Genomic DNA, 144,179 nt, shown 5'->3' with positions numbered 1-144,179 from the left:
TCTTTTTGGTTTGCAGAGGTTCCTTGTGGAGGTTAGATTTGAATGGTCTGTTCCTTTTAGGCTTGGAAAATATCTTCTCTAAGCCTGTCATCTTTCTGTTAATTTTGCCTATAGTGTCTCTCATTGAATGGGTGTTCTAAATTTGATGCCTTGTTTCTTTGATAATCCCTTCCTCATCAATTTTTTTTGTTCTCTCTTGGAATTTGTATTTGGGTATTGGAACTCTTAGGCTGTTCTTTTAATTTTCTTTTCCTTCTTATTTTCCATTACTTAGTCTTTTTGTTCTGCTTCTTAAGAAATTTCCTCAGTATTATCTTCCAACCTTTCTATTGAGTTTTTAATTTCTGTCCACATTTTAAGTTTTTTAGAGCTCATTCTTCCAGTATCTTAAAATTTTTTTTAATGTTTATTTAATTTTGAGAGTGAGAGCACAAGCAGGGTAGAGGCAGAGAAAGAGAGGGACAGACGACCCAAAGGGTCTCCATACTGACAGCAGAGAGCCTGATGCAGGGCTCAATCTCACAAACTGTGAGATCATGACCTGAGCCGAAGTTGGATGCTTAACTGGTTGAGCCACCCAGATGCTCCTGCTATAGTATCTTTATATTGATTCACAGACACTATAATCCTTCTGAAGATAATAGTTTTTAAGTTTTCTCCCTCCCACTCCCATTTGCTGTTTCTTTAAGTTCCTTTTTTTGTTTCTATTGTTGTCTTTTCTGTATAGAGGCTTTCCCCAGCCTTCATCTTACAGGGTTTGCCCATTCATATTTAAGAGTGAAGTGCCAAAAATGGAATTGAAAACTCTGTAGGTGTGGCATGTTGAAGGTGGCCACTTATGGGAGGAGGGGACACTTGTAGGTCCTTTCTCGTGGTCTCATCAGTTTCCTGGATCCAGAAAGAGAACTTCCAGCCTCTTGCCTGGAGGATGTATATACCTGGCTGCTATGTTTTGAGAATTCATCTTAAAAAGTAGCTGGGGTTCTCACTGTTCATTGTGTTCATGTAATCCTGTTTTCTGTATGGCACCTGTACTTAGAGTCTTTAGTTTGGTTTCTGCAGAGCAATCCTCTCAAGAACTGTAGGGTTGGGGAAGGGATGGTTGCTGACTCTAAACAGTGGGGGAGGAAATCTGGCTGTGATGACTGTAGATTTTCAGCTAACCTTCTAGGTTTTAGTCCCATTCCTGTCTACCTTCAAAGATGCCTGTGAAGCCTCCTGCTTGTGGGCAGTGTGAATCAGCTTTTTTGCAGGTGTTTAGGCTTTAGAGTTCTCCACTTTGCTAATAAAATATCATTTGACCATTTGTTTTACAGCTTCTAACAAGGTTTTGACATCTCATCTGTGATTCTGTTTTTTTTCTATCCCGTGGTTCATTCCTTTAAAAAAAAGTTAATAATTTTAGCATCGATTAATCTACCAGATTTGCCATGTTATTTCTTTATATAAACTCTTTTTTTCTATTTGAGTATAGTTGACACACAATATTATATTATTTCCTAAACTCTTTATTTTCTGATCTGTTCATTCCACAACATTTGGGGACTGCTGTATGTTCAGTGCTATGCTTAGTATACATTTAAAATTTTTTTAATTTAAAATTAAATTTTATTTACTTATTTATTTAATGTTTATTTATTTTTGAGACAGAGAGAGACAGAGCATTAATGGGGGAGGGTCAGAGAGAGAGGGAGACACAGGATCGGAAGCAGGCTCCATCCAGGCTCTGAGCCATCAGCCCAGAGCCCGACGTGGGGCCCCGAACTCACCGACCGTTGAGATCATGACCTGAGCCAAAGTCGGACGCTTAACCGACTGAGCCACCCAGGTGCCCCTAAATTTTATTTATTATTATTATTTTTAATGTTCATTTTTGAAAGAGACAGAGTGTGAGTGGGGGAGGGGCAGAGAGGGAGACACAGAATCCAAAACAGGCTCCAGGCTCTGAGCTGTCAGCACAGAGCCTGACACAGGGCTCAGACTTGTGAACTGTGAGATCTTGACCTGAGCCAAAGTTGGATGCTTAACTGACTGTGCCACCTGGCACCTCTAAAATTACATTTTAATTTTTTTTTAACATTTATTCATTTTTGAGAGACAAAGTGTGAGTGGGGGAGTGGCAAAGAGTGCCAGTGAGACACAGAATCTGAACGAAGCAGGCTCCAGGCTCTAAGCTGTTAGCACACAGTCTGATGTGGGGTTCGAACTTACAGACTGCGAGATCATGACCTGAGCTGAAGTGGGATGCTTGACTGACTGAGCCACCCAGGGGCCCCAAAAATTGGTTTTTAAAAAGAAAATTTCTGAGGGGCGATTGGGTGGCTCGGTTGGTGGAGCCTGCAACCCGATCTCGGGGTTGTGGGATTGAGTCCCATGTTCAGTGTAGAGATTATACTTAAAAATAAAATCTTAAAAAAAAATTATAATTTCTGATCTTTAGTTGTTAATATGTTTTGGGAAGAAAGCTACATCCTATATGTGCTGCTTCTTAATTTGAAATGTGAAAACCCTCATAAGTGCACATGTGATAGATATATTACAGAACTAATAAGTTCAGTAATGAATATGAATTGGATTAAGGCAAGTTTGTAAAGTTTTTTTTTAACATGAAGGAACTCTACACCAATTTTTGGGAAAGATTTATCTAAAAAAATCCAGCTACAAATAAATAAGGGAAGAGGTAGTTTTTCTTAAAGATCTAAAGTATTCGATCAGAACTTTGATGAAATAACAGAACATTGAGATGACAAAATTCTTGCCAAAAGTAAAGAAATTTCAGGGTTTTAGGTAGGCTAGGAAGCTTCACTGTAGTAAATACATGCTTTCAGTTCTAGTTTTTGAAAGTTTTCTTATTGTATAAATAGTACAGTTGCTTACTGTAGAAAATTTGGAAGGTATAGAAAAATATTAATTTGCTCTTAAAGTATTTGTATTCCACTTTAAAAATATAGAAAATAAGTTGGGTTTTTGTTTCTCAGCATCCAGGTTTTTCATACGTTATTGGCCAGATTTTTCCCATGTTAGTGTTGTTTTTCTCATTTCTCAGAATATTATTAATCATTTCCATAACCAAGCCCTCAGTTTGGAAGTTTTAGGTTTACAATTTTTCATTGTAACAATCACAATGCAGTGAACAGTCTTACACATACTGCTAATTTTATTTCATTTGGGTGTATTCCAAAAGTAGAATTACTGAATCCTAGGGTATGGATTTCTAAAAATCCTTAGTAAATATTTTCCTTTAAATGTTTGGATATTGAGAATGTCTTTGGTGAACATTGCAAGTTGGGAATCTGTAGATACTGGAAGGTGAAGTCAGAATTCAGGGTCAAAGGTTATAGTCAACTTCTCATTGGAAGAAAATTTGAAGCTGGGACATGAGAGAAAATAGAGATTTCTATTTAGATTAATGGGGTTAAAGCTATAAGATGGAACCAGGGATGAGCACCTATGAATTATGTCTACAGCATTGACTTTTCACAGGAGTGGCTTAGGGCTGTGTTTTCCAGGCTTTGCCCCCACTGAACACTAGAATGTTGTCACTAAAATAAAGGAACTCTTTTAATCATTTTACAGGAAAAAAAATGAGTAGAATATTTTCAATTTTATTTTTCTTCTCTAATTTTTATTAAAATATTTTAAAGGGGCCTGCTACCACTTGATTAGAAGTTGGTAAGAAAGGAGTAGTATTTACAAATGAACTGAAAGGTTTTTTATACTTAATTCATTTATGCTTAAATTTATAAATCCATAACCTATTTTGTAATCATACTTTGTGGTTTTGGTTTTTTTTTTTAATATTAAAAGCATGTCATGTTTTCTAATTATGCTTAGTTTATATGATTAACTGTATTAGTAATTTATGGTGTTTCACAAAGAATATTGTGAATGTTAAATATTTAGAGTTTTTAGTGTGTTGGGATTTACTGACTGGGTGGATTGACTCAGAACAGTAAATATATGTCATCTTGAATATAATAAAATATAAAAAGACGTACAGTCAGTATGTTGGGTAAACATTGGTATAGGATGAAAAGAATATTGAGTGAATCAAGGTCAAGGGATCTTGTAGGACAAAGAAGTTCAAATTTGATCTGAGATATGCCAGAGACTCACTCTGGGTCCTTAAGCTTGAGGTAATACAGCGAAAAAGGTGTTGAGATTAATCAGAGAGCTGTATGAAGGATGAATTGAAGAACAGCGGAGTCCCAAGGTTAAGGAAGGGTGGGTTAGAGTTTTTTCAGTTATGTGGATATTAGGATGACAAGGACCTGGACCAGACTGGTGGCAGTTGAGAGTGGACAGGGGTAGATAAAATCAAACACTTGGGATAGAATAATAAGGAAAATTTGATAATTAACTAAATGGACATGAAGGAAAAAGTGGAAGATTTCATTTTGGAAGAGTAGAGTGCATTGTTTCACCACCAGTTTTGCATCTGGTTTTTAATTTTGTTGCTTTCTTGGCTTTATTTCCTTAGAAACCATGGAAAATTAGGCACAATGGCTTTAATTGTTAAGGCTCCTGGTTCCTGAGAGAGTATTTTGAAAAATTATTGACAGTAACTTAGGTTTTTTAAATTAATTGTGTAGGTGATAATACACTAAAAATAATTGCTTAGGGTTAGCAAAATTGTTCATACTATTACTTTGTTATTCATTTTATAATCCTGTGTAGATTTTGTTTCATTTCTTTGTTATCAAAGTTCCTTTCAATCCAATGTAAGCTTAAGTTTCAACTGTATTTTGCATTGTTTTCCAGTAAAGCTTTTGCTTCACTATAATGTTTTTCAGTTGCAGAGGCGTATCAGAATTTACTTGGAAATCTTTAAAGGAAAAAACTAAACACCAGAGACCTAGTATGTGCTTCAGACTTCTTAATCAAATTCTTTGGAAGTACAGCTGAGGTGCCTGTTTTTCAAAAAGCTCTCCCACATGGCAGATGTAATTCCCTCTTTTCTCCATAAGGAGGGCGAACCAACCAATCTCAGTTATCAGTAGGGATGTAGAAATATTTAAGATTTTTAATTTTATTTTATTTATTTTTTTTTTTAAATTTTTTTTTCAACGTTTATTTATTTTTGGGACAGAGAGAGACAGAGCATGAACAGGGAAGGGGCAGAGAGAGAGGGAGACACAGAATCGGAAACAGGCTCCAGGCTCCGAGCCATCAGCCCAGAGCCCGACGCGGGGCTCGAACTCACGGACCGCGAGATCGTGACCTGGCTGAAGTCGGACGCTTAACCGACTGCGCCACCCAGGCGCCCCAAGATTTTTTATTTTAATATAGACTTTTTTTTTAGAGTAGTTTTAGGTTCATAACAAAATTGAATGGAAAGTAGAGTTCCCATGTACCCCACTACCTTCCCCACCATTAACATTCGCATTAGAGTGGTACATTTGTTGTAATGAAACTAACACTGATACATCATTATCCAAAGTCCATAGTTTACATTAAGTTTGCATTCATTCTTTGTGTTGTACATTCTTTGGTGTTTTGACAAATATATCGTTGCTGGTATCCACATAATCCAGTAAAGTATCATACATAATAGATTCACTGCCCTAAAAATCCTTTCTGCTCTGCTGTTCGTTCCTTCCACCCTGAAAACCTTTGGCAACCACTTATCTTTTAACTGTTTACATAGTTTTGTCTGTTGTAGAACGTCATTTAATTGGAATCATACCCATGTGTTTTTTCAAAATTCTCAATGTGGCAGATATATCTCTGTACCCCACAAAAAGGAGGAGAGGAAGATATTATATTAAATAATCTCATTTATGTATAGTGGCATACAAATTTTTCTTTTATGTTTTTTTTAATGTTTATTTATTTTTGAGAGAGGGAGGGAGGGACAGAGCGGGGGAGGGGCAGAGGAAGAGGGAGACACAAAATCTGAAGCAGACTTCAGACTCTGAGCTGTTGGCAGAGTCCGACCTAGTGCTCTAACCCACGAACTGCAAGATCCTGACCTGAGCTGAAGTCTGATGCTTAACCAACTGAGCCACCCAGGCGCCCCATATGGGTTTTTTTTTGTTTGTTTGTTTCTTTAATTGAAGTTGTAGTTAATACAATGTTACATTACATTCAAATATACAACATAGTCATTCCACAACTCTATACCTATGCGATACTCACCACAAGTGTAGCTACTATATGTCACCATACGACAATGTTACAGTACCGTTAACTATATTCCCTAGTGACTTCTTTCCCTTCCTTCCATCCCTGTGACTTATTCCATAACTGGAATTCTTTATTTCCCACTCCCCTTCATCTCTTTTACCCATCCTCTCACTCCTCCATCCCCTCTGGGAAACCACCAGTTTGTATTTATGGGTTGGTTTTGCTTTTTGTTTTGTTTTTTAGATTCTACATATAAGTGAAATCATAGGGTATTTGTCTTTGAGTTATTTCACTTAGCATAATCTCTAGGTCTATCCATCTTGTTGCAAGTGGCAAGATCTCTCTCTCTCTCTCTCTCTCTTTTTTTTTTTTTTTTTTTTTGGTTGGCTTAGTAACATTCCACTGTGTGTATATATACACCCCGTCTTTATCTATTGGTTTATTGTCTATCAGTGGACACTTAGCTTCCTTTCATACCTTGGCTGTTGTAAACAATGTTGCAGTGAATGTAGGGTTGCACATATCTTTTGGAATGAGTGTTTTCGTTTTCTTTGGGTAAATACCCAGTTGTGGAATTACTGGATCATTTGGTGATTCTGTTTTTGATATTTTGAGGAACCTCCATACTCTTTTCTACAGTGGTTACACCAGTTTGCATTTTCACCTTTTTCTCCACATCCTCTCCAACACTTGTTATTTCTTGTCTATTTCTGACAGATGTTGGATAATAACTCACTGTGGTTTTGATCTGTGGTGTAGAAATGTTTTTGAAGTTTTTTTTAATGTTTGTTATTTTTGAGAGAGAGAGAGAGAGAGAGAGAGAGAGAGAGAGAGAGAGAGAATACAAGCAGGGGAGGGGCAGAGAGAGAGGGAGACATAGAATCCAAAGCAGGCTCCAGGCTCTGAACTGTTAGTACAGAGCCTGATGTGAGACTCGAATCCACAGACCACAAGATCATGACCTGAGCCAAAGTCAGATGCTCAACTGACTGAGCCACCCAGGCACCCCAAAAGGGTGTGAAAATTTTAAAGAAAATATTAACATAGAGTTTAAAAGGGTGATACACCATGACCAAGTGTGTGTATTCCAAGAAACAATCATTCAATATTAAGAAATCTATTAATATCTCACCATACTTAATAGGTCGAGATAGATAAACTTGACCATTTTAATAACTGCCAAAAAAGTCATAAAAATTCAACACACATTTCAAGTTTTAGAAACAAGTAAAATAGATATGAATGGGTGGTAGGTGCTTAGATGTCATTTTTCAAGATATCTCAAAACCATACTGCAACACAGCTGGCGCTAATAGATTGCTGGTAGGAATGCATGATGGTATAGCCACTTTGGAAAACAGTTTGACAATCTTCTGAAGTTAAACATACTCTTATCATATGACCCAGCAGTGTCATTCCTAGTTTTTTACCCAAGAAAAATGACAATATTTGTTCACACAAAAACCATATGTGAATATTTATAGTAGCTTATTCATAATTACCCAAAACTGAGAACAACCCACATGTCTATCAGTTGGCAAATAGATCAAATGTGGAATACAGTGGAATACAATTCAGCAATAAAAGGAATGAATTATTGATAGATGCAACAAAATTGATGAATCTCAAATTAGTTAATACTGAAAGAAGCCACATTCAAAAGGAACCACTGGGTGGTTCCAATCATTTTACATTCTGGAAAATGCAAAACTATAAGGATAGAAAATAAATCATTGAGTGCCTTGGGTTGAGAAGGGAGTGGATTTACCAGAAAGAGACCTGACAGAACTTCTTGTAGTAAAGGAAATGTTCTCTCTTTGTGTTTACTTAAATGTTAAGTTTTACTGAATGTAAATTATAAATTATACCTCAATAAACCTGGCTTTTTAAAAAATGTTTATTTTGAGAGGGATAGAGGGGTAGAGAGCATGCATGCATGTGTGAGAGCCATCCAGGAGCAGAGAGGGAGGGAGGGAGAGAATCCCAAACAGGCTCTGTGCTCTTAGTGCAGATCCAATGCAGGGCTAGATCCATGAACCGTGAGATCATGACCTGAGCTGAAACCAAGAATCAGATGCTTAACCAGCTGAGCCATCCTGGTATCTTGTAAATACATATTTAATTCTTCACCAAGAAGACAGTATTGTAAAGATGTTGAGTTTCTTTAACTTACAGTTAGAATGTTATCTAAATATCCAATGACTTTTTTTAAAGAAAGAAAAGATTGGACTAAGAGTTATTACTTTTTTGGCCTGGGAACTTCTTTACGTTCTTATTGAGGACTCCAGAGAACTTTTGTTGATGTTATTGTTTTATATCTGTTAATATTTATTATATTAGAAATCAAAACAAATTTTATGTAAAGTGTTTTTTAATGTTTACTTATTTATTTTGAGAGAGAGAGAGAGAGAGAGAGAGGGAAAGGGGCAGAGAGAGAGAAGAGAATCCCAAGCAGGCTCTGCGCCATCAGCTCATAGCTCCATATGGGGCCTGACCTCATGAACCGTGAGATCATGACCCGAGTTGAAACCAAGAGTTGGATGCTTAACTGACTAAGCCAATCAGGTGCCCTGAATGAAATATTTGGAACACAGAAATACACAGTACACACTCTATTAAGCATCAGAGTAATGATGTCATCACGTCATAAAGCTTCTGAAAAACTTATGAGTGAAAGTGAAAAATAGCATAGATAGTATCTTAGTAATATTATGAAAATAGTTCTCATGAAAAGCATTTTTTCACATATGATATTGTCAAATACAGAAAAGTTTGAACCAGTTTTGAGTTTAATGATGGTGGTGGGCAACTTCCTCCTACATGCTCGTGTACATTGGTTCAGCATTTTAGAGAGTACTTTGACTCTCAGAATTTTAAATGCACGTGCTTTAGACCTTTGGGTTACACTGTTTAGAATTCATTAATGGATATAACTGAATGTGTGCAAATACATGAAGGAGAATATTGGTTAAAGCATTATTTGTGATAAGAAATTGGAGACAAACCTAATTGTCATTAATGTTTAGTGTCTAGTTATTGTATAAAAATTACTTTATTAAAAATAATTTATAGGCATTGAAATGGAAAGTTGTCCAGAGTTGAAGCAGAAGTGCAGAACTGAGTGTATAATTTCCCCATCCATGTACAATAAAAACCAGAAGGATATGTGTATAACCAGTTTTTGAAAGGATATGCAGAGAACCTGATGGTGGTTACCTTTAAGAGGAAGTACATTTCCATTTTTCTGTTTATGCCCTTTCGTAGTGTTCATTTTTTTAAAAATGTGAGCTATTTATTTATTTAAAATTTATTTATTTTGAGAGAGAGCGAGAGAGCACGTGTGCGTGCACAAGTTGGGGAGGGGCAGAGAGAGAGAGAATCCCAAGCAGGCTCTGTGCTGGCATTGCAGGCGCCTGCTTGTGCACTGCCAGCACATAGCCTGAAGCGAGGCTTAAACTTACAAACTGTGAGATCATGACCTGAGCTGAAATCAAGAGTCGGACACCCAACCAATTGAGCTGCCCCAAGCCTTTTTTTAATTTGAAAGGCACAAGTGCACTCTAAGGATGATAGAAATTATTAGTTTGAGTGTTGAAATCATTTGTGAGTTCTCAGATGCCACCATTTAACAGAAAAAGAAAGAAAAAAACAGAGAGGTGCTGGCATTTCTCATGTCTGTTTACTTTTGCAGAGCAGTTGCTCTAATCAAATAGGACTTCTTGATATTCTTCATCAGTTGTGCTTTCTAACATCTGTGCCTTTTTCTTTGTACTCTTCTGTTTTGTGCGTCTTTCTCTTTTAACTTCAACTGCTGAAATCCTATCTATCCTTTACAGCCTAACTGAAACACCATCTTCTCTATGAAGCTATCCCTCATCACTTTAGTCAGAAGAGATCTTTTTTTGAACCTTTGGAACTATTTATAGCCATTTCTTCATTACACAAATATCAGGTGTGAGCTATATATGGGCCAGACAGCGGGAGTATGCTTTCATCTTTTTTCTCTTCACCTTATAAGGTAATATCCCCATTGTGCACATAAGGAAACCGAGGCTCACAGAAGTTTAGTATTTTTTCTGCGTTGCCGTACTAAGAAGTAAATTTGAAAAGAGAGCTTTAAGGCTAGCCCTCTTCTCTGGACTTGCTTCTTAAGTCACTTTAATAAACAGAAGTAAGTGAATAGTAGTTTTGTATGAATATTCCTTCCCTGTTAGATTTTTTTATATTAAAAAAATGTTTGCAGTAATTTGAAAACTTCAAGAAGTGTATAAAAATCTCCTTTTTACCCTTCATCCACATTCCACATTTTATCTTTTACTCCATTTGTTTTATCATTTATTCTTTCTTTCTGTATATGTGCATGTGTGTGTATTCCTGACATTGCTTTTCCTAAATTATGTGCCCTTCCAGCTCCATGTTGAGTGTAGACTTCCAGTTATTGAAGTCTAATTGGCTTTTGGTATTGTTAAACTTTATCCAGGTCTTGCCCTATTACTATAGACTTTTTCCTTTCTCTGACCTAAAACTTCTGATTCTTACAATGCTGTATTGTGATATTTCAGAGCCAAAATGCTGTTTGCTTCAGGAATCCAGCTTTTTTCTCTAGATCATTTGTCAGCACCATTAAATGATTCCTTCAGGATTATTTGCAAATTCTCATCTGCATTGCCCCCGCCTTTCAGTCTAGTAAAACTCAATCTGACAAAATGCCACTGGTTATATGTATCAGTCTGCTTAGACTGCCGTAAAAAATACCACAGATTGGGTAGCTTAAACAATAGAAATTCATTTTATACCAGTTCTGGAGGCCAGAAGTCCAAGATCAAGGTGCCAACAGGGTTGGTTTCTGGTGGAACTTCTCTTCCTGACTTGCAAATGACCACCTTCTTGCTGTGTCCTCACGTGGCCTTATTTGTGGGCACATAGGGGGTTAGAATGGGGGAAGAGATTTCTGGTGTGTTTCTTCCTCTTTTTTTTTTTTTTTAAGTTTATTTATTTTGAGAGAGAGTGTGAGCAGGGAAGGGGCAGAGAGCGAGGGAGAGAGAGAGAGAATCCCAAGCAGGCACTGCACTAGGGCCTAAGTCAGCATAGGGAACCCAGTGTGGGCCTCAAACCCACGAACCGTGAGATAATGACCTGACCTGAAATGACCTGAAATCAAGAGTTGGATGCGTAACCCACTGAAGCACCCAGTGCCTCTTTTCCTCTTCTTATAAGGACACTTTTCACCCTCTCTTCCTCTTTTTATAAGGACACTAGTCCTACTGGATTAGGGTTCCACACTTATGACATCTTAATTAACCTTAATTATCTTCTTAAAGGTCCTATTTCCAAATATAGTCATATCGGAAGTTAGGGCTTCAATATATATAGTTGGTGAGGGTGGAGGAGTACAGTTCAGTCCATAACAGTAGAGCATCAGGTTTATAATCGGGAACGTAGGTTCATATCCTTGCTGTATCTTATATTATGTAACCCTGGCCAAGTCACCTCTTTTAGCCTCCTGAGTCCTTAACTGTAAAGGATGAGAATAATAATTTCTTGCCTCATGTGTTTGTTAAGAGATTCAGGTAAAATAGGTGATGCAACACAGCACATTATAAATCAAATGATTCTGAATTCAGGTGTGCAATAAAATCATCTTAAAAGGAACTCTTCTGTGAATTCCAGTCTGACTGCACAAGGAGCTCTACAGACCCACTCCCTAGTAAAAGTGGGAAAAACTTTAAAAACAGCTGTTTAAAGCCTCTGGAAATGGCCCTAGGCTTCCATTTGGAGGGAAGGTTTTCTTCTTGGGAGGAGCAGGACGTCAGGATTTCTCTTCCCACCCCCAGGTGCCTGATGCTGATGCTAAGTTTTGGTATATGTGGTGGAGAGGTAGTTCTGGTGCCACCCACCCTCCTACCTACCTGGACAAAATACTCAGCGCCTGTAGGGGTTATCACTCAGAGAAGCATGCTATTGTCTGTACTCCCAACTTGAGAGCCCTAGTTCAGAGATTTGGTTGGGTGGTTAGGGAGAAAAGCGGGTCATAAAATAGCTCCTCATCTCTTCTTCAAGGAATTAATTTACAAGGGAACACTGATAAGAAGAATAGCTGACTTCTCAGCAGAAACAATGGAGGAGAGAGGCAGTGTAATAATACATTTTAAGTACTCAAAGACAAATACAGTCAACCAAAAATCCTATATATGCAGCAAAGCTATCTTTTTAAAATGAAAGCGAAATGAAGATTTTCCCCAGATAAACAGGAACTGAGAGAACTTATTACTTACAGACCACCTTGCAAGAATGCTAAAGGAAGCTTTTTATCCTGAAAGCAAGTAATCTCAAGAGAGTGATTTGAATCCATATGAAGAGTACCAGTGAAGGTAATTATGTAGTTTTAAAAGAGAATATAAGGACATATTTTTTCTCCTTTTTTCTTAAAACTGATTCTTGGGCTTATAAGGTGTGGAAATGTAGTATATTTGTAGCATATCTGTCAATAGCACAGAGGAAGTGAGTGGAGGCAAAGCTATGTCAAGCTAAGGAAATGAATATAGGTGATTAATTATTACAGTGCATTATTAGGTTTGTAACATTAATAAATATATCTATAACAATAATACCATCAAATGGAGGAAAAGGCAGTAGAACTATATAGCATAGCATTTCTATATCTTACTGGAATTAAGCGAGTAATAAATCTGAAGCTAGTATAAGTCTGAAGTTAAAATGTTATACGGTAAGCCCTTGAGCAGCCACTAGGGGGAAAAACTAAAAATACAGCGAAAAAGTCATTAAAGAAATTTTAGTGCTTCATTAGAAAATTTTCACCTAATGCAAAAGAAAGCAGTCAAAGTAATGAACAAAAAAGACATGAGACACATAGAAAATGAAAAAGCAGTTGTAAATAAACTGTAAGTAATAACATTAAACATGAATTGATTAAATTGTGTAATAAAAAAGGCAGAGATTTTCAGAGTATCCCAACTATATGTTCTCTACAACAGATGTACTTTAAGTTTAAAGATACAAATACATTTAAAGTATAAGGATGGAAAAGATCTGTTACGCAAACAGCAATAACAAGAACACTGGAGTGGCTATTATAATATCTGAAAAAATAGACTAAAGCAAAACATGTTACCAGAGGTAACTAGTAACTAGGTTACTAGAGGTAACTAGGCATCTGAAGTGAACGTGGGACATTTTCAAGGATAGATCATATACTAGGCCACAAAACAAATCTTAATACATTTAAAAGGATTGAAATAAAAAAGGTGGTCCTCTGACCACAGTGGAAAGAAATTAGAAATCACTAACAGAAATTTGGGGAACTCACAAATATGTGGAAATTAACACTCATAAATAACCAGTAGGTCAAAGTAGAAATGAAAAGAGAAATCAGAAAATACTTTGAGAAAAATGAAAATGAAGTTACTACCTAAGAAAACAGTGCTTACAGGGAAACTTCTAGTGATAAATGCTTATATTAAGAAAGAAGAAAGATCTCAAATCAGTAACCTTCCATCTTCAGTCACTGGAAAAAAGAGCAGCCCAAAACAAGCAGAAGGAGAGAAATAATAAAGATGAGAGTAGAAATTAATGAACTAGAAAATAGAAAAACGGTAGAGAAGATTAAGGTAACCAAAAACTGGTTTCTTGAAAAGATTGACAAAATTGGCAAACCTTTAGCCAGACTGACCTAGAGAAAAAGGACTTAAATTAGTAGAATCAGAAATTACTGGGATTGCAAAAATGGGAAGGATTATAAAGGAATACTATGGACAACTGTATACCAATAAATTACATAGCTTAGATAAAATGGACAAATTTTTAGAAAGACAATTGCCGAAACATTTATATGGACACACTGAATAGTAGACCTATAGCTAGCGATGAGATTGAATTAATCATAAAGGTACCCACAAAGAAAAGCCCAGGCCCAAATGGTTTTACTACTGGATTCTACCAAACATTTAAAGAACAATTCTAACTCTTCCTAAAAATTGAGAGGGGTAATACTTCCCAACTTGTTTTATGAAGCTGGTATTACCCTGATACCATAGACATTACGAGATAACTATAGACCACTATCTCTTATGAAGATAAACACAAAAATCCTCCAAATACTACCAAACCTAATTCACCAACATATAAAAAGAATTTTATGCCACAACCAAGTGGCATTTATCCCAGAAATGCAAGGTTGGTGTAAAGTTCACAAACCAATTAATGTAATGTATCAGTAAACAAAACAAAAAACAAAAGTCACATTGTCATCACCAAAGACATAGAGTTTTTGACAAAATCCAACACTCTTTAATTGATAAAAACATTAAAAAAAAAAAAGAATAGAAGGGAACTTTCTCAACATGAATAAAGACACCTATGAAAAATTCAAAGATAACGTCATACTTAATGTTGAAAAACTGAATGCTTTTCCCCTAAGATCAGGAATAAGACAAGAGTGTCTGCTTTCTCCATTTATATTTAACATTGTGTTAGAGTATCTAACTATGGTACTTATGAAAAAAAAATACACAAAGTCATCAAGATTGGAAAGAAAGAAAGAAAGAAAGAAAGAAAACTGTCCCTGGCGGGTGACATGCTCTGGTATGTAAAAAATCTTAAGGAATCCACTAAAAAAATATTAGCGCTGATGCACAAGTTCAGCAAAGTTGCAGAATACGAAGTCAGTATACAAAAAAATCAATTGTATTTCTATAGACTTATCATGAACAATCTAAAAGTGAAATTAAGAAAAAAATTCATTTGTAGTAGCATCAAAAAAATTAAAACAGGAATAAATTTAACAAAAGAAGTGTAGAACACTGAAAACTACAAAATATTGTTGAAAGATTCTAAAGAAGCTCTAAGTAAATAGAAAAACATCCTGTATGTGGTTTGGAAGATTTAACATCAAGATGGCAATACTCCCCACATTGACCTGCAGATTCAGTGTAGTCCATATCAAAATCCCAGCTCAGTTCTTTGTAGAAATTGACAAATTGCTCACTCCTAAAATTCACACGGAATTGCAAGGTGTCTAGAAGAGCCAAAACAATCTTGAAAAAGAATAAAATAGGAGGACTTATACTTCCTGATTTCAAAACTTAACAAAAATGGTACTCAAGATTATGTGGAATCAGCATAAGGGTATACATACAGATCAATGGAATAGAGTTGAATAAAACCATATAGATATGGTCAATTTGATTTTCAACAAGGGTGTCAAGACGATTCAATGGAGGAAGAAAAATCTTTTCAACAAATGGTGCCTGCCTGGAACAAATGGGTAGCCAGTTATGAAAGAATGCATTTGGACCCTTACCTCATACCGTATATAATAAATCACTCAAAATGAATGACTGACCTAAATGTAAAAGCTAAAATTTAAAACTCCTAATAGGAAATTTAGGATTTATAATTCCTAAGTATGACACTAAAAGCATAAGCAACAACAACAAAAAAATAGATTGATTTGGACTTCATCAAAATTAAAAACTTTTGTGTTTCAAAGGACACCATTAAGAAAGTGAAAGGACAACCTATAGAATTAAAGAAAATATTTAAAAAATATAAATCTCATAAGGATTTCTATCTAGAATATGTAAAAAATTCTTACAACTCAGTGATAAAAAGACGACTTAACAATGGGTGAAGAATCTGAATAGACTTTTTTTTTTTTTTTATGGAGGATATACAGTTGGGAAATAAATTTATGTGAAATGACAGCAGATACCAAAAATTGTAATAGTAATTGTCGGCGAGAATGTGGAGAAATTGTCAACCCTTATGCCCTGCTGGTGGAAATGTAAAATAGCACAGCACTTTGGAAAAATATTTTGGCAGTTCCTGAAACGATTAAACAGAGTTACTGTGTGACCCAGTAATTCCATTCCTAGGTATATACCCAAGAAAAAACATATGTCTACATAAAAACTTGTCCACAAATGTTTATGGAAGCATTATTCCTAATAGCCAAAAAGTGGAAAGAAAGAACCCAAATGTGTATCAGCTGATGAGTAGATACAAAATATAATGGGGTATATCCATATAATGGGATATTATTCAGCCATAAAAAGCAATAAAGTACTGCTATATGTTGCAACATAGATAAACTTTAAAAATATGCTAAATGAAAGAAGCCAGGCACAAAAGATCACACATGTGATTCTGTTCATATGAAATGTCCTGACTAGGAGTGATAGGCAGATGGTATGCAGTTTCTTTTTGAGGTGATAAAAATGTAAAAAAAAAAACAAACGTGTGGTGATGGTTTCACATGGCTGTGAAAATACCAAAAGCTATTGACTTGTACACTTTAATAAAGCTCTTAAAAAAAGTAACCCATTTCTGGTGTCCCTACAGAGTGAGGGTGGGCATGTATATATTTAAAAGGCTGAGCTATTAGAATAACAGAGCTCCTTACCATAAGCTAAGCTCATTTGTTCCCTTCCTCTCTCATTTTTGTAGAAATCATGACCACCCCAGGAAAAGAGAACTTTCGCCTGAAAAGTTACAAAAATAAGTCCCTGAATCCTGATGAGATGCGCAGGAGGAGGGAGGAAGAGGGACTGCAGTTACGCAAGCAGAAAAGAGAAGAGCAGGTAAATCCTTTTACCCTTTTAAATTTATTTTAAAGAACTTAATGTTAACATATTAAGCCTGAAACCACTTCTATTTTAGTTTTGACGGTGTTGGATGTGTGAGTGTGTGTGTGTGTGTATCCCCTGTATCATAAAATCAACATGTTTTGGGAGTCCGGGAGAGGAGGTGATGAAAAGTAGAATACAAGAATAAAGAAATCTCTCAGGTTCTCATATTCCCAATACAACCACTGTTTAATATTTTGGCCTATTTGTTTTTAGTGTATTTTATTTTTCTAAAGTTGGAGCTTCCTTAAGATTTTATGTGCATATTAATGAATTCTCAAGTGACCAATAAAACACTGCTTTTCATTACAATCTTTGATTTGAAAAGTTGTAAACATAGAAGATTAAAGAATAGATAGTGAACCTTATAAAATCATCCTATGGATTCAGTAATTGTCAGTAGCAGGCCATACTTGGTTCATGTCTGTCTATCTTTATGTTTCTTTATTATGTAGTATTTTAAAGTGAAATCTCAAGGAATATGTCTTTTTACCCCTAAATTCTGCAGGCTTCATTAGGACATTGATTTTTTATCTTCTTTTTTTTTTAAATTTTGGTCATTTTTAACTTGAGAACATCTGAACATCTACAGGAGAATTTGGGACTCTCTCTCATTTTACCTTCCTCTAAAAATGCTTAGAATGAACAGTCCATCCCCATCCCTTTTGGCAAAGAGATTTAAAGACATTTAGGTGACTTTTTTTTTTAAGTTTATTTATTTTGAGAGAGACCAAAACAGCGTGAGTGGGGAAGGGGCAGAGAGAGGGAGACAGAGAATCCTAAGCAGGCTCTGCACTGTCAGTGGAGCCTGATGTGGGGCTTGAACTCATGAAACCATGAGATCATGACCTGAGGTGAAACCAAGAGTCAGATGCTTAATTGACTGAGCCACCCAGGCGCCCCTAGGTTACTTTTTTTTTTTTGCTAAGGAGAGATTTTTGAGCTTAGAAGGACCATTTGACCCCCACACTACAAAAGCTCCATAAAAGGCGAATAAATGACTCGGTCCTTTCATACCTGAGAAATACGGTAATCTGTCATAAATATTTTGCAGTTAACAGTGAGCTGTTTTCAACATACACTGTTTTTTTGAGTAACGCTGCATGGAAAATCCAAGTAGTTAAAGTCTAAGAGTACATTACAACTTCAGTGTTGTTTTTTTTTTGTTGTTGTTAGGGCTGTAGATGTTTGAATCAAACAGTGTCATTGTTACTGTTATTTTTGGGCAAAGAGAGTTTGTAATATTATAATAAAGTTTATATTAAGCGTAGTAAATTAAGTTATGAGTTACCACTTAGTCATAAAAGGATGAGTTTCTCTGGGTTTCTTATTACCTCTTTATTCATCTCTGTGTCTTGAGGTGGAACCTTTTCTTTGAATAAACTTTTATATTAGCTTCTATTTTGGTAGTAAATTTCAGAAATCATAATAGCATTGTTACATATTTATATTCCTATATATGAATACATAAATATATGTACATGAGCCCAAGTATAGGTCTGAATGTAGCCACCAGCTTATGCATCATATTTGGCATAAAGCCATTTGAAGGTGTAGTAATGATACTCTGCCATTAACAGTGTTCATATTATTCTCTTCTTGGTGATGGGTGATTTCATATAATTAGACTTCATTGTAAAGTCTATGTAAATAAATTTTTTGTATTCACTTACCTGCCTGAAGGCAAATGCTCTCTGTCCTTAATATATCAAGTGGCAAGTATGGTCCCATATATTGGGCAAAAAATATTTGTAGCTGAAATTCTATTGGCTTCATTGTATGAGATCTGAAATTTTGCTATGGCTTTAATAAGTTTCTGTGATAAGTTTTTGGAATACTGCTGTATTGAAAATCCTCATTTCTTAATTTCTTATGTGCCATGTAATGTAGAAACAACTGGTAAAAACTAATCAGGATTCTTAATACCATAACAGTACTTGTTTCATGCCTGATTTGTAAAATGGTAAATATCAGTAAGATACAGACTCATTTAGGTACTGTTTATCTTTCCACAGTTGCTTTGTCATCTATTGGGAAACCTCACAGGCCTAGGCCAGCTGATGAGCTAGATGTGAGAGTAGCACAGGAGTTGATGTTGCCAAGTGCACAAAAGATAACTTGCTGCATCTTTATAGGGTTATCCTTTTAGCAGACTAACATTTAATTTTTGTTGTATCTGGACAGCACTTTAAAAATGACCCCTGTATACTTGGCACTTACAGACCAAACTAAAATTATTTTTGGCAAAATATTTTGCTAGTTGGTATCATTCTGACTGGGCCAGTACTTATAAATTTGAATTAAGCAGACTCTTGTTAACTCTGAGTGAATAGGTAACCTAGTGCTGCTTAAATAGAGATTGCCTGATGTTTCTAGTTATAAGAAATATCTTGTGAAGTGAGCAAGTTGATAAGCTTCTGGACAGGCAACTTCCATTAATTAACTTGGTTGACAAGTGCAGGCAACATGTAGTCTGTGGATAAGGCATACAGATCATGATTGTTTTGGCAGTTTTTTCTTTTTTTAAAACCTATTTTTCTCTGAGTAATACATGTTGTTGAAAAAGGTAAATAGTACTACAGTACTTGAAACCAAACCACCAGTGTTCTTGGTCTCATTCCCAAGTAAGCCACTTCAATCCTCTTAACTGTTTATTTATCAATTTAAAGTATTATCTATTGATGTTCTGTTATGGTAGGTGAAGATTTAAGCTCTTACACGACTTTTCCCTTGTGTCTATTCTCCTAACACAGTTATACTATCCTATGTAAGTATCATTTATTGCTGAGCTGAGTAGTATACCGTGGTTACATTTCCTTTCTTTGTATTTGTTTTTCCTGGCATTAATTGTCTGATTTTTTTTTTTTTAACCTGCTTGGCTTTTTTTCTGATTCCTGGCTGCTTTTCCTTCTCTTTTACAGCTCTTTTAAGTTATTTTTATCTGATTTTCTACTTGCTTAAACTTCTCAGATAATTTATCACTTTCATATTTTTTCCTTTGGAGACCTCTTCTGTACATTTTCTGACCTCTAGCACCAGTCAGAATTGTTTGTCCTGTGTTCTTGCTGTATCGCTGTAGTCTTAGAACTTCCCTTAACTGGAAATTTCTCCTGTCTTATCTTGTCATCATCCTTGTGATGTAAGCGCTTTGGTGTTTTTATTTCAAATCCTACTTGTTTATCAGCAGTTGTGGTTTTCATGACCCATAGTAAAGATCGTGACAGTATCCTGCCATTCCATATTAAAAACACTGCTTGTGGATGTAAATTTTGCAATGCCAATAGATGTAATTTTAGTGATTAGGCTTGATTTAGAAGTCCTGCAAATGCTTTAGTAGTTGTGAAATGAAATCGTAACGAAGAAATCCTTAAAAATAAACAAGAAGATTCAGCTGGGTCTAGCTCTGTGTCATGCTTGTGGCTAAACCACACAGAGAGGAAATACTTTAATACACTTGGAAATATGACAGAATGGTTAATTATTTCTGTTGGGCTGTATCTAAAGGACAAAAAGGAGTATAAAGAAATCATCAACTGCTTTCGTAATCATACAGGATTGATCTTGAAACTATGCATATTTGTGTATGGATGCAGTACATAATTATATTAATATTAGGAACCTAGATCTTTTAGCTTCCGAAAGAATAGAAATATAAAATCAAAGAGGTTATATAAATTTGCATTGGCGATATCATTAGGGATTCATTATGTGTTTTATTTTTAAAACACATGCACACAAACCAGCTTTGTCCTAGAAGGCTTAGAAGTAGTGAAGTACCTTGTATCAGTGAGCACCTCTAGCACCCTGAGATTGTGGTCATTAGAGAATTTTTCTCTTAAAGGAACAAGGTTTCTTGGAAAAAACACCTGATTCTTGATTAAAGGTAGGGAATATTCAAGGCAAATGTGTAATATTTTTTCATAACATAGAGCAAGGAAGTTTAAGACCATTGAAAATTGTGTTGAAAAGAATTAGGAGATAGCTTGAACAGGTTCCCATTAGCCAAAAGTGGGATATTTTGAGTATTAGAAAGGGCACTTTGAGGACTTCTGCTTCCATCCAAAGTGGAATAGCAGGGCCCAGATTTACCCTCCTACTTGAAGCAAACTCAAGAATAACCAGACAAAATACATGAAACACTAATTCAAGACACCAGACATTAGCCAGTGAAGGACAGTGATCTCTAGAGATGGGAAACATGAGTTGAGCCCTATCATTGCTTCAGCTTACTGCCCAACAGAGTTTCCAGGTTGCAACACAGGGAGAGGGAACTAAGGGCCAAAGCTTTCCTGAATTGAGGAGACAGAGCTGAGAGTCTGGAGAGACAAAGACATCCATTCATAGGAGGGAATACCAAAAGGGAGACTTGTGTCTATAGAGAGAAGCCTGGAGATCTTCAAAGTGGTTTTTTTTTTTTTTTTTTGAATATTCAGCAGAGTACTGATCAGCATATGTGCTTGAGGAGATTACTAAGGCAAGAGAAACTTACCATCCAAAAAGATTAGAGGGAACCGTGCCTGGCCCTTACACAGTGCTGACACTAGTTCCTGTTCCTATAGCCAGACTGGAGAAACTCATTTACGGGGCCATTAGGTATTCAGGAGAGTCTTGCCTCAGTAGTGGAGATTAATTAGCCATAAATTTACTACTGCCCCAGACCTACCTAACAAATCATAAAAGCAAGATCTGAGAGGATCAAACTGCAGGTTTTGGTTTTCCTGAATTAGTAGTCATATAGGAAAAAGAAATAACTGGATTTTCTCTGTCTTCATTTTCAAAATGAATTGGTTTCTTAGCATCCTCCAGAGAGAGTAGGAAAGTCTGTATTTTAATATTATTAGGAACTCATAGTGTTTAACATAAAATAGATGTATTTCAGTTTAGTTTTTCTGTGTTTTTAAAAAAGCAACTTTATGGCTGTATAGTTGACATACAATGGAGTGTACACTTTGTTAAATTTTGAGATATGTATATGTGAAATCATCACTGTAATTAATATAGTGAACATATTTATTGCTATCCAACTTTCCTGGTATACCTTTGTAGTACCTTTTCCCCACCCTTCACCTATCTCCAAGCAACTTCTGATCTGTTTTGGTCACCATTGATTATTTTGCATAAATGGACTGAAAAAATATGTGTTCTATTTTGTCTGGCTTTTTTCAGTCAGCTTAATCATTTTGAGATTCATTTATGTTGTTGTACCAGTAGTTCATTCCATTTCATTGTTGAATAGCATTCTGTTGTACAGATAAAGCCACAATTGGTTTATCTGTTCACCTGTTAATGGCAGTTTGGATTGTTTCCAGTTTCTGGTGATTACAAATAAAACTGCTATGAACATTCATGATCAGCTCTTTTTATGGACATGTATTTCCATTTCTCTAGATATCTAGGACGAGAATGGCTGGGTTGTATAGTAGGTGTGTACTTAAGCTGTCAACTGTTTGCTAAAATGGGTTGTACTATTTTACCTTCACATCAGCAGCATATGAGAGTTTCATTGGCTCCACATCCTTCTGAGCATTTGGTATGGTCAGTCTTTTTCATTTTATCTATTCTAAGGTGTGCATAGTAGTATGCCATTATGGTTTTATTATGCACTTCCCTAATGACGGAAGTTGAAAGCGTGTTATCATGTGTTCATTTGCCCCTTTGTATATCTACTTTAGTGAAGTCTGTTTAGTTTTATTTTTAAAGTCTGCTTAGTATTTTAATTGAGTTTTCTGGATGCAAGTCTTTTGTTGGATATGTTTTGTAAATATTTTCTCCCAGCTGATGGCTTGCCTTTTTGTTTTCAGAAGTGCTGTTTGAAGACCAAAGGTTTTGATTTTGGAATTCCATGTATGTTTTTTTCTTTAATGGATTATGCTTTTGTGTGTCAGATCTAAGAATCTTTGCCAAACCCATGGTCACTTAAGATTTTCTTGTATGTTTTCTTTAAGAAGTTTTGTTATAGTTTAAATTTAGGTCTATGATAATTCACATTTAATTTTTGTATATAATGTGAAATAAGAGGAAAGGAGCCTTTTTTTTTTTAAACATATGGATTTCCAGTTGTTCAGGTGTCATTTTTTGAAAAGATTGTTTTACTTCACTGATTGCCTTGAAACCATTTACATTCAATTGACCATCTCTGTGTGGATCTGGCTTCTGAACTTCTATTTTGTTCCCATTGGTTTATTTATCTGTCTTATTTGCCACACTGTCTTGATTACTGTAGCTTTTGTAATGAGTCTTGAAATCATATTACTAGCTCTCTGACCTTGTTCTTTCCAAAAATTGTTCTGGCTGTTATAGGTCCTTTGCATTTTTATATGAACTTCAGAATCAGCTTGTCAGTTTGTGCACAAAAGCCTGCTCTGGGGATTTGATTGTGATTTTGTTAGATGTGTAGATCAGCTGGGGGAGAATTCCTATCGTAACAATGAGTCTTCTGACTCATAAGGACTGTATCTCCTGTTTATTTAGGTCTAAAATTTCTCTCAGGGATTGTAGTTTTTTGTCAGATTTTTCCCTAAGTATTTCATAGTTTCAATGCTACTGTAAATGATATCTTTTGAATTTCAACTGTTTTCAACTGTTCATTGTTAATATTTAGAGTCCCCTGGGACTCACTGAGAGACGGTTCCCCTTCTTGGAGTGCGTCTGGGAGAGATGGCATTGCCTCTTTGGGGAGAAAAGAGCCGGTGGGCACCATTTCCCTCAGTATAGGCACAGAGACACCAGCTGAAGGTGGCTAACCTGGACACTGGCTCTCTGCTGCACTTTACTCCAAACTCCATGCCTCTGTGCTTTGGTGCAGCTGCCCTCCAGGGACAAACCTGCACCAGTCTCAGTGCAGCGAGACCCTCCCTCAGAAGGACTGGCACAGCTTCATGTCATGCCAGGTCCGTAAAGTTTGGAGTTTGAAAACTCAGCGGGCCTGCTTGGGATAGACCCCAAGGTGCAATGTACTGCTGGGTGGCCAGATGGCTAGGACACAGGGTGAAGGTAGTGAGCTAAGGGATGCCTGGGATATACCAGGGGAAATTGCTCTTCTGGGAGGGCTTTGTGGTGGTGGGATGTGAGTTCCCTCTCTGGTGACTAGGTGGCTGGCTGAAATAATTTTCCTCCCTTACTCCTTAGTATAAACTAATGTCAGTAAGCAGCACAGCGCCAACCGGGGTGGCTTACATTTGTTACACTAGGCCCTGGTCTCCTGCCCTCTGCAGGTGGAGCTTTACTAAGGCAGTTGTACTTGAGAACTAGAGCAGCGGGCCCCTCCCCCAGAAGACCAGCACAGGCCCTTGCACACTCCCTGTCTTTTGACCATGAGTTCTGTGAAGTTTCAGCTCTAGTGGAAGTACCATCAAGTCTCTTTTAACAAGCAGACCAGAGCACACCTAGTTAAAACTCACCATACTCTGGCCAATGTTCAGATAATCCCCACTGCTCACTGCAGGAAAGGAGAAACTCTACAGAGGACTGACCTGAGGGAAAGAGCAGTCAAACATAGCAGGAGAGTGCACACAGCATATACCAGAGTCATTTTATTTTATTTTATTTTATTTTATTTTATTTTATTTTATTTTATTTTATTTTACTTTTTTGAGTCACTTCTTTTTTAAATTTTATTAATTTTGTTTATTTTTGAGAGAGAGAGGGAGAGAAAGTGCAAGCGGGGGAGGGACAGAGAGAGAGGGGAAGACACAGAATCTGAACCAGGCTCCAGGCTCTGAGCTGTTAGCACAGAGCCTGATGCGGGGCTCAAACTCACAAACTGCGAGATCATGACCTGAGCCAAAGTTGAATGCTTAACCAACTGAACCACCCAGGTACCGACACTTCTGAAGCACTAGGCCTTGGACAGTATATGACCTCTTCTTTATAAAGCCATTACTCTTAGTAGCAGGAAACATAACAGGCTTTCCCAACACAGAGAAGACAGAGACCTAGACAAAATACCAAGATGTAGGAATTCATACCAAAAGAAAGAGCAAGTAAAAGTCATGGCCAGGGATCTAATTGAAAAGGTTATTAAGTAATATTCCTGAACCAGAATGTAAGGCAACAATAATAAGGATATACTCTGGACTTGAGAAAAGCTTAGACAACACCAAGGAGTCCCTTACCACAGAGATAAAAGACTAAAAAACTAGTCACGCTGAAATGAAAAATATAATAACCAAGATTTGAAAACAAATGGATATAATGACCACAAGAAAGGAAGAAGCAGAGGAGTGAATAAGTGACACAGAAGATAAAATTATGGAAAATAATGAAGATGAAAAGAGGGAAAGAAAAATACTAGATCATGAATGCAGACCTAGGGAATGAAGTGACTCCATAAACCGTAATAACATTTGTATCATGGGAATCCCAGCAGAAGAAGAGAGGGAAAAGGGGGCAGAAGGTTTATTTGAGGAAACTATAGCTGAAAACTAATATGGGGAAGGAAACAGACATCCAAGTCCAGGAGGCACAGACACCTCCCATCAAAATCAACAAAAGCGGGCCAACACCAGGACATATTGTAGTTAAATTTGCAAAATATAAAGGAAAAAAAAAAACCTTAAAAGCAGTAAGACAAAAGAAGTCCCTAATTTAGAAGGGAAGACAATGTTAACATCAGATCTCTCCACAGAAACTTGACAGGCAAGAAGGGAGTGTGGCATGATATATTCAGCATACTGAATAGGAAAAATATGCAGCCAAGAATACTCTGTCCAGCAAGGCTCTCATTCAGAATAGAAGTAGAAGAGTTTCCCAGACAAAAACTAAAGGAGTTTGTAACCACAAAACTAGCCCCACAAGATGACAGGGGACTCTTTAAATGGGAAAGAAAGACCAAAGAGACAGAGACTAGAAAGGAACAGAAAACATCTGCAGAAACAACAACAAAACAAGTAATAAAATGCCACTAAGTTTGTATCTGTCAGTAATTACTCTGAATGTAAATGGACTAAATGCTCCAATCAAAAGACATCGGGTGTCAGAATGGATAAAAACCATCTGTATGCTGCCTACAAGAGACTCATTAAAAAATATATTTTTTTAATGTTTAATTTGGAGAGAGAGAGAGAGAGAAAGCGGGGGAGGGGCAGAGAGAGAGGGAGACACAGAATCAGAAGCAGGCTCCAGGCTCTGAGCTGTCAGCACAGACCCCGACGTGGGGCTTGAATTCACGAACCATGAGATCATGACCTGAGCTGAAGTCAGACGCTTAACCAAGTGAGCCACCCAGGTGCTCCACAAGAGATTCATTTTATTTTTTGTTAAAAAAAATTTTTTTTAATGTTTATTTTTGACAGAGAGAGAGAGACAGAACATGAGTGGGGGGGGGTGGCGGGGGGGTGGGGGGACAGAGAGAGAGGGAGACACAGAATCAGAAGCAGGCTCCAGGCTCTGAGCTGTCAGCACAGAGCCTGACGCGGGGCTCGAACTCACAGACTGCGAGATCATGACCTGAGCCAAAGTTGGGCACTCAAACGACTGAGCCACCCAGGTGCCCCAGAAGAAATTCATTTTAGACCTGGACACCTCCACATTGAAAGTGAGAGGATGGAGACGCATTTATCACGCAAGTGGACATCAAAAAGAAAGCCAGAATAGCAATACTTATATCAGACAAACTAGGTTTTAAAACAAAGACTGCAACAAGAAATGAAGGGGGGAGGCACTATATCATAATAACAACATATCTCAACTATTATTATACAATAATAGTAGGGGACTTTAACACCACACTTACAGCAATGGACAGATCATCTAAGAAGAAAAGCAACAAGGAAACAATGGCTTTGAATGACACACTGGACCAAATGGACTTAACAGATATATCTAGAATATTTTTTTCTAAAGCAGCATAGTACACATTCTTTTTGAGTGCACATGGGACATTCTCTAGAAGAGATCACATACTAGGTCACATACCAGGCCTCAACAAGTGCAAAAAGGTTGAGATCATACCATGTATATTTCAGACCACAATGCTATGAAACTTGAAGTCAGCCACAAGAAAAAATGTTGAACGACCACAAATACATGGAGGTTAAATCCATTTACTTGGAGGCACTGGGTGGCATTCTACTTGGAGGTTAGTCATTCTACTTGGGGCACCTGGGTGGCTCAGTTGGTTAAGTGTTTGACTCTTGGTTTCAGCTCAGGTCATGAATTCATGGTTCAAGTTAGAGCCCTGTGTCGGAGTGTGCTGACAGTATGGAGACTGCTTGGGGTTCTCTCTGCTTCTCCCCGTATGCTCTCTCTCTCTCTCTTTCTCTCTTCTCTCTCTCTCTCTCTCTCTCTCTCTCTCTCTCTCTCTCACACACACACACACACACACACACACACACACACACACACACATTCTCTCAAAATAAATGAACTTAAAAAAAAATAACATCTTACTAAAGAATGAATGGATCAGCCAGGAAATTAAAGAAATAAATACAGGAAACAAATGAAAATGAAAACACGACAGTCCAAATCCTTTGAAATGCAGCAAAAGGGGTCACAAGAGCGAAGTATATGCAATACCAGCGTACCTCAAGAAGCAAGAAAAATCTCTAATATACAACCCAACCTTATACCTAAAGGAGCTAGAAAAAGAACAACAAATGAAGCCTAAAGCCAGCAGAAGAAGGGAAATAATAAATATTAGAGCAGAAATAAATGATACAGAAATAATAACAACAACAACAAAAAACAGTGGAACAAATCAGCGAAACCAGGAGCTGGTTCTTTGAAAAAATTAATAAAGTTGATAATCACCTAGCCAGACTTGTCAAAAAGAAAAGAGAAAGGACCCAAATAAAATCATGAAGGAAAGAGGAGATCCACAACCAATACCACAAATAAAAACACTTATAAGAGAATATTATGAAAAACTATATGCCAACAAATTGGGCAATGCAAAAGAAATGGATAAATTCCTAGAAACATGTAAACTACCAGAACTGAAACAGAAACAATAGAAAACATGAACAGACTGGTAACCAGCAAAGAAATTGAATCAGTAATCAAAAATATCCTAATAAACAGAAGTCCAGGGCCAGATGGCTTCCCAGGGGAATTCTATCAAACATTTAAAGGAGAGTTAATACCAGTTCTTCTCAAACTGTTCCAAAAAATAGAAATGGAAGGAAAACTTCCAAACTCATTCTGTGAGGCCAGCATTACCTTGATTCCAAAACCAAAGATCCTACTAAAAAAGACAATTACAGTCCAGTATCCCTGCTGAACATGGATGTAAAAATTCTCAATAAAATACTAGCAAATCAAATCCAACAGTACATTATAAGAATCATTCACCACAATCAAGTGGGATTTATCCTTGGGCAATAAGGATGATTTAATATTCTCAATGAATCAGTGTAATACTCCACATTATTAAAAAAGATAAGAAATACATGATCCTCTCAGTAGATGCAGGGAAAGCATTTGACAAAGTACAGCATCCTTTCTTGATAAAAACCCTCAACAAAATAGGGATAGAGGGAACATACCTCAGCATCATAAAGGCTGTATACAAAAGACCCACAGCTACTATCATCCTCAATGGAGAAAAAATGAGAGCTTTTCCTCTGTGTTCAGGAACAAGAAAGGGATGTCCACTCTTACCACTGTTATTTAACATAGTACTAGAAGTCCTAGCCTCAACAATCAGCAAAAGGAAATAAAAGGCATTCAAATCAGCAGGGAAAAAGTCAGACTTTATAACTATTTGCGGATGAGATGATACTCTATGTAGAAAACCCAAAAGACTCTACCAGAAAATTGCTAGAACTAATATATGAATTCAGTAAAGTCACAGGGTGCAAACATACAGTGATCTGTTGCATTTCTATATACCAATAATGAAGCAGCAGGAAGAGAATCAAGGAATTGATCCCATTTACAGTTGCACCCGAATTACAAGATACGTAGGAATAAACCCGCCAAAGAGGTAAAAGATCTGTACTCTGAAAACTGTAGAACAAAAAAGACACTGAATAGCCAAAGCACTCTTGAAAAAGAAAAGCAAAGTTGGAGGCATCATAGTTCTGGACTACAAGTTATATTACAAAGCTGTAGTGATCAAGATTGTATGGTACTGGCACAAAAATATAAATATAGATCAATGGAACAGAATAGAAAACCCAGAAATGGACCCACAACTACATGGTCAACTAATCTTTGACAAAACAGGAAAGAATATCCAATAGAAAAAAGATAGTCTCTTCAACAGATGGTGTTGGGAAAACTGGACAGTGACATGCAGAAGAATGAAACTGGACCACTTTCTTAGGCAATGCACAAAAATAAATTCAAAATGGATGAGTGAGCTAAATGTGAGACAGGACACCATCAAATTCCTGGAGGAGAACACAGGCAACAACCTCTCTGACATCAGCCATAGCAGCTTCTTACTTGACATGTCTCTGGAGGCAAGGGAAACAAAAGCAGAAATGAACTATTTGGACTTTATCAAGGTAAAAGCTTCTGCACAGCAAAGGAAACAAAACTAAAAGGCAGCCTTCAGAATGGGAGAAGATATTTGCAAATGACATATCTGATAAAGGGTTAGTAATCCAAACTCTGTAAAGAACTTATACAACTGAACACCCAAAAGTCAAATAATCCAGTTAAGAAATGGACAGAAAACATGAATGAATTCCAAATTATGGAAAGAGTCCAAATGTCTATTGACTGATGAATGGATAAAGAAGATGTGGTGTATATGTACAATGGAATACTACTCAGCAATAAAAAAGATGAAGTCGTACTATTTGTAATGAAGTGGATGGAGCTAGAGTGTATTATTCTAAGCAAAATAAGTCATAGAAAGACAAATACTGTATGATTTCACTCATGTGGCATTTAAGAAATGAAACAGATGAACGTAGGAGGGAAAAAGAGGCAAACCATCAAACAGACTCTTAAACATAGGGAACAGAGTGAGAATTGCTGGAGGGGAGGTTGTGGGGGGAGATGGATTAAATGGGTGATGGGTTTTAAGGAAGGCAGTTTTGATGAGCACTGGGTGTTATATGTAAGTGATGAATCACTAAATTCTATTCCTGAAACTAATATACTATAATGTTAACTAACTGGAATTTAAATAAAAACTTGAAATTAAAAAAAAATTTTTTTTTGGCCATTTTCCAAATATATTCCCCTACCCCAATCTTAGAACTCCAGTGCATGTGTGTTAGGCCACTTGATGTCCCACAACTGACTTATATTTTGTACAGTTTTTTCAGTCTTTTTTCCATCTCTTTTATTTTGGAGTGTTTATATTGCTATGTCCTTAAATTCACTAATTTTTTCTTCTGCAATATGTAATTGGCTGTTAATGCTATCCAGTGTGCTTTTCATCTGAAAAATTTTATTTTTCATGTCTAGGTTATTTGCTTAGCCTTTTTGTTCATCTCTTCCTCTCCTCATGGCTGTACTTTTACCTTTCAAATATGTGGAATATATAACAACATTTATAATGCTCTTTTCCATTTTGCCGTTTTTGTCATTTCTAGGTGATTTTGATTAATTTTTCTCTCTTTTCTTCTTTTTAGCGCTTCGTAGTTTCCAATTGAATTCTAAGAATTGTGAATTTTATCTTGCTTGTTGTTGGAGTTCTTGTATCTTTAAATACATATAGTTCTGAATTTGTCATTGGGTTTAGTAAATTACTTGTAACATTTGTTTTTACGTTTCATTGGGCTGGAACTTTAATATGCCTTTATTTTTTTTTATTTTTTAATTTTTTTATTAAGTTTTTTTTTTCAACGTTTATTTATTTTTGGGACAGAGAGAGACAGAGCATGAACGGGGGAGGGGCAGAGAGAGAGGGAGACACAGAATCGGAAACAGGCTCCAGGCTCTGAGCCATCAGCCCAGAGCCTGACGCGGGGCTCGAACTCACGGACCGCGAGATCATGACCTAGCTGAAGTCGGACGCTTAACCGACTGCGCCACCCAGGTGCCCCAATATGCCTTTAATCCAGGGGCTAATTTAGCTTTAGTGCTGGGTCCATTTCCTTCTGAGTGTTGTACTAAATGCCCTTTGTTGTACTAAATGCCCTTTATATGTTAGGAAGTGTTTTCTGTGTGTGTGTGTGTTTTTTTTAAGTTTATTATTTTGAGGGAGGGGGCAGAGAGAAAGGGAGAGAGAACCCCAAGCAGGCTCTGCTGTCAGCGTATGCCTGACATGTGGCTTGATCCCACAAACTGTGAGACCACAACCTGCGCCGAAATCAAGAGTCGATGCTTAACCAATTGAGCCTCCCAGGTACCCTAAGTCTTTTCTATCTGGTTGAAACATGAATATCTCTTGACTGATATAACTGTCAAAATTGTTCTGCATGTTTGTTGGGGGTGATTCCTTTCCCAGCTTTTCCTTACACACCTGTGCTTATTAGCAGGAAGCTAAAGACTCATGGGGAACTTTCTGCAGATTTTTAGAATTCTCTCTATATTGATCTGTTTATTACTCTGCCTGTGGATTCTAGTTGTCTTGGCCTCCTCATTTCTAAACTCTGTCTGCTCAACTGAGTGAGCCTGTAGGCCCTGTTTGGGTGTTGTCTTCCCTGTGCTGCAGCCTGAAAACTCTGTATAGGTAATAATCTGAGGCAGTCATAGGGCCAATCTTACTTCTTTTCTTTTCTGAAGGATCAATGCCTGGTCTGCCTCTTATCCATTGGCCGAAACCTGTTATTTTATGCATTTGTCTGCTTTTAGACAGGGTTGCATAGGGTGAGAGGATAAGTTATTTGTCCTCCGTCATGGTTTGATGAACAAGTGAACTGCCTGGGACTATTGAAGATATAATGGAGGGGCGCCTGGGTGGCTCAGTCAGTTGAATGTCTGACTTCGGCTCAGGTCATGATCTCACGGTTCGTGAGTTTGGGCCCCATATTGGGCTCTGGGCTGACAGCTTAGAGCCTGGAGCCTGCTTCTGAGTCTGTGTCTCCTCCTCTCTCTCTCTACCCCTCCCCCGCTTGTGCTCTGTCCGTCTCTCTCAAAAATAACATTAAAAAAAAAAAGATACAATGAGACACCTTAGTGGCTCCCTTTAGGTAGAAATATTCTTGGCCTACACAAATTGACGATTTAAAGTTAGTGTTCAGGTAGTAGTCACATGTCATCACTGGTTGTTGGACGGGTTAGAAAGGTTGTGAAGTCTCAGTCCATTATTTTTGAGGTTTAGGAGGGAAGTATTAAGCCATTCTGACATCATTTTTATCATTTCCCACGATGTATTGGTAAGACTATAGTGTTACCAACTTCACGTAAAGGAAAGGGGAATGGCCAAGCATGCCTCGACTCCTTTTTCACCGTTACTCTTTTTATATGTCGTGCAGTGTTAGGCTTCTCTTAGTAAGTTTTACCACATCAGGTGTTGGTAACAGCATATTGTGATTGTTAATTGCATTAGATTATAAGACTGGAGAATTCTGAACTAGTTCCTCATCATGAAAGGTGAAGGTGGCACAACCTTTAGAATTTTTAAAATGATTTTCAAAAAGCTCCATCTTTTCCTTATTGCCTTTTAAGTGGGGAGCCTAGTTTTTTGATGTTTAACTCCTTTGTATTAGAATACTTGGTAATGATTTTTTATTTTTTAGTTATTCAAGCGAAGAAATGTTGCTACAGCAGAGGAAGAAACAGAAGAAGAAGTTATGTCAGATGGAGGCTTCCATGAGGCTCAGATTAATAACATGGAGATGGCACCAGTAAGTAAGATCATGAAAGAAACTCTTTTTAGTATGTTTCTGAAGATATGAGGCTTAGCTTTCTATTTGGGTTTTTTAAAAAGCGGTTAGTAAATGGCTACAGAAATTACTTGGCATTTCATTTTTGAAAAGAGGCCATATACTTAATATCCTGGTTCATTAGATGTTTTTTATAGTTTGAATAATATACAGTTAAACTGAATTAACTAAATTGTGAAGATTAATTCAGCTTTTAAAACTTAAAAAGATAATTGTAAAATTATTCCTTAAAAGTTGAATAACAAGGGCTACTTTAAAGAAAATCCCAGTTTGTTATTCATTTCAGTTATCAAATTGGGCACGTTTATATGATTTTAAAAATTGGTTCCATATCACAGCTGTTGGCTTTTCTATTACAACCTGTTTTATAACTTTCTTGAGGTTACATGAGGATCTAAAAATCATGCTTTGTTTATATGGATACCTGTATAGATTTCTCATTAATCAGTATGTTTTAATAGATCATATGTAGTTTTCAAAAAAAAAAATCTTTCTTCTACCTCAGTGACCCAATTTCTTTCTTCATTTGCAACCACTGTTACTGGATTCTTATTCTTCTTGAGAAAATAAGTTTTCTTCCTCCTCCCCTTTTAAGCAAATTGTGACATATTGTGCACAGTATCCTGTATATATTTTTCTACTTCATAGATCTCTAGTTTTTATGGACCGTTTTTTTTTTTTTTTAATTAGAGCAGTTTAAATAATTTTGGAATCTATGTAGATAGACATTGTAGCCAACACTATGATTTAAAAAAAATTTTTTTTTAACGTTTATTTATTTTTGAGACAGAGAGAGAACGTGAACGGGAGGGTCAGAGAGAGAGAGGGAGACACAGAATCTGAAACAGGCTCCAGGCTCTGAGCTGTCAGCACAGAGCCTGACGCGGGGCTTGAACTCACGAACCGCAAGATCATGACCTGAGCCGAAGTCGGATGCTTAACTGACTGAGCCACCTAGGTGCCCCAACCAACACTATGATTTTGTGGTGAATTCTTCTAGGCCCTTCAGAAAGTCAAACTGTCCATTTTTTTAAGTGGATATTAATATGAAGTATTTCGTGGATTATAATACTAAAATTCTATAGAGGAAACAACCTGTAGGAGATTGATTGGTTGATTTTAAGGAATTGGCTCATGTAATTGTTGGAGCTAGTAAGTCCAAAATCCGTAGGGCAAGTCAGTAGGCTGGAAATTCAGGTAAGTGTTGATGTAGTTTTGAGGCTTAAGTTTCTTCAGGAAACCGGTCTTTGCTCTTAAGACCTTCTTCAACTGACTGATTGAGGCCAACTCACATTTTAGAGAGTAATGTGCTTTACTTGATTATACTAGTTTAAATGTTAATCACATCTAAAAATTATTCTTACAGTAATATCTAGATTAATGTGTGTTCAGACAACTGGCTACTATAACCTAACCAAATTGACACATAAAATTAACTATCCTAGTACTTTCCTTGGCAACTTGGCATGTATACACAACTCCTTAAACCATACTGAGACTCAGATAAATAACAAAGTTATACCTCCATGTGACATGATATAGTTATTGTTTGTGCAAGTAAAAATGTACTAACCTCCCCGGAAGAAGATGCAAAGTCTTTGAGTGATGTTCAGTTCTCTCCTTGATATCCTGTTACTTAAATGCTGGGATATAAAATTAACAGTACTTAAATACCATGAATGTAAAGTCAATACATCTTACATTAGGGAATAAGAGGGAAGAAAACGTGTGTGTGTGTGTGTGTGTGTGTGTGTGTGTGTGTGTGTGTGTGTGTGAGAGAGAGAGAGAGAGAGAGAGAGAGAGAGAGAGAGAGAGAGAGAGAGAGAGAATATGAATGTGTATATCCAAGTGTATCCAGACATTCATAACAGAATCATATAGATACCTTTGTTTATTCAGGTATCAGTTTTGTAAGTTTCAAAGTAGTTACTTTTCTGACTGTTAAGAGCAGAATGCTTCATTCTCCCAGTTGGGATTTCCCAGGTGTTTGGTAAAGTGCTGTTTACCAACCAGTGCTGTTGGTAAGCACTGTTAGCCAAGTGCTGTTTCCCAACCAGCTATCATTGACAACTCAGTGCAGCTTTCTTCACAGTTCATCTTGTTGACTCTAATATTTCATGAAATGACAGGAATTTTATTTCATTCTGACAGGTGACCCTAAGAAGTAGGTTAACTGCTAATATTGGGGATGGGTTATAGTAAAAAATGGAAAAGTTCTAAGAAAGCAAGAAAATAATGGAAAACTGAAAAGTTTTAATAAAGAAAATAGAAATTTTAAGTAAACTTGAGTCAGCTGTTGAATTTGGTAGCAGCTAGAATCTGTGAATTACACAGGATTATTCTATACTCCATAAATATTTATTGAGCATCTTCTATACGCCAGCCTTCGGTGATAGAACAGTAAGATGGACAGGGTCTTTGGTTTTCACAAATCTGCTATACTGGAGGAATCTGGGCAGTAAACACATAACTGAGAAAAATACCTGATAGTGAAAAGGGTTGGCATAGAATTAAAATAGAGTGATAGAGATGGAACAGTTCCTTTAGAGTTGGAGACCATGAAAAGCTTTCTTTTAGAATTTAACAAATTTGTCTGAAAGACAAGGAACAACCAACCATGTGATGAGCAAGGAGAGGAAGAATAATAAACGCCTTCTCCTAGTATTTACTCATAAGATTATTTTCTTATTGTCATGAGCTTCTTTTTTCACAATATTTATTTATTTATTTATTTATTTATTTATTTATTTATTTATTTATTTATTTATTTAGAGATGGGGGAGGGGCAGGGAGAGGGAGAGAGCTGAGTGTGGAACCCACGTAGGGCTTGATCTCACAACTGGGAGATCACAACCTGAGCCACTCAGGTTGCCCCCATGAGCTCCTTAATGATAGACAAAATATTTGGCTTTGTCATATCATTGATCATTTCAGACATTTCTACATGTAAAGATTATCCTACCTTTGTGTAACTTTTCTAGATAAATATGATTAACTTAATGTTGGCCACAGTTTATACTGTCTTTGTTTTCCTTTGATTTAGAGTTAAAATTTTATCATTTTTGCTTTTTTGTGTTTCTAGGGTGGTGTAATTACTTCTGACATGATTGAAATGATATTTTCCAATAGCCCAGAGCAACAGCTTTCAGCAACACAGAAATTCAGAAAACTGCTTTCAAAAGGTGAGTTCTGAGTATGTTAAAGTACAGTTGACCTTGAACAACAGGGGCTTGAACTGTGCAGGTCTACTTGTAACGCAGATCTTTTTTGATAAATTGAGTACAATATTGTAAATATATTTTCTCTTTCTTATGATTTTCTTAATAACATTTTCTTTTCTCCAGCTTACTTTATTGTAAGAATACAGTATGTAATACATAACGTACAAAGTAAGTGTTAATTGACTGTTGATGTTATTGGTGAGGTTTCCTGTCAGCAGTAGGCTATCAGTAGTTCAGTTTTGGGGGAGTCAAAAGTTAAAAAGGATTTTTGACTGTGTGGGGATTGGCGCCCCGAGTTTCGTATTGTTCAGGGGTTGACTGTATATTTTTTCATTTCGATAAAAAATACTACTTTCCCATATTCTGTTTTTCACATCACAGGTAAGTTGCTTTGGAATGTGTCTACCAACAGAATAAAAGGACACTTATAGACATAAGTATAATTATGAGCTATGGCTAATTTTCAAATGTATTTATTTATGCAATCTTACCAGGACCAGAAAGGAGCATTATTTTAATTTCTGAGCTATTTTATAAAAGACCTTAAAGTGATAAGAACAGTAGTCAGTATTTCATGTTAATTCAAATTGAGAAACTCCATTCTTTTTAAAAAAAAAAAACAAAACAAAGTGTTTTTGTTTTTTTTAAAGATTTTATTTTTATATAATCTCTATGTGGGCCTCGAACTCAAAACCCTCAGATCAAGGTTTGCATGCTCTACTGACTGAGCCAGCCTGGCACCCCAAGAAAAACTGTCAAAATATCACTTGAGAGGTGCCTAGGTTAAGTTGGTTAAGCATCCAACTCCGGCTCAGGTCTTGATCTCGTGGTTCACGAGTTTGAGCCCCGTGTCAGGCTCTGCTGACAGCTCAGAGCCTGGAGCCTGCTTCAGATTCTTTCTGCGTCTCCCTCTGTCTCTAACCCTCCCCCACTCATGCTCTGTCTCTGTGTCTCAAAAATAAATAAAAAGAATTAAAAAAATATATCATTTGAAAGATCAGTGTTATTGCTGGGCATGGTAATTATTTATTTATTTTTGGTATAATTAGGGTAGACTAGAATATGATACTTTCGCCATTCTGGGCAAGTAAACAGAACTATGACTCTGAACCACATTAAAATGTTGATAGTAAACATTGACCTTAAATAAATAGCTGCTACCTGTGGCCCAGTACTAAGGTATAGTTTTTTGGAGTCATTAGTGATAAATTAATATATTCCTTGAGGGAACTGGAATAAAAACCTATAACATATAATTTACATTTTTGTGTGATACAAAAATTACATTTCTCGTGTGACAGTTTATTAATATTTGAAGGCTATTATCATGTACACTTTTCCCACTCCTCTTGTCTCTTTTCAGCGTGCTAAGCCTAATGGCTTTCTCACACCATGTGACCTTTTAGGGCCTTTTGCTGCTTTCTACTACTTTACTGCCTAGATTCTAGTTTCCTAGCCATCCCTCTTAAAAATGTGATAACTAGGGGCACCTGGATGGCTCAGTCGGTTAAGCATCCGACTCTTGATTTCGGCTCAGGTCATGATCTCAGGGTTGTGAGATTGAGCCCCATGTGGGGTTCCATGCTGAGTATAGGCCTGCTTGACATTCTCTCTCTTCCTCTCTCTCTGCCCTTCCCTGGCACACATGCGTGTGCACGCCCTCTCTCAAAATAAATAAACATTTTAAAAATGTGGTAACTAGAATATAGTACTTCAGATGTGTTCTCGTTACCCTAAGGTGAGGGGACAGATTGCCTTCCTTGTCCTAGGACTGTACGTTCCAGTAATGTACTCCAAGATAGCAGCAGCAGTTATTTTGATAGTCATGGCACAGTAAGGTTCACTGTATTTGCAGCCATCTAAACTCCCATAGAACTTCTTTTCATGCACATGTGTTTTAGGATTCATCTGTGAAGTCATGTAGATTTTTTAAAATATTTTTATAAATTTCAGTTGCTAAATCCTGCTTTATCCCCGTCGTTTTATTGCAAACTTCAGCTTATTGTTGTTCTTCTTATATGTTATTTCTGTAATCTAGCATATTAATTACTTCATCTTTATTATAATCATCAAATTTATTTGTACTACCTGAATAGTTGATAAAAGTGTGGAACCAGGCAAAGAACAGGTCATCAGAGCGCTCTCCAAATTAACATTGAACCATTAGGCACCTTTGTTTCATTAAAGCTTTGGACTTGTCTAAGAATCCCTACTAGTACTACAATCTGTCATTTTTCTTGCATCGCTCTGTGAATATCATCAAGAACTTTGTCAAATCTCTTGCTGAAATTACCATGTTGATTGTTTAGGACATTTTCTGTTAACCCAACAGGTTTCTACCAAATGATTTCATTTATAAAATACTCTGTTGTCGTAAATGAAAAGTGAGATTAAGTTGGCAAGTCATCCTTAATGAATTCTTTCTGGCTCCTATTTAACACCGCAGCTGTAAAATTAAATCCTGCAGGCACATGCAGAGTCACCTAATCCAGTTTATTAAAACAACTTCTTGTTAGAGTAAAACCCCATCTACAGAGAAGGGGCTAGAAGGAAGAATTCTGAAATAATAACAGTGGTCATCTTTGGATGTTTCCCCCCCTACTTTCTTAAGTTTTCTAAAATTATAGAAGCAATGGCTTTAATTTTTGAGAATTCTGCCCATCATTTCCAAGTTAACGCGTACTTTATTGTGAAACCTTTTGAGCTACCCTAGTCTCAAAGTGACTGTGCTCCATTTTACATTTAGAATTTTACATTTTATTTCTTAGATTTCCAACATGAAAGAGATGCTAAAATGGAGGGAGGGATATTATGAAGTAAATTTGAGCTCATAAAGTCCTTGCATTGAAATGAAAGAATTATTTTCTTCTTTCCTTTTATTTTATGGGGAGACAGAACCTAATCCTCCTATTGATGAAGTCATCAGCACACCGGGAGTAGTGGCCAGGTTTGTGGAGTTCCTCAAACGAAAAGAGAATTGTACACTGCAGGTGCGAACCATTTTCATTTCTTGCCTCATATTTTAAATCCCTTTACAAACTTACATTTTATATACAGATTTGTTACTTAGGTTAATTTATACAGTGGGTTCGTTTTTGATATGATGTTCCTGACAGCCACGTTGCAAGCTGCTTTTGATAGCTTTGTCAACATCTAGGCCCTTGGTTTTACTCTTTAGAATTCATGTCATTTTTATCATGAAGAAGATTATTTTATGATGATTGTGGATAACATTTAATAGGGAATCGTTTGCAGTTGAAGAGTCACTATAAGAATCTAAGTGTGGGCTACATAAAATTGGTTTTGGAAGATTTTTAGATTACATTGGTCGGCTTTGTCAAGGCTGTGTAACATGGGCTAGGTTAGACTCAGTAATCCCCAGTCCTGGTTCCAGTTAATTCTTCCCATTCCCCTGAAGAGTTTCCAGGGAGACAGCCTTATGAATCTCCATGCTTCCTGCTGTGTTAATTTAGTCTGTCAGTACTGTATTATATAGGGGTTCTAAGAGGAAATTCTGCAACTTCTGGATTGGATAGTTTTCACAGTAAAGAGAACCACCTGTCAACTGACTCGTCCTGGGAGTTATCTAGAAATTTTTAAATACTGTTTTTGGGGTTTTTTTTTTCCCTGAATAAAGTTGGAATTTTAGTAGACTGGCAATTTTTCAGTAGCTGTACTTCCTTGGAGTAACCAATTGAATCAGTTTCTGTGTTATTCTTTAACCAATACCTGTGATATCTAAATTCTCACTTATAGGATCTAATCTGAAGGGCTTGGCCCTTTAGAAAGACTCTGCAACTATGAAAATTGGTTAAGTACAAAGTGGATCACAAAATGAGGTTAATTTTCCAAGTATATCTGACAATAACAAGTTAATTGTAAAGGTAACTTTCACCCTCTTGTCTGCTTTTGCCTTATTCTCTGAGGCTGTAGGGAGGGGGACATTTTTATAAATGATAATAACCTCTGTCCCCAGGTTCCTTACTCTCCAGAGGATTGTAGGTAATTCATAAAACTTGATGCCTTGTCTTGATATTTTCTCTCCTTTCCTCCCATCCCGACTTTTCTCCTCCTCTTACTCTCTTTGTTGCGGTGATGAGTTATTTCCAGAAGAAAAACAAGAAATCCAGAAAAGGTAGAGTACTTCAATGTCCCATCAGTTTTTCTTCTCCAGTTTGACACTGACTAATCCCCAAGTTCATTTGAATTAGGATTCTGTTTTGGTGGCTGCCTCTTGGATTGTAATTCTGGTCCCCATCTAAGGCCAGGATCATCGGACACCTGAAAAATAATCAGGTTCACCTAGAGAGCAAGGAAAGAGACTTTTATCAGAAAAAAAAAAAAAAAAAAAAAAAGGAAATCCAGACAACCAACACTGCAGAGTACCAAGCCTGAGCCCTAAGCAACCTGCCAAGAGAACCAGAGGGACCAAATGAAGAGCCTACTGCAGTTTATCATTTGAAAAAGCTTTGTAGGAAGAGGGAGGTAGGGAAAATTATCATTTTGTTCATGTTTATATCCTCTGACAGAGTAGTTCGGAGATCATGAAGTTACTCCTGGATTGAGCAGTTTTTAATAGGTGGTCACAGATGTCTAGTTTCTTAATGTGTATAAATGAAGGCCTAAAATGAAAAAAGAGAAATGGGTCTTTCCACATCTCCATGTTCTCCAGTACTCCGTAAAGAGTGCAGTATGTCCTCTTAGTGCCCTCTCCTGGCTAACACATGTAAATTTTACATCATTTGTGATTCTAATCCTAGAGCTTGGATCTTCTGAAGACGAAAGCCTTTGGAAATCTCTAATTTGCATCTATCTAAATTCTCAGATTCCACCCTTGTGCAAACTAATAATTAGGCTGAAAGATTGAGAAATCATTCCTCTGGAAGTGACCACCTCATGATTTTCAAGTTAGCTGTCCAGAGACTCTGAGAGATAACCAGCTGTTTATTATATAAAGGTCATCATCTTCAGGTTTTCTTCGGGGTACTTCTTAAGTACAACATGGTATTCTCTCCAGTGTGGGCAGTGGGTAATGTCAACCACTCCAGAAGCAGGAGGAGCAAGTATAGTGAAGGAGACCGTAGAGCCAGGAGGCTTCGTGCTCACATAAGTAGACGTGCTCTGGGCAGCTCAGAGGGTACTCTTTCCTGTATCTTCTTAGCACTAGGATGGAAGTTGTCCCTGGTGGTATGTCTACTTACTAGAAATTTGAATAGTGTGCTTTTGGAATGTGGCTTCTGCCCTTTCTCTTCCAGAAAGAGAGTAATAATATATGGTCATAATTATAGCTAAACTCACTGATAAACCAAGTGGACAAACTTAATCCCTTCATTCTGTAGATACAGAACTGTGAATCCTAGTGAAGTCTCTTTTCACTTACATTTTGGTTCTCCTTATGCCCAAATCAGTGAGGTACCGCACACCAGGGAGATAAAAATGCCTGCTTTGGGCAGTGCTTCCCAGATACTCCTTTGCTTTCAAACAAGGTGAACATGGGTGGAATCTAGGAGTTTGGAAACATAGTTTCATCTTCCTAAGAGCATTCTCAAGCTCCGTGACATGTAAGCCTCAGACATACTTGAACCTTTGATATGCGATTGGTCTGCCTTATGGTATATTCCCTGGGCCCACTTTGTTTGGTTTTTGAATCCAGGCCCAGCATGTTTGTACTGTCCTTTGCAGTGCTGAGATGTTGCATTCTGAAACCTTCTTACAGAAGCTTAGTATGAAAACAGCTAGAAATAAGGAAATTGCAACCTAGTTGCATTCATTAGGTACTCCTCTTAAAATTGTAAATTGAAATGAAATTGGTTTAGTTTCCCCATTTTTGCTTTTCTTGTCCCATGTAAAAGCTTAATGTGATAAACTGCAGTAAGCCTTCATCCTCCTATGTCTTTTCCCATCCTCATTGATCCCTCTACCTTTCTTTAAAAGGTTGCTCAGATGACTCAGGCACTGTTCTCTGCAGAGTTTGATATCTGGGTTTATTTTTCTGATGTGAGCCTCTCTTTTCACTTGCTCTCCAGGTGAGCCTGGCATTTGCTAGGAACCAGAGTGGACCCGGCAAAGTGGCCAGCAACAGAGTCCTGATCCAAATGGAGAAAGGGAACCAGGCGTACCTCAACCTGGAGTGGGAAACTTGATAGGAGGTCAGAAGTACTTCAGCTTTGGATTCTCATTTTCCTTATTTAAGGAACTGAGCACCAGAAGGTAGAGACTGAGAAAGGGAAGAGAGAAAGTATCAAATCTTCAGTGTGTCCTTCAGATTTCAACTGTAGCCTTATTTAGCAAGTCTGGACAGTGAAAAGTAATAGTGGACTGATAATTTTTAAGCAATCACAGCATGACAGGTAGTTTTCCTTGCATGGTACCATTCTTGGAACACTAAGAATATAGTAGTTTAAAGCAAAAAGAGGAAGTAAGGGTTATAGGTACTTTGGCTACTGCTTATTACTTAAGTGATGCCATTTCTTAGATTGTATTCATCATGTTACTGATGTTTTGAGTTTCACGGTTACTTATATTACCTTTCCTGGCCATTTCTATCATAACTTTATGCAGTCATTTTTGCAACAGGACGTCCACATTTCACAGCTCTCTTTCACGTTAGATTCTAATATGGGACCCAAGGCCGAAACATTAACAACAACAAAATGATGGCAGTACTCAAAGAGATGTTACATAGTTTGAAGTACAACCAGTTTTTTACAAACATACATATTAAACACATTTGAAAGTTGTTTCTTCCAGCACTTTAACAGGGCCTGTATGCTGGGGGGAATTTTCTCCTTCCCTCCTCTTTCTCATTCCTACATATGTACATAGCACACAAATACACAGATGGGCATAGAAAGTGGCATAAATATAGCTTGATGAGTTTTTACAGGGTAAATGTCAGAGTAATCACTGTGTGTGCGTGAGAGAGAGAGAATGCTTTATTCATGTACAAGCACGATTTTCAGTCGCCCCTCTGGTTCTGTTGATCATCTTCATCTGTCTCTGTCCCTGGTATTTTCCGATTTCTCTTCTTACCAAGGGAGGCCTTGAATTTTGCTTTCAGAGGTTATCATTATTGTGCACTTCTTAGTAATAAAGGTAATTCTCGTACGTTCTTCTTTTGCTGAGATATTCTAATTGCCAATTTTCTCCCATCTGTGTTTAGCCTGTTATTCACTTATTCCCCATTTTTCTAATCATTTTCACTCTATTTTGTTTTGCTTCTCCATTTCATTCTCTTCAGTAGCATCTGAAATTCCCTCTCATTTCTTGTAAGACCTTTGATACTAAACATCAACAGGCAGATAGCAGTTTGAAGTCTTGCAGCAGTTAGTATTCTGATTTTTTCTCATTGATAATTCTTTAATAATCCTTTACTCAGGTTGCTGTTATTTCATTTGCATCAAAATCTCACTGCAGTCTGTTTTCTCTTTAATTTGGATCGGTATGTATGCTGATCTTACTCATTCTCTACACACTGCTTTTTCCTCACAGTTTTCATTACTTTGACTAGTATCTGACAACTCTTTGTTAAACTTGGAGCTTGCTGCCTGGTAGGAAGGCTTGCTTTTGGCTTTTGTATTCACATCATCTGTCTCTCTTAATCAATTTTAACTCTGCTAGTTAGTTTTCCTAGAAAGCAGAAGAAACTAGGTGAACTGTTCTCTTTTTTAGCATCCCCTAAATAATCTGGCGTGTATCTCTGGCATACTGTTATTTGAAATTTCTTGCCCTAGATACCAAAACTCCAAGCAATTGAAAGATTCTTGTCAGTGTTACACGTATGTGTCAGAGAGAACGGAGTGGCCGGGCTTCATAAGCATACTTGATCAGGAGACGGTAATCAAGTCCTCTTTGAATGGCTGTGTAACATTACGCAGATCATTAGATTGTTGGACCTTTTTCTGATAGTTTCCTCATTCATAAACCACAAAAGCCAGAATTCTCTGGGATGTTGTGAGGAACAGAGGAGTATGTGAGTAATGCTTTCATAATACAAAGTACTGAACAAATGCGAAGTTTCAATTCAGCACTGGTTTCAAGAGTGATTTAATTACGGAGGTGATATATGATGGGATTTTTATTTTGTGATGTTCAAGTGTTTAGGAATCTGTTGAACTTCTCTTATAACAAAGTTACCAAAAAGAAAATATTGTCCCTTTAACTGTGGTGCTCCTAGTCTGGGCCTTCTGCTTACTGTAATATCATTGTCCCGTTAGGCTACTAGACTATACTGTGTCTCACTTGCGTATGTCACATTTGTAGGTTTCTTGTAATGTCTCCTTTAAGTGTGTTCTGCTGTGAATTTGCTAGCATTCACATGGCTTTGGACTGTGCCAGTCAGATTGTCTTCCTTGTCTTCTGCCTCCTTCCCCAAACCCCAATGATGGATGATTTAGTTTTCCATATGACAACTGCCTTTGAGTTGACCCAAAAGCTTTAGAAGAGTCACAGCTCCACCTTTCAATGACTTTTTTGCTCTCCCTTTCAAGGGACATACCACTGATTTTTTTTTACATATGTGCTTCATTTAAGGATAAGTAGAAGACAGAACAGGAGAAGGAAAGAAAACTAAAGTTTAATAAGAACTCTAAAATAGAATTTCAGGAGTCATTCTTGGATTTCTCCATATTAGGCCAGAGAGTCAAATTAGTACAGAGATGGGCAGATTAGTAAAATGCTTTACTTTTTGTTGGCTATAATTTCCTTCATATCTTCAGTTTACCTAACTTTAAGAATGGTCTCTAAAAAAAGTTTTAAACTCTGTGCCTTTGTTTGGGGGCTTCTCATTTGTCAGAAGCTCTTAACGCTCTGAAGTTGCCATTTCTATTAATTGTATACCAGTTAACTCCTTTTGGCCTACTTATTACTTAAAATATCTTTTGCCTTTTTTACTGTGCCTATATCCGGCACATTTTACATTAACATCCTCTCCCCTTTACACTTAGCTTATCCTATAGAAATTATTTACTTTTATTTTTTATTAGATAATATACATGGTTTAATCCAAAAGGTACATAAGGTTTTATGAGATTTCCCTTTCACCCCTGCCTTTCCATGTAGGTAACAAGTACTCACTTCGTACAGTTTCTTATAGTATCCTTCCAGAGATATTCTGTGCAATAACTAAACTAATGCATATATTCCTTCTTAACCCTTTTAGAAAATATAGTATGATACTATCTTAATGTACACCGTTACACTTTTCTTCTCATTCGTATCTTGGGAGATCATTCATGTCAGCATATGAAGCAGTCCCTCATTCCATTCATGGTCTTATGTCAGTTCTACTTTGACCTCCTGAATATTCTTGTAGTCTGAAGTATTTCTACTGGAATTCTCCATTTAAAAGTAATACAGAATCCATCTGATTATGTGCAAATAATGATTTCAGATTCTTTTCTTCATGTACAGAAAACCTTATTGTTATAGCTAAAAACAAGCTATTAAATGCTAATAAGATAATAAAATTATTTTTATCTTTATAGTTTGAATCAGCTTGGGTACTGACAAATATTGCTTCAGGAAATTCTCTTCAGACCCGGATTGTGATTCAGGCAGGAGCTGTGCCCATCTTCATAGAGTTGCTCAGCTCAGAGTTTGAAGATGTCCAGGAGCAGGTAAAAAAATGAAGCAAAGAAAAGCAGGTCAAAGAATATCATTTTTTCCTTTGGTCTTACATTCAGGGCCTCAGTTTTACCACCATGACAAGCCATGATTCATCACAGGAGTGTTCTAGAAATCTAAACCAAAATAGAAAATACCATAGTGAATGTAGGCAGAATTTCTTCTGGATTCATAAAACCATTTTCCTTCCCCTTCCAACGCTGAAATTTTTAAAGTCCTATATACTTTTTATATTATTATCTTTTTTAAAAAATTTTTTTTAACATTTATTTTTGAGAATAAAAATAAATTTATTTTTAATGAATAAAAATAAATTTATTTTTAATAAATAAAAATAATGAGAGCGAGCATGAACAGGGGAGGGTCAGAGAAAGAGGGAGGCACAGAATCTGAAACAGGCTCCAGGCTCTGAGCTGTCAGCACAGAGGCCGACGCGGGGCTCGAACTCACAGACCGTGAGATCATGACCTGAGCCGAAGTTGGATGCCCAACCGACTGAGCCACCCAGGCGCCCCTATTATTATCGTTTTTAAGATGTTATCTTTAAGTAATCTCTACACCCAGTGGGAGGCTTTAACTCACAACCCTGAGATCAAGACTTGCATGCTCCAGCAACTGAACCAGCCAGGCGCCCTAAGCCCTGTATACTTTGTTAGAACATGTAAGCAGTTACTGGGCTTTTACTTGTAGGGATCTCTAGTAAGTAGCAGGTCTTTGCCACTTTTATGCAGAAAAAGACCTAGAAAACAGGAATTTTTTATTACCGCCAACTTTATCAAATTCATAAATATAAATCACTGCTAAATGAGTATGATTTTCTTCTGCAGCTTAATTGAGGTATGATTTACATACAAAAAACAGCATATATTTAAAATGTACAATTTGATAAGTTTAAGATAGGTATATACCCGTGGAACCATTATCACAAAGACAATATATTCCTCCCAAAAGTTTAATAGCTTTCTGCATTTTGATGCTCTTACATTCTTTGATTCTTTGTTCATTGCTTTCTTTTGTAAATAAGCTTAAGATAACATTTTTAATCCACTGAATAAGCCATTTGAACCTCTGCTCTGTATTAAGGGCTATATGAAAGGTTACTTTGGTGGTGGGGAGTCCCCTGAGATAAAAAATACGTATAAGAACTGGTTGGTTCCTCCTTTTAATAAACTTATACCCTGAGTGTTCACACGTATACTTTATAGTATTACTGATCTTCTTCCCCCAGTCCCACAACTACTTCATTTGATTCCCTGATAATGAACTTAGAAATGTTCATAATGTCAGTGTGTATGTTGATTGGCTACCATATAATTTTGTAAAGAGTTATTGTGGTATTTTGGCATCTGAGAGAATTCTGTACAACCTGTCATTAATGAGTAATTTTTTCACAGGCAGTCTGGGCTCTTGGCAACATTGCTGGAGATAGTACCATGTGCAGGGACTATGTCTTAGACTGCAATATTCTTCCCCCTCTTTTGCAGTAAGTTTCTATTCTTACTATTTTTTTTGAGTAGTAAAAATATGGAAAGTTCCTCAGGAAGCAGTGCATTTTTAGAAATCATTTTGAATTTTCCATTGTTCTTTTTCATTACAGATACTTTCTTATTAACTTGTTCAGGTCATTTCTTCAGGCATTCTAGCTTACTCCAGTGCCAGTATTCTGAATTAGTGCTGTTAGAATTAATTCAACTTTATTTTCTGGAGAAAAGCTATTTAAAGACGTGTTTATGAGTAGCATTAAATGATTTAGTATTTATCTTATGCTATCAGATAATTAATGTCTATTATATAGTTTACCATTGTATTATCATGCTTATAGGTTATTTTCAAAGCAAAACCGCCTGACCATGACGCGGAATGCAGTATGGGCTTTGTCTAATCTCTGTAGAGGGAAAAGTCCACCTCCAGAATTTGCAAAGGTAAGGATTAGGCTTATGGAAATGGGCAGAAAAAAGTACAATTAAAAGAGTGTAGCATCAAATATTAATGTGAACAGAAAGATTGGTAATTTTGCATAAAATTTAAAATGTTAGAATTTTATATGTTTCTAAAGAAATAGGGCTTTTTGTTTCTGTGTTAATTTGGGATAAATTTTCATTGTAAAAATTAGCTCTGAATTAATCTTAAAACCTGGCAATTTTTGTTTATAGCACAGTAAAATTCACAATTTATTAGCTTTAGCACTTGTGAAAATGTCTTTGCTTCTTTGGTCCACAAAGAGTGTTTTTCAACAAGGAATCTCATTCTGAGAACTGGTATATACTTCAGTCTCTGAAATTATTTTCCTTGGTCTCAGCATTCCCAAAGATGGAAATGCCACTTGGCCACTTGTTACTCCATTTCTAGAAGTATTAATCACCCCAGAAATTACCAAGTGTGTGCTGCTTGCCTTTTGGAATTTCTCCCCTCACTTCTGGCTTTTATTCCATTGAATTTCATTATCATGTCATCTTCCCTTTACAGGTTTCCCCCTGCCTGAATGTGCTTTCCTGGTTGCTATTTGTCAGTGACACTGATGTACTGGCTGATGCCTGCTGGGCCCTCTCATATCTATCCGATGGACCCAATGATAAAATTCAAGCTGTCATTGATGCAGGAGTCTGTAGGAGACTTGTGGAGTTGTTGATGTAAGATATCTTAAAGTGTGTCTGTTCTTTTGTCCCTATGTTAGTTTATTAGTTTCTAAATGCTGGTAAATACTAATTAATACACTGTACTAATTTATTGGGCTTTGGGCTGCTCTCTTGTGTAACTTACATTGATGTCAAATCTGTTTGTTTTGAGGCTTATATAAAGAACTGCTCACCCTATTGTTATGAGCAGTCCTTCAGCGGGAACATTTGGAAAACTGTAATTCCAGTTAGTGATAAATAACCTGAGACCAACCCCTGGATAGATAGCGAAAGGCATATTGCCACTAAAAGTCATTCCTTATCTTTCTGTCTCATTTAGAGCTTAATCTAGACTGGTGTTAGACTCTGAATTTTATTTTGCTGTATCTCCTTGTGATGCCTTTGTGTAAACAATTTACGGCTGTATTAATCCAATTTTTAGACAGTTCTTTAGAAGAAAAAATTAGACTGATAACATAATGGGGAAATGGTACGTTTACTAGCCACATGAAATTTAATTGAAGTAAGTACAAAGTAGATGAAAGGAGACATTACCCCAAATGTGATATGTGGAATGCATCAGATGAGTTTAATATGCAGAATACAAAACTCTGAGAGTACAGCTGACCACAAACTGAGTACAGATGAACAGCATAATGCTGTTATGAATTAAAGGCAGATGAAGCTGCACGAGGCAGAAGTGCAGCATTCAAAACCTGGGAAGTAACCTTTTGTGTTCTTTAGTCACTAGATTATGGTGTATTTTAACCATTTCTTTTTAGTCATCAGATCCTAAAATAAATGTGAGAGAAATGGCCAAGTTTTGAGAAGAGTGATCAGTCTCATTAAAGGGAAAAGAAAAGAGAATTTTTAAGGGAAGTTAAAGCATATTAACCTGAAGTTAAGATTTTCAATAAGCAATTTTTTTCACATATGTACAGGGTTTCATGGAGAGTATATTTTTGACTGGTAAGTTGGCTGAGGTTTAATAGAAAGAGTTCACTCTTTGAAGTGTGGAGCCTGGCTCTCATTTTTAAGTTAGTTCACCTGTTGGCACATTTTCAACTCTGAGGCAGTGAAAACTGTATTCAAGAATGAGAGGGAAATCTTGGTATCCAGGTGATGAAATACCTGGGAAAGATTATTAGGAAAGATTTGTAGTTTTTATCCAAAAGTGCTAAATAAAGGGAAAGATAATTCCTCTAGGGGATATACGAAACCCATCCTCCTAGGGTTCTCTTAACAACTATCGTAGGTACCTTTCTGCTCTAACATCATGTTACATTATTTGGTTTGGATTTCAGCCCTAAGGAAAAGAGACTAAGGCTAGAACTCTTGCATTGATATTTCTTTTTATGGTTGCAGGCATAATGATTATAAAGTGGTTTCTCCTGCTTTGCGGGCTGTGGGAAACATTGTCACAGGCGATGATATTCAGACCCAGGTATGAATAAGTGGTGACTACTGTTTCCCTTCAGAAACAGTACATTGAACCCCGTGATTATGTTTCTATTACAGTATTTAACTCCATGCTTTTGGGGAGAGTTTCATTAATGTTTGTCAAAAATGTTGCCTTAGGCAGCTCCTTTAGTACCTTCACTGTCTCTATCTTGTCTGTTTCTTGGAGCAATTTTGGGTTCCCTTTAGTTAGGTTTATTTCCCACTACTACTTGAAGTGGTTCTTGTGAGCATCTGAAGCCTCCAGTAGCAGCCTTTCTCTGTCATCTTCATCTCCTCTCTGATAGCTTCCTTCTTTTTGTGCATGCTAAATCTCCTATGTGAGGAGGATTCTTCCTTGTTCTTTTTTTTTTTTTTTTTTTGAGAAAGAGAACAAGCAGGGGAGGGGCAGAGGGAGAGAGGGAGAATCTCACGCAGGCTCCATGCTCAGCAACGATGCAGGCCTCCATCTCATGACCCTGAGATCATGACCTGAGCCAAAACCAAGAGTTGGACGCTCAGCTGACTGTGCCATCCAGGTGCCCCTTCTTTCCTTGTTCTTAATGTCACTCCCATTCTATTCAACCTCTGTATCAAGATATATCATTCACAGTGGCTTGTTCTTGATCTCTCTGATGCAATGGCATTGTCTTTAAAATTCTTTTCCTAGGCTTCTGTGGTGTTCCAGTTATTTTGAGTCTCCTGTCTCACAAACCACTTCTTAGCGCGCTCCTTTTCCTGTTCTTGTTTGTGGGATTATCCCCTGGAGGGGATAATTATTCACTGATTTTATTTATAACTTCAGCTATCACCCTGGTGCAGCTTGATTGAGAATCGAGAATAAGATTTTAGCCATAACTCTTTCTTAACCAGCTCTTAGGTGGAAGACATTTAATGTCTTCACTTTTCTAATCCCTAAAATTTGGATTTGTACTCAAAGGTGTCTTCCAGATCTAATATCTACTTCAAATTTATGCTTCAGAAAGGAACCCATTATTTTCCCTGGTATATCGGGGCCTCTGCTTATTTGTTATTTACCTCAGTGAATGGCACCAACACTTGACCAATCCAAAAACCTGGACATTAGCTGGATTATTTCCCTGTTTTCCACCTGTCATCAGTCACTAGCTGCCATCTCTACTCATCCATTGCATTTCTTGCTATATTCCTGTATCACCAGAAGGCTGCTTATAAAATGCAAATTTGATCATGTCATTCTCTGACCTAAAATCTTTTTATGGCCTTCTGTTGTCCTTTGAGGGTGTTTAAGATCCTTTAAAATCTGGCACCAGTTTTAATGGAATTCTGTGCAACAGAATGAGGAAGCCCTTAAGCACTGATATAGAAATGCCTCCAGGTTGGGGCACCTGGGTGGCTCAGTCAGTTGAGCGTCTGACTTCGGCTCAGGTCAGTCATGATCTCATGGTTCATGGGTTTGGGCCCCATGTCAGGCTCTGTGCTGACAGCTAGGAGCCTGGAGTCTTTCAGATTCTGTCTGTCTGTCTGTCTGTCTGTCTGTCTCTCTCTCTGCCCCTCTCTTGTTTGTGCTCTGTCTCTCTCAAAAATAAACAAACATTAAAAAAAAAAATACCTCCAGGTTATATCATTTAAAAAGAAAAACAAGGAGCAGAATAGTGTGTGGAATACATTAGTATTTATATAAAAGGAGGCAGAGAGGAGAGAAAAAAATAATATGTATGTTTGATTATATTTGCATAAAAGTTCTCCAGAAGAATACATAGGAAACTAATAATCTCAGTTGTCTCTGGAGAACTGGGTTGCTGGCATACAGGAATGGAAAGGAGGCTTTTAACTATATAGTCCTTTATTATACTTTCTGAATTTTTAAACCATTTCACTGTATTTGCTATTCACAAAAAGGTTCTTTCCCTCCCCATACCATGCTCTGTGCTTCTGCCATGTTTATTCCTTAAATTAGCTATGACCACATTCAGCACTAAGATTTAACACAAGCTTGCTTCTCTCTGCTCAGAACATAGGCTTGCATCCCCATCCCTGCTTTTAACCACTGGCTCACACTAATGCACACTCTGCCACTAATGTCGTCTCATTCTTCAGGACTTCCTGTTACTGTTTTTTTCTCTGAGAAGCCATGTTCACTTAAGTTAGGTGTGCCTTCTTTTGTTTCATCCATCATACCACTTACCACACTGTATTGTAATTATCTAATCACTAGATTGTAAGCTTCTAGAGGGGGGAACGGTGTTGATCTTGTTCATTTTTGTATTTCTGTACAGTCTTAATAGTTCCTGGCACAGTGTTTAATACTGAATGAATGAAGTTCTGTATCTATACATCTACTTCTGATGTCCCTCAAGTTTTACTCCTGGGTCTCCAGTAGCCTGTTAAATATTTCTGCTGGCATGTCTCACATTTGTCTCTCTCAGTTTATCTTCTTCCCCCAGAAAGCCAGTTCCAGGTCTTGATTTTTTTCCCCCCATTTCAGTTAATGAGGTAACTGTTCACTCCTACTTGAAGCTTTGCAGTCATATTTGGTGTCTCCATCTCTCACACCTTGTATAGCAAGTCATCAGCTCTTGATTCTTTGTGTTTCAGTATCCACGTCTGATTACCTTAGAACCTTGAAAGGATTTGTACTTCACAGTTTTAGTCTCATTCTTCCTTGTAGCCTGTTGTTAATTTTAGGGGTACAGAACTCTTGCTTAATAGCCTCACTGCTCTATTCTTTCCTTATTTTGGTACTTTGTTGTAGCTTGTCTCAGCATTTTTTTGTTTCCAGCCTTTCTTATCTGCTGTGTCCTTCCTCCCTCTTCTTTGCTTATGAAATCCTATCCATGTTTCAAGGCAGTTTCCCCACACCCATGAAGTCTTTTTTCATGATTACTCTGCAAGTACTGTCTTTAACTTGTGACAGGTTTATTTTTTTTTATTATTTGACTTTTTTTTTTTCCAAAAAAATTTTTTTTAACTTTTATTTATTTTTGAGAGACAGGGCATGAGCAGGGGAGGGGGAGAGAGAAAGGGAGACACAGAATCTGAAGCAGGCTCCAGGCTCTGAGCTGTTAGCACAGAGCCCGATATGGGGCTTGAACTCACTCACTGTGAGATCATGCATGACCTGAGCCGAAGGACTGAACCACCCAGGCGCCCAGTGTTTGGACGTGTTTAGTTTCTAGAGCACATCTTTGGCATTTAAAAAATGGCTTTGTAATCTCTCTTATACTGTTAAGATTGTGCTTCTTTAAACACAAGTTTTAGTATTTTTTGAGCTGTATTAATAGGCAACAAATGGCTTTATTTTAATTTGCGTTTCTTTCATTTCTTGTGAGGTAATCTATCAAAATTGTAGTTTCTCTTAACAATTTACATGTTAAAGACAGCAACCATCTTATCTATTGTAAATTTTTTTTTTGCATTACATAGTGTGCATTTTAAATTTTGTATTTTTTGACATGCAAATATGTCTATTTGGTGAAATTTTAATTTCCCCCCTGTAATTTCTTCCATTGTTTTTATGCTTTGAAAGTCCTTCACTGTCCCTAAACCAGCTATATACTGATAGTTCTGTTTTATGGTGTCTTTTTTATGTTTACTCTTTAAATTGGTTGTGGGTTTATTTGGTAATGGGTTAAGAATTTTTTAAAAATTCTTCTCAAAACTAAAAAAAATGTTTTTCAACCAGTTAGCCTCAGGAAGAACTTTATTATATATTTAATTCCTTATAAATACCCGCATTTGTTTCTGGACTAGATATCTGTTCTGTTATTCAGTGATTGATTCTTGTGCCTACCACAGATTATTTCAATCATTTTAACTTCATAATTTAGTTTTGGTAGAGTAGAGCTCCTTCGTGTATGTTTGTCACTCTCTTTCACCTTTGTAAGCTGCATGATAGCTGGGGTCCTATCCTTTTTTATATTTGTATCCTCTAAAGCACCAGGTGTACTTCATGTAGTATGTATTTGTTCATTGACGGCCAGGTACAGTGTTATCAGAGGACTTAAAAATCTGAGGCTACTTCAGATATTTACACATCCAAAAGCCTTTTAATATGCTGTAGGGATAGGAAGGTGAAGAACCAATACATTGTAGTACCTTATGAAGTAGTAGTTGTACAGTTACAATGTGTCTAGCAGAACTGCTTTGGTAATGTTAGAAATGAATTCTTATTGTCAGTGAATATTCTTTTACATATATAAAGTTATTTCTAAAATTTCAAGGGGAGACATTATTTCTTTGCCTATATTGTTCCTAAAATAAATGAGTTAAAGATTTACTTCTCTTTGGATCAATACAGATTGTTTCAAACTTTTCCTTTTAGGTAATTTTGAATTGCTCAGCTCTGCAGAGTTTATTGCATTTGCTGAGTAGCCCAAAGGAATCTATCAAAAAGGAAGCATGTTGGACAATATCTAATATCACAGCTGGAAATAGAGCACAGATCCAGGTAATCCCATAGCATCTGTCTTTTTTCTTCTATTTTTATTGATAAGGTTTAGGTGTTTTTCTGTTGGGCTTACATTTTTTTTTTCCATTATTGCCTTGCAGACCATTAACTTCCAACATTTTTATCTATTTTTTTTTTTTTTTTATCCTACCTTACAGAAGTTTTATCCTACCTTACAGACTTTTGAAACTTATACTTTGGCCTTGGTTTTTCCCTGTGCCTTAAATATTTGATGATGTGCCAAGACCTGAGAGAGTGTCTTGTATTTTTGAAATGTTATGATGGTCTTTATACTAAATAGATTGGCTTTACTCTTGCCAAGTAAAATATTTTTTCCTAGCAGACCATATCTATTGGATAACTTCAGTTTTTCATAAAACCTTTGGGGACCCATTTTTCTCTAAAAGGTTATCTGCCCTTTAATTTTGTTCTTCTGTTAGGTGGGAGAGTAACCCATGTGGAAGATAAACAGTGGGCCAAAGGGTTCAGCACAGGCCATGAGAAAGGCTGAACAACTGGTTGTAAAAGATAAAACACAGACCTCTGGGACTTTAATTGGAGGGGAATCATAGAGATAGTTATCTCATCCAATACTCTCATTTAAGGATGAAACTGAAAAATGATTTGTTCAAGGGAACCCCTAGTAAATGACAGATCAAGATGAAGTGTCTTTCCACTAAACTTTGCTGACTTTCTTCACTAGTGTAATAGAGTTCTTGATCAGGAAAGCATGGTTAGTCATTCCCCAGAATGCTGCCAGGGACTGAGATTGATAGCTATAGAAGTTCATACCATAGCATGCATACAAGGGGATTTCAGTGATAGTTGATTACCTGCTGCTGTTCGTGTCTTATGTAGAGTTTCTCAGTTTCTTGATATAGGAAATTATACGAACCCATTTTAGGTTCTTGAGCTAAGGAGAAACATGAAAAAAGTAATTTGAAGCAGACTATTTTAGTGTTTATATATGAGAGGGGGTGAGTAAAAGTACTCTGCCTAACTATAGGCTGTGTTGGTAATCTGGGTGGGAGTTGGTAGGTTGGAATAGGATTGTGCTAAAGGGAAGTGCTAAAAGGGAAGGAAAAGGGTGGCTCAGGAGGTTTTAAATTGAGATTGTAGAGACTTAGTGACTGATGAAATTTAGAATAAATAAATACAAAAAAGAGCCTTTGTAAATACAAAAAGAAGTTTGAGAGGAGACCTGACCTGATATAGAGGGTAGATGATATGTTTGAAGTGATTAACAGATCTAAAGCAGATTGTTGGCTATCATGGGCTGGGGTGCCCAAAAGTGAGGACTGGAGGGTTACATCACAAGTGTCGGAGTTGGATGCTGTGAAAGAAATGAGACTAGCAGAGGAACAGAAAATTGAACTTCCATAATTTGTTACTGTGGGTGAAATGAGAGAGGACAGTCAAAGAGAAAAGAACTTGGGCAGAAAACTAGGAGATTATAAGAACATAGACTCCAGGGAGAGTTATCAGTGTACCAAGTACAGTTGAAAGGTCAGGGGTGAGAGGCCTTCTTCTAGTTAATTTTTAAAGGAGGGAGGCGTGTCATTAGTGAAGGTAGCTAAAAAGTTATAATTAGTATCATGAAATTTTTGCAAGTTTTGTAATTTCCCTTTTCATTTAATTTTTAAATTTCAGACTGTGATAGATGCCAACATTTTCCCAGCCCTCATTAGTATATTACAAACTGCTGAGTTTCGGACAAGGAAAGAAGCAGCTTGGGCCATCACAAATGCAACTTCTGGAGGATCAGCTGAACAGATCAAGTAAGTACTAGCCAGGTAGCATCTTGTAAATCAAAGGAAAAATTATTATGTCTACTAGTTATGAATGCTCTATGCTAATCTCTTGCAAGATTATTCTAAGTTTCATACTAGACTCAAATTCTTCCATTCCCTCCTGCTGAAATAATTCCAGGATAAGAGAAGTAAGGCATAGTTGAGGTTTGAGACAATATTAGTATTTATAGGGTGGCTTTAGCCTACTCTGGAGCTTTTTTGTCAGAAACAGGTAGTCTAGAAGGTTACTTGTAGAAGCCTTAAGAATCTAACCTTGGTACCTAATTCTTGCCATTTTTAAAAAAATTATTATTTTGAGAGAGAGAGACACACACACACTGAGTGTGAGCAGGGGAGGGGGAGACACAGAATCGCAAGCAGGTTCCAGGCTCTGAGCTGTCAGCACAGAGCCCGACACAGGGCTCGAACTCTTGAACTGTGACATCATGACCTGAGCCGAAGTCGGACACTTAACTGACTGAGCCACCCAGGTACCCCTAATTCTTGCCATTTTTAGTTTAGAAGTCTTACTAGAACTGGATCAAACTTGAAAGAGAAGTCTATCTTAGAATAAAGTGCCAAATTTAGTAGAGGCAAGTGTCTCCTGAGCTCCTGCAGTATTCAATAGAGAGAGATCTCTATTAGCTTGAGACTTAAATGACTCCTTGGGTGGCTTATAATCTTAATGGCTAGAGAAGGCATAAATATGGACAGGAATCAATTCCTCAGAGGAACATCATATAATTAAATGCTAAATTATGGGCATTCAGTATTTCAGATAAAAAAAGATTAATGATGAAGAGGAAAATGGAACCTAGACTCTTAGTCTGCCTTAACTTTCTTTATGGGGAATTCAAATGAGGGGAAGATGATTACAAATAAGTGTTGGGGGCACCTGGGTGGCTTAGTCGGTTGAGCGTCCAACTTCGGCTCAGGTCATGATCTCACAGTCTGTGAGTTCAAGCCCTGCTTCGGGTTCTGTGCTGACAGCCCAGAGTCTGGAGCCTGCTTCAGATTCTGTGTCTCCCTCTCTCTCTGACCCTCCCCCGTTCATGCTCTGTCTCTCTGTGTCTCAAAAATAAATAAACATTAAAAATAAAAAAATTAAATTAAAAAAACCAAATAAGTGTCGAAGTACTAATCCCTTCCTCATATGTAATATCAGGAAAAATACAACTACTCATATTGTTGCTTTGTGGGTTAAATGTTCACACTTAACTATAATTTTTACTGCTCTGTTAGGAATTTAAAAATGTAAAAGGTAAAGTAGTCCTAACATTTCAGGAATTGGTTAGATACAGAATATAACTATACCTGAAATAATATTTAAATAGACTACTAACACATTGCAAGTAGCTATTTTGGTAAAGTTCATAATGGACGGGTTTTCAAGGAAGATTTCAAGTGGTCTTCAGAAGCATTTTGTATGAGATTAGGCTTTTTTCGACCTCCTGAGATTCTGTTTCTGGGGTACTATGATTATAAATATGCCACTACCAGTAATGGCATTTATCCCAGTAATGGCAGTAATAAGTAATGTAGAAGATACATGTTTTCTTAATTGAAATGGTTAAACTGTACACATATTTTTAAAACATTTCTAGGGGCACCTGGGTGGCTCAGTGGGTTAAGTATCTGACTTCAGCTCAGGTCATGATCTCACAGTTTGAGGGTTCAAGCCCCGTGTTGGGCTCTGTGCTGACAGCTCAGGACCTGGAGCCTGCTTTGGATTTTGTGTCTTCCTCTCTTTCTGCAGCTCCTCTGCTTTTGCTCTCTCTTTCTCTCAAAAATAAATATTAAAAAAATAAAACATTTCTAAAATACCGTGGTATATTTCATTAGAAACTATTCAGGGTTATTTTGCTCTGTTAGAGAAGAGTAAAAAAGGCTACTATTCCTTTTTAAAATTCAGCATAGTTATTTAATATTAATGGAGTTCATTATCAATCTCCTAGCAGTTTCTTCTTAAACAGATGAAGTTAGTTGAAAAATTATTACAAAAATATTACAGTCCAAATTACAGAAAATAAACGAATAAAAGACATCTGGGTGGGTTTTGCTTATTCTTATTGAGTAGACAAGATTTAGATGCAAGAAACAATTAGAGTAACTTGGAAATAATCCATAATTTTAGGTTAATATAATCAAATGCTAAATGTGCCTTGGTTCTTAAGGGATAAAGAATATCCCTTAAGAGGATATCCCTTTATGAGGGATAAAGAATATGGCCTTAAATTAGAGAACGTTTCATGAAAGAGAAGAAACTCGCCATTTGGGTAGAGATTTGGTTATTTTGGAGGAGAGAGAATAGCAGGGGAAGTGTGAGGGAATGTGCACAGATAATGTTATTGGAAGAGGCAAATCAATATTGCTACAGTTTATTCTTCTGCAAGATGAGGAACTGATGGGCTTTGGAAACTGGGATGAAGGCCTTAGTATATTGGGAAGACTCTGAGTGTTTTTAGTGTTAAGAGTAATACAAAGAACATAGTATTTTGAGCAGAGGAAAGAGCAGTTGGATGTTCTTAACATCTTCATTAGTGTAGTTAGTGTATAGTGATGGCCAGGATTAAAATAATACTTATAGTAGGAGTTACAGATCTTGATACTGGAAAGAAGGATCTGTAGGACTTGTTGGCAGGCTATAAGCAAGGAAAGGGAAGAGTCAAAGATAAATGGAGAAAATGGTAGGTGGGTGCCCCTTTCATAAAAATTAGGACACAGAAGAAGCAACAGTGGTATATAATAGATTAATATAATAGTGATTAATCTCTGTACTTTTTCTGTATGTTTTTCTGTGTTTTCTAAATTTGTAACTAACATAATCACAAAAGAAGCTTGCTTTTTGTTTTTTAAGAAAAACAATGAGAATGATACAGATACGTTAAAGGAATGGTTGACAGGTTTTGGTGACTCAAAACTATGGTGTAAAGGAAGGAGAAATGGTCAGAAATAGCTTTAAGCCTGATTTCTGTTAAGATATATAGCCTTTAATTGTCAGCATTTGAATAAAGTTAGACATTATTATTAAATTCATTCCTGAGTAAATAATAAAGCTAAATATGGTATGAACTTACTTTAAAAGACTTTTTAAAGGAACATTTTTAGTTTTACAGAATTGAGATTGATAGTACAGAGTTCCTATATACTTCCCTCCCCTGCAGTGTCTTCTATTAACCTCTCACATTTAGTGGAGCTACATTTGTTAATGAACCAATACGGATACATTATTAACTAAAGTTCATAGTTTATATTAAGAATCACTTTTTGTGTTGTACAGTTCTATAGGTTTTGGTGAATACATGTCCTCTTTCTGCCATTGTAGTGTCATACAGTGTCACACTGCCCTAAAAATCCCCTCTGCTTCACCTATCGTCACTACTCCTTTACCCCCACCCCTCAAATCCCTGGCAGCCACTATACTTTATTGTCTTTGTAGAAGTTTTGTCTTTTCCAGAATGTCATATATTTGGAATCATATAGTGTGGAATCTTTTCAGACTGGCTTCTTTCCCTTAGCATGTCTAAGTTTCCTTCATGTCTTTTCATGACTTGATAATTTCTTTTTATGACTAATATTTCATGTCTGGATATACTACAGTTTATCCATTTGCCTATTAAAGTATATCTTGGTTGCTTCTAGGTTTTGGCAGTTGTGAATAAAACTGCTGTAAACATTTGTTTACAGGTTTTTGTGTGGACCTCAGTTTTCATCTCAATTGGGTGAATGTCCAGAGTACAATTACTGGATTGTATGAAAAGCTTTGTAAAAAACCACCAAGCTGTCTTCCAAAGTGATTATCCTATGTTGCATTCCCGCCAGCAAAAAAAAAAAAAAAAAAAAGAGTTCCTGTTGCCCCACATTGTTGTTAGCATTTGGTATTGTCAAGCATTTTGGATTTTAGCCATTTTAATAGGTGTGGCATCATTGTTTTAATTTGCAGTTCTCTAATGACATGATAATGATGTTGAACATCTTTTCATATCTTACTTGCCATCAGTATATTTTTGGTGAGATGTATGTTCAGGTCTTTTGCTGATTTTTAAAATCAGTTACTTGTTTTCTTGGAGTTTCAAGAGTTCTTTATACAAAACAGAACTGGCCTGTTGGGCCCATGGTGGCTTTAGCACCTGTTTCAGAGGTGTGATTATCTACAGGAACAAAAATGAAATCAGTCAAAACTATACTATTTTGACAAGTTGCTCATATTCAAAGAAAGAGGGTGTTCTAGTTTCTTGGAGTCCAATAATTGTGGAGGGGAAAAAATGGAGATGGTGCTTGAGAACTAGTTTTCATTTATTTGTAGCTTCATTTGTGATAAAGTGTAGCTTGGGTGGTTGAATGGGTGTGCCTGTTTTTATTTCTACAGTTGAGAATGACCCACTTATTTCATGAAAGCTTTATGAAATTGAAAGCCTTGTTTGACAAAATTGTTCTTTGTATTAATTTAGGTACCTCGTAGAACTCGGTTGTATCAAACCACTTTGTGATCTCCTCACAGTCATGGACTCTAAGATTGTACAGGTTGCCCTAAATGGTTTGGAAAATATCCTGAGGCTTGGAGAACAAGAAGCCAAAAGGAATGGCACTGGCATTAACCCTTACTGTGCTTTGATTGAAGAAGCCTATGGTAAGATAGAGTGTTTTAAAATGTCCTGAAATTGTTTTTCTTCTTGCATTTCTGGCTTGTCCACAGTTCATGACAGCAGACTCCTTTGAAAAATTTGTTCTCTTATGAATAATGTTTAGTATGTAGAATTGGAAAAGAATATGCATTAAGTGTGAAGAGAAGTGAGTACCCTTCATAATTTAGCCATTTAACACTGGGCTCTTAAGTATCTTCCCAGGTCCCGGGCTCTGCTTGCCCTTGGTACTCTTTCTTACTGAGAGAAAATAAGAAAATTTCTTACTCTTCCATCTGAACCTTTAAGAACATCCATATCTACTGTAGATGATGTACTGTAGATGATGCCTGACTCTATTCCAAGATTTACAGTTCTAATTTTGAATTGCATCTCTCAGTTCCTGTGTTTTAAAAAAATTTTTTTGATTTTTTGTCAAATTGGTTCCCATAGAACACCCAGTGCTCATTGCAACAGGTTCCTGTGTTCTTAAAGTGTTCCTGACTCTAAATGTTTCTGAGTTTGATCTTAAAGAGTCACTGCCTTTTGGCTTCTTCATTCTTCCAGTCTCTCAGTCTTAACTATTAATCCATTGGTTTAGCAATGTACATTAACCTTTTAGTTCCCTAAGTGATTTTAATGTATAGCTGGGATTGAAAACCACTACTCCAGGGTTTGCTTATTCTTACGATTGGAATTAGGGATCACAGGTTATGTTCATCTTCAAGTTTATCAAATAATGCAGAATTGTTTTCAAATGATTTTTAACAATTTACCATAAAAAATACTGCTTATAAAAGCTATAGCCACTTAGTGTAAGACATTTTGAAATATATAAAAAAAAATGTTCCTCTACCTGGAGATCTTTCTCCACGGAGATAACGATTAATATTTTGATCTATATATTTTTAACATGGATATGTATATGTTTTTTTTCCTTTGAGCAGTGTTACCTTTTATTTCCAGTATTGCTGTAGTGGTTAGGTTGCTTATGCCTGCCAGTAAAAGAAAGCTTAGCTCAGATGGGCTTGAACTTAGTAATGGGAATGTGTGGGGTAACTGTTCTAGTTGGACTTACTAGTTTAAGCAGTAGGAATTGATTCTGGTTATTTTAAGGTATTATACATTTGTTGACATATAGCTCAGAACTTAGAATCAGGGCCAAATAATCAGGCCATAGTTATAGTTCATTTGGAACACTTGTGCTACTGGCCTTAGACACTGGATGATATGGTGACTGTTAGGGAAATCACTGCTTCTGGGGACTGGTTGTTGCTTGCATGTGTGTTTAAGGTGTCAGTTTGTAATACTAGCATTCAGATGTAATCCCAGTGATACTTTATATGCTGTTACAAAATACTAAAGAGGTAGAAGTAGAGAAGAGAATCTTCCTTTAAAGAAAGGAGACACGGCAAATATAGTGTCATTGGAGTTTCCAATACATATATACAAAGAACGTATATGTATACATACACACAAAGAGATTTTTCTTTCTTCTTCATTCTAGGTCTGGATAAAATTGAGTTCTTACAGAGTCATGAAAACCAGGAGATCTACCAGAAGGCCTTTGATCTTATTGAGCATTACTTCGGGACCGAGGATGAGGACAGCAGCATTGCACCCCAGGTTGACCTTAGCCAGCAGCAGTACATCTTCCAGCAGTGTGAGGCTCCTATGGAAGGTTTCCAGCTTTGAAGCAATACTCTGCTTTCATGTTCCTGTGTCAGACCAGGCTACCCAGTCAAGTCCTCTTGTGGAGCCCACAGTCCTCATGGAGCTAACTTCTCAAATGTTTTCCATAATACTGTTTGCGCTCATTTGCTTGCCTTGCGCACCTGCTCTCTTACACACATCTGGAAAACCTCTGGCTCTCTGTGGTGGAATACCCTTCTAATAAAAAGGGTAACCAGAACGGCCCACTCTCTTATGGAAAATCCCTAGGCTTTGGAGATCTGCACTTAAATATTATAAGAGTCATGGGAATATACACATATTAATGTGGCTCCCTTTCTTTGTGGGGGAAAAAGAGGACTCCTCCTCATTCCCTTTAAAGTGGGGAAAAACACTGATATTAAAAGATGAGACTAAATCTTTATCTCGAATTTCACACAACTACTTGCAACAAGGGAGATGTTTAGACCTGTTGTGTACACTTCAGAGTACTTTTCATGAGTTCTTCCACAGTGAACCCTTGGATTACCTGGTGGCTTTTCTAGCCAAATTTGCATTAATCCTTACTGAGACTGGATGGTTTTCTTTCCTCTATTGGCGCCATTCTTCACAGATATTAAACCATCCGCTCCCTCACCTTCAGCCTTCAGTGAATGTGCTTTCTAGTTGTCAGGAATGCTGAAGAATTTAACACTTTGACTCTTAAATGTGATACTGGTTTGAAGATTCCCTTAGAGCAGAAAGGAGAGGGCCACATATTAATTTGTATGGCTATCGCTTCTCTTTGGACTTAAGTGTCTTAGGATTTGGAAGTGGTTCAATTCTAATGCTGGTATGAAGATCTAGAATCCTTAGTAATCGAAACAATATCCTATCATTCAATAAAATAAAAAACAAAAAAAATCCCTCCAGTTTTCCCAAACTCAACCAGTGTGACTAGAGGCTGTGTTTCTGCATTAAAACAAATGTTTCAGGCTTTGTGGTCCTGATGAAGGTCCTCATTAAATTGGAAGTTCACCTTAGGTGCTTTTCCTCTCTGTGACTGGCAGATAACACATAATTTTTTTTTAAAGGTAACCTAGGGAAATTTTTTTCTTAGGTGCAGCTTGATTCTAACGTATTCATGCTGCATTGTATGATCCCTTTAATGTAGCATCCTTATCTTAAATAACCACCTTCTCAACATGACTTGTTCAACACAAATAAGGGCAGTGATCTTTTTTTTTTTTTTTTTAAATAACCTCATTGTTCCCTATTCATTTCATCTGCTACTAGTACTGCCCAGTCAAGTCCCCCCATAAAATAAAAAGTTTTTCTACCTTCTGGCTCATTTAATGATAACTGCAATGTACCTGCAACTGGCGCTTCCAGTACTGTCTTCAGTGATCCACATTTGTGCTTGGACTGGAATGAAAAAATAAGCTTAATTGCCAAGAGAACTGCAACTGAGTTCAATACGACTTCTTGGTGCTAGATGGCCATCTTGACTCAATGTTTGGACACACTATCAGGAGAAGATTTTTTTGTTACGCTGTTCAAAATGAATTCTGAAGGAAAAGTCTCTCACTTCCGTTTCAGAGACTACCCTTTTAAGCCTCTTTAATCTTATCCTCTTCTAGAATTCATTATAACCCCAAAATGTAACTATTTGGAAGTTCCCCTGACAGGCTATTCTACATCTCTGGTAAATCCTGCTGAACATTAGGGATATTCAGAGCTTTCATACCTCATCATGTTGTTATTTAAGCAGCCAACTTATGTGACCTGATTTAAACTTTAAAAAATCCACTTCAAAGTAGAAAGATACAAAGACAAAAGGACATTTATCAGCCAAGCCTGTGATGCATTCTTCACATCTAGTCTGTAGTTGTGTCTGTGCTCTGGATGGATACCGTCTGATGTCTGTTACTGATGGAACAGCCACTGCAAAACTAGTCAATTCCCATCTATAAGTTACATTTTCTAGTGCTGCTTTGTGCTGAAAGGACATTTTAGTTTACTGCACTTGACCTGTAAAAGACTTTGATTCTTTGTAATTTTAGGGACAAATTAGGTGGTTAATTTAAAGAAAAACTTTCAATTTTGCCTTTACATCACATTAAAATATAACTTCTTTCAGAAGGGTAATAGAAGCACTGATTCATAGTAAAAATCTTGTTTTTAGCTTTGACTTTTTTTGTGGCTGAGTTTTTTAAACTGTACATCACTGGTAACATGTCATTTCTCTAGGATGTTTTAAATCATATACCTTCTGTTGGATAATTTAAAAATTCTCATTTTGATATTGGATGGAAAAAAGATAAAGCACACAAAATTGTTTCCCCAGATTAGTAAGAACAGCATCCATTGGGAGTTTTTGCCATTGCAGGTGTCTTCAGTGAATGAATTAAAGTCCATTTAACTACTGTGGTCTATTTTCTGTCTAAAATAGGAATTTATCTTGCTCCTGTCCTAGAAGTTCATGAGCCATGAGATACGAGCTAAATTTTTTTTGCAGTAAAATGGTTGTTTAATATAAAATTGGAATTAACTAAAAGGTAAATCCCAGCATAACTGTTGGAATTGGTAAAGTGGCAGCCTTTCTGGTTATAGAAATGAGACTTTAGAAGGTAACTAAGAACTAATTTTAGTTCTCTGCCTGGCAGATTCTATTACTTTGAATTTATTGAAATGTTACTATCATTAAGATGTTACTCATTATAAAAGCATGTTAATTTCAACATAGGAAAACTCTTCTGGAATATTATATACTGATCAGGGGAGAAGTGACTTGGTTATTCTCCCCTTCCTTTTTTTTTCTTCCTCCAAACTTTCAAAGTATATTCTTTGAAATGAAAGGTGGGGGGAAAAAAGCGTTGAAAGCATTTGGAATATAAAGGTCCCCTGTATTTGAAGGACCAGATTAGATTGAGAAAAACCGGGAAAGGTTTTAAGATGATAGGTATGAAAAATAGATGGAGAGAGTTTTCTATGGAATACTTTAATTCATGTTCTTGTCACTAAGTAGGACTCTTAACCTTTGTCAGTTGTGCTGTTTTGAAAACTTGCCCTAGGATTCCATCTGCCAGATAAAGCTAAATGGGCTCTGGGTCGTTTTTCATATTGTCACAAATATAAACAATGACAATTACCCCATAATAAATCTTAATTATTATTCAAAATTGTTGCTGATTTGCCTGAGAAAAAAAATGTAGTATATTTTATACACCAGACTTTGTCAACTAAATCCTTTTGTACATGGCCACTCACAGGCAACCTTGAATTTACTTCTCTAGTGCTAAACATTTCAGTTACTTAAAATCCCCTAGCTTGTGGTTGCATTATGAAAGGGTTTTCCTCAGGTTGAAAATTTTTTCTTTCTTGCTGATTAGTTTTGTGGACATTTCTGTATCAATAGGCAAGTCATTGCTTATTGATATTTTAGGGCTTTGGGCTTTTTATATATACTGGAAATCTTGATGTCTAAGGATGTTCTTCACTTAAGGAAAAGGATCCACTTTTAGAAAGGGGCATTGTTTGCTTTTCATATTTATATCCTATTTTCTACCTCCTACATTCCAAAATTTGCTCATTTGCAGAGATAGGCATACCTATATATGAAGTCTCCAATCTGAATTTTTTGCCATCTGAAGTTAACAGTTACTTTTCTTCTGTTGTTAGGTGAGCAGAGTAAATACATTTATCTGCCTAGTTGGGAAATATTTTGGCTACCTTTCTCTATCATCAAAAGTTAAAGTTATCAGGATACCTGGCTGGCTCATAGAGCATTTGACTCTTGATCTGAGGGTCATGAATTCAAGCCCCACACTGGGCAAGGAGCCTACTTGAAAAGAAAAGAAGAAAAGTTAAAGTTACCTTACTTAAAAATATTTTAAAAATTAAAAAGAATGAAATATTTGTTTCCTTATGGGGCGCTTGGCTGGCTCAGTTTGTCGAGCATGTGATTCTTGATCTCAGAGTCATGAGTTCAGGCCCCACACTGGGAGTAGAGATTACTTAAAAAAAAGTTTTGTATTTAAGTTAAAGTAATTGAAGGCCAGATATGGCACCAGTGCAGTAAGTCTGCTCAAATATGGAGAGTATTCAAATAACATGGCTTTATTATCAGAAAAGGATAGGAAATAATAGTGGGTACCAGGACATCACAAGAATGTGTGATAAAGTAAAGCAAATATTGTATGCTAATTTAAAACTACCAAATTCCTACTAGGTATAAAATGCATTTGGAAGTTTGGGGCAAGAAGAAAAGATTAAGGGTAGAAAAAGAAGTCCCAGTCTGTTTTCCCGTAAGTCAAAAAGGCAACTAGACTTTGAGCCTCTGCTGTGTGCCAGGTGCCTGTGTAAGGGCTTCTGTTTTTTCTCTTTCATCCTACAATTGCTCTTTGAGGTGGATAACTGTCACTAGGACAGAGGTGAGAGAATCAAGACTTAGGAGAATTTACTTTGCCCCAAGGTCACAACTCATAGACACTGTCCAGTGGTGGGACAGAGCCCTGCAGGTTGTATCTGGAAGAAAGTAGCAGGCATCGTAGAGGTGTTCTGTACCAGGAACTCTCAGACCTGGACTTAACAGCCACAGCTGGACCAGCTTTTTGTTGGACCATTCTTTCTGACTCTGTCATCAGCACCCTTAAAAGAACTAAATCAGGTATGAAGTTGCTTTTAGGTTGCGTATTTTGGTAATGTAGACCCTCTCAGCCCAAACTTCTTTCCCCTTCTGTGGTGCTAAAATTCTGTATATGACCTGACAAAACAACAGAAGTTAAAATATATATGCAAGTGATTGATTTTGAGTTTAATAGCATAATGGGTAAACTTAGAAACATGTTTCCATTGAACAAACTCAATTGTAGAAGGTACTGATTGACACAGAGAAGGAAAGGCTTTGGAATGAAGAAGTCTGCCTTAGAAAGCAGTGCCATCCATGGACATGAATTTAACACAGCTGACTTCCTAAAGGAGTATCATCCCGAGGAGTATCTAAAGTTAGATCACCTTTTAATGTATGTTGTTGAGTATGTTCTTACTTCATCATTATGACCACTCTATGTTGTTTTTCAAAGTGTTCTTACACTTTGATTTGGAATGGATCTGATGATTCTTTGTACTTGAATGTGGTCTGTCAGGCCATGGGTGAGTGCCTTGCACATAGTAGACTATTCAATAAATACTAAATGACTGAAGGAATATGGATCTATGTGATATTAGTAAAGAGTACGGTTACAAAAGAAAACTCAAAGGAATTTATGCTGTTGTGTGAAACTAGGAATTAACTCTTAGACTTAGTGTCTCAACATGTGTTTTATATGTGGTTACCTTTCAGGAGGACATAATTTGACATGAAGTTTACAAAAGTAGACATTGTCACAGCAGTTCATTATATAAAAACAGACCTATGCCTTCTGAGAAAAGTTATGGGTGTATTTTACAGGATAATATATATATCTATATATATCTCAACCCTGTTTGTATATACCAAAAATAGCTTATCAGTCTCTTCTGATACAGTCTAAGGTTAAGAAGAAAAAAAAAAAAAACTTTTTTCCAGTTACATCCAACTTACGTGGAAGCTGATGGTCGAAATAGAGATTTTTTTTTTTTTTCATTTTTACTATTGTATGTATTGCTCAGATTGTACTGGCCAGGTATTTTTTCTGAAAACAGAATCTTAAAATATAACTAGTTCCTGCAGACTACACTGTCATCTATAGTACAAAATGACTTAGTTTACAAATTTATTAAAGCTAGGGTAGATCATCATTGCCCCTATTTCATTTGTCAATTTTAACAAGTGTTTTTCTCATTCTACAATCAATATACGGTCATTTCTGTCATCTTGAATGTTTATGCAGAGAATAAAATTACTCTCTAAATTCCTTTATACCCATTTAACCTGAAGAAGCCAGTGAAAAACCGCAATATGGATCATTGCCTTCTCTAAACCACTTGGGCCCAGCATTATTTAGAGTGATGGGTGAGGAGAACGTAGAAACCCAGAAGACCAGAGTGGTGGGGAAAGGACAGCATAAGGTTTGAGAGAGATGTGGGCAGGCTGGTGTGTAAACTACCATGTAAAGAGCATAGAATATTCCAAGATTAAGTTGTGATTATGAGAAGAATCCTCCAGAAGTCAACAGTGATTGTGGTTTAGGGATAGACCCAGTTTTTAGATTAACACCAGTTGAGGATTTTGGTGCCCCCTTTCACTTTAAAAAAGGTCTCTGTTTAGATAAATTTTAGGCCACTCCATATTTAGCCCAACTATTTGTATATATTTAAATTGCTAGTGGTCTTAAAAAGTGTACAGAGTTCTTGATTTTTGAGGACTGGATTTGGTTAATTGGAGCTGGCATGAAGGGAGTCAGTCAAGACATTCCTTAATATAGGAATCACTCCCAGTCCTGACACAGAACTCAAAAAGCAGTATGTTAATTAAAAAATGACCTATTTGTGGCATTTCTATTTAGAATATCTGCAAACTTTACTGAGGGGCAAGGGAAATAAACCTTTAAACCATTGAGACCTTGAGTTCTAAAACTTCTATGGAAATCTAAAGAAATCGAATTGATTTCTACAGAGAGGGAAAATTCCGAATTACCTGAAGAAGATTAAGGGCAGCAAAAATAGAAATTATGAAAAACAGACTGTGTGAGGAACTTTGCTTGAGAGCAGCAAATACAAAGCTCTAATTACAGTTTCTGCCCCTTTGGATTTACCTGTATCAGTATTCTCTACTCCTACAAACTCCACACTCTGATGCTCCCCTCCTCCCAAACTATGAAATTCTTAGGCCTAATTCATAAGGACTACGATATCAGGACTACATGTTAATATTAGAACATGACTAATAAAAAGGTTTAACTAGTTACAGTCCTAGCTTTAATTTTCTTTACACAAGTTCCTGATGTTATTTGTAAACAAAAAATTCCAGGCATCAAGAAATTATTTTAATTGTGGAAATTTCTTCAAATTCTGAGAAAATATTAAAAATTATTTCTGGGTATTCCTACCAACACATTCTTTTAAATTTCTTTTTTTAAACTCTACCCCTAGGGGCGCCTGGGTGGCTCAGTCGGTTAAGCGTCCGACTTCGGCTCAGGTCATGATCTTGCGGTCCGTGAGTTCGAGCCCCTCGTTGGGCCCTGTGCTGACAGTTCGGAGCCTGTAGCCTGTTTCAGATTCTGTGTCTCCCTCTCTCTGCCCCTACCCTGTTCATGCTCTGTCTCTGTCTCAAAAATCAATAAACGTTAAAAAAAAAAAAAATTTAAACTCTACCCCTAACCTAGGGCTTGAACTCATTGCCCTGAGATCAAGAGTGGCATGCTCTACTCAGTGAGCCAGCCAAGTTCCCCCCATCCCCCTCATTGTTATTTCTAGTGGGTTATTAAAATCTACTCCAGCACCAACAACCCATCCTAGGCCTCATGTCATAGATTTACTTGTCTAATTTTCACTTTCTTTACTCTCCTAGTGCATAGAACAGTTATTGGAAAAATAAGAATTTCAGTTCTTTGGAACAAAGCCTACAGTTTGTTCTCTATAGCGCTTTTAAATTTTTTAATGAGTCAATAAAAATGAAAAGTCTCAACAGATGCAGAACTTGAGTGTTTCTAAGCTTCCAGTAAAAATCACACTAATCCAGGCTAACAGGAAAGGAAAGGGAGGAGGAAGAGTTTAATCACAACTGAACTTTAAGATATTATATAAAAAGGGAACACAAGTTCTCTTTTTAAGATGTTATGAAGAGGAAGGTCCACATTAATAAATAGCTAGGAAGAATCCTATTTAATGTAATAAACAGATGTTCCAATTCACTTAAAAGATGGTCCTATTCCCAGCACCTTGTTATCCTTATACAATTAACCTGCGCAAGCTAAGACTAAAGTTTTTGTTCAATTCCTGTCCAAATTCCAAACTAAGTCGTAGGGTCTTAAAGTAATGAGGTTTTTACTATGTTCGGTTATTATACGTGATCTAATTATGTCATTGTGCCTTATTTAAAGGCTAGACTTTCAATGATCCCTAATACAAGATAGAAGCCTGTTTGCAAATGCATAACTGTTGACTGACAAAAACATCGTTAAGAGATACTTGCGCCTCGGGGCGCCTGCGTAAATTGGTAGAGCAAGCCACTCTTGATCTCCCCTGTCTCCAATTCAAGGGTCAAGCCTAACGATGGGCGTAGAGATTGCTTTAAAAAAAAAAAAAGATAACTTGCCTCTAGACTTCAGCTTTGCCAGAGGGGAAAACCTTGTAAAGAAAACAGTGCCTCTCTTGAGCACTCTTTACTAGGAGATTACAGGTAAGTAGAAATTCAACAGGCTTCAATCTTTTGGTAAACTTTTTTCTTTCTTTTTTTTTTGTAAGTATACACCCAACATGGGGCCTGAACTCAGGAACCAGAGATCAAGAGTCGCATGCCCTACTGATTGTGCCAGCCACGTATCCCAGTACACCTATTCTTGTTTAAAGATAGTAACTTAACATCTGAAACGCATATATCGTTTACATAACACTCTCACACTTTCAAGGCCATTAAACTTTTGACCCTCTAAAGCCAATTACGAGTTAACCTTATACATTTCTTAACCACGTTCTACGAATCTGTCATTTTCGGTCTGAAGCACCTGTACAGAGCTCACCTGTTTTCTTATAAAGTTTAAGGCATTAGGAAGTGCTAAAACAAACGTCTGTCCCCCCCCCCCCCCCCGCACAATGTCATGCTAAGTACTGGCCTTTGGAGGCCCACAACATATACTCTATCCTTCCCCAAACGTTTCGGCAAAATTTTTAAACCAGAAGCTTTATAATCTGGACATAAATTCGGCTACGCTGCCCTTGCCTATTTTCAGCTTTACGTACACGCCACTAGGCTCTATACCACACGAGTAGAGAGGAGCAGAACCGACGCCACCCGAAAAGCAGAAACTTGGCCAGTCACCAGCGTCTGGGGGGGGGGGGGGGGGGGTCGACGTTGGCTACGTGCCAAATGCGGGCTTGACTTTTCCGCTAAGGAATCGGAAAATTCAGTCATTCCTCGTGACACGGTTTCCAAAATGAAAAGAATGTTGTTTGTAATATTCGCTGCTACCCACGCTAGCCAGTCAGGTCTGGGAGAAGCCCCGCTCACCTCCTCACTCGCCAAAGGTAGTCAAAGGTATGCGAGGGGCAACCGCGGCGAAGACCGGAAGGAAACGCCGGCGTCTCCTTTTGCGCAAGTGCAGGCAGACCTCTCCTATTGGTCACCGCGGCTGGAGATTGGTGTGCACATGCGCTCTGCTGACCTGCCAGCTGGGTGTGATTGAGGCGGCGGTGCACAACAGTGTTTGTACGCGGACCGTATAGCCAACCGTCAGGGTCGCAAGTAGTGGTGCCTACGCAGGTTTTCTTTTTACTTTCTGAAATCTCTTGTTTAAGCCGTTGATTCATTCATGCTTATTTAAATACCGAAAGTCTGTCTGCCTGGTAGGCTTGCTCAGTGTTCTCAGACATTGTGGAATTGAGGGAGGGGCTGTGAAAAAGTGTAGATCACCCACGCCCCTCGTTGCTTTGCAGGGCTTTATATGTTCGCAAAATACCCAACACTAATACCTTACTTGCTGACGACGCATAGCACTCTTTTAATAGTATTTCTCAAGTATTTGTTTACAAAGGAAGCAAGGAAAAGGGGACGTGGTCCAAGCCGTGCTGCTGTATCATTGTATATAGTAGTTTAAAGACCGTCCAGAAATTAAAATCATTAAAAGCTGGTTTATTTTTGAATCTCATATTTTTATCTTCATTTTGCTGGGCAGAAAGTCGGAATATTGGGCTGCCTCGTTCAGGGCCGGACGCTTACCCAACCTACTTGGAGCTTCAGAACCATGGCGACAAAGGAGGCAGGAGATGGTGAAGCAGAGTCGAGCCTTCCCTCAGCCAACGGGAGGAAGCAAATGTCTGAAAAACCAAACTATGCTCTTAAATTTACTCTCGTGGGACATACGGAAGCAGTATCATCAGTTAAATTTAGCCCTAATGGAGAATGGCTAGCAAGTTCTTCTGCTGATAAAGTAATTATAATTTGGGGAGCCTATGATGGAAAGTATGAGAAAACACTTTATGGTCACAGTCTGGAAATATCAGATGTTGCCTGGTCATCAGATTCCAGTTGGCTTGTTTCTGCCTCAGATGATAAAACGCTAAAGATTTGGGATGTGAGATCTGGAAAATGTCTGAAAACGCTAAAGGGGCACAGTAATTACGTTTTTTGCTGTAATTTCAACCCACCATCTAATCTCATCATTTCAGGATCTTTTGATGAGAGTGTGAAGATATGGGAGGTGAAAACAGGAAAGTGCCTCAAGACTTTGTCTGCTCATTCTGACCCAGTTTCTGCTGTTCATTTTAATTGTAGCGGGTCCTTGATAGTATCAGGTAGCTATGATGGTATCTGTAGAATTTGGGATACTGCATCAGGTCAGTGTTTAAAAACACTTATTGATGATGATAACCCTCCTGTCTCTTTTGTAACATTTTCTCCAAATGGTAAATATATTCTAATTGCAACCTTGGACAATACTCTTAAACTGTGGGATTACAGCAGAGGCAGATGCCTGAAAACGTACACTGGCCATAAGAATGAGAAATACTGCATATTTGCCAACTTTTCAGTTACTGGTGGAAAGTGGATTGTATCTGGTTCAGAAGATAATCTGGTTTACATCTGGAATCTTCAGACTAAAGAGATTGTACAGAAATTACAAGGTCATACAGATGTTGTAATCTCAGCAGCTTGTCACCCTACAGAAAACATCATTGCATCAGCAGCATTAGGAAATGACAAAACAATTAAACTGTGGATGAGTAACTACTAAACCCTTTAGAAATCAAGTAGTAGAGCCAAGCTGGAAAAAAAAAAAGTTATTTAAAAAGATGGTTTCCCCTTAATTTTGGCATAGTTTTGTATTTCTTTTTAACATTGTCTTACAAGATTTCAGACCTATAATCTAAATTTGTAAAGCAAGACAACTGGAAAAACAAGTCTAGAACCTAGGGCTTCTGACTTTTAATCTGTTATTAATCTCTTATGTCTCTTCCTGAACAGATTCCCATTCTGTTCCTCCCAGTGAGTATTTTAGAGAATCAGTGTACTTGAGAAATATTTAGAAGTAAGGTTCACAAGATAGGATGACTATTAAGTGAGGAGAGCAAGGGAGTTTGGAATAACTCCAGTGTTTCTGATTTGGCAGATCAGATAGATGAATAAGAGCATAAGCCTGGGATAGTGGTGGATTGGAGATGTATGATGGATGCTACTCACACACTTTAAGTGATAGCCTATGTGATGGGGCGTGAAATGGTTCCATGGAATCGAGTCTATAAATTGGGAAAAATAAGCCATGGTTAGGTTTGCTCTGAGAGTCTAAGAATTTTAAGTTTTTATCAAGATAAAAACTAAAAATAAACCAAAACATTATGTCATTTTACTGAAGAACCTCTCACTACTTTATGTGCCCTCGTGTTTATCAAGCAAGCTAAATGTCTGAATGAGGTGAGGCTATATTCTCTTCCACTATGTGTCTGACCTACTAACTCCTACCTGTGCTTCAAACGTGGTTCAGAAATCACCACTTTGTGGACCATCACTGCCTGCCTGACTCCAATCACAGCTGACAGCTGAGTTAGGTTTTCTTGTTCCTTCCTATAGCTTCTGTTATAAAGTTCAGAATATATCTTTTACCAATTTGTATTGTAATGGTTTCACAGGCCATGTTTCCAGTAAATTATGAACTCTGTCAAGTATGTTTTTATTCATTTTTGTATTCTCAGTATTTATAAGGGACTAATGATGAATGACAATGTATTATACCACCATCACCACCACTACCACTTTATTCACTCCTTGCCTGCTTTCAACACATTTTTGGAATTAAGTCCCCATACTATTACTTTTGTTGATTAAAAGTATCTGACCATAGGCTAACATATTAACTTTAGTCAGACAGGGCTTTTAGGAAATATAAAGTGGAAAATGGTTTCTTCCCACTTTCCCTACAGAGACATGATAAACATGGGGGGAAAATCTAGAAATTAAGCAAAAAATAATACAATAATTGAAAGTAAGAGGACAAAGCAGTCTTAATTTTTTTTTGTATTCTTTAGTATCTTATAATAGTGCCCATAAAATCTGATTTGCCTGACAAATTCTGAGGAATGTAAGGTATTAGAGTTATTAGTAGAGTATGACTGCCAAGAAGGTATTGTGTGAGGGTACTTGGAGAATGGGGATTAGTTAAGGACAAGTCTGAAATTCTTGGCAAGAAATTTATATTTAACCCATAAAGAAGTATTCAAAGTTACTGAATAACAGAATGACAGAAAATGAAAAATGATCATGTGAATACTTGCTGCATGGTAACATTCGTGAATTTTGGTTTAATGAAACTTTTATTACAGTAAATCTCCAAGGTAACACTTTAAAATATTACTTTTGGGGCGCCTGGGTGGCACAGTCGGTTAAGCGTCCGACTTCAGCCAGGTCACGATCTCGCGGTCCGTGAGTTCGAGCCCCGCGTCGGGCTCTGGGCTGATGGCTCAGAGCCTGGAGCCTGTTTCCGATTCTGTGTCTCCCTCTGTCTCTCTGCCCCTCCCCTGTTCATGCTCTGTCTCTCTCTGTCCCAAAAATAAATAAACGTTGAAAAAAAAATTTAAAAAAAAATATTACTTTAGAAGTTAAAAATGATATTGTTCTATGAAGAAAAATACTTATTTTTAAAATAAGTAGATTAAAGTCAACTTGGTATCTAAAACATTAAGGTCAAATTATTCTAAAATAAAGTAGATCAACAGACATCATCAGATCATGAAATTATATTTGGTGCATTACATTTTACTTAGTATTTTGTTAAATCAAGTTCCAATACAGCTGCATATATTACTTTCTGTTACAATCCTCTAGAGACAACTAGCAGGTTGGGATGGCTGTGAGGACTTGTCATTCATGTCATCCATTAATACTATGAAACGTGAGAATATATGAAATACCAGCATCCATACCTAAATATGAGACAGCTGGCATCGTAAAGTGTAAATGAAATACATCCTGGATGCACATGCTTATCTTTCAACACTAATAAATAAGAATATGCATTTGATAGATTTTCGTAATTGAGAAATTTAGTGTAAAGGCAAAAGGAAAAGGACCAATTGTGAACTCTAAGCCATGCAGCAGAAGAGGTGACTGCTGGCCCCAAAGCAACTTTATGGTGCTGGGATTTCAGAGTCCTCAGAAACTCATGACCAGACCATTCTCATCACCTTCCCAGGACCTTTTCCAAGACTGCTCTTCTACAAGCCTCTATTAACATGCCTGAAGATGGCAGAGTGTGATCTAGCTGCTTCCCAGGGCTCTCAGAAGCACCATGATATTTGGGGAGGTTAGCTCTCCAAGATGCCCCTGGGCAGTATACTGAGCTGGCTTTCCTTATCCCTCTGGAAATGAGTACACATGAGCGAGAAATACAGAACTAGAAGCCATTTTGGCTTCTGTAGAGAAATCACTTTCGTAATGAAAATTAAAGTAAGATATGGCATCTCTCTAAAGAAGAGTTAATATTAAAGTTTAAATAACTTGCCCGATTTTTCTCCAAAAAGGTGAAAGGCTGCATTTAACCTGGATCAAAGCCACAAAAATATAGACAGGTCATTTTTTTAAGGAAATTTATTTGTACCACTACAGCAGAAATTTATGTCTGTGTAAACCATACTTTCATGAAACAGATCCTCATACCATATTCTTCTTAATAACAGGCTAATTGCTGCAAAATTATTCCTGCATTTTCAAAAGCCAGCCAACATGGATACCTCTGCTACTCTGTTTTGGCCTTCATAGCTGCTTCCTCTCTCAGGCGAGCTTTCTTTTCTAAGTTCAGGCTTGTTAAAGACTCGTTTCTTCTGACAGCCTAAAGTGAGACAGATTTGAACAAGTGATTATTTGTGTGGGTTTGGGGAGGATGTCATTACCCTGCACTCATGTCAATAGATTAACTGTGGCAGGGCATGCCCACAATGGTCTGCTGTGTGCACATTGGGCACAGACACATCCTCCCCGTGCCTTCTGCTTCCTCTAACGCTTCACAGTACAGTAGCCCATCCAGTCAAGCATGAGAGAAATCTGCACCTCTACCTTCTCTGTCTTTCTGGCATGTTTCTGTAAATCTAGCTTCTTCCCTTATAATTAATTCCCTTATCTTTTTCCCTTTTTTCTCTCTTTAGTATTAATACCTTTTTGTTTCCATTTCTATCCTTTCTTTCCTTTCACTTTTTTTTTGTTGCTACCATTTCTCCTATCCTAACTCATTTGTGTATTTTCATACCCTTCAAACTCCTTACTCCTCTTTTACCAAAAATATTTAGCTTTGGAGATCCCAGACTTTACTAAATACTACGACTGATGACTCTCACCAGTATCTATCCCACTACTCCAACCTGTGGGAGTAAACAGCAGTGGGGGAGAGGCAACCGTTCTCTTCCCTTGTTTCCTTCCACGTGACCTATTACATGCCTGTGAAGCTTACATAAGCTGACCAGTTTCAGAAGTTTTATACCAAATAAGTGAAACTAGCACCCTATACATACGGTGGAATTTTCTTCTGTGTAATTTCACATGTAAAGAATTAGGTATGGGAAGGGGTAGGAGAATGGGAATGGTACCTTGATGGTAAGGACAGAACATACAATGGCTAACTTCTCTCTTCTATATAGCATTAAGTCTAAAAGTTCTCCATTCTACAGTAGCATTTATCAACTTTTAAGAAGTGGATAGTTCCATGTGAAACAAATGAAATGGCTTTCTGGTACATAAAGGAGAGAAAAGAAACTCTTAAAGTACATGGCGTATACCCTAGGATGACACTAGAGGAAATCCCAGGGGATAACTTGTTTCTAGAGTATTTAGACTCAGCTTACTATAATCAAGTATACAAAACCAATACAGACTTCTTAGAATTCCAGAAGCCCCTATGTTCTGTCCACATGCTTCTGCAGGTTTCAATCTGAGAACTAAGCATGAGAAGTCAAACAGGAAGTCAGAAGAAAAACTGAGGTGGGGCAGGAACAGAGATGTCTTGGAAAGAACTTCACCTAGTCCTGCACACTTGTCCCTCATGCTCCCATAAGGTCAGCCTAAATGGTCAGTATTTTCCATTCCAAGAGTCTGAAGAGAGCCAGATGTTCATTTCCTTTTACTCTGCACTCACTGGGGATAAGGAAGTCAGTTATCACTGGGTTGGCAGAAGAACCTTTTTAATATTTTATAATAGATATAAGACATCTCTTTCCACATGGAAGTTGTGATATATAAAATTAGACATAGTATTAAAATAGGGGTTTGACCAGTCCTGCTGCATATAAAAAAAAAAACATATTTTAATCACAAGATAGTACTATGAGTTTGGGAACTTGAAAAGTTGGCTCTACATTTTTATCCTGCCACTTATTAGCTATGTGACTTTGGGAAAGTGATTTAATAGCTCTGAGCTTCAGGTTTCTCTTTTATAAAGTATGGATACTAAGAGAACCACTGCTTAGGTTCTCAGGGCATTGTGGTGATTCAGTGAGTTTAATAGTACCTGTGACATAATAAGGACTCAATAATTGGGAGCAATTTTACTATCAACCTCAATTAGACAGGTCTAGATTCAAACTGTGCTCTGCCATTCAGGAGATGGGCAAGTGAGCAAAGCTTTCTAAGCCGCGTTTCCTCATCTATAAATAAGGTGCTAATAATAGTATCTATTCCGCTGTGCTGTTCTGAGGTTCAAATGAAAGAACAGCCAAGTGCTTAGAAGACAGTGAATACTCAATTAATGATAGCTATTAATAATGATGTACGTTAAAACAGAGATTTCTGGACTTGAATACCTTTGCACCTGTTTAGGAGCTATGGTCCTTACACATATGGCCCAGTGTGGCTGAGCTTCAAGTAAAGAATGGTGGCAAGAATGCTCACCAGGGTTAAGGCAGTTAGAGTGTGGATAAATAAGCCCATGTACCGGGAGTGCGTTATAGATATGTAGGTGTCATCATTAGATACAACAGTGTCATTTTGCTTGTTTCACAATTTTTTATGACATCTGTGATAACCACTTTTTTTTGTTTACTTCATGCAAAAATAATTCAGTCCTTCACTTTGCCAAAGTTAGGGTTTGCTATTTATCCCCAGACAGGATAGCCCAGGTTTGTCCCTACTGTGTCTTATTTTGTTTCTTATCATTTCTCGTGTAGAAAGTAACCAACTCTTCGCAGAGACTAAATATGAGGGTCAACCCCTGATTTCCTCTAGATCCTTTGTAGAAAACAGAGACAGAGAGGAAGTCCACTCTCACCTTCTTGCCCTCAACAACCATCAAGATACATCCGGCCACTGTCAGGGCAATCATTACATAGCTGATCTTCACCCGGATCTTGTTCTTTGCAGCATCAAGCATCTCAAACCTAGTAATACAATGAGATCATGACAGACAGTTAACATTTCTCTTTCTGAAGTTGCCAGTAGGAAATAAGCTCTACGTCTGACAAGTCAAAAGTGGAGTGGTACCCATAAATATAAAAAAGATGTGAGACCTGGAAATCTTGTAGGATTTGGGGGAGGATGGGGAGTTTTCATAACTCATTTTAAATTTACATATAAAATCCAACAAGATAGCACACACTTAAAGAAAAAAAGTGTGAAGACAGAAAGTGGATCCAGGAACAAAGGGGGAATAAAAAGGGGCAAAATGTATTAACCTATGCTTGCTATGCTCGTCTCCAATTTTGGCTTTCAAGTTTCACATTAGCAGCCAATGCTAAAAGTGAAACCAGAAGATATTTCTCCCTGGGGTTCTTAAGAAGATGCTATGTGATATAATGATTGTCTGAACAACATCCTGACAACAAATACTGCAATGAGCTTCATGAGTTTCATATGTTTCAACATGAATCACAATTCAGACAGAAAACAAACGTGGGAGAGAGTTAAACAATGCGCTCTTTATACCCAAGTTTTTGCTTTCTGCCTTGAACCAGGAACAGATTTAATAATCTAAATCTAATACTTCTAATACTTAGATTTAGAACCAGGAATAGATTCTAGACAATATGTGCAACAGAGAAAGATCCTTTAAGCAATGCTTCCTTAATGTTTACCTTTTAACTAATGTTTTGCTAAAATCGCATGACAGTGAACTTGAGACTGCGCTCTTTGGCAAGTACGTCTTTGAACCTGTCCACTGAATACAGACCCATGTGCCTTAACAGAACACTGAGGGTTGGATTATCATTCTTGTGTGAAAACTAAGACGCCTAACAAGGAAGAGTCTAAAGAGAAGGCCATTCCACCTTTGTGATTCTGTATGGAGGCAGTGAGTTGCAGTTCTATTACATGAGCCTGGTAGATACTCAGGGCAGCGTATGAAGAGTCCAAATGGGCCCCAGAGAGAGCAATGGCCTACTCAGTAGGGATGTAGATAGGAAGTGATTATCTCCAGATGATGGGATGGGAGTGCTAACTTCCTTCCTTCCTCTCTTTTTCCCCCCAGATTTTTAATACACAGTACTTTTGAAATCAGGAGGAAAAAAATACTTTAGAAATGCTTGGAAGGAGGCACAGCGTCCAGGCATTGCAGGAGGCAGAACCCTGAAAGCATACACACTGTGATATAAGAGCTGGGACCCAGTGAGGTGGCAGTGTGAAGGGAGTTCTCTAGGCACTGAAACTGGGCCTGCAGGGCAGTGGGAGGAACCAGGGACAACTGCTAAGGACAGTGAATTGCTCTGTTAAGAGCATCTGAGAGCTCACCAACCATAAACTAACTACCCATGCTGACAATATTTTATGTGAATTGGCATGGATATGCCAATCTAAAGTGCTGCGATACTCATGAAAAGAAACATATTTTACTTTTCATTACAAGAATTTTTCATTCAAAATATTTTACATTAAAAGAGTAAAATGCATTTAAATAAGGCCATGAGGTTGCCCTCCATCCCACAGAAGCAATCAGAGTGGGCAGTGTCTGTTCAGAACTACCAGCACAAGGATGAACCCTTGCTCAGGCCCAGAGAAGAGCATTCTATGGTGACTCACTAGGTAGTACTTTGGGCTTAAGGGGGATCTTGGAACCACCGGCAAGGCAGACTGAAGGTGTTCCATGGCAAAGTCTACACAGCACCTATTAGGGCCATGGGTATACACCAGCTTGTTTCCTGCTGGAATATTCAGGAAGAAATTAAGACACAGGCAGGAACTTAACATCATTCTTATTTCCAACTTGCTCTTATTTCCCAGGAGAGTACACTGTCATCTTAGCTAAGAAGGACCAGGGCTTTCCTGCTGAAGTAATTTTAGTGAAAATAATGTACTATTTAATTTGACAGACAGAAGTAGAACGGCTCTGTTAAAGCCATTGTAAACAAAAAGCAAGTAAGACTTCTCTTCCTGGGAAAAGATACCCTGAATGAACTCAGATATTTTAAAATCATGCCTTGGAACCCAAAACCAGAAGTTCCAGGAATAGTTTCTTGCTAGAAGGGAACATCTAAGAGCTTTTTTCCCAACTCCCTATCAGTAAAGATGATGATGCCCCACAGGGGAGATGGCATCTACTTCTCACAATCTCTCTTGGCTGAGATGCAAACCAATCAGGGTCTTTAACATCAGGAGGCTGGAGCAGTGGTTCTCAACCAGGGTTTCGTTTTGTTTTGTCCCCCCAGGGGACGTTTGGCAATGTCTGGAGACATTTTTCATTGTTACAACTAAGTGCCACTGGCATCTGGAGGATGACCAAGCAAGGATGCTGCTAAACATCCTATCATGTACACAACAGCCTCCGACAACAAAGGATTATCTGGCCCAAAATGTCGATAGCATGGGGATTGAGAAACCCTGAGTCAGAGGAATCTATACTTATCTCCAGACTCTGAAAAAGTCCCAAGATCTCAGCCACAGCTGGGTTTAAGAAATTTGGTGATAGGAAGCACGCTTTCCGGGATCCCAGAAAGAGAATATGTTGCTCTTAAATACTGTTATGCCTTTGGTTGAATACTTGGGTGGATTTTATAGAATATAATTATTGTCAGTGATACCTAACTGATAGACCTAGATTAAAAACAAGCTAAAAACAGTGAACATCACTGCTTAGTCAGATTTCTGTAGCTAGGAGAGGAAATCAATCAGTTGACTTTTGAGTACTTGACAGCTCTCCACTAGGTGCAACATAACATATCAATGAGAAGGCATGGATTTTCCAGCACTGTTTTTATTGCAGGTACTTGCCAAAGAGGAAACATTTAGAGAAGTTAAGACTGTTCTAGGATTTGGCTGAAAGGTTTTCAATAGGGACTCAAAGGAACTGTTTTTCCTTTGAAATGGATCAGTGAGAAATAAAAGCTGCTTACAACCCCTAAGTTCAGCACTCACGAGACAGTCTCTGGGATTTCATCTTCCTTTTTGAAGCGACCTGACCATATCAGGATCTTCCTCTCCCAATGTGTAGGTTTGTGTAATGGCACTCTGTGGCTGTAAGTGTCTATGAAAAAAACAAGACAAGACATCTTACTTATTTGAGGTTATGACTCTCAAATTTAGCAATTAAAAAGTGCTATTCGTGCTTTTTAGCTATCCACTAAACAGAACCATTGAGAAACCTCAAGCGAATTAGAGCTTTGTTTGAATGGAATTTCTTAGGATGCCGCATTTGTCAAATGAGATTCAAAAATCTGTGAAGGCTGAGGTAAAATAAAAGCATTATTTCCTAGCCATTGAAAGTTGAAAGAACACCATAAGCAAGTATATAAAGATAAAGATGAACTAAGAAGGGAACAATGAGAAGCTTATTTGACTTCAGTAGAAAAAGAACAAGGTTATAAGGTAAAATAAGATTATCAAAGATCCTGAATGCCAGGCTAAGCTTTTTAAACCTGATTTGGGAACTTTGAAGCAAGGAAGAAGTTAATGTTTTAAAAGATTAATCTGCATAATAGATGGAAGAGAGAAAGGAAAGATAGGATAGAGTGGGCAACAAGTCCAAACAGGACCTTGTAATACAACAGTGCGGTGATATGGTCCGAACTGGAGTTGGAACGGTGAGAAGAGAGACAAAAAAGTCAATCTGAAGATGACTGAAAGAATTTGGAGACTGATTAAGACAAGGAAGGAATCAAATAGCCTCAAATGTGAATGAGCAAGACAACAGTAGTACTGTTAACCAAAATCAGGAGACTGAAAAGAACCAGTTAGGAGAGGAAAAAGCATGGATACCATTTTATATCTACCTATTGGGTCTAAATTTACATCTGAATAGGTTTCATGAATTAAGTCAAAAGCAGAGATAATCATCAGTGCAAAGGGAGAGCCAGTGAAGATGATTAAGACCCAAGAGACTGTCCAGGAGAAAGAGGCAGCAGACGAAAATGAAGTGGCCAAGTAGGCGGATGAACAAGAAAGGCACACAACCACAGACTGTAAGAGAAAGTCTTTCAAAAAAATAAATAAATAAAATAAAAGGAGAAGTCATTGAAGATAAGGAGCAGAAAAAGTTAGGGAATCACAAAATGTTAGGGTTAGAAGGGACCTTCAGAGATAATCTCATTTAACTTCCACGTGCTGCCTACATCTCTCACAGACAGACCATCTCCTTGACTGTTACCTACTCCTTCATACTCCTTCCCACTGCCACATCGTCATGCTATGCCTCTCTCACTTAACCAGAAGGCAACAGCAAAGGGAATTGGGAAGTCACTAGGAAAAAAAATCCATAAAGAACCAAAGGTGAGAAAAGAGGTTTAGAAGTATAGAAATGGCATTGCTGTAGTTTTATTTTTTAACTCTCCCAGCACTTGGCACAACTCTATAGTTGTTTTTTTGCTTTCTTTCCATTGTAAGTACATTAAAGATAATTTGGAAAGTATAGATATAAAAGTAGAAGATAAAAACTATCCCTAATTCTCCTGTTGTAGCATAATCACTATATTTTTACTTTGGTAGTGTTTCCTAAGTCTTATCCCTGTGTGTGTATGTGTCATTTATATGTATATCATGATGTGCTTAAACACGATATAAAATTTTGTATCCTATTTGTTCATGGACATAATGACAAACATTTTCCATGCCAGTACATGGTATTTACAAGCACCATTTCCAACAGCTGTACAATCTCATCAAGTACACCTAACATACATAATTAATCATTCCCAGATTATTTGACATTTAGATTTAGTTCTCATTTTCCTATTATAAAAATGGGAACATCTTTACACTCAGAGATTTTCCACATTTGGGGTTATTCCTGAGGATAGATACCCAGAAGTGAAACACCAGGTTGAAGGATATAAACATTTTTAAGCTCCTGATAACTATTCTTTGAAGATAGTTCTTTTCCATTCACCAAGACCTGCCTGACCTGAGCGTACACCCATGAAGAAGGAACAAGCAAATAGCTTGTGGGACCCTACAGTTTATATATTATGCTCCTTGTTTCCACAGTAGTGACAGTGACAGGGGTTTGAGTTAAGAATAGGAGTACTGATGGCTGAAATTAATGCCCAAGCCAGAGGCTGGTGCTAGTTATATTGTATCCTAAACATCATTTCCTAATGTGGTTCATCTTTGGGGTTCCTAAAAGATAACTTCTAGATCACTATTTACTTTGGTGCATCCATTCTCCAACAAAAAGCTCCAATCTAATCCTGGAAATAAGAGATGAAAGTGACAAGTGAGGAAAAGGAAGAAAGCATTGCTACATGTGAGCCTATAACAGTACAATTTGGGAGGCCTCAACTATAGGACAGGGTATGACAACCCTGCGATGACTTGTCTTTTAGGTTGTTTTGATTCCAAGTTGTTCCATTCATCAGGAGCTTCTATAACTGGAAAAACAAATACATACTTACAGGGTGGAGCTTTTGGACTTTCTTGTGGTTTGGTGCAAAATCCATTTATTCTCTTCAAATCAGAGTTTCTGGTAAGTCTTAGAGATGAGGAAGCATCTCTTTCAAATAACCTAAAATAGCTTCCTAGAAAAAGACAGGAAAATGTTTCAGAGAAAGACAATCTAATGGTGTCTCAAAATAGGAAATACCTACAAGGTTTATATTTCATTTATAAAAATTAACTCATTTAAAAAGTGAATATACTACTGTGCATGTAAGATACATATATTTAATTTTTTTAATGTTTATTTACTTTTGAGAGAGAGAGAGAGAAAAAGTGTGAGTGGGGGAGGGGCAGAGAGGGAGGCAAGAATGCCAAGCAGGCTCAAGGCTCTGAGCTGTCAGCACAGAGCCTGATGTGGGGTTTGAACTCACAAACCGTGAGATCATGACCTGAGCCGAAATCGGATGCTTAACTGACTGAGCCACCCAGGCTCATACATATATATATACATATACATATATATATATACATATACATATATATATATACACACACATATATATACATGTATATATATACATACATATATGATATGTATGTATATATATACATGTATATATATGTGTGTGTATATATATATATATGTATATATAAGATACATATATTTAAAGTGTGATCCTTGGTGCTGTTTTAAAATATACATGTTTTGCTCATCAGGAAATTAGCAATTTGTAATATAAACATTTTATCAGCTGTTTATAAAAGTATTTCTCACACATATTTTGTCATAACAATGCTCCTGATGGAAATATTACATATTACAGCACTGAGTTATTTAGGTAAAGATTAGAACCTCTCACAAGTGATAAACCAAGTTGCCAAATTGCCAATACGACTCTGGTATACTCTGGGTAGGGGGCTGCAATGGCCAGCAAGGGGCTCTAGAAAGCCTTGTTTTGCCTAAGCCATAATTCCCCAACTGGAAATCAACTTCAGGTATAGTAATTGTGTGAAGTTTTTAAACTCTATATTAAAAAATGTATAAAGCTATATTATATATATAGCTAATTTTAAAATCTAAATTCTAAGCACACTTAGAGATCAGTACTATAAATCTCCATGCACTCACCACCCAGTGTCAACAATTATCAACACATGGCCAATAAATAGTTTCATCTGAACACCCGTCCCTACTTCCTACTGAATTATTTTAGAGCAAATCCTAAACATCCTATTAGTTCACCTATGAATACTTCAGTATGTATCTCACAATAGCAACTTTTCAAAATCATTATCCAGAATACCATTAGCTCAACTAAAAAATATTTCCTTGATCTTAGCATATTATGATCAAATATTATATTTCCCCAATGGGCTCATTTTTTTAATAGTTGATTTATTCTAAATAAGTGTACATTGAATATGGTTGATGTGTCCTGTATAGGTCCCCTGCCTTATCATTTGTGGAAGAAACTACATCATTAATTCTATAGAATTTCCCTCATTTCAGATTTTGTTGATTGTATCCCCATGGTGTTGTTTAGCATATTCTTCTAATTCTTTTTCCTCGTAAACAGATTTTTGAGGCTTCATCAGATTTAAGTTAGAATTTTTAGGAATAATATGCCATAGGTGGTACTGTGTTCTTCCTACTGTATCTTATCAAGAGGCATATATCAATTTTATTTTGTTAAGATTTATCAGTAGATGCTATCAGTCTGACTCATCCCTTATAAAGTTCTCCATCAATCTTTCATTTAATGTTTTTATCAGACATTGATGATTGTTACCTAGATCTATTGTTTCATTATAGAATATAAAACGGTCATATTCTACATGAATTACTGGATTATTCTAAGGTAAAAGTCCACAGGAAATGTGGAATGAATGCTTGATTCTTTCCATTTGCCAGTTTCAAATTGATGAACTGTTTTCCTTGCAGCCTCCACAGGCGACCTTTTGTTTAAAAATAACATAAGGAACGCTTGCATTTTAACACATTATGTACTCCAGCCCATTTCAGTCATTTTTCTTTTTGATGCTCAGATATTCCCATTTTTAGCCACTAGGGACCCTTCCAAATTGGCTCCTGAGTACTTTCAACATGTGCTCAGTAATCATTGATAGCTTCCCTACTTTCGGACATGATGCTCCAGATTTGTTTTGAATGCTTCCTGTCTCTGATTTAGAATCAGACATTCCTTCAGGGTGCTATGGTTTTTAAAGAGGAAGTATTACTGGGTTTGTCATTGTTTCCATGCCTTCTCAGTTAACAAAACTAGAAAATACATTCATTCCTAAAACAAATGTATGCCTAAAAATTTAGTTTTGGTTAGCCATTTTCACCTTTAGCCTTAACATGAATTTTTTTTTTAATTTATTTATTTTTTGGGACAGAGAGAGACAGAGCATGAACGGGGGAGGGTCAGAGAGAGGGAGACACAGAATCGGAAACAGGCTCCAGGCTCCCAGCCATCAGCCCAGAGCCTGACGCGGGGCTCGAACTCACGGACCACGAGATCATGACCTGGCTGAAGTCGGACGCTTAACCGACTGCGCCACCCAGGCGCCCCTTAACATGAAATTTTTAAATCAATCATAATCAATCAGAATTCTTTCTTTTTTTTTTTTTTTTTTTTTTTTTTTTAGTGTTTTTATTTATTTTTGAGAGACAGAGCATGAGCAGTGGAGGGGCAAAGAGAGAGGGAGACACAGAATCCGAAGCAGGCTCCAAGATCCGAGATGTCAGCACAGAGCCTGACGCGGGGCTCGAACTCATGAACTGTGAGATCATGACCTGAGCTGAAGTCAGACGCTTAACCGACTGAGCCACCCAGGTGCCCCATAAATAAATCAGAATTCAAAGCAGAAAAAGCCAGAAATACTTTTGATGAGTGAGAGAAGAAAGGGGAGTGATTCTGAGTATGGGGGTCACAGTACAAGAGAGACCAGGGCTGATAGGATTCAGAATCAGAAGACCCCTAGGGTCCTAGAACATGGAAAAAGGGGAGCACTATGAAGTACAATGGAACAGAAAAGAAAGTTGGAAAGACATCAGTGATAAATTTACTAGTATCCTGGCACTCTGTGATGCTCTGGGTGACAAAAAAAGTAATGCCTAAAACTTGTCTTTAATGCAACCAAAATGTTCCCTCACAGCTTTGTGGATAAAAGCTCATAGGAAAGTTCAAGTAGTTTTTAAGATCTATTTGTTAGTAGACAGTCTGTCTGTACCTTTGTAGCTCCAAACTCCTACTTGGATGTCTTTGTAGCTTCAGAGTTGGAGCAATAAGGGGGAGGCAAGAGAGGGAATAGGAGTAAAATACGTTTTTTTTTTCCCCAAAGCTGACTAGAACCACGATTTATTTTTTTCTCTTACGTTAAAAAAACTTTAAAAAGTTTATTATTATGTTTAAAAATCTTTAAAATTTTTTTAATGTGTATTTATTTTTGAGAGAGAAAGAGACAGAGAAAGAGAGAGAGCACAAGCGGGGGAGAGGCAGAGAGAGAGCGAGACACAGAATCCAAAACAGCCTCCATGCTCTGAGCTGTCAGCATAGAACCTGGCACGTGGCTTCAACCCACGACCTACGAGATCATGACCTGAGCCAAAGTTGGATGCTTAACTGACTGAGCCACCCAGGCCGCCCCTATTTATTTATTTTTGAGAAAGAGAGAAAGATAGAGCAAGCTAGGGAAGGGCAGAAGGAGGGAGAGATAGTCCCAAGCAGATTCCACACTGTCAGTGCAGAGCCTGACTCAGGGCTCAGACTCACAAACCGTGAAATCATGACCTTAGCTGAGACCAACAGTTAAGCATCCAACTCTTGGTTCAGCTCAGGTCATGATCTCGTGATTTGTGAGAATGAGCCCTGCATCAGGCTCCACACTCACAGCATGGAGCCTGCTTGGGATTCTCTCCCTCTCTCCCCCAAAATAAATAAACATTAAAAAAAAAAAAGTAACAATTTAAAAGATATTACTATAGACTTAAATGGGTATATGTTTATTTGTGTAAAGATTTTTAAAATAACACTTGATACATAACTCCATTATCATAAAACTAATCCTTTTAAAGTGTACAGTATCATGGTTTTTAGCTTATTCACAAAGTTGTGTACTGATCACTACCATCTAATTCTAGAAAATTTTCATCATCCTAGAAAGAAATGCCAGATCCATTAAGTCACTCTGTTTCTTCCTCCTTCTAACCCTTGGAAACCACTAATCTACTTTCCATCTCTATGGATTTGCATATTCTGGAAATATGGAAAATTTTTGATGTTTTTTATAAATAGAATCATGTAACATGTGGCCTTTTATGAATGGCTTCTTTCACTCAGCATGTTTTCAAGGTTCATCATCCATGCTGTAGTATTTATTGTTGTTTTTTTTTTTTTTTTTTTACGGACAAATTTTATTCCATTGTATGGATACCCTAGACTTTGTTTATAGTCAATGGACATTTAAGTGGTTTCCACTTTTTGGCTATTATGAAGAATGCTGACATGGAAAATTATGCACTTTTTGAACACACATTTTCATTTCTTTGGGGCATATACTAAGGTGAAATTGCTGGGTCATACGGTAACTCTGTTTAATCGTTTGAGGAACTGTTTTCCAAGTGGTCACATTTTACATTTCCATCAGCAATGTTTGAGGGTTCCAATTTCTCCACCTCCTAGTCCACATTTATGTTTTTTAATAAAAGCCATCTTAGTGGGTGTGAAGTGGCATCTCGTTGTGATTTTGATTTGTATTTCTCTACTGGGTAATGACGATGAGAATCTCTTGACTTGCTTGTTGGCTAGTTGTATATGTCCTTGGGGAAATGTTTATTCAGCTTCTTTGCTCATTTCTTAATTGGGTTGTATTTTTATTATTGAGTTGTGTTGTCTGATGTATGACTTGCAAATATTTTCCTCCATTTCGTGGGTTGTCTTTTCACCATCCTGATGATGTCCTTTTAATACAGAAGTTTCAAATTTTGATGAAGTCCAACTTATCCTTTTTTTTTTTCTTTTGTTGCTTGAGACTTTGGTGTCATATAAAGGTCACAAAAGCTTACTCCTACGCTGTTGTCTAAGAATGTTATCGTTTTAAGTTTTAACATTTAGGCCTGATCCATTTGGAGTTAATACACGTATGCTGTGTGTGGAAGGGATCCAACTCCATTCTTTTGCAGGTGAATGAATATCCAGTTTTCCCAGCATCATTGGTTGAAAAAAGCATTCGTTCCCCTGTTGAATTATTTTGGCACAATATAGAAAAAATTGAGCATAAATGTGAGGGTTTATTAGTAGACTCTCAATTCAATTCCACTAATCTATATTCCCTTGTATTCTATCTATGTTCTGTGTTAGCTTAGTGGCCACCTAATCGCTGAACAGACATCCTTAAATGCCTGCTACCAAGAAGTTTGCCAGACTTTGCTAAAGGGCTCTGTGTGCCTGTTGCAGCATGCTCTAGGGTGGGTGAGGGAGAAACTGTTCCCACTGAATTAGCTGAGTTGGGTGAAAAAAAGGCAAGCCCAGTGAATGGGTGTTTCCAGGGAAGTTCCAGACAAGCCAAGAGTAACAATTCTCAGGGGTTGTGGATTTTAGGGCGCTCCAAATCCATTCTGCCTTCTTCAGTGCCTGCTAGAACTCCTGGTTTTCATTAGCTACTGTGATTGACAGGCTACTGGTTTTCAAGGCCACTGTGAAGCTGACAGGACAAAGGAAACTGTTAAAACTATTATAAAGCTTGCTATTCTTACCATGATTAAGTCATTTTTCTTGGATAAATACTACTCAGACTACCACAAGCCTCTGGTTATTTTCTAGAGTTCTGAAAAAGTTGATCTTAAGAATTTTTGGTGGTGTTTTCATAGTTTTTATATATAGGAGTGGATTTTCAGAGGTCCTCTTATGTACCAGAAATTGGGACCTATGTTTATGTAAAGATTTGTGGTTATTTGCTAATTTCTTTCATAAGGGTATGCATTTTTTCATTTTCTAATTCTGTAATCCCAGAAGGCCTTGCCCAGGTCTGGGTAACCACCCCACCAGTGCCACCTAGTGGCAGTAAGTGTGCACCATAAGGAAAGTAGATAAATTACAGTATAATTGATTTCCACATCTTTCCTCATTTTAAATGTGGATAATGTAGTATTTATTGCAAATGGAAAAACAAATGTGACAGCATTTGGCAAGATGCTTGAAATATAGCAGGCACTCTAAATTTTAAGGTTTTTTTTTGAAGTACTACTTAAAACAATAATTTTCAAAACATTTCCATAGCACTTTTCAATTTTACCCCTAAAGTGGTCAGAATTTCTGACCATTTTATGCTAATTTTATGAATGAAAATATTCTATAAAACTTTTCAATAGTTTTTCATAGCTCTCGGGATTAAAACAAAATTACATAATGCTGTGATTCTCAAACCTCAGTGTGCACCAGAACTACCTGAATGGCTTGTTTAAACACAAAGCACTGGGGACACGTACCTTCAGTTTCCAAATCAACAGTTCTGGGGTGGAGGCTGGGAATCTGCATTTCTTACAAGTTCTTAGGTGAAGGTGCTACTGCTGATTTGAAACTACACTTTCAGGCCCACTGTGTTTGGGGTTTTAAAAATAAAAAAACTGTGCTAAAATATACATAATAAAAGTTTACTATTTTTACCACTTTTAAGTGTACAGTTCTGTGGCATTAAGTACATTCACACCGTTGTGTTACCATCACCAACATCCATCTCCAGGACTTTTTCATCTTCCCCAGAGGACCCCTTGTTTAATGTGACCTGCAAGGCCCCATCTCACAGCATCCTGCCCCATTCCCTTCTGGAAGGCACTGAGACAGAGAGGAACAAGGTTAACTGGCAGTGAGCTACAAGGTCCACAGGAAACAAATTATTTCCTTAGGTATTGCTCTTCCCCATCCCTCTTAATTAGAACAGAGGCAGTTTAGCAGAATAGAAGACAAGGTAACTCTCAGCTTAGTTTGGGTAATGACGATAAGGCAAAAAATGATAACAGGTACACCTACTTACTACCAGTCAGATAAATCCATGTTTGGAGATACTCATTCAACAAATAATAACTGAGTACCTACTATGTATCAGGCATTGTTATAGACAACATATAAAAGAGATAAAAAAAATCGATGCTAATAAAACTCGCATTCTACTGGAGAGAAAGTATATGCACATACATTGTTAGACAATAAATGCCAAGAGAGAAAAAAATGAACACTGGGGACAGGACATAAAGTGAGGCGCTTATGTGCTTGGAATGGAGTGTGTGAGATTTTAGATAGACTACTAAGGTAAGCTCTCTTTGAGAATGCCACTTTTGAGGGAAGTAAGGGAGCTAGCTATGCAGATATCAAGTGGCAGGATATTCCAAACAGAAACAATTTAAGAGCAAAGGCCCTACAGTGGTCCTAGGAACCACAACGAGGAGGCCAGTGTGGCTGGAATGGAGTAAGGGGAGTAAGATTTGAAGTGGAGCTGGTGGTGAAAAAGTCACTTGAAGGCATGAGAAGTTTACCTGGATCAGAAAATATCTGCCAGCTTTTTCTTACTACAACTTCATACTGGATGCCAGTAATTTTTACCTCTCTAAAGTATAAATGCTGTTCAAAACATATGCAAATATGATATTTTACACATTAGAAATAACAAATGTAAAAAAATTAAAACTGAAATCACTAAAGAAAATTATGAAGTACTTATGTGATTTGTTATTCTGCAATTACAAAAAACAAAAGCATAAAAAAGTTTTAGTATCATTAAGATGTCTTTTCTTCCTTTTCTGTCTCAAAGAGATAAAATATATTGCCCTACAGACATCCAAGCCAGAAATTTTCCATCCTCTGGTGAATTACAATTAAAAACAAACATACAAACCAAAAGAAAAACGGCCCTTTAACCCTCTGGTTGCACTTGCAGCCTGCCCCTGGCTGACCAGTTCTGCATCCCTGGGGCCCTAGCAGGAAGTCGAGATGAATCCTCCCTGCCGCCTCTGAGGATGTGACTGACAAATGGCTGGTTAACCTAGAGTGGAGGTTCTCAAACTTTAGTATGCATCAGAATCACCCAGAGGACTTATAACAGATTACTGGACCCCAGTTTCAGAGTTTTTGATTCAGTATGAGAGGTCTGAGAATTCCCATTTCTAACAATTTCCCAAGTGATGCTGCTACTGTTATTCTGGGGGCTCACAATTTGAAAACTAGTACCTCAGAGGTTTTACTAGGAGCTGGAAGCTATAGTTGGTTAGCTGGGATGAGGCTGGTTCAAGTACTGGCTTTCGCCTCGTTTTCCCCTCCTTTCCATAAAATGCCTTTCCAACCTCATGATAGACAGTGCAGAGAGGTAGGGATCCTTTTTTCTCAGAATCTTTCAAGACACTCCTGGAGTGAATCATCAGTGATGTGACATTAGACATGATAAATGGAGGTTCAATGAGTGCTGGGAGAGGAAGAGACTTTTAGAAGATATCTAATTTAGTGTCTTATAACCTGTATGAAAATCAGTTGCTAAGCGTGTTGCAAGTATGTTGCTAACTATGAAGTCTGCTAATCATCTGCTTAAAAATAAAATCATGGCATTTGTCAAAATCCATAAAACTATACATCACAAAGAGCTTTTAACACATGCAAATTTTAAAACATCAACCAGGATGTTGGGAGAATCCAAGGATGGAATTCAGGCTGTGACAAATGCGCCAAACTATTAGAAATGTATGACATGACCTAACTTCACAACCTTCAAGGTGGGGGAAAAAGAAGCTGACATGAGTAACTTTGGAAAACATTGTTGTGGCTGGAAACTGTACCAAAGATAAAAAGAACTATACATAAACACTGTACTCTAGTTGGCAAATTTGTTTCTTACAGGAGCATGGATTAATAATCCTGAAACTACTTTACAAGTATAGTAGGATTGAACAAATAAGTAAATAAATGGTAGGTAATGGGGGTGCCTGGGTGGCTCAGTTGGTTAAGCATCTGACTTGATTTTGGCTCAGGTCATGATCTCACCGTTTGTGAGTTTGAGCCCCGCATCGGGCTCTATGCTGATAACATGGAGCCTGCTTGGGATTCTCTCTCCTTCTCTCTCTGTCCCTCCCCCCCCTCACAATAAATAAACTTTATAAATAAGTAAGTAAATAAATGGTACATAATAAGAATCCAGAGAAAGAAGTTCCAAAAGCAAGGGTAGAAGGCTAGAATGAATGTGGTGCTGGATCAGTCAGAGAATTCAGTATTAACTCCTACAGGTTTATACAGATATTTATTGAAGTATATAAATATATTTATGTTTCACATATATTTTTATGTATATAGAGAGATAATAGACAAAAGATATAAACACAGGGGCACCTAGGTGGCTTAGTTGGTTGAACACTCAGCTCTTGATTTCAGCTGAGGTCATGATCTCATGGTTTGTGGGATCGAGCCCCATGTCGGGCTCTGCACTGACAGCTTGGATTCTGCTTAGAATTCTCTCTCTGCCCCTCCCCCACTCAAGAATGCAGGCTCTCTCAAAATAAATAAACATTAAAAAAAATCCTAAGTGTCTGTGTATACACATGGGTTACTATACATACATGTATTTCCTAGCTCTACCTGGTAGGAGGGCATGGAATCAGTGATACTTCAGTAGGAACAAGCACACTCAGTGCCCAGATCTGGATTTCTAAATATCATTATCCAGTCAAAGGAACTAGGGCTCCTTGGAGAAGAATGGTTGACTCTAGGCTGGAATACCCTGCAGTGCCAGAAAATAAGGAAGTATTCAAAAAACACAAGGATGTTTTTAGATCGGGGCATGTAAAGGGACACAGGAGCTGATCGGATAGAACCTAACCTGGAATAATTTGAACAACAAAATAATGTAGTAATAGATTATATAACTTAAGGTATAAAATATATGCATCCATATGGATATAAAAAATAGCTGAATAATAAACAAGGGAGAAGGGACAAATCTTCCTTACAGAAAAATCCCAAATACATGTAGATATTCTTCCCTCTGGGATTCCTTTCTCCTTGTGGAAAAGTGTGAGTTGGACTTGGTGACTTGTTTCCAAAGAACAGAGAATGGGAAGGGAAAAACAGTAACTTTACAAGGAAGAAACAAACTGGTCAAGGTTAAAATCGTAAATCATGTGGGTATCGTCTAATATGATGTAACAAAAAGGGCACTTGACCTCTGCTAGTTATTCTTTCCTCAAACCCATAACCCTACTCTCACCCTAAGTGAGCATCAAACAAACCCAAATTGAGACATATTCTACGAAATACCTGACCAGTCTTCTTCAAAACTATCAAGATCATGAAAACCAAAGAATGTGAAACTGTCACAGTCCAGAAGAGACTAAGGAGACATTGACAAGTATGTCATGTTGTGGCATCCTGGAACAGAAAATGGGACATCAATAGAATAGCTGGTGAGACCCGAATAAAGTCTGTCCTTTAGTTGATAGTAATATACCAATGCTAATTTCTCAGTTTTGACATATGTAGTATAGTTATGGAAGATGTTAAAATTAGGGGCAACTGGGTGAGAGGTATACAGAACTATCTCTGCAACTTTTCTGTAAATTAAAATTATTCCAAAATAAAAATGTTTCTTAAAACATGGGTACTTGGGTATTAATTATATCTTGTTTTTACTCTATATGGGTTTTATGAATATTTTATATTTACTTGATATTTAATATTTTTAAAAGTAGCAAAAATTTGATGTTATCTCTATAAAAATGTCATTCTCACTTGCACTCCAATATGCTTTTGGAATGGGACAGAGAAAGAAAGGAATGGAGTAGGAAATGTGCCCAATTCAGGATAGACTTAAAATGTGTAGATGAAGGTCATGTGACTAATGTACGCTGATGGGAATGAGATGAGAAAATTATACATGTTGGTATATATCCTGTCACACCTTGCTATTTTCAAGAATAGTTGACATCGCCTGGGAACCTGTTAGAATAAATGCAAATTCTCAGCTCCTACCCAGACTTACAGAATCTGAGTCAGTATTTTTTTTTTTTTTAAGAGAGAGAGAGAGAGAGAGAGAGAGAGAGAGCGTGCTTGCGTGCAGGCAGGGTAGAGGAGCAGAGACAGAAAGAGAGAAAATCAAGAGTCAGACGCTCAACTGTCTGAACCACCCAGGTGCCCGTGGGAGCCTGCATTTTTTTTAATTTCTTTTTAATTTTTTTTTTTAATGTTTATTTATTTTTGAGACAGAGAGACAGAGCATGAACAGGGGAGGGTCAGAGAGAGAGGGAGACACAGAATCTGAAACAGGCTCCAGGCTCTGAGCAGTCAGCACAGAGCCCGACGCGGGGCTCGAACTCACGGACCGCGAGATCATGACCTGAGCGAAGTCGGACGCTTAACCGATTGAGCCACCCAGGCGCCCCAGGGAGCCTGCATTTTTAATGAGATATTCCAAGCGATTCATATGAACATTAAATTTCAAGAAGCAAACAGATACCCACATTCATTCAACAGTTGATGAGTACTTACTGTGTGCCAAACACATGGAAATGAATACCACATATTCTAAAGTATAAAACAGTACTATTTACTCAGCCTCAGCTAGGAGCTTCATAGTAGAACAAATTCGCAGACCTCACCCCAAACCTTCAGAATCTCCTGGAGTATGGCCTAGAAAAATGTTTTAATAAGCCCTCTAAGTCATGCTTATGCATACTGAAGTTTAAGAAGCCATGCTCTACAAAAGTGAATTTCAAATTTTGCATTCAACAATCACCAGAGTAGCTTTAAAAAAAAATGCAGAGCCATCCAATGAAATCCCAGTGTCTGGGAGCAGGACTCTGGCATCAATATTTTTTTAAATTCTCTATGTGATTCTAATGTGCTACCACGTTTGAGAATCGCTGTTCTTCAACACAATCAGCCAGAGTCCCTGTCGAACACAGGTTACATGGATGACCAGGGCACCTCCAGAGCTTAATACCTAACTCTGGCAGAGTTCAAAATTCCTCTTTTCAACAGCTAATTTGCTGAAAAGAAGCTCTGATTTACTTCTGACTTCTGCACATCAGTAATATGTAACTCATTACATCAGAAGTCTGGAATCCCTGTAGAGTTATATGCCCAGCTTTCAGATTTTACAAAAGTATGCGACATAGACTTCGGAATCTCCCTTCCAGGCTCCCATCGCTCGCAAACCTACCTGCCTTCTTAATGAGGTCCATGCTGATGTTCTAGGGCTTGGAATTTAAGTGATGTCACGGGCTTAACTCATTCTGGCTCTGGATACTGTGCCTATCCATGCTCCCCCACAGTGAGAGTCCTTTTGTTTGCCAAACGCCCAAAAGGATTTGGGAAATAGGCAGAAAAGCTTTCAGCAGGAAAACAACAGTAACAATGGTGATTTTATACAGTAAATCTGAGTGCAGAATGCAGGACAGGCCAGGGGTGAGGAAAAAGTAGGGGCAAAGGAAGCAGGAGTAGGAAGACATACATATGGGACCTTCCTTTTAGGTTATGTCACAACACTGTAGTTCAAGTGGTTTGTGTGAAGAAATAAGACAGCTATACGTCCTAATGGAGAGTACCTAAGAGATGTGAAAAATACTAGGGAGGAAAAATGGCAAGAGAGATCGACATTATGAACTTTGGTGGGCTGACTAGAACCCTAGTCACCCTTTGTAACATTGCTTCTATGGGAAAAAAATTTTAGAGTTCAAAAACAGATTTATAAATAAGCCTTTGGAAATGGGCCAGTTTTTTTGTTTGTTTGTTTTTTGGTGTTTTTGAAACCTGGCCAGTTTTTAAGTGGGGAGGAAACTACAGGAAAAAACTCTTTACAATTCTATGTATCTGGTGGCCAAACTTTAGTGAGATGGGGCCATAATTTGGTATCCTCCCATCTACCCAATAATGGCTATTTGAAAATCTCTTGGTCTTAGCTGTTGACCTAAATCCACTTTGTGACAGAAACAGATTCCCTACTTCTCCATCTGTTTTTTTGTCCTTCTCTGCAGGCCTATAAGAACACTAGGCCTTCCTTCACTCTAAACTAGTGAAGCATTCCATCTGTGATCCCTCTTACTGAGACATGTTGTCCCAAACTTATCTCACCACCTCTAGATTCTTCCCTCTGCCCTTTTCCTGCCAAATGTCTCCCTGCTTTAAAAGAAATAAACTTTAGAGAAGTAACACTTGCTCATTATAGAAAATTTGGAAGCTTAAAAAAAAGTATGATGAAAAAATAAAAACACCTAAAATCACATCTTCCAGGGATAACAACTGGTGTATTTCTTCCCAGGCATCTTCCTATGTTTATATATAACATATACAATTTTCATAATCAAATACTATATCTTGCATATGTCAAAACACTTTTCCAAGAGATTAATTAAAAAATACCTTTGGTGGCTATATAACATCCAACCCATGGATATAACCTGAATTCAATCATTCCGTTGGCCGGATTTGTTTCCCAATTTCACTATTACAAAAATGAGCAGTTTTCTACACAAATCTTTGATGGCATTTCTGATTATTTTCTTATGTAGAATCCTGGTAGTGCAGGGTTAGAGAATAGGAACCCTTTTAAGACCAGAACAACTGCTTTCCAGAAAGGCAGAACTGATTTACACTTTACTGGTAGCTGATGAGAACTCTGGTCTCATTATACCACAGTGGCACTGAGGGTACACTATCTTAGACAAAACAATCACTTGTTCTCAACAGTTCCTATAAATAAAAAACTAATCTCCTTCCTTTCATAGTTCAAATGACTGAATAACTGGCATATTTAATTTACCACCTTGGTCTCACCACCCACACATTTTACTATAATGTTTCTTCCCCTGCTCATTTTACTAAAATTGCTCTAACATTAGTGATTTCCCTCTGGTCCCATGAATGTTTTTAGAATCTCACCATTAGCTCATTTGATTCTATTCTTCCCATCTTTGTGGCCATTTGACTCTACTAATCTCAGCCTTCTACAAGACCTCTGACCCTTCTTACCTTATATATACTGTTATATTCTCTCCCTTCATCTCTGACCTCTATGATGTACCTTCTTTAATGTCCTCTTTACCACTTCCTATTACTTATACTATGTCAGGCCTCCAAGATTCGGTCTTTGCCTCTCTCCTGCATTTGTCTGTCTCAGGGAGGCCTCCCTCCTTTGTCCCCTAGTCTTTGACTGGGAGATCCCACATTTACCTATAACTCAATGTCACCTACCACTCAATAATTCATGACCCTCTCTGCCACAGGAGTATCCCTTCTTAACTTTATTTCTGACAATGGCGCAACACTCCTACAGTCCTCCACACTCAAAAACTTCAGTTTTGGGGCGCCTGCGTGGCTCAGTTGATTGAGCAGACTTCAGCTTAGGTCATGATCTCACCATTTGTGAATTTGAGCCCCGCATCGGGCTTGCTGCTGTTAGCATGGAGGCTGCTTGGGATCCTCTGTCCTCCCTCCTTTCAAACAAACATTAAAAAAAAAATTATTAACCCCCCCCCCCCCGGACAAAACTTCAGTCTTCCTTAAATTATCCTGTTTCACAGAGCTATACTAATTTCTTCAAAACACTTCATATATATATATATTCACTTATTTTTTATCATTTTCATCATCACCTCACACATAGATTTCTGTAATATCTTCACAAGCAGTAGCTATTCACGTATGTAGCAGCCAATGTAATTTTCCAAAAATGCTTCTTTGGGAACTTCCGCATAAAGGCTTCCTTTCTGCCCAAATGCATGTAGTTCAAAACACTCAAAAGGCCATACCTTTCCCCATTACTTCCTGACTGAAATCCAAGGTAATCCTTTCTTCTTACTACCCTTTCTCCTCCCACAACCTCTCCAGACTCATTACTGCTCCTATCTTTGCTCTTGTCTGTCTCCCGTTCGGTTTCAATGGAGCCTTCAGTAGATAATCTTAACCTATACATCTATTCCTTTCTTAAAGCCAGTGGTATGCTGGGTCATGGGGGGAGGTCAGTGGAGAAAATCCCTGATTTGTAGTGTTTGCCAATAACCCTGACCACAGCAGATTTCAAGCTATCAATGTAACATGACTAATTGTGAAATTGGGAAGCAATGTGCACAAAACCAATAGGAACTGGCTCCATGACACCATGGCAGCACTTAAAATCTTTTCTGCAGTCTAGAACTTAATATATACCGTACTACATAAGCTCTCCAGATGTATTATATAGGTGTATTTGTTCATTGTAATAAACTGCAGCCCTACCAAGAGAGGGAGTCCACTCACTTTAGAGTTTTCAGAGTGTACAGGGCATATAATGTGTGCTCAATAAAAACCTGTTGGCAACACCTGGAGTGTGTGATAAGCAAAGCCAAAGAGCACTAAAAATGGGCATGTATTCATTTAGGGTTGGTTAGCAAGAACAAACAAAACGAACAATGAAGGCGCAGAATGTACTGGAAATGAAATCGGAATGGGAGCCAGGAGATATTGGTTATGTCCCAGCTTTGCACCTGTATGACTTTTCTGGGGTCAACTCAGTTTCCTTCTGAGGCCTTAACTTTCCTCATCTGTAAAATTAGGGGGCTACACTTCATGACCTCTAAGTTATCTCTTGATTCTAATGCTGCAGAATGTCAGTTAAACTGACAAGGAGGCTCCATGGTCCACTGTATTGGTATAACAATGATAATGATAAAATCATTTTAAAATCTGTTGAAAAGTCAAAGAAGTGTAGGACAACAAAATTTTTCTGAAGGTGTGAAGAAACATTCTTGTAAGGCCATTCCATTCCTTTGACCTAATAATTATTCTGCAGAAATTAATAATTGTTAATTTTAAGTTTTTAATTTTTAAAAAAGCTAAAAATAATTATTCAAAGAATATCAACTGCCTGTCTACTATGAGCTGGACATTGATAAATGCTGAGGATTAGTAAACACAATTTAGTCTTTACCGCCATGGAACCTACAGGAGTATAGTTCAGTAGTCATTTAGTTCCAAATCATTTTATCAGTGCCTTTTAACTTAAAGAGCACAGATTGCTCTAAGGAATGGATGCGAGATACAGATCCTCTCTTCCCCAAACAGGTATATAGTCATAAAAACATGAATATAATTTCAGAGGTTCACAGGACCTCTCATCTGAGAAGGGGTCCAAGAACCACAAGTTAACAACTCTGACCTATATCTACAGCTACACCCACAAAATGACAAATTCAAGCTCATAAAAACCTATATTCTGTTTGCTAAGAAAGTACAGCAAAGATTTCCAACAAAAACATTTAAAAACAAAGGTCCATCGTTTAAAGGATTAAGCTTTGGTTATTTGAAATTTCACTCACCTAGAGTATCTTATTCCAAATAATATTCTGGGTAAGTGAAGCATGCCTAGATTATGTTTCTATATGATCTGCCATTCCTTTGGTTAAGGCTGCCTGATAAATCAGTCTTCTTACTGAAAATCCATTTGCACATGAATGTGTGCTTCCATTTCCCAAGTAAATCTGCATTTCATGACACTTCCATTTCACGTTAAAGAGACCCAATTAGGGGCGCCTAGGTGGCTCAGTCTGACTCTTGATTTCAGTTCAGGTCATGATCTCCTGGTCATAAGATCAAGCCCCACGTTAGGGCCCCTGTGCTGAATGCAGAGCCAGCTTGGGATTCTCTCTCCCCCTCTCTCTGACCCTGCCCTGCTTGCGCTCTCTCAAAATAAATGAACAAACATTTAAAAAAAAGAGAGAGAGATGGGGCACCTGGGTGGCTCAGTGGGTTGAGTGTATGACTTCAGCTCAGGTCATGATCTCATAGTTCATGAGTTCGAGTCCTGTGTCGGTCTCTGTGCTGACAGCTCAGAGCCTGGATCTTGTTTCAGATCCTGTGTCTCCCTCTCTCTCTGCCCCACCCCTGCTTGCACTCTGTCTCTCTGTCTCTCAAAAATGAATAAACGTTAAAAAAAAAAAAAAAGAGAGAGAGGCCCAGTTAGTCATGACAAACACATATACAGCACACACATATCCTATATAAGCAGCTTGAATGAAGCAAAGAGCACAAGTTCCTGAATTAGAAGGCACTTACTCATCTCCCAGTTCTAACGTTTTATGGCTAAATGATCTTGGACAACTCATTTAACCATCTGACCTATGTTTATTCACTTGTACATTGGAGAATGAATGATAAGACTTACCTAAGAAGGATACTATAAGAAATCAATCAAGTAAAATAATGTATGTCAGAGTATTTAGCTATAAAATGGGCACAAGTGGGTGAAAAGGCAGATCACTTAGAGTTGCTCACAAAACATCAGACATTCAAAGACCCTTTGGAAAGAGTTCTTCATGTAACATTCTTAGTGGATCTATCTGGAATAAAGTAAGTTGTTCTTTTTAGCTCAAGGAATTTTGTTTTGATTGATTGCCCAATACTGAAGATCTTGAATATCAAAAGTCTGCAGAGAGGCTTTTGAATCTTTATAATGCATAAATATATCTTCAAGACAGGAAGATAAACTACTTATAAACCTTTAGTCTTCGTTCCTATGTAGTCAAAGTCTCTTTAACTCAGCTATTTTAGTTTTTTTACAGAGTAATTATTCTTTCACTTACCTTGTAACAGCTAACAGGTCAACAGGGTGTACACAAAAGATTTTAGGTAAATTAGTTCAACGAAGCTGAACAAATTAAGGCAATCAATCTCTTTTAGTGGAGGGAGTGTTTATTTTATTAAAAAAATTTTTTTTTCAACGTTTTAATTTATTTTTGGGACAGAGAGAGACAGAGCATGAACGGGGGAGGGGCAGAAAGAGAGGGAGACACAGAATCGGAAACAGGCTCCAGGCTCCGAGCCATCAGCCCAGAGCCTGACGCGGGGCTCGAACTCATGGACCGCGAGATCGTGACCTGGCTGAAGTCGGACGCTTAACCGACTGCGCCACCCAGGCGCCCCTAGGGAGTGCTTATTTTAAAAGAAGTGTATAATATTCTCTAGCTTGAGACATGTTTTCCAGTCCATTCTCCATTGGAACACAAAATAAGCCATAGAAAGGGTTTTTTTTTTGTTTTTTTCTTTTTTTACATTTCTTCATTTACATTTGTAATGTACATTATTTCAATAGGCAAGTTTGGGGTGATTCTTCCTTTAAAATTTGAAATAGACAGCTTTTTAGTAATTTGCCACCAAGGAAAAAAAAAATCAATCATCACATCTTACCAAAGCTCATAAAGGTGAACAAAAGTGGTTTGCCCTGGTGCCTGGAAAAGTGTCAAGAGGCAAACTTTCTGATTTCTCGGCTACTACTAAGCAAAGTAGTTCCCCAGGCTCTGGTAGTTCCCCAAGGAGACAAATTAAGCTCTGACTCCAAATACCCATTACACAAATGTCTACTAGAAAAATAAACTGCAGATTCTGCATAACACTTTCCCCCAAGAAATCCAAAGTACTTCACTGTAGAACTGTTTAAAAGAAACGCATCTCCCATTTTAGAAAAACAATTACTATTACTCTGTGAAACCTTAAATCCCCTTTCTCATCAGACACTAAGTGGGTAGGAAACCGAGACTCGAGGTTTTCCCTGAGAGCAGAGATAAACTCTTGAGATGGTGAGAGACTCAAGTAGAGTTATGGACGGGAGAGGTTAGGGTGGAAACCTGAATCAATAAAGCAAATGGGGGGGGGGGGGTCTCTAGGGATGGCAGGTGCCTTAAGAACTGAGCTCAGAGGAGACAGGGGATGGGGCGGGGCGATAAAAGAACGGGGAGCAAGGGCTCTTTAAGTTAGTGGGAGCCGGGTGGACGGATGGCCAGGCACCAGGGTCACTCCTGGCCAACTCCAACTATCTGCTTAACAGTTGCTCTCTCAGCTTTTGCTCTCTCCCATCACTTTGGGTAGGATTCTGAGGAACTTGGGAGTACGTGATGAAGTCAAGCAGTTACCAGGCCTGGGGGAAGCTGCAGGATTCCTCAATCTCCAGCAGCCACGCTATTTTCCCAATCTCCCCAAGCCCGACCCGCGTCTCACCCGCCGCCCAGCGCAGGCTGCGCAGGCTCCCCATGGCCGCCTACTCCGCCGACCGGACTGCGCCTCGCAGGCGGTGACAGCGCGCGGGCCCGTTCAATGCCACCAAACTCCGCAACAGGAAAGGGGTGGGCGGTACTGGCGGACGCGACAGGCGGGGCTGGAGGGAGGACCCAGCAGGCCGTGCGTGACGCGCGGGGCGTGTGGGCAGGGCTTGCGTGACGCACGGAGCGTGTGGGACGTGCGTGACGCGCGGAATGTGCGGGCTAAGCTTCCGGTTCTCCCTCAAGCGGTGCCGCCTCCGCGACGCGACTTTAAGAAAGCTTTTGTAAAGGAGTCTGGGTGTCAGAGGCCTTTGCATTATCATTCTCTGTGTCTGAGAAAGTATCCGTTTGAGATAGAAGAAATGTGATCCCTGCAGAACTGTGAACTGTAGACTCCGAAATCACACTGCCTAGATAAACCCAGTATTTCAATACTGTTTTTCCAGCGTTTTCAATGAATATATTGCTTTTATCAAAAACATGCAATTAAAATTAAGCTCCTAGTGATCAATGGACACTATGTCTTAGTGACTGTGAGCATATTTCTCAGTCTACGTGAGGAATTCACATGTATGCTTACTATTTCTTCAATTTGCCTATTTTTATAAAACCAAGCATTTCCACACCTGAACGCTTTATACAGCCCTTACCCCCACACTACCAGTAATGTTTTTTGTTTTGTTTTTTACCTTTATTTTTGAGAGAGAGTGAGGGAGGCTCTGATGCGGGGCCTGAGTTGACCTGGGCCAAAATCGGATGCTCAACCCACTGAGCCACCCAGGATTCCACAGTAATGTCTTTTTTAGAAACGTCTCTTAGCAGTCCCAAATTCTTAACGAACAAAGGCCTTTGTGCTGAAGGGACAAGAGGTAAATAATGAAGTGGGAGGGTTAAGAAAAGCCTCACTTCTACTCTAGATTTCCTCTTCAAAAGATCGGGTTGGTGCCACCAAGGGGAAAAAAAAATGGGATTGGAGTAAAACTATCCCTTCAAGTTCTGATACTCTCTGATACCTCTAGGCCAGTTCCAGAGGCCGTGTTAAAAGGGGTGGGAACAAAAAGAAGGATACCACGGGTACAAGTTTCGGTGCAGACGAGCACCAGGGAAAAGACAAATCTTGCCTTAGGTTTCTCGCTTTCTTCGGAATAAATTTTGTTAGGCGGCGACGCGGACACCTTTGCTCCGTGGTGATTGGCTCCCGGCGGGGGCCTCGCGTTTGTCCAATATGGCGGCGCCCAGTGGCGGTGTGAACTGTGAGGAGTTCGCCGAGTTCCAGGTGATGGGGTTTTCCTCATGTGGCAGGTGTTACCCCCCAATTGTCCCTGGATCCTGTTCGCTGCTGTGGCCTGGGAGGGAGTGCGGATCAGTTGTGGAAGAAGCGGGCAGTTCAAGGCTCCTTTTCCCAGCCATTGGAGGTCATGGGGGCGCGGGCTTGGCCATAGCGAGGCAGCTCCGTGGGGGTCATGGTTCTCCTTGCGACGCCCAGGCCTTGAGTAACCGTCCCGGGAAACTTCGAGTGGTTCCGAGGTGGTAAAACCAAGCTTGGGCCGGGTGGTAGAGATTGTAACAACCTTTGAAGCCATCCCCTGAACTCAGTTCCTAGCCTCTGCCATCCCCCTCCTGCTTTAAGTTGACCACTCGTAGGAGAGAAGAAAGTGAAGGAGAACTTATTTACTTGACAAAACAAAATAAAAACTTGGTACAAGTCTTCCTGTTTTGATAGGGCAGAACGTTTGGAGTTCTTGAAGGGGCGATTAATTTTAGTACCTGCTGTGGTGCTTCTGCCTTCCTATCCATTAGAGGAAATGTAACACTTAAGGAAAATGTATTTTAGGACTAATACCGACCCATGAATTAAAGAAAGGGGTCTGGATTTTAACTAAGTTGCTATGAAAGTTATTTTAATGTAGGTATAAACGTGCTGATGTCTAGATAAAGAGTTGAACTCAAAAACTCATGACCTTACAAATGTATCTTTAAAGATAATGAAAAATAATTTCACGTATCACTGACCTGCCTGTAGGAAGTTTTGTTCTATGAGCCATTTTGTAGGGAGTGGTATTCTTGAAGATAACCTCAACAGACTGAATTATTTGACAAACAGTTATTTGGCCAAAGAAGTTTATGTGGGGTCTTTCCACTTTTTTCGTGCCCTCTTCACCACTTCAGCTCCTCCTCACAACAGATGAGCACAACAGCAGCCAACTTCAAATGCGATCAAAGTGCTGGACAAATACTGATACTTGTAAAAATCTTAAATAAGATAGAAAAAGGTCGTTAGATTATGAAGTATGTGGAATATTTAAGATTAACAGGCCTGTTTATGGCCTTGATCTTTCACATTAATTAGTACTATGAATTAATGAGCTCAGATAACTGAGCAATGATAGCCTTAGGTTTACGAGAATGAGCACTGGTTAGGGAGTTAGATGTTCTGGGTTCTAATACAGCTTCTGCCGTTAACAGTTTTTGGACCTTGAGCTAATTGCTTAACCACTTAGGAATTAATTTTTGAATCTGCAAAATAAGATTTTGTTAAGTGACATTTAAAACTGCTTCCATCTTTATAATTATTTGAATCTCTAAAACTAAATTTCTTTTTTTAAAATATAATTTATTAAGTTAGCAAATATACAGGGTATACAGTGTTTTCTTGGCTTCGGGACTAGATTTCTATGATTCATCGCTTATATACAAAACCCAGTGTTCATCCCAACAAGTGCCCTCCTCAGTGCCCATCACCCATTTTCCCCTCTCCCTGCCTACCCCACCCCCATCAGCCCTCAGTTTATTCTCTGTATTTAAGAGTCTCTTATGGTTTGCCTTCCTCTCTGTTTGAAACTATTTTTTTCCCTTCCCTTCCCCCATGGTCTTCTGTTAAGTTTCTCATATGAGTGAATTCTACATATGAGTGAAAACATGTGATATCTGTCTTTGACTGACTTATTTCACTTAGCATTATACCCTCCAGTTCCATCCACATTGCTGTAAATGTCAGGATTCCATTCTTTCTCATTGCCAAGTAGTATTCCATTGTATATATAAACCACATCTTCTTTATCCATTCATCAGTTGATGGACATTTGGGCTCTTTCCATAATTTGGCTATTGTTGATAATACTGCCATAAACATTGGGGTACATGTGCCCTATGAATCAGCACTGCTGTATCCTTTGGATACATTCCTAAGAGTGCTGTTGCTGGGTCATAGGATAATTCTAATTCTAATTCTAATTCCACACTGTTTTCCAGAGAGGCTACAGCAGTTTGCGTTCCTACCAACAATACAAGAGGGTTCCCCATTTCTCCATATCCTCACCAACATCTGCTGTTTCCTGAGTTGTTAATTTTAATGTTTATTTATTTTTGAGAGAGAGACAAAGTGTGAGTGGGGGAGGGGCAGAGAGAGAGGGAGACACAGAATCAGAAGCAGGCTCCAGGCTCTGAACTGACGCGGAACTCGAACTCATGAACCATGAGATCATGACCTGAGCCGAAGTTAGATGCTTTACTGACTGAGCCACCCAGGTGCTCCCTGGGTTGTTCATTTTAGCCACTCTGACTGGTGTGAAGTGGATCTCAATGTGGTTTTGATTTGCATTTGATTTGATTTGTGGTTTTGATGTGTGTGTTGGCCATCTGGATGTCTTTGGAAAAGTGTCTGTTCATGTCTTCTGCACATTTCTTCACTGGATTGTTTTTCAGGTGTTGAGTTTGTTAAGTTCTTTATAGATTTTGGATACTAACCCTTTATCCGATATGTCATTTGCAAATAACTTCTCCCATTCTGTCTGTTGCCTTTTAGTTTTGTTGATTGTTTCCTTTGCAGTGCAGGAGCTTTATATCTTTATGAGGTCCCAGTAGTTCATTTTTGCTTTTATTTCCCTTGCTTTTGGAGACGTGTGGAACAAGTTGCTGCAGCTGAGGTCAAAGAGGTTGTTGCCTGTTTTCTCCTTTAGGGTTTTTATGGTTTCCTGTCTCACATTTAGGTCTTTCATTATTTTTATGTATGGTGTAAGAAAGTGGTCCAGTTTCATTTTTCTGCATGTTACTGTCCAGTTCTCCCAGCACCATTTTCTAAAGAGACTGTCATTTTTTCCATTGGATACTCTTTCTTGTTTTGTCAAAGACTAGTTGGCCAGACGTTTGTGGGTCCAATTCTCTGTTCTATTCCATTGGTCTATGTGTCTGTCTAAAACTAAATTTCAAAGGTAGCTGTTAAAAGACCCAATAGTGCTTAGAAAACACCTTTATTTTTTCTTTTGGAAGGGCAGATAAAATGTAAGGGGAACAAAAGCTAAATTCTCTTGTAGAACCATTCCATTCACAGAAATAATGTAAATAAAAAGATCATAAAATGAATGTCATTAGTGAAACCTGGGGTAACTTTTTAAATAGTCTTTCTAGGGCTTTTCCAAATGTGTGGTTTATAATGGGGAATACCCTGGGTTAAAAGTCAGAAGATCTGATTTTCCAGAGCTGGCCTTGGGATATCACTTAACTTCATTGTAAATAAATATAAGAACATTTGCCACAACCCTCATAGGCACGCATGAACATAAGTGAAGGTAATGTAAAATGTAAAAATTTAGTATAACATTTAGGTTTAGATGAGTTAGGTAAAATTATAAGCTGTGGTTAGCTGGCACACTCACAAATTCTTAATCAAAGATAATATTTTTAAAGCTGTGAAACCATTATATTTTGTATAGAAGTACCCTAAATGTGAAAAGCACTGCACTGAGTACTGTGGAAGAGAAACAAGAAATCATGTATTTTTATTATAAAGATTTAGGTACTTTTTCCTTAAAATTTTATTATGAAAATGTTCAAATGCTACAGAAAAGTTGAAAGAATTTTACAGTGAATTCTTATGTACATCTAGATTCTATAATCAGTGATTTGCTGTATTTTCTCTATCACATACTCATCTCAATATACCCATCAATTCACCTCTTTATTTTTTTGATGCTTGTCAGTGGCAGTTGCAAACATCCATATTCTTCACTCCTAAATGTGTCACTGTTCATATCATTAACTAGTATTCAATATTTGTTCACTTTCATTTTGTAAAATTTACATGCAGTGAAATGCACTGATGTTAAGCATACCAGTCTTTTGATATTTACATATACCTGTAGTACAAACTTCCATCAACATAGAGAATAATACCGTCACCTCCAAAAGTTTCTCATGCCCTTTCCAGTCAATCCCGGTCCATACATCCCTCCTCCTCCCCTCTTACAGTGTACTGCTACTATCCTGATTTTTTCCATGTAGGTGCATGTTTTAAAGTTTGAGTCTTTGAAGTATTTTGAGTTTTTGCAGTTCTTACTTTTCTATTATAAAAATTGGACTTAGCCCTCCTGAAAAATATACTGTTTCCAAAATGAAATAAAGTCCAGAAAAGAATGTTTAAAATTGAGTGTCTAGAACTCCATTTGAACACTCATTTAGCAAGAATTTATTGGATGTCGTATTAGTCTGCTAGGGCTCCCGTAACAAATTCCACAGACGGGGTGGCGTAAACAACAGAAATTAATTTTTTCACAGTTCTGGAGACTCAGAGTCCAAGATCAAAGTCCTGTTAGGGTTGTTTTCTGATTCATCATCTCTTCCTGGCTTGCATGTTGCAGCCTCATTGCTGTGTTCTCACATGGCCTCTTTGTGCTCAAAGAGAGAGAGATCTCTGGTGTCTCTTCCTTGTATAAGGATATAAGTTCTATAGGATTAGGGCCCCACGCTTATGACCTCATTTAACTTTACCTCCCTATAGACTCTGTCTCCAAATTCAGTGACACTGGGGATTAGGACTTCAACATATGAATTTGGTGTGGTGGAAGACACAATTCAGTGTATAACAGATACCTGTTAGGTACCAGGCACTTGGGGAGACTCAGTGTACAGAAATAAAACAAGGAACATAATGCAAGCAGGGATATAAAACATGTAGAAGATATTTAGAATATGAATAAAATGCTATAAAGGTCAGAGAGATCAAGAGATGGTAAGTGAGTTGGGCCTTAGGCAGGACCAGGGGAATTCTAAGTAGAAGGAACAGTTATAGACAGAAAATTTTATGTATCTGGGGGAAATAGCCAATCATTATTGCTGGAATTCAGGATTTACACGGACACAGGAATTATGAAAAAGATAGGAACCAGATTATGGAAAGGCTTGAATGCCAAGTGTGAGATTTGGGAGTCATTTTTGAACAGGGGCGAAATGGTCAAAGAGATGCTTTAGGAACATTCATCAGTACTGCCACAATCTTTGTTCACACCCTATCATGTCTGCAATTAGCTTTGCAGTCCATCCTTATCTTTAGTCATTTCTTTCTCCAGTATATCCCCCTTCAATCTAATCTCCATGACTTTATACTGTTGTCTTCTAAGTTTTAGAATCTGAACCATGCATCTAATTTCAGGCATCTGTGACCAGGTCTAAACTACTTAACATGACATACAAGACCTTTTAAAACCCAGTCCCAATGTCTTCTCCCTAGTTATATCTCTACCCTCTCTTATTCTTGTTTCTCTCTCCCCAACCACTGCCATCTCCAGCATACATTTGAACTCTTCTGTCCAGCCACAGAGGCCTACTTTTCCCTGAATGCATCAAGCTCTTTATCATTTCTGATTTTTTTCCACTGGTTGCCACCCTGAAATCCCTTCTTCCTGACCCTATCTCTGACCCAGTTCATATATCAGCTGAACAAAATAAACTAAGTATTTTTTTCCCAGAATGTTTAAGTTTTTGTATTTCTGTTGGGAATATTTATTCATTTATACAGCATTGATTTTGCTAATTAGGTTCGGACAAAATAGACTGTTTTCTAGCATCCATGATGATTCCTTTTGTAACATGTCCAGCTGCTCTCTGGGCCTGGAGGTGCTGGGTGTCAAGAGGGCAAGTCTGTTTCTAGCGTGGTGGGGGCGGGGGGGGGGAGCATAGTGTGAGCATTGCTGTAAAAATGTGGTTTGAGGAGCAGAATCTGAAAAGAGCAGCATGTGAATGGAATCTACTTCTTGGTACCTTCAGGCAGAGGGTGAGGAGGGGAAGGTTAATAAATTCCAGATCATTCTTTGGAGTATATTTTTATTTTACTGTCATGTAATCGACCTTTTACCACTCCCCATATACCCTGCCCAAAATAATTAAAGGAATTTACCTGAGGATCAACCTTAGGAATAGAGTGTAGTATAATTATAGGGGCAATAGAAAGTTTTCTCTACCCCTCCCTACTAAATCTGGGCACTCCTTAAATACCAAAATTGGCCTGTGAGAGGATGAGATTTTCACCGCACAATTACAGATAAGACATAAAATGCAATTCTAAGATAAGTGTCTGAATAATTTTAAATGGCCAGCCTAAAATTAGAGATTCATGATATATCAGAATCTCTTCTTGTTTTGAGGAGGATTAAAGATTGGAGAAGCTGGAGACATTACAAAATTTGGAGAGTTACCTTTTCTAATGCTTTGACATTTAGAAGTTAATTAGGGTTCCAGGTCTTATACAAAGATATAGTCTTGAGAGAGCCACTGAACTGTGTGTGTTTCTGTATTATCTCTGTGGACTTGTGTTTTATTGTGTATGATGTCTGCTCAGGGATGTCTTCTATATATTTTCTTAGTGAATTTGTGAGAGAGAAAGGGAGGGAATGAGGGAGGATGCCACTGGAGCCAGGCATCAGGTATTAGTCTGTAATTCCTTATGAATAATACACATGATTTATTGGGAGCACTTGTGTGTCTGTGTTGACCTTCATTTGCTCTCAGTCTATGAGGGCCAACCAAGCTTTTCTCTAGACCCTTTTGGAGTTGACTTAAGAACTCTGGCCTTTTTTTGCACTGTAAAGAAATGTGTGCCTAGTGAGGTGTTTTATATTTCTTTTCCTTCTCCCTTTGCAAGTTTGGAAGAAATTCCTTTCTGAATCCTACCCCCCCTTGCCCTTTTAGTTTTTTTAGTATCTTTTTTGTGATATTTAAGAATAGCTTATAGTTCTTTTTATCAGTTTAGAAATTGTCATTATATTTTCTCGAATTCAGTACTATCCAGTAGAACTCTTTGTAATGGTGGAAATTTGCACCATCCACTAGCAACATGTGGCTCTTGAGCACTTGAAATGTGGCTAGTGCAACTGAGGTACTAAATTTTAAATTATTTAATTTTAATTAAAATAACCTCATATAACTAGTGTCTACCCTATTAAAACTCAAGTTTTAGGTCATATGTTGATGATTCTCTAGCACACAGAAGATTGATGTATTTGAAAATCCACAGTTGTAGGTTCCATTGGTAAGACTGTGAAATTGACTGATTCATTACCTAGTTAATGCAGATAAATTCCCACTGCTTTATAAAACTTAACTGTTTTAATGGAGAGGAATTTGGCTATATAGCTAGTGATAAAACTCAAAACTGGTTAAAGTTCACAGTAAATAAAAATTCCAGGGAATGTCAAGCTATGTAATCTTTTACCTGGATTGCTGTGTCAAATCTCCTAACTGATCCTTTTGCATCTACTCCTGTTCCTATCTAATTCATTTTCCACATTTTAATACTTTAACCTAAGCAGTCATTTCAGAATACAGATTTGATCATGTAACCCCACCATACCTAAACATTTCATTGGTTTTCCATTCTCAGGAAAAAGACTAAAATCCTATAATCTGACCTATAGTGGTGGGCCTCAGTTTATACTATGTTTTCTCTTACTGTGTACAGAAGCCACATTAACTTTTTAGTCCATTAAACATTCTATTCAGATGACTTATTAAGATCACCCAGGATTTCCATCTTGCTAAATCTGAAAGTTAATTTCTGTTCACATTTTTCTTGACTTCTAGGAACATTTAACACAGGTGACCTTCCCCCCCCTGAAACCTTTCTTCTGACTTCTGTGATAATTAGTTTTTTTCCTGTACTTTAAATGCGAGAGTTCTTTCTTGAGACCCTTCATTCCCAACAGTCTCCCTCAGTGATCTCTTCTCGTCTCATGACTTTTAATAACATCAACTTGTTAATATAACTCTAGCCTTGTTCAGTGTCAGACTGGTGTTTTCAACTTTCTATCCAACTTGTCTATGCAGATATTTAAGAAGCATCTGAAACTTAACATGTCCAGAGCAGAACCTTAAAAAAAAAAGAATCAAACCTTTTTTGTGTGCAAAAATGCAGTCCTGATTCAAAAGGAGAGTTAGTACTATGGATCCCTATATACCCAACCCTTAACTTCAACAATCAATTCATGGCCACTCTTTTATTTATATTCTGCCACTCACCCCATCCTAATCAGATTATTTTGCAGCACATCCCAGATACCATGTCTTTTTTTGTAAGTTTTCAGTCTCTATTTCTAATAGATGATAATTTAAACACACTACCAATATCACATACAATTAACAATAACCCTAAGTATTATCAAATGTCCTTTGAGTCGTAATAGAACTTTGATCTCATTCCTTCCAAATCTTTTCTTCCCTCAGTCTCTCCCCATCATCAGTTTAACGGCACTACCATGGATTTGGTTGTTCAGGCCTCAAACCTAACAGTCATCTTGTTTTCTCATTCCTCACCACCAATTCATCAGTTTAGCCTATCTGCTCTATTTTCAAAATATATCCTGAATCCAGCTTCTTCCTAATTCTATTGCTACCTCTCAATCAAACTATCTATCTCTTGCCTAGACTACCATAGTAGTCTGCTAAAGAGTCACCCTGTTTCCATTCTCTTCTCTATAATCCATTCTTCATCTACAGGCGAAGTTATCTTTTAAAAAAATTAATCATGTTATAGCATTCCCTTGCCTTTAACCCTGTTGCCTTTAGAACAGAGTCCTTAATTGTTTCCATGGTCTCTGTTGTCCTTCATTTTCTGGTCTCCTCTGACCTCACTTAATACCACTTTTCCCCTTATTCACTCCCAGCCCACTTGTCTTCTTTTAGTTCTTCAAATACCCCAAAGTTTGTTCTTGCCTCATCATTTTTGACTTATTCCCCCACATGTTCTTTTAGTTGGCTTATTCATGTCATTCAGTTCTCAGTTCAAATGCTGTATCCTCAGAGAGGCCTTTCTGGATCTCCTTATCCAAAGTGTTAGCCCCTCAGCCCCACTGTCATTCTTCATCCCATTACCTCAGTTTGTTTTCTTTTTCACAGTATTGTTCAATACTGAAATTATCTTGTTTGTTGAGGCACTTGCTTATTAACTGTCTCTCCCTATGAGAATTTTGCTCTTTGAGGGTCAGAACCTTTAGAATGTTTAGAATAGTGTTTAGAAGGTGCCTGACACACACTAGACATTACTAAATATTTTTTGAATGAAGAGTGAGTTAATAAATGAACTGTGCTGGGTTCTGAATGCTTCATATGTTTAAAGAAGAAAGATTGCTGAGGACTCTCAGCCAAGGAAAGAGTTTTATCCAAAAGGTATAACTTAAATCTTGGCCTCAGAAGATCATTTTGATATAGATGGGAGAAAAGAGAGATTTTTAAAAGAGGTTTCTTTCTTTCTTTCTTTCTTTTTGAATAGTCAAGTTATAGGTGTGCTGAAGTTGGAAAGGAAGGTTCCTGTCTACTACTTCTGCTAATTATGTACTTTTTGACACTAAATGGTGCTTCTGCCTTTTGTTTGGAATTTGCCATTCACACATATATCCTCTATTGTACACAAAACACTCAAAGTGGTGGTTGCTTAGTGAATATGTTGATATTATCCCTTAAGAATTCCAATTTATAGAGAATAATAGTACTATTGACAAAAATAGAAAGATACTGGAAGAGGGGATAAGATAGTGAAGCTGGTTTTAAACCTGACATTTGCCTGTGTTTTATTAGTCTAAATTATGAGCCTTCTACAAGCTATTTAACTTCTAGATTGAGATCTAGAAAAGGCTATTAAAATACTGATTGAAGATTAATAGACTGATAGGAACAGAATCTAAACTGCAGACTTAGACTGAATGGCTTAAATGGTTATTATAATTGGAAACACCTAAATGTTCATTATTGGGGAAGTAGTCTTACAGACTGTGACACTTCCACAGGATATTTATGCCATGATTAAAAATATCTTCAAGGCACTTTGAGTAACAAGGGCAAAATGCTCATGGTATAATGTTATATGATATATATATAATGATATAATGATATCATGTTATGTGATATGTATAATGATATAATGTTTTATGATAATGTCATAAAAGCAGGACTTTAAAGTGTTACAAAGGACCTCCAGTTGATAAAAATATTCATAGATGTGTACAGAAAAAACTAAAAACATCTTATAACATTAATAATAGTTAACTGTGGATGACTTTTATTTTTTTAAACTTTTTTGCTAGTTTTTCTAAAATGACTTGTAATACTTTAATCATAATAGAAGTTTTTATTTTAACAAATGGATGAAGAAAGAAATGAAGTTGGTTTCAGTCATGGATTTCAGTTTGGCATAGGAAAGATAGGCTGGTATGTTGAAGGAGACAGAGAATCAAACAAAGTTGCTTTTAATACACTTTAATATTGAATGTTAACTTGTTGGGTGTTTTTAATATATATATTTCTAGCATTATATACTTCTATTTCCCTGATGATTTTTCAGCCATCATGTTTTGCTGGGCTGGGGGGCGGGGAAGAGAATTTAAGAAACAATTAAAAAAGAAAGAGAAGAGTATAGTGCTGGAAACAGTTTGTGTTTTCTGGAGACAGAGTGTACCTGATGTACAGCCTTTCTCTAGTGACAAGTGAAAAGAAGTACCCTAATCAAAATGTAGAGAGAAGGGACTGTCCTATGTAGGTATTCTCACCAGAGTCTTTTTAAGTCCCCTGCCCTTTTAGTATTATTTTTTTTTTGGTTGGTTTTTTGAGAGTTGGAGCCTTTTCAGGAGGAAGAGATCGTGGGAAATGTGAGTAGGGTCACTAAGAAAAGGTAAAACTAATTTCTGTTTTGTTCTATGAATAAGAAAGCCATGAAAAGACTTGATTCCTTCTATAAAAGCATGCTTTCTCCTGTACTTCTCCTGTATTTTTGTTACAAAAATAATAAAACAATCATAGTAAAAAGCTAAAAAAAGCAAAAAGCCTAAAAGGTCATAGGTTAATTTCTAAGTGAACCACTACTGAGTATTTCTTATATAGCTTTACAGAATTTTTCCATCTAGTACCACATTTTAGAATGATAGACATAGAGGCAATAGAGCAAGCAATTATGCTGGATGTCTGGGACAATTTGAGGTAATTGCGTTTAGTAGAAACTTGTTGGCTGTATGCTTGGATGGAAAGAGCATACACTGTTTGCTAAGCATGTGCCACCAGGTGGGGTTTAAAAATGAATTAAAGCAGTCATGACCCTTGAGATGGTCACATTTGAGCCAAGAAAACAGGGTTGGTGCCCATTCTTAGAATTACGATTACATAACCTATTATTCTCGTAATAAAGATTTTCCTGTGGTTGCACTAAATTATAGCATGGTTTCTCTACTCCTAACTTACAGGATTGTAAAATATCCAAGAGCTTTATGGATTTTTTTTTTGTTTGTTTGTTTAAATGTTTCTTTTTTAACACTTAACTTTCAATTCAGGTTATTATTCTTTTATTTTAAATATATATAGGAATTACTCAAGGTGATGAGGACGATTGATGACAGAATAGTACATGAATTAAACACTACGGTTCCAACAGCTTCCTTTGCAGGGAAAATTGATGCAAGCCAAACCTGTAAACAACTTTATGAGTCTGTAAGTGTATCTTTTGAGTCTTTTGTGCTTCCTTTATGCCTTTCTTTGCAGGCAAAATAAGAAACCAACTGACATATAATTAAACTGGATAAAAGTATGACATCTTCATGTTTTCTTGCCTACATCTGAGAGTGTGTGTAAGTTTTGATCTGGTTGCTACAAACTAAGGAAAACATGTGATCTTATGCACAAGTCTGTGGAGAGATGGTTCTAAGGAATGAGAGCATTTTTTGGCCCCTTCATGGGCAGCCTTTAACTTTAGAAACCTTATGCACCAGGGAACAAAGGAGGAAGTGAAACAGTCAAGTAAAACAGTGAAACAAGAGCAAGGGTTTTGAATGAGTCAGTCCTAAGAAGCCAGATACCTGATACAATGAATTAAAACCTTTTATACTTTCTGTATCTTTTTTCTTTCCTCAATCATCAGGGAGGGGAATAGAAGCATTTGGTAGTTGGGAGAGAAGCCACAGATCTTGTCCTCGTATGAGGCTTTGGGTTCTCAAATATATATTTTTTCATAGACTCTTAAAGAGTTCTTTTGTGTCGCTTTATAATTTCTAAAAACAAAAGGAAATAGTAATGTGGCCAAGTATTTTTTTATAATTTACTTATATCTTTTCATTAACTTGGAAGCTAATGTTCAAATGGCATTTGCTTTTCTATGATCTCCCACATCTTATAAAGAAGATATTACTTAAAACCTAAAATTCTATTTCTCAGTTATGAAAAAAAAGTCAGTTTTATTCATATCAATTAAATTCAAAGCATTAATAATTGCTGATGTTTTTGTCCTGCTTTTATATGAAAGTGTGTTGTTTTATTGAGTGGTTAGGTGATTCTTGTGGCTTGAGAAATTGCAAATCTGTGAACTTTAATGAGTAGAATCCAGTATTGGAAGTAGGGAGCATGAGTCCAAGCCCTATTTTATTTTGAGGTTGTTCACTTAGTTTCTTTGGGTAGCTCTGTCTGAAGAACTAGAAATTTATGATCACTTTAGTGATGCCCCCCCTCACTACCCATATAATCTCTAGAAAAGAATCTCACTTGTTTTCATTTATAATCTTTTTTTAACCTAAAGATTTATAGTGTAGGGATTAGCAACATAGATTCCAGATGTAGATTAAGTCCTACCTCTGCTTCTTCCTAGCTGGTAGCCTTGAACATGTCACATAACTTTTTGCCTCAGCTTATTATTTGCAAAATAATAACATAATAGTACCTAGTTCATGGGGTTGTTAGAGGATTAACTGAGGTAATATAAAGTGCTAACTGTACTAAATGTTTTATATATAAATGCTTGCTGCTTCTATTATTATTGTTGTTATTATTATCCCTTTGTTGCACTAAGATAATCTTGCATATTGGAACCTTTTGTTTTGGATATTTGAGACCTTTCTGTTTTGGATATTCTCGTGTTTGTGTTTGGGTTTTTCTCTGTCTGTATCCTAAAGGGATCCAACAACATGAACATTAGAGGAAGGATTGTTTATCTAGTAATTTTGTGCCAGGGATCAGGCCTGCGGCAGAGTGCCTATGCTAATGAGTACCACTGAGTTCCCTTAGATATTATCTCAGTTAAGAGTGGAGCTCTGTGAAACATCCAAATTGCTTAAGGTTACTCTGACTTCTTTTAGCCCCTGATGCTTTCCTTCTATAGCTGATGAAGAAATGTTTGCACTCTCTAATAATAATACTTCTTCATAGCAGATGATCAGCAAAGTTATTATGAAGTACTAATTGTAGAAATTCCAAATCTTAGAAGAATAGTCTTAATGAAAATAATTTCAGTGAGATCCCCTTATTAAAGGGTATCCCTTGAATCTATGATTTTTTTCTAGCTGTACATTGTTTATTGTTTATTCTCAAGATAAATGTGAAAATCAATGCTGAACATTAAAAAGTCTGTGAATTTGGAACAGTGTTTTACAAATGCAAAACAATTACTAGTGTCACAGTGATTGATTTAGGGTAATTTTTAAGGATGTCTCTTTAATATAATGAATCTTTGGAATATATGTTTCAATGATATGCTTCCCCTTGCATCTTTTTGTCAGAAATTCTGGAGAAAGATTTAAAAAACACAAAAGGCCAAGACAAAAACTTACTAACTTTTATTTTATTTTTTTAATTATTTTTGTAAATTTTTAATAGTTTATTTATTTTTGAGAGAGAGAGAACACACATAAGCAAGGGAGGGGCAGAGAAAGAGGGAGACACGGAACACAAAACAGGCTCCAGGCTCTGAGCTATTAGCACAGAGCCCTATGCAGTGCTCAAACCCACGAACTGTGAGATCATGACCTGAGCCGAAGTCGGCCACTTAACCGTACTGAGTCACCCAGGCATCCCATGTTGTGTTTAAAAAAAAATTTTTTTTAACATTTATTTGTTTTGAGAGACAGAGGGACAGAGCATGAGTGGGAAGGGGCAGAGAGAGAGAGAGGGAAACACAGAATCCAAAGCAGGCTCCAGGCTCTGAGCTGTCAGCACAGAGCCCGATGTGGGGCTTGAACGCAGGAACTGTCAGATGATGACCTGAGCCAAAGTTGGCCGCTTAACCAACTGAGCTACCCAGGAGCCCCCTGTGTTTTGTTTTTAAATGATGGTTAAACCAAGGGTCGGTGTCAGGGTTCTGACAAATGATGTTTCAGAAATTAGAATTTAGTGTAGAGTTAATTTAGAATCAACCTTTGTTCAGGAAAGAAAACACCCAAAAACTATGATCGCGAAAAGTGTTAGCATTGTTTCCCTTAAAGGCAAAAAGGATTGTTTTTAAATAATGGTTAAAAGATAGTAGGTGAGGGGCGCCTGAGTGGCTCAGTGGGTTAAGCGGCTGACTTCGGCTCAGGTCAGGATCTCACAGCTCGTGGGTTCCTCGAGTGTGCTTTGGATTCTGTGTCTCCCTCTTTCTCTGCCCCTCACCTGCTTGTGCTCTATCTTTCTCTCTCTCTCAAAAAAATAAATAAACGTTGAAAAAGAAAAAGATAGTAGGTGAAAATTTGACTAAAAGAAGTTCTTAGAGTTTTGGTAAAGTATAATAAAACTGGGAAGTCCTAGATAGACCCCTGTTAGACTAGCTTTGAATCACTCTCTTGCCCCATCCTAAATGCCTTCATTCTGAAATTGCATACCCCAAATCAAAGGAAGTATGGTTATGATATGGTTATTTCTCAGGGATTTTCTCCTCTAACCAAAGGAGCTGCTAGTTATCAAGCGTCCTCATTTCTTTGACATGTGTACAGAAAGAAGTCTATGCATATTCCTCTTGCATATGGCTCTTAATTCTGAATTTTCTTGAAGGTTGATCATGAAAGCTAGACTAAAATAATTGGTAGTACAGAATAAAAGATGATTTGCTCAGTACTTTCTGTCCATAGGGGAGTGAGTTCACAGTGGGGCTAATCTGAAGGAAAAGTATGCAGGTGAAGGTAGGAGGGTGGTCTTCAGTGAGAAGTGTATCTGCAGGAAAGGGGCCAAGTTAATGAGGGGAACAGTGGAGGAGAGCCTAACCAAGGAAGGAACCTGTGTGGTGAGAGAGGCTGAAAGGAAAATATTGAACATTTTAATAAAATGTATACAATTGGAATTTGATTTTAAAATTCAGATAGAAAAAGTGAAAATACTGTGACAGACTCCTACTTAGTGCTAATGTTATTCCACCAATTATTGGAGCTTTAGACAAAATATTAAAGTGATTAAATCGCGTCTGATATCTGAGCAGTGTATTGAGTTATGTTATCCTTAGATTTTAGAGGTAGAAAGGATATTAGCGATTATTTACTCATAATCCATAATTTTGCAAAAGAGGAAACTGAAGCCTGGAAATGTTAATTATTTAGCCAGTCTCATACAGGGAGAGCTTCTTAACTCTAAGTTAGGATGGTTCATTTCTTCTGTTTTGGGAATTTCCCTACCCTCAATGGCTCCTTTCATTTTCTGGAATTATATCTGAAGGAGGAAACAAGTAACAGAAGCAGCGTATTAGCCAATGAAATATAGGCCTTGGACTGTCCTTGTGAATCCTAAACCTTACAATGAAAAAAATTAGCATATTAGAGTAATTTAGTATAGGTGGGGTTAATGCCTCTTAGTTTGATTTTCTTCTCTTCACATAGGTATGATTTATAATCAATGCACTTTTAGTATTGTCGCACTCTAGAAATGCAAAGGAATTTTTCCTGGTGCATATTAGATCAGTAGTTCTTAACTTCAGGGTCCTGAGATGATCATTTAAGAGATATATTTCAAATAACTTAGAAAGAATGCTTATAGGATGGTTTAGTCCTGTGTTTTATATACAAATGTGTATAATAGGTTATTCCTAGTATAACTCATTAGCATAGCATTAACATACTCTCTTCAGAGGGAAGAAGGAATGATATAACATGATTAATTAGATGGAGGAAGTTAACACCTAAATTTTAGTTGGAAGTGAACCACCTTTGTTTGTGTTCCACTAATTATAATGGCGATTGCATAGTGCTTGCTTCAGCAGCACATATACTATAATGGCGATTACATATTATTTTAGTACTTTGCTTTTACTCTCCCCCAGGTTTATGGGGCATCATCAGAATTTGGTATGATCATGGGAGTGTGTTCGAATAATGATCATCAAACTTCGTAAATGAAAGAAGAAAATAAATGCAAATTGTTGTATTGGATTTGTTATATAAAGATGAAACTTAGTAAAGAATTGCCCTGCCAGATGTCCTTTCAGTTGGCACACACAGTTGATGGAGCCAATAATCTGTACTTCATATACAATTTTCCCATATTAATACTTTAAAGTCTTGAAAAGGGCTCTGTCTTGCATAGGTAAACATTCTTTGTTTTTCTTTAGTGTAACGAATTCCTTCTCTACATCACTTACTTCACAATTTCTTGCACTTAGTGACAACACAAGGCTGAAAAAACCAATGAAAGGACAAAAAAAAAAGAGGAAGAATAGCAGCAGTGGCCCCGAAGGTGTGTGAGGGTGGGTAGAGGGTAGAACACAAGGGATGGAATACTGGGGACAGGAATGTAGGGAGAAGGGACTGAAATGAAAAGTCCTGTGTGGGGAATGCAGGAAGAGGAGTGGGAAATCCCAGAAGCATATGGAAGGAGGAAGACAACCGACCTCATACTTTACACCATGAGAGGTATTTCCTTTGATCTGTTTTTTGGTGATTTAACTGGTTCAGCACAATCTTCTCTTCCATAGATTCAGTTTTTAAAAATTGTTTTAGAACTATTATATTTCTGTAGCCTAAAAATACGGATTTTTTAAAAACCACTACAATGTAAAAAATTGGTATGATTTTTCTCTATTGTTCCTTTGTTCCTTTAGTTGATGGAAGCTCATGCCAGCAGGGACAGAGTCATAAAAAATTGTATAGCCCAGACCTCAGCAGTAGTAAAACACCTCCGAGAAGAGAGAGAAAAGAATTTGGATGATTTAACGTTATTAAAGCAACTTAGGAAAGAACAGACAAAGGTAAGTTGAATAAGCTTTAAATTTCTGAGCAAAAGATATTCAAAATAGCTGTCAAAATAAATTTAGCTATCAAAATAAAGACAATTTTTTAACACCTTATTTATTTGTTGAGAGAGAGAAAGCATAAGCAGGGGAGGGGCAGAGAGAGAGAGAGTGACAGGATCTGAAGCAGACTCTGTACTGACAGCTCAGAACCTGGAGCCTACATCATACTCTGTGTGTCCCTCTCTCTGCCCCTCCCCTACTCACTCTCTGTCTCGTTCTCTCTCTCAAAAACAAATAAATGTTATAAAAAGAAAAAGAAAAAAGAAAAAGAAATGGTCATTACTTTAAAAAAAAAAAGGACCAGGGACGCCTGGGTGGCTCAGTCGGTTGAGTGTCCGACTTCAGCTCAGGTCATGATCTCACAGCTCATGAGTTCGAGCCCCGCATCAGGCTCTGTGCTGACAGCGTGGAGCCTGGAGCTTGCTTCGGATTCTGTGTCTCCCTCTCTCTCTGCCCCTAACCATCTCGCATCCTGTCTCTGTCTCTCAAAAATAAATAAACATTAAAAAAAAAAAAAAAAGGGACCAGATTAATACTTCATTTTTAGTGGGCTTAATTTTATTACATTTAGAAATTAGTTGGTATGTTAATTTGCATTTCATGAATATATGCAGTGTAGTAGCTTTAGCTTAAAGAAACGTAATCATATTTTCTTTCCATTTTTTTATATAGTATACTGTTAAATATAACACAGGATATCCTTATATATAAAAGGATTAACACAGACCAACACCACATCAGAAAATCTAGGGAAATCATATCTGTATCTATGTTTAAAGGCTTGACTTAAGAATAAACTTTTTTAGGGGCACCTGGGTGGCTTAGTCGGTTGGGCGTCCAACTTTGGCTCAGGTCATGATCTTGTGGTTGGTGGGTTCGGCCCCATGTCGGGCTCTGTGCTGACGGTTTAGAGCCTGAAGCCTGCTTCAAATTCTGTGTCTCCTCCTCTCTTTGCCCCCCCATGTTCATGCTCTGTCTCGCTCTGTCTCTCAATAATAAATACACGTAAAAAAAAAAAAAAGAATAAACTTTTTTAATGTATTTACATTTTGAGAATATTTACTTCTGGTTTCGTCTGTAGAAATTTGCTGAAATGCAATACAAATATTTTCAGAATATTACTCTCTTTAGCTATAAAAGTATAGTATTATTTGAATATAACCAGGTACACTAGAACCACATTATAATTTATTTCCCTACACAAAGAAGTTACTATGGATCTTTGGTTCTTTTTGGATACTTTTTTGTTTCCACTTCATTTCCCAGCCTTGCAGTTTTCACTTTTAAGAAAACCGCAAGTGTCCACTGAGTGATATGTCAGAGGAAGCCTTTTTTCCTCAAAGTCAGCTGTAATGCAGATAGGGTGTGCACCTCAGAGTATAAGAAATGGAACAGGACTGTTCCTTTATAGCCCTTAATGGTGACATGTCAAGAAAACATTTGAAATGTGTGCCATATTTTATTAAGTGCAACTCATTGCTATCTTCTTTTGTGGGGAGCTGCTTAAAGAGTGACTTTTTATTTTGATATAATTTCAAACTTATGGTAAAGTTGCAATAGTACGGGGAACTCACTTATACCCTTTACCTATGTTCACCTGTTGTTTGCATTTTGCCCCACCTGCTTTGCGATACATTCTCTCCACCCTCCCCTCCTTCTGCCTCCTCCTTCCCTCCTTTCCTGTTTCCTCCCCCTTTCTACCTCACATAGGCATTTTTATTTACTGAATCATTTGGCGAGAATGTTGGGTACAATGTTCCTTTGCTCCTTACATACGTTGGTGATTTCCTAAGAAGAAGGGCTTTTTCCTATATGACCACTGAGCAATTATCAAAATTATGTCTGTATTTCAAGGTAGCACAGTAGGTGACTTGCTGACTGGGTGACTGAAAATCCAGTATGGGACAAAATTGTGTTTTTCATTACTGAACAGTCATGAGGTCTGCCCTTTGTTTAGTAGATGTAGCCAAGCTTTGAAAAGGGGACCTTACCATCACTCTCAAGCCTATATTCTTATAGCTGCCCGCAGGTGAGTGTGTGCACTTGCTCAGTCATCCCAGGGCTGCACCATGTCTTACTGGAATCAACCACCTTCTTCATGGCTCTCTTTGTTCATGACGACTGCTTCAGTCCTGTATTCCACACCTGCTCATTCATCTGGCAGTGGTGGGGTCCTCAGAGAGTGAACTTAATGCTGTAATGATCATCTTAGTCATTGTTTATGAAGGCTTGTAGATAATTTCTATAAAGCTGGTTAAAATCTAGTTATTTTGGATTTTGTATTTCAACAGACTCTTGAAGGTTTTGACAAAGAAAACTACAGGGCAGGGCTATTATATCAGAAACTGAAAACTCACTATTTGCAAATTACATCAGACAAACACTACAATTACTCCTGTTAGTGGAGAGCAAAGTTCAGAACCACTGAGTTCTTGGGAGTGATTTGTTACATAATTGATCCACCCTCATCTCTGCCCTTCAGCCTCTAGGGCCCAGAGAAAATCACCAGGATGACCATTGCAAGGAGTAGTTTTAGAAACCAGTCAGCAAGTTACAAAAGGTAGCTTTCTAAGTCAGATACTGTGTAGGACTAGAGGGTGACTGTGAATAGTACTTAACCAAATAAGAAAGCTTGAATTTTTTTTAATTTTCAAGCTTTCTTCATTTTCATGAAGATTATGGAATCAGAAAGAGAACTCTTAAAGATGTTCCAGGTCTACCTCTTCATTTTTTTGAATGAGAGAACTACAACTCAGGTACTAACTGATATCCCCAGCTAGTAAGTGGTAGAGCTGGGACTTTAACCCATGTCTTCTGACTCTGGATTCAGTGCTTTTACATTAAACTGTGACTGATAGTCAAATTCTGACTACTGTAGAGAACATACTTTATTCATATGCAGAGATGCCAGTCTAAAAGTCCCCAGTTCTTTCCCTGAGTCCTTAACTCAGAAAAAGCACATTCCTTGCTGGAACTGTGTAACTGCTGTCACCTGTTGTCACCTATTCAAACTTCCTTTGAAAGGAAGTGTACCTGTTTAAGACCTAGAGCCTCAAAACAACCATCTCTCAGGGAGCATTTTGTTGGTGGCACTGAAATTGTATTAGAAGTTGGTTGTAATATCTGAAGCATTCAAGAATAGAGAAAACATGGGTTATAAAGGCAGGTGGCCCTAATGAAATGAATCTCTTCTACCACTTGGTGGCTTTTTAAACTTGTAAATTAATTGCTCTGAAATAATCTGATTTTTGGTTTGTAAAATGTAGTTGAGATTTCTTTATTTTTAGAGATGAGGATTAAATGATATCGTGTGTGTAAGAGCCAGCATATTACCTAATATACTTAGTAGTTGTTTTCCTTTCCTTTTTGAGACTCTGGGACCCCATATTTTTTTACATTAATCCTCCTTACGATATCTTGGAACCATTGGTTTCTACTTTTTGTTTAATCACTACTTACGGGGGTAGGGGAGGAGGAGTATGCAAATCCTCTGTAGCAGTGGCATTCTCTTTTTGGAAGTTGTAATTATTCAGAGATTTTTCTTATATATTGTGAAAATCTGCCTCCCTGTAGCATGTGATTATTGCTCCTTAATCTTCACTCTGCAAGTATGTAGGAGAAGTCTAAACCCATTTCTCCGTGACCTGCCTGTAAATATTTGCGAGCAGTTATGAAGACTGTCCTAGTGGCATGTCGTGACCCTGTTTTTTGATTGAGTTTACTTCTTTGGCACTCAGTCCAGGCTTTGACAGAGCAGTGAACCTTCAATAATTTCTGGTCCATGTAGCTGATTAAAATCTGAGGTTGCTTTGATGTCAGCAGATGGGCTTCTTCAGGCTCGTTACTACTTTACAGAACAAGACTGGTTGTCAGAAATGCAGTCCTTCCTCTCATTCTAGTTTCAGTCCTATGTACCTGACTATACTCTGACACCAGTTCTGAGTCTAGCAGAGGACTTTACAAGGAGCCATTGGATCAGTACTAAGTTCCTATCTTACTAGTGTTACATGCACATTGCTTAAACATCCTGCCTGAACTCTGCTCCTAACTGGTCAGGTTCATTGGCTTGGGTCCCTGACTCATGGTTGCCTAGATCTTGTCTGGCTCTCTGGTATTTTGTTCCCAAATCTCCTGGCTTGAGTCTTAACTTTGGCCTGAGGAAATCATCCTGGTTTTAACCTCTTGGCTGCTTCAATCTGTAGTTCATGCTTTTTGTCCTAATTTTCCTGAATAGTTTCAAGCCTTCTTCCTGGAACTAGCAAGCTTCTTTCAAGTTTCTCCCACTAGAAGTGACTAGGAGTATGATGCCCACCCCCCCCACCCCCCGCCTCCATCTGGGCCTGGCAATGGAATTGGCTACTTTTCTGATAGAGTAATTAGGTTGGCAGTTACCAGGAAAGTTAGAAAGATGTAGCATTAGTATCAGACCTCTGGCTGTATGCTCAAGGTGTGGAAAACTCATGCCTTTCTAGATCATTTGGGCCTTAGATATTCCCCTTCTTTCTCTGTTTTTCTTCTTGATTCTTTTTTCTTTATCCAAATCAGGTTGCCACCTCCTTCTTTTTATTCCTCTGTGCTGTCTTTGTAAATCTGTATTATAGGATCAATAACTAGAACTAGAATTATTGAGTTCAAGGACATGTGAATTTATGTTTTTATAAATCTTACCAAATTGCCCTCCATAGAGGTTGCAACAATATATACTCCTACTAAAAACGTGTATGAGTGTATCTTTTCCCATACTCTCACTAGTAGTAGGTTTTATCAGAGGTACTCATTTTTGAAAATTTTTGTCATATATGGCTTGATTTGCATTTTTTTATACATTACTAACATTCTATATTTAAAAAATGTTTATTGGCCATTTGTGTTCCTATTGTGAACTACCTGGACATTTGATTTTTTTTTTTTTTTTTTGGAGCTCTCAAGGTGAGGGGCACCTGGGTGGCTCAGTCTGTTAAGCGCCCAACTCTTGATTTCCACTCAGGTCATGATCTCACGATTTGTGAGTTTGAGCTCCACATTCAGCTCTGTGCTGACAGCATGGAGTCTGCTTGGGATTCTCTCTCTGCCCCTTCCCTGCTCGAACTTTCTCTCTCTCTCTCTCAAAATAAATAAATAAACTTAAAATAAAGCTCTCAAGGTGATTGTAATATGCTTGAGAACCACGACTTAACAAGATTTAATAGCAGATTAGATACCAGAAGAATGGGCTGTGTCCAAGATCTAGCCCAGGTGATACCATTAACGAAGAATGGAGGAGCTACTAGTAGCTGCTTTTATTAGGAAACTATAAATAGAATTTGGTTTTAGTTCTTCAATTTGAATTTTTATAACTCCAACTTTTTTTTTTCTTTTTTACAGTTGAAATGGATGCAGTCAGAACTGAATGTTGAAGAAGTTGTAAATGACAGGAGCTGGAAGGTATTAAATAATGCTGTCTTGGAGGGAACTATGAGGGAAACTGAACTAGCAAAGGGAAACCAAGGGAGGGGGTCAAGGAGAAGGAGTCCCTTAGGGCTCTCAAGAAGAATAGACATCCTTTATTTATAAGCACCTGAAAGTTTTAACTTTGAGAAGGGTGCAGTTGGCATCCAAAAATAGCCACCGTATAAAAATCAACTTTATAGTCGTATGGTAGTTTTTATGACATGTCATGGTAACAGAATTGGAGACATTTTGTATGTTTCCTAATACTAATAATGGGCATATTTGTTACTTAGGGTTATTACTAGTTAACTCAGAACCTTCAATGGCCTTATTTGTTATCAGCCTTTTTGAGGCCCATTGGTTTGCATAAATGTTTATATCATTAGCTACCCTTCACAGTGACTTGCTTTCTGACATACCTGATCATGAAACTTATTTGTACATAACTTTACTGATACCTGATAATAGAGCTTTTTATGGCTGCTAGGTTCACATGTTCCTTATTGCTGCCTGCACAGTTCTGAATAGGAATGAGATTGGAGAACCAGGATTCGAGGACTTTACTTGTAATCAAAAAATCACAAAATGCTGACTTCAGTTGTATGAAATGGTATATCTATATACCCTTCTCTAAAATTTTAAAGATTTCCAAAGGGAAAAATCTATGAAATCTGAAAGAATGAGCTGAAAATTCTGTTTTATCCTTTGAAATTAAGCAATGGAATGAGGTTAAACACAGAGAGACATTAACTGAACCCAAACTAGAATGTACCAACTTGTAGAGCTGTGAATAAATTGCAAAATACAAATTGATTTTCTTTGCTATATCATTTTTCTTTATTTTGTCCTCTTTGACAAGATTTCCTATTCCTGCTCTTTCTACTAACATAAGAAGGTGTTTGCTACTTGAAAGATTTTGGCGATATTTGTCCATTTATGTTCTACAGAGAGATAATATTTAGTCTTGGGATGGGATAGGGGAGGGGTACAATGAATATCTGATTTGAAAAACTCAGTGGAGAGGTTGGTATATGTCAAATGTAGTGGGAAGAGTGAAGCATTTTTAGATTTGATACTAGTTTTAAAGAAAATATATTCCATCCAGTCTACAAAAACCCAAGTTGTCTACTTGATTTTAAAAAAAAGAAAATGTAAGCTGTGGTTCAGTAAGCCAGCAAAAGTTACGAAGGCATTTAGGAAAAAGATTTGGAGAAGCTTGGCCAAGTCATACATGTCCCAAATATTGTCCCAAGGCCACTAATCTAAAGCCTCGCCTGGTTTGAGCATTGAGAACTTGAGGGAAATGTCAGGACTGGTAACTGACAAGAGACGAACTGTAAGACGAAAGGGCCAGAGAGAGCATATTTAATTTCTGCATTTTTTTTTCTTTTATTTGTGAGTTAACACATATCAAAGAGGATATAACATGTAGAATGTAAGGAATATTAATAAAATGAACACTCGTGTATCTTCCACCCAGCTTAAGAGATTGAATAATACCAGTACCATGAAATCTCCCTATGTAGACTTTTCTTTTATTTTTATGGTAGTCCACAGTGGCCAATATAGGTTGTTTTGTGTGTGTGTGTGTGTGTGTGTGTGTGTGTGTGTGTGTGTGTATGTATGTATGTGTTTTAACCTTAAAAATGATTTGTTCCTTGGGGCGCCTGGGTGGCTCATTCGGTTAAGCAGCCGACTTCGGCTCAGGTCATGATCTCTCGGTCCGTGAGTTCGAGCCCCGCTTCGGGCTCTGTGCTGACAGCTCAGAGCCTGGAGCCTGTTTCAGATTCTGTGTCTCCCTCTCTCTGACCCTCCCCCGTTCATGCTCTGTCTCTCTCTGTCTCAAAAATAAATAAAAGTTAAAAAAAAAATTAAAAAAAATGATTTGTTCCTTATGTCATTGAAGTATGAAGGTAAATTCTAAGAAGAAATTCTTTTAGATTTTTGTAATTTTTTATTTGGACACAAAATTTTTAGACATGATTAAATATTTTTAAATATTAAAGGATATATGGTAAAAATTCTACCTCTCATTCCTCCCTTTCAGCTACCTCCTTTCCTTTCCTTCTAAAAGGATGGTATTTACTTTTAGATATTTGCACAATTCTAAATTTATGTATGTATATACACACACACACATTTTCCTGTTTGTTGCATATATAGAGGTGTTACTGTCCATACTTTTTTTTTCCTTAATATATCTTGGAGATCTTTTCAAATCAGAACATACAGAGCTTCCTTATTCTTTTTATATTTGCATTATATTCCATTGAATGGCTATATTAAAATTTTTATTTAACACAGCCCCATATTGATAGGCACTGAATATAGAATCTTCTCTTAACATTTATGATACATAATTTGTTTAGGTTTTTAGAAAGAAAGTTAAATAGGGGCGCCTGGGTGGCTCAGTCGGTTAAGAGTCCGACTTTGGCCTAGGTTATGATCTCGCGATTCGTGAGTTTGAGCCTCACATCAAGCTCTGTGCTGACAGCTCAGAGCCTGGAGCCTGCTTCAGATTCTGTGTCTCCCTCTCTCTCTGCCCCTCCCCTGCTCATGCTCTGTCTCTCTCTGTCATTCAAAAGTAAATAAATGTTAAAAAAAAAGTTTTTAAAAAAGAAAGCGAGTTAAATAGATCAAACATTTTATAAATTTACATAGTTTAGCAAAAGATTGATTTCCCTTTAAGTATACCTACTTGTGAGAAGGATCTGGTACTCTTTTAGAAAATCACAGCAGATATCTAAATAAAATCTACATTATAAAAAGGAAAAAAGCTTTATCGTAAACTTATTTTTAGATATTTTTGTTTAACTGCACAAAATATGTCCAGCATATGGTATGAAAATGTTTGCTAGTTACTATTACTCAATAAGCTAGCTTGTGATGATTTTTTCCTTGAATAATAGGAATTTTATTAAAAAGCTAAAATTGTCTTATAAATGGACATCAAAACCTTCTGTATTTTTAGCACCTATAAGTTAGTTTGAACTGCTGAGGAAACTTCTCTGTTCCCTAAATCTGTTGACCTGGGATAAAAATGGTTTTGTCCTCCTGAGACATGCTAAATTTAATTTAGTTCCAGGCTTGATTTATACAAGATGGCTCAATGACCTTTGTTTCTGTTTAAATATTTTAGGTGTTTAATGAACGCTGCCGAATTCACTTCAAGCCTCCAAAGAATGAATAAAAAGATACTTTTTTATAAAAGGACCGGGACATCTCATAAGAGCTAAGCATGACAGATATCAACAAGGTGGGCTTCCTAGGATGATTTCTGAGCCAACAGTCCAAGACCTTTTGTTGATTTCAGCCCCACTTAGCCAAGACCTTAAGTACAAATAATTCTGATAATTATGGAAAAATCAACTGCTATTTTATACTGATTCTGTAAAAAAAAAAAAATGTTTTGTAACTATTAAAATAATTTTCTGACTCAGTGTACATATTTATTTGATTGTTTTCCAAGTTGAGATCATAAGTTCTTAGAATTTAAATACGGTTTCAGTGTCTAATTTTATTTGTATTATACCTTTTTGATTTTTATAAATTTATTGGCAAGAATATGGACCTTTTTTGGTCACTGATAATTTTATCCTTTTATTTATGTTTGTGGGGTTTATTGCTCCCATTAAGTAAGAGGGCAATATTATAAGCTGGAAACTGTCCAAAGAAACTTTCTTTTGATACCTTAACTTGTTTTCATATGCAAAAACTAATTTTGGGTGGAATTTTCCTGGAGACAATATTTCTATGGATAATGAAAACCGTAAAATAAATCTGGGAAAGGCAGAGGAGGTCTTGCATGATAGTATTCAAATAAGTCAGTAAACCTATCATTGTAGAATTCAGTCATTGCAGGAAAAGCACTTTCTAGTACAGGATGACTTTATTAGTTTTCTGTTGCTGCTTAACAAATTACCACAGTTTAGCAGTGTAAAATCACATACTGTTTATCTGTTTACAGTTCTGTAGGTCACAAGTCCAGGACTGGGTTCTCTGCTTGGGGTCACATAGGCTGAAATCAAGTCAGGTAGGCTGGGCTCTTGTTTGGCGCCTCTACAGAGAGAATGTGTTTCTAGGCGTATTCAGTTTATTGGCAGAATTCAGATCCTTGTGGGTATAGGACTCAGGTCCCCATTTCCTTGCTATTATCATAGGCCACTCTAAGTTCCTAGAAACTACCCACATTTTTTGGCACATGGTCCACTCCTTCTAGCTAGCAATAGTGCATTGAATTCTTCTCATTCTTGGAATCTGACTTCCTGTTTTGCTATAAACCAGACAAATTCTGCTTTCAAAAGGTCTATGTGATTAGATTAGGCTTTCTCTGACAATCTTTTGACCCAAAGTCAAATGATTATAGCCTTAATCATACCTGCAAATCCTTTTTGCCAAGTCAGGTAACATCACAGATGTAATATCTGATGTTCACAGTCTTAAAGGATTAGAGTGGGACATCTTGGAGAACTATTTTAGGATTCTGCCTACCATCATGATTTAAACAAGCCATCTGGCTCTGGTACAGTTAGATTGACCAACTGGGTTGTAGGTAGGCATGTGTGTTGTGTGTGTGGACCCTCATCAGATTATGCATTTAGAAGTGAGCAATAAAGGCATAGAGTGCTCACCGTTCTTTTAACAGATCTTTTGAGCACTTACTGTGTGGGTCAGATACCATCTTAAGTGTTGGGGATATTAATAAAATCCACTTTTGTGGAGATTATAATCTAGTCTCCTTAATAAGGAAAAGTGTCTTAGGACCAGCAGTATAAAAGATTTTCTATAGGACTTAAAGTGAATGGTGCCTGACAGAAAGCTGATGTTTAATTTTTTTTTCGTGCATTTATATCTTTCAATTGAAAGGACACATGCCAGAAAAAAAAGTAAGGTTCAATAAAGATCTTCCTGATGCTCAGGAGGGAATTGAAAAACAATCCCTGGAAAGGATTCATAACAGCTTTTTCAGAAGTTCAGGTCTGCTAAAATACTATGTAGCTAATCCAATTATGTTACTAGGATGCCTGAATAATTCCAATGTAACATGAAAAATGTGCAGTTATGGCAATGAGTGACTTTTAGTATAATGAATATTAATATATTTAGTTTGTGATGAATGGGATGTAAAGCCTCAAATATAAAGAGAAAGGGATAGCACACTGTTCTTGAAAGTTGATTTGCCTGCTGAAACAGTGTCTTGCATATAATTGCTGCCTTAACAATAATAGTTGATTTTGTTGGCTTGAAGGGTAGATAGGATTTAGCTAGAGGGAGAGGGAGAAGAAATGGAGTGCAAACGTTCAGAGATGAGTTTGACTCTTTCTTGGCAGGACTAGCCATAGAAGAAACACCAATGGTAATCTACTTTAACAAGTATTTGAGTGTCTCACATATTCTAGGCACTGTTAGCCAGTACTAATACATCACTAGAAAAAACATAAAAAATGCCCGCTCTTAAGGAACTTACATGTGTTGAAGGGAGACAGACAATAGTAAAGAAGTAAATTATATAGTTTGCTAAAAGGTGATAAAGCTACATACCAAAAAAAGAGAATCTGGAAGGGGGAGGGGAGAGTGGGTGGCAAATGACTGATTTCAGCTGATTAGAGAATATTATAATGCCTTTGTCTTTGAAAAGCTGATTTAAATAGAGACTGAAACATACCAAGTAAGTGCGGTAATAAAAAGGAAGTTTTCTAATAAGTTATTCTCTCTCTCTTTTTTAAGTAAGCTCTGTACCGAGCGTGGGGCTCAGACTCATAATACCAAGATCAAGAGCCATATGCTCTACCAACTGAGGCAGTCAGGTGCTCTGCTCATTCTCTCTTTTAAGTTGTGCTTCAAAGATAACTGGTTTAGGAAATGGTATGATAATGTACCCAGTGCTACTGCAGTAGTCTCTGCTTGTGTGCCGTCCTACCTATTTAAGACCATGCAGGGATAAACAGGGATAAAACATTAGTTCAACATGTGGTCTCATTTCAAATCAAGAAAAATGAATATTCTGCCTAGAGTTATGTGAGCATCAAATGTTAGCGATTACTTAGGTTACTCCTAATTTCTGTGTGGACTTAGCCTACTAGTTAAGCCTTGATTGTCTCTTAAAAAAAAAAAAAAAACAAAGAACAAAACACTGCTTATATACTTGAGCGTGAATATTGAAGAATAAAGAAAATAGTCAAAAAGTGACTACCGATAGCGACAGCGTTTCTAGAAGAAGCCTAATTTACCCAACAGCATTATTTTGGGGGAGGAAACACAACATGTTAATGAGGTTTAAGCCAAGGTAGCTCCCAGCTTCTGAATGCAGTGGCCAGCTGAGAGTAATCCCTGTAAAAAGGAAGAGGACTTAGCCTAGGTGAATTTGTGGATCTCCTGATGCATTAAGAAAGGGCAGCAAATCCACTGGCACTTAAAGATAGTTGCTGTAGATGGAGTGGTTTTTCCACTCCAATTTTAAAAACTGGCAGGGAAAATTTGACTCCTGCTTAAAATTCTTCAGTGGCTTCTCCCCAAGGATAAGTACCAAGTTCTTAAAACGGCTTTTGAAGTCCTTTGTGCTCTGGCTCCTGCTTACTTCTAACCTCATCCCTCTCTACAATGCACTTTATTCCCCAACTACTTCTGTTTCCAGAGAAGACCTAGTGTTACCTCAGAACTTCAGCACATGCACTCTTTTCCCTGGCCAACTTCTACCCATGCTTCATGTCTCAGCTATTGCTTCTTTCAGGAAGCCTTTCTGACCTCTCAAATACAACTTAGGAGTCCTTATTATGTGCTCCCATGATAAACACCTCTATCAGGATCTTTATCATGCTCTTCAATTGCTGGTTTACCTCTACCCCACCAGTTTTTGAGGGCTGGTGCTGTGGAGTATTCAGTGCTTGGGATAGTTAGGCCTGAGACACTGCTAGTTTTCTACCCTACATCCATTTTCCTCTTCCTGATCAATAAAATCCTGATTTTGTCTGTAGCGGCAGTGTGCCCAGTTTCCCTTGCGGCCCCAGATAGCAGTGAGGTAGTTTTTGATTTATAAGCAGAAGACTGTTGGGGTATTTTTGGGAAACTTTCCTGATACAGGCATTGTCCTTTCTTCCTTTTCCCTGGAGTATGGTTAGGGTTCCTAGAAATAAGAAGGATGAGGGCTGTTTGCTCATGGTGGTGATGAACATGAAGATAAAAACCACGTGTTGAGGATGGCTGAACCGAAAGACAGAAGGAGACTGGATCCTTGATGGCATTGTGGCTTGCCATTCCAGCCCTAGGCTATCTGTCTCCAAACTTGTTATTAAGTGAGGGCAGGAATTTGTAGTTTATTCGTTCAGGGCTATATCAAGAGTGGTTAGCTTATTGGGTTAAGCCTTTATGTTTAGGATTCTGTTACATGGAGCCAAATGCAGCCCATAAGTGATATGTTCAATGAACGAACAGTATACTACTTACTAATAATAGCTCATTTGTTCATTGCTTACTACAGATTAGGCATCATTTTAAGTATTTTACATGATTGTCATATTTAGGAGATGAACTTTGGGAGATTCTAATAGGGAAAGGCTAGAGAAGACCAGGCCCTATATGAAGGAATGGCCACAAGTGTGGGAAGGAATTTTGGGGAAATTCATCTTCTTTCCATAAGAAGAGTGCCTTAACCTTAAGAGCTAATCCAACCAGGACCTATTCATTACCTCCTAATGATTTGGGTCAGATCTCATTTAAATATTGCAACACATAAATGCAGGTTTGTTTGGGTTTTTTTCCTTCCTTCCTTCCTTTTTTTTTTTTTTTGCACAATTGTTAAACCTACATTAAATCCCCCCCTCCCCCCTCCTAATCAATCATGCCTTACTTCTCTAAGGACAAAATATTCCTGTCTGTCCATCCATCCATCCATTCCTCCATCCATATGTTTGCCATGTGGATCAGATACCAGCTACACCACAGCCCATTCTAGGGAAGACTCTGGTCCACAGCTCTTACTGAAAAACCCCTCTTTGTAGCCAATTTTACACTATGCTGATTCCACCAGGGCTGCACAACTGCCCAAGAACTGCCAAGCCTTAAGTTGGGCCAGTGTCTGAGGACATGTCCTGGGTCAGGAAGGTGATCTGGACAATTAAATTCTTAAAAGGTTTGAACCAAGAAATACTGAGTAAATGATGTAGTTAGCAGTGGAAAGAAAGCTAAGCTAGAAGGAAAGTGATGAGGTGCAATAGAAGCCATGATGGTCCAGTGTTCTGAGAAAGCAGGAGCTGTGAGGATGCATGCCATGAAGCAGAGAAAATTGTACAGAAGAAAGAATGCCAATTAGAGCTGGTAGAAAAGTGGACAGAGACAGATGCAGACAGCTGCTTGGGAAATAGCTGAGCCCATTAATAATGGAACTCAAGAGTAAAAACCCATATCCATAGCTCCTCAGGTTCTTAGAGCTGCCTTGGATTCCGCTTCTTGGATCTCCAGTTGTGAGACCCAGTTCTATATGGATCCCCCTTCACAAGCCCTGGTTGTTTGGCATGTCCTAGATTCCTAAGCAGATGCATCTTTATGATAAATCCCTGCATTACATAAAATAAATTAAGTTCTCTTGAATCAAAGGAGCCTATCAAGAATGTTCCCACTGAGTCAGGTGGCCAACCAGTGTCTCCCTGTTCAAGCAATCCATTGACATTAGGACAATTTTTCCTTATCCAGTACTTCCTCATATTGTCCGTTAAAGCACAGGTATGTGCTTGGATAGTTCCTTGGGAGAAACTCCTCACTGTGCCTGAACTTCCAAGTTCCAACAAGGGAAGCCTCAGAATCTTTCAGGGTCCAGGATGAGTCTTTTGCTTTTTTCTAAAATAAGAAACCAGGCAGAAAATGATAGATTCACTCCCTCAGGTAAGTGAAGAAACCTGTTGCCCAAGACAGAAACAGCAACAGAAAGGCATTGCCTAAACCCCTGAGTAGTATCATGACAATACTGGTCATTTAAAAACACAGTCTTTGGCAGAGAATTTGGGAGGGCCTGACAGCTGCAGTTGAGTCTTTCACCGTTGCAAGGCAAGAGTACATTCAGTTTCTCTCTTTGGGGTTATATAAAATAATTTTTGCAGTAGAGTACAAATTCTTGCTCCCAGATTCCATTCCCCATTTGGTTGGGGGAAATACTTCAGAAATGCAATTTTCCCTTTGATTGCAATGGTAGTGTATAGGAAGGCAGGGTTTTTTTGGGGGGGAGAAGCTTTATTTGGATAAGCCTTAAATGGCCAATGACCTTTTGAAGACTTTCCATCAGCTGGATAACCTACAGTTATTCAGTTATAGATATATTTTCTGTTATTCTGGGAATCCCAACAGTTCTTGGGAAATCAGTCTAATTGTTCAAATACCATTTCTTTAGGTTTTTTTCTTAAGTTTATTTATTTATTTATTTTGAGAGATTATAGAGTTTGTTTGTTTATTTAGTGTGTGCATATGCAAGCAGGGTGGGGGGAAGGAGAGAGAGAATCCCAAGCAGTCTCCACACTGTCAATGCAGAGCCGGATGTGGGGCTCAAACTCACAAACCAAACTGTGAGGTCATGACCTGAGCCAAAGCTGGACACTTAATGGACTCAGGGAATTCAGGTGCCCTCCACTTACTTAGTTTTTAAAATAAGCCACTCCCTTTAAAAAATTATCTTCCATGTTAAAATTGTTTTTTAAAAAAAGTTTAGTTTTTCAACAATAGTAAAATCTTTCAACAATATTTCTAAAACGTTTCAACAACATAAATGAAAAATTATTTTCACACTGTTTTTATTTTACTTGGACTAAACAGATTTGGGTCACATTTTCTGATTTTTTTTTTTTTTCTGTTTTCATCATCTTGTTATATGTTGGTCTCAGCTTATCAATAACTAATGTTGTGACTGGACCAGCACTTGGAGTTCTTATTATAATTGCAAGATACCCTTCAGCCCTTTAGCAATAACTATCAGAAAACTTTGGGGGGGAAACTTTATTACTTATAAGACCTGGAAATTACATAGCATACCTAGGGCCACAAAGCAAAGTGACAGGGATATAGAAAGTGACATTGTACATCCTGGAGCTCTGCTTTTATTGGTGTTGAGGGTGGGGGCCTAGGGTTTTGCGGGCTCACTCTTTATTGGTGAATTTAAAATGTAAGAGTGGAAATCTAAAGCATGGGAAGAGAGAAAGAAAACAAGTGGCCCAAATTGTTCGTTATTTGAATTAACCAAGATGTCTAAAACAAGGGAGCCCACATTTGGGGGAGGCAGTTTGGTTCTTTAGCTAGTCTGTGTTTGTTCCAGATAGCCATCTTAGAAAAGGATGAGTCTTTGAAGTGGATGCCTCACCAAAGCTTATGTCAGGCACTCACATTACAAAAGCAAAACAAACAAACAAACAACTGTCAGGGTTTACCGTACACATTTATTCAGTTTCTTTTTTTTTTAATTTTTAAAAAAGTTTATTTTTTGACAGTGAGAGAGAGCAAGCAAGGGAAGCAGTAAAGGAGAGGGAGAGAGAGAATCCCAAGCAGGCTCTGCACACTCATTGCAGAGACCGATGAGGGACTTGATCTTACAAACCGAGAGATCATGACCCCAGCCATAATCAAGAGTCAGATGCCCAACTGACTGAGCCACCCAGCGGCCCTATTCTGTTTTTAACCTACTATTGGATAGAGAAGTCTTTTGTAATAAATTTTAAGCTTTGAAATATATTTTCAATTCTGTTAAGGCAAGTATTTTTCCTTTTTCCTTTATATCACTGGAGTATTCAACCCTGGCTGAAATAAGAATCATCTAAACTCTCAGATTCTTATTCAATTGGTCTGCATGGAGCCCAATTTGGGACTTTAAAAAATTTATAAATTAAGTGATTCTAATATGCAGGGATGATTGGGAGTCACTGCACACATTACTTGATCTTTTCTTCTATTTATTCCTTTTTGTTACTATGTTCTTGCTAATATGAAGTCTACTTAACCAGCAAGAGGATATGTTTATTCATTTATTCAAAACTTTTATTTCTGACAGCAAAGAGCTGTAATTGTCTTTGCATATGTTCTGTATGTCCATTATTAGAGTAATTCTTAAACATGTGGTATATTCAAATTAGTATATACCAAAATCAGGATAAAGTACAAATAAATCCAATCAATCTGATTATAGAGTTTTGTATATCCTTCACCAGTTAGCTGCTCTGAGTTTACAGCTGCAGATGTTTGTGTCCATCTTTGCATTGTTCAAAAAAGGATTCTTATTATTAGGCCAGTGGGATCATTTCTGATAGTCCTTGTTACCTAAGAACCCTATGGCATTAATATTAGCCAGCCAGTAGAGATTTTTTAGTTCACTGATTGAACTTTGTATCTATGTGCTAGGAGCTGAAGGCAGATAAATAGGATAGTTTATTATGAAATATCTAGCCGTGGTTATAAAATATATATATATATATTCACTATTTCAAGCTCCCCCTTACCTCCTACAAGGGTCAGAATAGCTGAGCAAATGCATTCTGAGCTTGTGTTAGTGGAGTGTAGGGGTTAAGGGCATTGTTCCTGGAGGCAAATAGCCTGGGATCATATCTTCACTTTATTAACTAGCCGTGAGGCATTGGGCGGTAACTTAGCCTCTGTACACTCAGTCTTCTGTAAAGAGGGTATAATAACAATATTTATCTCATGAGGTTGTTATGTGAATTAAATGAGTTATATGTGTAAAGTCTTTAGAACACTATCTGGTATATAATAAGCACTTAATATATACAATTATTATATGGGGACAGGGTTGGCAAGTGGCACTACTAGGGTGATGAACAGAGTACAGAACACAGAGGGAGACATTATTTAGGGCATCTTTAAAACAAATGTCCTCTTTTCCTTTCTCTTTCCCTCCTTTCTCCTTCCCTTTCTTCCACTTCTTCCTTTCCTCTCCTTCCTGACAAGTCAGCCCAAAATCCATTAGGTAGGCCCAAGGAAGGAATACTATGGACAATCATATGCCAATAGATTAGATAATACAGATGAAATCAACAAGCTTTTAGAAAGGCACGATATCAAAAACCAACTCAAGGAGAAAAAGCCAACTAAATAGACCTAAAACAAGAAAAGAGATTAAATTAAGTAATCAAAAACTTCCCATAAAGAAAAGCCCAGGCCCAGATAGCTTCACTGCTACATTCTACCAAACATTTAAAGAAGAATTAATACCAGTCTACAGAAACTCTTCCAAAAAGCAGAAGAGAGAGGAAAACTTAACTCATTCTATGAGACAAAGTATTATCTAGTATTACCTAGATATGAAAGCCAAACATACATCACAAAGAAACTACAGATTAATATCTCTCATAATTATGGATGCAAAAAATCCTTAGCAAGATGCTAGCAAACAAAATCTAGCACACAAAAAAGAATTATATACCATGACTACATGGGACTCATTCTAGGAATGTTAGGTTGATTTAACATTCAGAAATCAATTAGGGGTGCCTGGGTAGCTCAGTTGGTTAAGCATTTGACTTTTGACCTCAGCTTAGGTCATGATCTCATGGTAGTGAGATTGAGCCCCAAGTCAGTCTCCATCCTGGGCGTGGAGCCTGCTTAAGATTCTCTCTCCATCTCCCTGTGCCCTTCCCCTGCTTGCATGCTCTCTCTCTTAAAAAAAAAAAAAAAAAAAAAAAAAAAAAAAAAAAAATTTGCGAATGTTGAACCAGCCCTGCATCCCAGGAATGAATCCCACTTGATCATGGTGAATAATTCTTTTTATATGCCGTTGAATTCGATTTGCTAGTATCTTATTGAGAATTTTTGCATCCATATTCATCAGGGATATTGGCCTGTAGTTCTCTTTTTTTACTGGGTCTCTGTCTGGTTTAGGAATCAAAGTAATACTGGCTTCATAGAATGAGTCTGGAAGTTTTCCTTCCCTTTCTATTTCTTGGAATAGCTTGAGAAGGATAGGTATTATCTCTGCTTTAAACGTCTGGTAGAACTCCCCTGGGAAGCCATCTGGTCCTGGACTCTTATTTGTTGGGAGATTTTTGATAACCGATTCAATTTCTTCGCTGGTGATGGGTCTGTTCAAGCTTTCTATTTCCTCCTGATTGAGTTTTGGAAGAGTGTGGGTGTTCAGGAATTTGTCCATTTCTTCCAGGTTGTCCAATTTGTTGCCATATAATTTTTCATAGTATTCCCTGATAATTGTTTGTATCTCTGAGGGATTGGTTGTAATCATTCCATTTTCATTCATGATTTTATCTATTTGGGTCATCTCCCGTTTCTTTTTGAGAAGCCTGGCTAGAGGTTTGTCAATTTTGTTTATTTTTTCAAAAAACCAACTCTTGGTTTCGTTGATCTGCTCTACAGTTTTTTTAGATTCTATATTGTTTATTTCTGCTCTGATCTTTATTATTTCTCTTCTTCTGCTGGGTTTAGGCTGCCTTTGCTGTTCTGCTTCTATTTCCTTTAGGTGTGCTGTTAGATTTTGTATTTGGGATGTTTCTTGTTTCTTGAGATAGGCCTGGATTGCAATGTATTTTCCTCTCAGGACTGCCTTCGCTGCGTCCCAAAGCGTTTGGATTGTTGTATTTTCATTTTCGTTTGTTTCCATATATTTTTTAATTTCTTCTCGAATTGTCTGGTTGACAACCTCCATGCTTTTGGAGGTTTTCCAGACTTTTTTCTGTGGTTGATTTCAAGCTTCATAGCATTGTGGTCTGAAAGTATGCATGGTATGATTTCAATTCTTGTAAACTTATGAAGGGCTGTTTTGTGACCCAGTATATGATCTATCTTGGAGAATGTTCCATGTGCACTCGAGAAGAAAGTATATTCTGTTGCTTTGGGATGCAGAGTTCTAAATATATCTGTCAAGTCCATCTGATCCAATGTCTCATTCAGGGCCCTTGTTTCTTTATTGACCGTGTGTCTAGATGATCTATCCATTTCTGTAAGTGGGGTGTTAAAGTCCCCTGCAATTACCACATTCTTATCAATAAGGTTGCTTGTGTTTATGAGTAATTGTTTTATATATTTGGGCGCTCCGGTATTCGGCGCATAGACATTTATAATTGTTAGCTCTTCCTGATGGATAGACCCTGTCACTATTATATAATGTCCTTCTTCATCTCTTGTTACAGCCTTTAACTGAAAGTCTAGTTTGTCTGATATAAGTATGGCTACTCCAGCTTTCTTTTGGCTTCCAGTAGCATGATAAATAGTTCTCCATCCCCTCACTCTCAATCTAAAGGTGTCCTCAGGTCTAAAATGAGTCTCTTGTAGACAGCAAATAGATGGGTCTTGTTTTTTTTATCCATTCTGATACCCTATGTCTTTTGGTTGGCGCATTTAATCCATTTACATTCAGTGTTATTATAGAAAGATATGGGTTTAGAGTCATTGTGATGTCTGTATGTTTTATGCTTGTAGTGATGTCTCTGATACTTTGTCTCACAGGGTCCCCCTTAGGATCTCTTGTAGGGCTGGTTTAGTGGTGACAAATTCCTTCAGTTTTTATTTGTTTGGGAAGACCTTTATCTCTCCTTCTATTCTAAATGACAGGCTTGCTGGATAAAGGATTCTCGGCTGCATATTTTTTCTGTCTAGCACACTGAAAATCTCGTGCCAACTCTTTCTGGCCTGCCAAGTTTCAAAAGAGAGATCAGTCACGAGTCTTATAGGTCTCCCTTTATATGTGAGGGCACGTTTACCCCTTGCTGCTTTCAGAAAAAAAAAATTTAATTAATGTAATACACTATAGGGAAAGAATAAAAAGCAAAGCCACATGAACATCTTAATACATGCAGAAAAAAAGCATTTGACAAAATCCAATATCCTCTCATAATTAAAAAAAATACTAAAAAAACTAGAAGAAAATGTCATCATCTTGATAAAGGCATCTACTGAAAACCCCGCAGCTAACTTTGCACTAAGTAGTGAATGACTGGATGCTTTCCCACTAAGATCAGGAACAAGACAATGATACACATTCTCACCACTTCCATTTAACTTTGTACCAAAGGTTACAGTGTGATTAGGAAGAAATAAAAGATATCCAGACTGGAAAGGAAGAAGTAAAACTATCTCTCTTTGCAGATGACATGATCTTGTTGTATATGAAAATCTTAAGAGCCTGGGTGACTCAGTCCACTAAGCTTCCAACTTCAGCTCGGGTCATGATCTCATGGTTCATGAGTCCAAGCCCCACATTAGGCTCTGTACTGACGGTGTGGAGCCTGTTTCAGATTCTGTCTCTCTTTCTCTCTCTGCCCTTCCTCTGCTTGCACTCTCTCTCTCTTGCTCTCAAAAACAAACAAACAAACAAACAAAAAATCCTAAGAAATCTACCAGTAAACAAGTTCAGCAATATTGAAGAATTCAAGACCAATATACACAAAAAATTGATTGCATTTCTATACACATGCAATGAACAAGCTAAAATGAAATTAAGAAAACAATTTAATTTACAATAGCATCCATAGAATAAAATACTTAGAAATAAGTTTAACAAATAAGTGCAAAACTTATACTCTGAAAACTATAAAACATTGTTGAAAGAAATTACAGAAAATGTACATATTTGAGGAAACATCCCATGTTCATGGATTGGAAGGTTTAATATTGTTAAAATGGCACTACTCCTTAAATTGATCTACAGATTCAACTTAATTCCTATCAGAATCCGAGAAGACTTCTTTGTAAAAATTTATAACTTGATTCTAAAATTCATATAGAAATTCAAAGGATCCAGAAGAACCAAAACATTCTGGAAAGAGAAGAGCAAAATTGGAGGATTCACACTTGTTGATTTCAAAATTTACTACAAAGCAACAGTAATCAAGAAAGTGTGGTACTGGCGTAAGGAAAGACATGTAGATTAATGGAACAGAATTGAAGGTCTAGAAGTAAATTTATGTGCCTGTGATCAACTGGTTTTAACAAGGATGCCAAGACCATTCAATGTAGAAATAAACAGTATTTTCAACAAACGGTGGTGGAACAACTAGATAGCCACTTGCAGAAGAAGCAAATTGGATCCTTTCCTCATACTATTTATAAAAATTAAGGGGTGCCTGGGTGGCTCAGTTGGTTAAGCGTCTGACTCTTGGTTTTGGTGCAGATTATGATCTCACAGTTTCATGAGTTTGAGCCCCACATCTAGCTCTGCTCTGGCAATCCCAATTGCTTGGGATTCTCTCTCTCCCTCTCTCTCTCTGCCCCTCCCCCACTCATGCTGTCTCCATCTATCTCATATAAATAAATTAAAAAATTAACTCAAAAGGGATCAAACACCTAAATGTAAACATTAAAACTACACAACTTTAAGGCTCCTGGGTAGCTCAGTGGGTTAAGTATCTGACTTTGGTTTGTGAGTTTGAGCCCCGGGTCAGACTCTGTGCTGACAGCTTGGAGCCTGGAGCCTGTTTCAGATTCTGTGTTTCCCCCTCTCTCTGCCCCTCCCATGCTCATGCTCTTTCTCTGTCTCTCAATAATAAATAAACATTAAAAAATTAAAAAAAACTACACAACTTTTAATAGAAAACATGGGAGTAGATCATTATGTGCTTGGATTTGGCAAAGGACCCTTAGATTTGACACCAAAAGTACAACCACAAAAGAAAAAAAAAGATAATTTGGAGTTCATTAAAGTTAAAAACTTTGACACTTCAAAGGTCAGCATCAAAAAGTAAAAAGAACCACAGAATGGGAGAAATATTTACAAATCATATATCTGATAAGGGGCTTGTATCCAAAATGTGTGAAGAACTCTTACGACTCAATAATAAAGATAAACAGCCTGATTAAAAAAATGGGGAAAGGATCTGAATAGACATTTCTCCAAGGAAGATATGCAAATGGATAATAAGTTCATGAAAGGATACTTGACATCATTTGTCATTAGGGAAATGCAAATCAAAACCATAATACAATATCACTTCATACCCTTCAGGATGATTTGACTCAAATAGGCAGATAATAATAAGTGTCGAGAATGTGGAAAAATTCAAATCCTCCTACACTGCTGTTGGGAATGTAAAATGGTGCATCTACTTTGGAAAATGGTCTGTAAGTTCCTTGAACAACTAAACATATAGAGTTACCATATGAAACAATTTCACTCTTAGGTATATACCCAAGAGAAATGAAAATATGTATGGACAAAATGTATGTGCAAATGTTTATACATTGTTCATTACATTGTTCATAATAGTCAAAGCAACTCAAATATTTATCAACTGATAAATGATAAACAAAATGTAGTATGTCCATAAAATTGAATATTATTTGGCCATAAAATGGAATAAAACATTGGCACATGCTACAATATAGATGAATCTCAAAAACATTATGCTAAGTGAAAGAAGCCAGTTACAAAAACCCATATGTGATTTCATACATATGGAATATCTAGAATAGGCAAATTTGTAGAAACAGAAAGTAAATTCATGATTTCTTTAGGGGTGAGGATGTGGAGCAGGATGGGGGATGATAGCAAAAAGGTATGGTTTTCTTTTTGAGGTGGTGAAAATGTTCTAAAATTGGCTATGTGATGGTTGCACATATTTTTAAATGTACTAAAAACTATTGAATTGTATACTTTAATTGGATGAATTATATGGTATATAAATTATACCTTAATAGAGATGTTAGAAAA

General features: G+C 37.5%; 4 protein-coding genes across 8 annotated transcripts in view; 3 read left to right on the top strand and 1 right to left on the bottom strand.

The window, feature by feature from the left end:
• KPNA1 (karyopherin subunit alpha 1) overlaps positions 1 to 64,079 on the top strand; it is a 69,686-nt gene extending 5,607 nt beyond the window's left edge. For 2 of the 4 annotated variants that reach the window (XM_040484686.1, XM_040484688.1), the window contains exons 2-14: positions 16,591 to 16,724; positions 32,354 to 32,461; positions 35,583 to 35,682; positions 38,617 to 38,711; positions 45,207 to 45,338; positions 46,740 to 46,828; positions 47,168 to 47,267; positions 47,812 to 47,975; positions 49,326 to 49,404; positions 53,701 to 53,826; positions 55,477 to 55,604; positions 60,068 to 60,246; positions 61,746 to 64,079. In XM_040484686.1, coding sequence (XP_040340620.1) covers positions 16,596 to 16,724; positions 32,354 to 32,461; positions 35,583 to 35,682; positions 38,617 to 38,711; positions 45,207 to 45,338; positions 46,740 to 46,828; positions 47,168 to 47,267; positions 47,812 to 47,975; positions 49,326 to 49,404; positions 53,701 to 53,826; positions 55,477 to 55,604; positions 60,068 to 60,246; positions 61,746 to 61,933 — 1,617 coding nt within the window. In that variant the 5' untranslated portion in view covers positions 16,591 to 16,595 and the 3' untranslated portion in view covers positions 61,934 to 64,079. Of the gene's footprint in view, positions 1 to 10,144; positions 10,298 to 12,403; positions 12,498 to 16,590; positions 16,725 to 32,353; positions 32,462 to 35,582; positions 35,683 to 38,616; positions 38,712 to 45,206; positions 45,339 to 46,739; positions 46,829 to 47,167; positions 47,268 to 47,811; positions 47,976 to 49,325; positions 49,405 to 53,700; positions 53,827 to 55,476; positions 55,605 to 60,067; positions 60,247 to 61,745 lie in introns of all 4 variants that reach the window. The other 2 variants (XM_040484685.1, XM_040484687.1) reach the window with 2 other exon arrangements.
• A 7,662-nt stretch (positions 64,080 to 71,741) lies between these two features.
• On the top strand, positions 71,742 to 73,687 carry WDR5B (WD repeat domain 5B). The gene has a single exon (XM_040484689.1). It carries the CDS (start codon positions 71,773 to 71,775, stop codon positions 72,760 to 72,762), a length of 990 nt encoding a protein of 329 aa, XP_040340623.1. The 5' UTR covers positions 71,742 to 71,772; the 3' UTR covers positions 72,763 to 73,687.
• A 1,056-nt stretch (positions 73,688 to 74,743) lies between these two features.
• On the bottom strand, positions 74,744 to 102,985 carry FAM162A (family with sequence similarity 162 member A). The gene is made up of 5 exons (XM_040484684.1): positions 102,803 to 102,985; positions 83,819 to 83,941; positions 81,348 to 81,456; positions 78,274 to 78,382; positions 74,744 to 75,849 (listed from the first exon to the last, which is right to left on the bottom strand). The coding sequence occupies exons 1-5, from the start codon at positions 102,834 to 102,836 to the stop codon at positions 75,757 to 75,759; spliced, it is 468 nt and encodes a 155-aa protein (XP_040340618.1). The 5' UTR covers positions 102,837 to 102,985; the 3' UTR covers positions 74,744 to 75,756.
• A 1,010-nt stretch (positions 102,986 to 103,995) lies between these two features.
• On the top strand, positions 103,996 to 129,982 carry MIX23 (mitochondrial matrix import factor 23). 2 transcript variants are annotated; one of them, XM_040484681.1, is made up of 5 exons: positions 103,996 to 104,119; positions 115,459 to 115,584; positions 120,917 to 121,063; positions 126,473 to 126,532; positions 129,678 to 129,982. In XM_040484681.1, the coding sequence occupies exons 1-5, from the start codon at positions 104,069 to 104,071 to the stop codon at positions 129,726 to 129,728; spliced, it is 435 nt and encodes a 144-aa protein (XP_040340615.1). In that variant the 5' UTR covers positions 103,996 to 104,068; the 3' UTR covers positions 129,729 to 129,982. The 2 variants fall into 2 exon arrangements, with proteins under 2 accessions (XP_040340615.1, XP_040340616.1); XM_040484682.1 differs by lacking the exon at positions 103,996 to 104,119 and adding an exon at positions 106,349 to 106,371.
• The last annotated feature ends 14,197 nt before the right edge of the window (positions 129,983 to 144,179 follow it).

This window comes from Herpailurus yagouaroundi, unplaced genomic scaffold (assembly GCF_014898765.1).
Source record: "Herpailurus yagouaroundi ecotype Mexico unplaced genomic scaffold, PumYag 162, whole genome shotgun sequence".
Classification (NCBI taxonomy): domain Eukaryota; kingdom Metazoa; phylum Chordata; class Mammalia; order Carnivora; family Felidae; genus Herpailurus; species Herpailurus yagouaroundi.
The sequence above is the reverse complement of the archived record's forward strand: the minus strand, read 5'-3'. Positions and strand labels throughout refer to the sequence as shown.

What these genes read in the sequence shown, in the direction of transcription:
- WDR5B (XM_040484689.1), top strand. Translation starts at nt 71,773, where the DNA reads ATGGCGACAAAGGAGGCAGGAGATGGTGAAGCAGAGTCGAGCCTTCCC.
- FAM162A (XM_040484684.1), bottom strand. Translation starts at nt 102,836, where the DNA reads ATGGGGAGCCTGCGCAGCCTGCGCTGGGCGGCGG. An exon ending in AAGTCCAAAAGCTCCACCCT is followed by an intron (nt 81,457 to 83,818) that starts GTAAGTATGTAT and finishes TTTTTTTCATAG; the next exon opens with ACACTTACAGCCACAGAGTG. An exon ending in TGGTTGTTGAGGGCAAGAAG is followed by an intron (nt 75,850 to 78,273) that starts GTGAGAGTGGAC and finishes GTCTCACTTTAG; the next exon opens with GCTGTCAGAAGAAACGAGTC.
- MIX23 (XM_040484681.1), top strand. Translation starts at nt 104,069, where the DNA reads ATGGCGGCGCCCAGTGGCGGTGTGAACTGTGAGGAGTTCGCCGAGTTC. An exon ending in TTAGGAAAGAACAGACAAAG is followed by an intron (nt 121,064 to 126,472) that starts GTAAGTTGAATA and finishes TCTTTTTTACAG; the next exon opens with TTGAAATGGATGCAGTCAGA. An exon ending in TAAATGACAGGAGCTGGAAG is followed by an intron (nt 126,533 to 129,677) that starts GTATTAAATAAT and finishes TAAATATTTTAG; the next exon opens with GTGTTTAATGAACGCTGCCG.